Genomic DNA, 142,982 nt, shown 5'->3' on the forward strand with positions numbered 1-142,982 from the left:
AGGCCGAGGCAGGTGGACTTCTGTGAGTTCACGGCCAGCCTGGCCTATGAGAGCTAGTTCCAGGACAGGCCCCAAAGCTGCAGAGAAACCGTGTCTCTGGGGGGAAAAGTGAAAGGGGCTGGAGAGATGGCTCAGAGTACTCTGGCTGCTCTTTCCAAGATCCAGAGTTCAGTTCCCAGCAACCACACGGTTGCTCACAACCATATGTTATGAGATCTGGTGCCCTCTTCTAGAGAGTGCAGGCATACATGTAGATAGAACACTGTACACATAATAAACAAATTTAAAAAAAATAAGGTGGAAGATCAGGCATGTTGGTACACACCTTTGATTCTAGCACTCTAAGAAGCAAGTGAATTTCTTTGAGTTTGAAGCCAGCCTGGTCTACAGAGCTAGTTCCAGGACAACAAGGACTACATAGAGAGACCCTGTCTTTCAAAACCTAAGTAAGGGGCTGGAGAGATGTTTCAGAGGCTATGAGCACTGGCTATTCTTCCAGAGGTCCTGAGTTCAATTCCCAGCAACCACATGGTGGCTCCCAACTATCTATAGCAGAATCTGATGCCCTCTTCTGGCATAATGCTATATATGCAGATAGAGCACTCATATACATAAAATAATTTTTTTTAAAAAGAAAACAACTAAATAAATAAGGTGGAGAGTGATCAAGGAAGATACTGGATGTCAACCTTTGGCCAGAGATCACCCTGCCGACTCCCTTACCCCCAAATACAAAACAAAACAAAAAAATTAGAAAGCTATGCATGATGGCATATACCTATTACCCGGCTGGAACGTTAAATTGTTAAGATTCTTTTGCTTTTCAAGACAGGGTTTCTCTGTGCAGCCCTGACTGTCCCTGAACTCATTCTGTAGATCATGCTGGGATCTCATGGACAGAGATCCTCCTGCTTCTGCCCTCAGAATGCTGGGATTAAAGGCGTATGCCACCACTACCCTCAGAGGATTCTTATTAGCCGGGGCTATGTACAAGGTAAGAGCATGTAGCTTGAGCTACAGAGTAAGATCCTGTTTCAAAAGGTCCCAAATCAAAACAACAAAGACCTAAACAAAAGAAATGCTATTTAATAAACTGCCTTCACTTTCCTAGAACAGCGCCTGGAGCACAGAAGAGCTCACCGACTTCACTTCACTGAACACTGTCTCGGTTTGACTGTCCGCATCTCAACCCTCGGAGGCCTGGCAAGGAGGCATTGTGAGTCATAGCTGGCAGACAAGAGGGGTGAAGTGGTCCAGAAATGAGGCCAGGCCTGGGACAGCAGCGTGGGTATCTACACCACATCCACAGGTGAGGAACAACTCACAAGGGATGTCAGTGAACAGTCTTCTGGGGGAGTTGTGACCTCAAGAATGGATGTGGAGGGCTTCTAGAGGCAGTCTCCATGACCTAGATAAGGGCAGTGATCAGCCTGCCTCTGCCGAAATGCAGAAGTATGTGTTGATTTAATGCAGGTGTGGCAGAGGGAACCCTGCCTGTATTTCTCTTTATTCCCACCACGGGCGGGAAAACTATTTAAAACAACACACCAGCTGGGCGGTGGCGGCACATGTTTTTAATCCCAGCACTCAGGAATCAGAGGCAGCCAGATCTCTGTGAATTTGAAGCCAGCCTAGTCTACAAGAGCTAGTTCCAGGAAAGGCTCCAAAACTACAGAGAAATTCTGTCTCAAAACAAACAAAAAACACACACACAGTAGAATCAGTACTTTGTAGGTGCTGGGAAAATAGATAAAGAGGTAGAATGGGACCTGGTAGAATGGAAATCTGGGTTTTAGAATCCTTGACGTAGTAGCCTGCTAGAACAACTCAACTCCACTCTTCAGAATCCCAGCCACCTTAAAGCTAGGCATAGGTCTAGGTCAAGACACGTGTTCCAGCACTCGGGAGGCAGAGGAGGTGGATCTTTGTGAGTTCGAGGCCAGCCTGAGCTACAAGAGCTAGATCCAGGACAGACAAAAGTTGTGCTGATGGTACCCTCTGTGCAGATCAGACCTGGCAAGGAGCAGGTGCCAATATAAGAATATCAAAAGATGGGAGTTATGCCAGACATCTTCCCAGACTGTGGAATCCATACTAATTCTGGCTTTGCAACCTTCAGCAGCCTCCCTTAAAGAGTGACCTCTCAACAGTCCAACTGGCCTTTACCGCGCCTCAACATGCCCTGGCTCACCTTTCTTGCCTACTTTACTGCTATTCTCAGAACCGGTCCTATCCCCAGGCTCTTCCACACATCTGGAGCATGACAGCCTTGTCACACTGCCTCACAGCTCTCCATCACATTCCCATTCCACTTAGCAAAGGCTTGTCCTACTTGCTCGGCTACTGATCTCCACCTGTGGTCCCTTTCAGCTGCATCCCAGAGAAAGGGGTTCCCAGGCATTTACCTACATTATCTCTTACACACCCACAAATGAAGGGTCCTGGGGGAGTTGGTTTTTGTGAACATTGGTGGCATGACTATGCAGGAATGAGCTCCCCCAATGGTTTGGAACTGTAGAGCCCTGGACACCCTGGGTGATGGGGACAACCTGTCCTGAGCAGGCCGCTCACCGACCATTTGCTTCTCAGCAGTGCCACTGGCTCGCATTCATCATTCCAGGACAGCAGGGTTTCGGACACCCGCATACCCCGCGCAGCCCACCCACGCTTCGCCCTGGAGGCCTTCGAGTGCCTGGCCGCGAGCCACGCGGGCCACCTGTGGGAGCAGTTGCGGCAGTTCTGGGCCGACCACTTCTCGCGCCGCTTCTCGCCGCGGAGGCCGCCGCTGCGCCGCATGTCATCCATATCCACCTTCTACCTGCTGGACCACCGCACGCGCCAGGCCGAGCTGGGGCTGAACTATGGCGCGCCGCGCACCCGACTGAGCGACGAGACCTTTGTGTTCCTCGACGGCCGCTGGACCACGGAGGGGCAGCAAGCACGCGCGCGGTCGCCGCTGCCCTCGCCCGCCAGCCCAGCCTGGAAGCCCCCGGTGCAGCCGATCAAGAGCCAGGTGCTGCTGGAGGAGAACAACTACCTGAAGTTGCAGCAAGAACTGCTCATGGACATGCTGACCGAGACCACCGCGCGCCTGCACCTGCTGGAGAAGAAGGTGGACGCGGACGTAGACCCCGCCGTCGCGGCGCGCGCCTGGCAGAGGAAGATACGCAAGCACGAGGGCGCGAGCGTGCTTGTGATCCAGCCGCGCGCTCTAGGGTCCCGGTGACGCAATAAAGCCATCCATAAAGCCGAGCTGCGCGTGCGCACCCCACCTTGCCCTGCCCCAGTGGTCCGGGTGGCCCGTTGCCCGTGGGCAGGCACCGTGCTCTTTGGGTGGCGCTGTGTGCTTCCCAGTTATTCCGATGCAGGAGGCAGAGAACGTGTGGCACTTGGACTGGGGAGAGATGGACAGACTCGGGGTTTATGCTTTGCTTTTTTTTTTTCTTTTTCTTTTTTTTTTTTTGGTTTTTCGAGACAGAGTTTCTCTGTAGTTTTGGTGCCTGTCCAGGAACTAGATCTTGTAGACCAGGCTGGCCTCGAACTCCAAATATTTATTTATTTATTTATTATGTATACAATATTCTGTCTGTGTGTATCTCTCCAGGCCAGAAGAGGGCACCAGACCTCATTACAGATGGTTGTGAGTCACCATGTGATTGCTGGGAATTGAACTCAGGACCTTTGGAAGGGCAGGCAATGCTCTTAACCACTGAGCCATCTCTCCAGCCCTATGCTTTGCTTTTTTTATTTTTTATTTTTATTTATTTATTTTTCGACCCAGGGTCTTAAAGTAGTTTCTTGAAACCTTGGGTCCTGCTTTCCCGCATTCGCCGGAGTGGTTCAGTTTGTTTTGTTTTCCATTCATGCCTCCTTTAGGGTCTGATTTTCTCCTTCGTGGAATAAAGGCATTTATTTGGACCCAGCATTTTAAAAAAAAAATGCATTGGGAACGGGGCAGTGGTGGCATACACCTTTAATCCCAGTTCTCGGGAGGCAGAGACAGTTTGATCTGAGTTGGAAGCGAGCCTGGTCTAGGCGAGTCCCAGGACAGCCAGAGATACAAACAGAAACCCTATTTCGGAAAACAAAAACGAACCAAACAAAGAAAGGTGCACTGGGGCCTCACAACAGCACACATAAATAACGTGTGTATGTGTGTGGCATATATATGTGTGTGGCATATGTGTGTGTGCATATATATGTGGCAGCAAAGGGGCTGAGACACAGCTGAGAGAACACTTGTCTAATACGCAAGACTTCCTGTGTTCAAACTCCAGAACTACAATAATTCATTTTTAAGGGAAGAATCCCACTATGTGTGCTGGGGTTAAAGAGGTGTGCCACCACACCCAGCAGCAAACAACGGCTTAAACATGTTTCTGATACACTGGAGGCTGTGGAAAAGCTGATAAGATACTTAAGAGAGGCTGAGGCTCAGCAAGAAGGAAGTGTATTTGACTCTTTGGGAAGCTCTTCTCTAGAGACCATAACACACATCCCTTATAGAGAATCCCATAGTGGGTGGTGAGCTCAGAAAGCGGAGGTCATGAGACCAGAACCTTTACCTACAGACAAGCACTCTGAAATTCAGTCTACCTGAAAGGAGACCTCACACACACCCAGATTAGAAACAAACCACACGCAAACACCTGTTTTCACAGAGACCCTTTATTAAACTGCAGGAGAAAAGTGGTGGCACACACCTTTAATCCCAGCACTCCCGAGGCAGAGGCAGGCAGATCCCTGTGAATTTGAGGCCAGCCTGGTCTACAGAGTGAGTTGCAGGACAGCCAAGGTCAAAAAAAAACAAAATAAATAATAAATAAAAGTGTCTGCTTTCTGAGCCAGGCAGAAAAACAGCAGCAATGACATTGCAGGTGTAATTGTTTTGGTTTTAGTTTTTTTTGTTGTTGTTGTTGTTTTTTGTTTTTTGTTTTTCAAGACAGGGTTTCCCAGTAGCTAAGGAGCCAGTCCTGGAACTCACTCTGTAGACCAGGCTAGTCTTGAGCTCACAGAGATCTGCCTGCCCAGATCTGCCTCCTGAGGCCTGGGATTAAAGGTGAAAAGGGGAAGTCTCTGTTAGAATGGGCTAGGATGTGCTGGTAAAGGAAATAGAGAAGAAGAGGAAGGCGGAGGATGAGGGAAAGGGGAAGTGGGTATTTGTCCCAGAGGGACAAAGGACTGCTTCTGAATAGAGAGGAGACAGACATGGCACATAGGAAATGGGGTTGATAAAGGTAAAAAGGAAAACCCTGTGTTAGGATGAGGGGTTTAATTTTAATTGGGTATGTTAATTAGGTGAGCCAAAGGGAGCTTTTGATTGCTGGACTTTAATACATTGGTAGCTGGATGTTGTTAGTCAGCTTCAGGAGTAGGAAGTGGTCAAATAAGGGAATAGACCTTGGGGAATAGACCTTCAAGAATACAATCTAAAGGTTTTTAGCAAGGAAGAGGAGACTGGGGAGAAGAGCAAGGCCTGCCAGGGCCATGTGTCCCTTCACTACCTACCGGCTCAGGTAGCAGATGGCCGCTGAGATTAGAGCAAGGGCCAGGAAAAACGGTCAGGGGTAAAGAATGCTGTACAGCATACACCACGAGTTCCTGGTTTGCAGCCAGTAATCCTAGCTAGCAAGCACTTGGGAGTCTGAGGCAGGCGGATTGTTTGAAGTGCAAGACCAGACAGAGCTATATAATTGCAGGCCAGTCTGGGCTACAGAGTAAGTCCTTGCCTCAAATACACATACAATGGAGCCCCAAACCAAGCAACCAAAAAAGAAACTCAGAATGGATTAAGGATACCTTATCTGAAATACCTGAACCAGAAATATACCAGATTTTACTGTTTTGTATTTTATGAAGTTTTTGTTTTGTGCTTTGTCTACATGTATGTATGTATGTATGTATGTATGTATGTATGTGTACCATATAATTGTCTCCTGCCCTCTGAGGTCAGAAGAGTGCATCAGACCCCTGAACTGGAGTTAGGGGTGTCGTGAGTCATCTAGGGACTGAACCCAGGTTCTCTACAAAGCAACAAGTACTCTCAACCACTGAGTCATTCGTCCAACCCTGTATCCGATTCTTGAATTCATAGACATTTATATACACATATGAGGAATCTTACAGGACCCTTGTCTAAATAAGTTTTATTTTATACACATTTTATACATGTAGCCTGAGGTAATTTATTTAATGTATATGGTATTTTGTCTGCATATATATCTGTCCTTCATGTGCACACAATAACTATGGAGTCTAGAAAAGGGCATCAAATCCCCTGGAACTAAAGTTACATGGGTTGTGAGCCTCCTTATGGAGTGGGGATCAAACCAAGTTCCACTGAGTCATTGTTTCAGCCCTTATTTCAGTTTTTTTCCCTTAAAACGATCTCACTCAGTAGTTCACTCATTCGTTGTAAGAAACACAGCAAAGTCCTGCCTCAGTCTCCCAAGAGCTGAGATTATGGTATGCACCGCCACAACCCCTGACTTATGCAGCCCAGAGGGGGAAATGTTTGTTCCAGTTCATGGCCTCAGAGGTTTTAGTCATAGTCCCTGGGCCCTGTGGTTGCACAGTATATCTATCATGTTGAGGGCACATGGAGGAGAAGCTCTTTTCAGAAGGCAGGAAAGCAGAAAGGGTGAGTCCAACATCCTTTCAGGGACACAAGGCTAGTGACTAACCACCTTCTTCTAGGCTCCACCTCCTAAAAACTCCTCCACCTCGGCCGGGTGGTGGTGGCGCACGCCTTTAATCCCAGCACTTGGGAGGTAGAGGTAGGCGGATCTCTGTGAGTTCGAGACCAGCCTGGTCTACAAGAGCTAGTTCCAGGACAGGCTCCAAAGCCACAGAGAAACCCTATCTCGAAAAACCAAAAAAAAAAAAAAAAAAAAAAAAACTCCTCCACCTCCTGACAGTGTTTCAGGCTTACAGTCTTTGGTGATATTGTGTAACAGTTTCCTCTGAGTTTGAAACATTCCATCCTGTAGGGAAGCTCCTCAAGTAGAAGGTAAACAATTCAAAATAGCTTCAGGAAGTCCCTGAAACTGACCAGATTCGCGAGCCCCTCCCTGCCAGAGTAAGCAATAAAAGTCGAGAGTTGCTCTGGGATGAACAAAGCAGCTGCACAGAAGACTCTCAGAAAGCTAAGTTATGAAGACTCTGAAACCAGACCCACCTGCTGGTAGAGGTTTAGTCAACCTGCCCAGCAGGTCCTAAGTTACTCCAGGGTCTTGAAGAGGCACTATCTGAAAGACATGAGAGGAGAGAGAAATGGACGCCAAGCAGTATTCTTTGTCAAGGCATCCGTTTATTGAAGCAAGTTTCATGTCTTAAATACTCCTTAGAAAGGAGCTAGGGCAAGGGGGAACTGAGGAAAGGGGTAAGGGAAGGAGGGGCTCGGTAGCTAGGCAACTAAGTGGGGCAGTTTGGCAGCTAAGCAGGGCAGTTGCAAGGTCAGTGGCTAGAACACCTGCTGTTAGTGATAAGCAGGAAGCCACGAAGACACTCTGTGGTGTTTTCCAGAGCTTGAGTCTCCACGGTCAGCATGTAATGTTTTGGCTAACTTTAAGTTTTCTTGTCTCAAGATTTTTCCTTCAAGGCCCTGTGAGATGTGAGAAAGGAGAAGCCTGAAATGGCTCCTTACAGTTTAGACCATCTGAGGGACCAGGAAAGGCCGCTCTCTAATCTGTTGAGCTACTTGTGGGCTGTGCAGTGTGCTCCAGGTTCTCAGTTTTGTGAGCCCACTCATGCTGGGGTGGGCTTTGGTAATACAGCTGTCTTTTTGTTTTGTTTTTTGAGTCAGGGTTTCTCTGCCTCTGCATAACAGCCCTGACTGTCCTACAACTCACCCTGTAGACCAGGCTGGCCTCCAACTCACAGAGATCCACCTGCCTCTGCCACCCGAGTGCTAGGATTAAAGGTGTGCGCCACCATTGTCCGGCAATGCAGCTGTTTTTGAGTCATTTCTACTCCTGTAAGTAACCCTCACCCATAGTCCTGTAAGTAACCACAATAAAACTCATTGGTTCTACCAAATTGGACTTTGGTGATATCCACACCTTGGTGTGTCATGGGTCCCCTAAGTGAGATAAGTAGATATGTGTGCTGCATCTCTCCAGGAAGGGTTTTGTTACACAACAGGCGTGTAGGCGTGTGAGGGACATTTCAGATCCAAACCATGAACGTTCAGTGTTTTATACTGGTGATAAAAGTGACACGCTGTCACTCAAAACCTTTCACATTTTGGACTGGTTTTGATTTCAGATTTTTTCAGGGTTAGACTGTGTTAGCAAAACACAAGGAATAGGAGCAAATTGATTTTTAAGCTTAGTTATCTTGGAGGCGGTGGCCCCATACCTTTAATCCCAACATCAGGGAGGCATTGGCAGGCAGCTCTCTGAGTTCAAGGTCAAACTGGTCTACAGAGTGAGTTCCGGAACAGCCAGAGCTATATAGAGAAACCCTGTCTCAAAAAACAAAAATCAATTCGATCCTAATACATGAACTGGCTTTGTGAGAGCGTAGCCTGTTTGGATGCTCACCTTCCTGGACCTTGATAGAAGTGGGAGGACCTTGGTCTTCCTGTAGAGCAGGGAATTTGGACTGCTCTTCAGTATCGAGAGGGAGGGGGAGTGGACTGGGGGGAGGAGAAGTAGAGTGGGGATAGGGGGAGGGGAGCGGGGGGAGGGGGCAATATGTGGGAGGAGGGGGAGGGAAATGGGAAACGGGGAGCAGTTGGAAATTTTAATTAAAAAAGAATAAAAAAAACAAAAATCAATAAATATAATAAAATTTAAAATTAGGTAAGGGGTTGGAGAGATGGCTCAGCAGTTAAGAGCACTTGCTGCTCTTGTGGAGGACCTGGGTTCAATTCTCAGCATCCACATGATGGCTCATAACTAAAACACGGGTTCCCAGGGATCCAGTGCCCTCTTCTGGCCCACACAGGCACTGTGTTCATGTGACATGGTCACTCAGGCAAAAAAATCCATACACATAAAATAATAAAAATAAAGACAGGGGCTGGAGAGATGGCTCAGCAGTTAAGAGTATTGCCTGCTCTTCCAAAGGTCCTGAGTTCAATTCCCAGCAACCACATGGTGGCTCACAACCATCTGTAATGAGGTCTGGTGCCCTCTTCTGGACTTCAGGCATACACGCAGAAAGAATATTGTATACATAATAAATAAATAAATATAAAAATAAAATAAAATAAAGACAGGGTCTCTCCTTGGCTTGAAACTTGTCCAGTAGGTTAGGCTGACTAGCCACGGGAATTTGCCTGTTTCTGCCTCATTAGGGCCTGAATACAAGCACAAGCCATTGTGGCATTTTTCATGGGAGTTCTGCGGACTGACTTTGATCGTTGTGCTACTGTTTTACCAACTGAACCAACTCCATAACCTGAGAAGCACAACTCGTAAGAGGGAAAACAGACAAGTGTCCTACTGGAAAACAGGAAGTACTTGTAAGAACGCCTGCAGGATGGGCAGGGGAGGAACAGATGTGGCCATGGTGGTGGTGGGGCGCTGTACACAATGACCATGCTGAAGAAGGTGCTCTGGTCAGCTAGAGTGTGGCAGGCATGGCTCCGGCAGGCTTTGTCCTTCTCCTCCATTCCCTCTGCCTTGCTAAAAAACCTTTGGGTTACATTCCTGAAGCTAGCCCCAAGGTCTATTCCCTTATTTGGCCACCTCGTCCTCCTGAGGCTGACTACCAATGTCCAGCTATCAAAGTATTGAAGTTCAGTAATCAAAAGCCCCCCTTGGTTCACCAAATTAATATGCCCGATTAAAATAAGACACTTCATCCTAACATAGGGTTTATCCTTGTACTTTATATACCACCATTTGCCTGTGTGCGATGTCTGTCTCCTCTCTATCCAGAGGCAGTCCTTTGTCTCTCAGGGACAAATACCCCTGCTCCCTTTCCCTTGTCCTCTTCCCCTTCTCCCTCATCCTTTATCTTCTGTGTTTATCTCTTATTTCCTGCCCTCTGTCCTTCTAGGGAAAACAAATCTTCTTTGTGCTGAGAATTTGGTCTTGGCGGTCCTGAGTCAATATTTTCCCTTTTACATGTTTTGTAAGAGACCACCAAAACATGTAAGACAACTGGGGAAAAACTGTATGTGTGGGTGCATGTTATGTATTGATGCTAAGTGTTTTTTTTTTTCTTTCGAGACACCTCTTCTGACCTGTGCAGACTCCAGCATACACTCAGGCATGTGCACATAAAGTAAATATTTAAAAAAAGAAGAGAGTTTATTTTGTCTTATTGTTCCAGAGGGTAAGAGTTCATCATGGTGGGGAGGCGTGGGGACATGTGGCAGTCATGGTGGCAAGAAAGAAGCTGAAGTAAACTCTGAGTTCGAGGCCAGCCTGGTCTACAGCATTAGTTCCAGGACATCCAAGATTACATAAATAACCCGTCTCAGGAAAAAATAAAAAACAAAACTGGCTTTATGTTATGTATAATTTTTTACCTCTCTATTGTCTTTTTTTTCTTCTTTGTGTGTGTGTGTTTTTTTGAGACAGGGTTTCTCCGTGTAGTCTTAGCTGTCCTCAAACTCACTCTGTAGACCAGGCTGACCTGAACTCCCAGATATCCACCTGCCTCTGCTCCCTAGTGCTGGGATTAAAGGTGGGAGCCACCACCACCCGTTTTGTTTTGTTTTTTTGTTTTTTGTTTTTTTTTTTAACCTAAAGACTATTAGCTCTCAGTACATTTCGAACACAGCTTGTGATTTAACTTCTGTGATAGACCTTGGCTGAGACATTAGGGAGCTAGTACCAGTCTCTACAACATTGAAAATCTGTTCGTTGGGCTGGGGAGGGGGGTGCAGCTCAGAGCACTTGCCTAAGCTGACAAGGCTCCGGGTGCCAAACTGAATACCACAAAAGCAAATAATTCGAGACAAAGACTTTTTTCTAAGGAAAGTGCTGAGCGAACTGAAGAGGGCGCAGAATCGCAGATCTAGACAACGACGACGAGGCTCGTGGGCGGAGCTGTGCGATGCCTCCCTCCCCCACATCGATTCTCATCTACTAGGTTAAAATGGTTGCCAAGCGAACTACTAACGTTGGAAGAGCTATCCTAGTTAAAGCCAGGAGGCGGCAGGGCGAGCCCCACAGGGACCCACCTGGTTCTCCCACTGCTTTTCCCATGTCCCTGACATCTGAGTAGGCCTGCTGTGGGGGAGTGGGGTACTCTCCACGTCCTGACATTCTTCTGCTCTTTTAGTATCATTTAACCTTGATAGGGATAGAATCCACAAGAAAAGTGCGAGGTAAGCGCTCTTCCACTGAACTGAGCTGAACCCCCAGTTCCATCTCGACTCAGCATTCTGATAATCCTTATAACTCTGAATTTTAATCCATCAATTTGCCCTATACATCCATCCAATCGTTTTTTGAAACGGCATCCCTCCCTGAAACTATGAATGGTTTAGACTCGCTCTTCAGACTAGGCTGACCTCAAACTCGTGATCCTTCTGCCTCTGCCTCCGGAGTGGTAAAATTATTGACTAAAAATTGGATCCATAAATTACTGAGTGTTCAGCATTATGGTAGTTACAAACACTGAGAAGAAAAAGGAAAAAATTCATTCATGTTTTCACTATCAAAGGATAGTCTATAAGAACATTTTAGAATACCTACTCAGATATATATTTTCCTGTGTATGTGTGTAATTATACATATTTTAGAAATCTGAGTAATACACCTTACTTAGCTTTGAGATTTCAAAAGCTTATGCTATCAGGCATGATGGCTTACAGCTTTAATACCAGGACTTCCTCTCAAACACACAATTAAAAATACATTTTCATATAATTAATAGGATCAAATGTATTATACATACATTTTGAGGACCTTCAGCTTTTCATACTTTTTTTTTCCTCTCTGAGACAGGGTTCCTCTGTGTAGCTCTGGCTGTCCTAGAACTCACTTTGTAGACCAAGATGACCTGGAACTCAGAGATCTGCCTGCCTTTGCCTCCCAAGTGTGTGCCAACATGCCCTGCTGTGAAGCTATTCATATTTTTTTTTAAAAAAGGTTTTAATTATTTGTTTGCAGCTGTATGGGCACTGGAACCACAGCTTATGAGCCACCCAACGTAGGTGTTAGGACTTAACCCAGGTTCCCTAGAAGAGCATTTGTTCCTTGCTAACCCCAGCTTTTCACACTTTTAAATTTAAATCTTTCAACATGGTAGCACATACCTCCAATCCCAGTACCAGAGGATGAGTGAGATCCCACAGATTCAAAGCCAATCTGGGCTACCTAGTGAGTTCTAGGCTAGCTTGGGCTACATGTTGAGTTCCAAGCTAACCTAGGCTACAGTGTAGAAACTTTTCTCAAAACAAAACAAAAATCCAAATCTCCCAATATATATTTCTTTTAAAATCTGTTTGAAATTCATTGTAATCTATACTTTGAGATAGATCATATTATTTTGTTCCAAATTGCCAAAACTGTCAGACATTAATTTTAACATTTATTGAAGATACTTTCTATGCTGGCTGAAAAGACACCTTTGTGAACGATGAATTCTAAACTGCACCTTTATTAGTATTCAGTCATCTGTGCTGGCCTGACCTTGGCATACAGGTCCTCAGTGGTAGCCACTGAGAGCACCACCTATACACATTCACTATGTTCCCTTTTAAAAGGGCCCTGCCCACCTTTCATCTCTCTTTCTGTCTCTGTCCATTCGTCTGTCTCTCTTTTCTTCTCTTCCGCTACACCTGTCCCCAGAGGCCTGTCTCTGCCCTTCCCCTTTTCCTATTCACTTACCCCCAATAAAAACCCATCCACCTGAGCTCTGTACTTGGCATCTTTCTCTAGTGTGTCACTTTTTCCTAAATTACAACACCTTGGATCTATCCTAGACTGTTCCATCAAATAGTCAATGTTCCAGTATTGTATTTTTTAGATATTTAATAGAACATCTATTTAGTTCTACATAGCTAATGTATCCCTGGCTGGTTGGAAACTTTGTAGACAGGGCTGGTTTTGAACTCACAGAGCACGCCACAACTTTCTGAGTGCTAGGATAAAAGGTGTGGACTACTATGCCAAGCCTACAACTCAGTTGAGGATGATTTTTGAACTCCTGCTCCTCCTTCCACATCCTGAGTACAAAGAGGAATTACAGGTGCCCCCCCTCCAATATTCCCAGGCTCACACCTTTAACCCCAAGAGTAGGGAGGCAGAGGCAGGCAGATCTCGGTGAATATGAGGCCAGCCTTGCTATTACACATAGAGAAACTCTGTCTTGACAAACCAAAACCAGGGGCTGGAGAGATGCTTCAGAGGTTAAGAGCACTGGCTACTCATCCAGAGGTTCTGAGATCAATTCCCAGCAATGACATGGTGGCTCACAACCATCTATAAAAAGACCTGGTGCCTTCTTCTGGCATGCAGGCATACATGCAGGCAGAACACTGTATACACAATAAATAAAATCTTCACCTTTAGTCCCAGCACTCGGGAGGCAGAGGCAGGCAGATCTCTGTGAGTTTGAGGCCAGGCTGGTCTACAGAGTGAGTTCCAGGACAGGCTCCAAAGCTACAGAGAAACCCTGTCTTGAAAAAACAAATAATTAAATAAATAAAATCTTAAAAGAAAAACAAAATAAAAAACACAAATAAACCAGTTTTTATCAAATCTAAGATGTCATCAGTTTTAGGACTATTTGTATTTTACTAAAAAAAAATCTGCCAACCAAACTCTGACACGCCATTTATTTTAAGCAATATTCATATTTTGAATAAGTTAAACTGAAAAACTTTGCAATTGCTGAAAAAAAAAGATAGTGAATGTAGCTGGGTGGTGGTGGTGCACACCTTTAATCCCAGCAGAGGCAGGCAGATCTCTGTGAGTTCGAGGCCAGCCTGGTCTACAGAGCGAGTTCCAGGGCTGGTTTCATAGCTGCTGGGAAACCCTGTCTCAAAAACCAAAAATAGTGAATGTTTTCATGTCTGGATGGGAATGGACGTTTTCAAGGTTTGATTTTGTTATCCCACATAAACCCTTGTAGGGGACCAGCCTTGACAAAAATACTACTTGCCAGGATCAGAAATATAAGAATACGAAGACGTGTTTAAAAAATAATTAATCAGAAACCATAGACTGGAGGGTGTTCCAGTGAATACTGAAATCGCCTGTGTTTACTTTTTTTTTCTTTTTTTTTTTTTGGTTTTTCGAAACAGGGTTTCTCTGTGGCTTTGGAGACTGTCCTGGAACTAGCTCTGTAGACCAGGCTGGTCTCGAACTCACAGAGATCCACCTGCCTCTGCCTCCCGAGTGCTGGGATTAAAGGCGTGCGCCCTGTGTTTACTTTTATATACACTACCAAAGGGGGAAGAAGGCAACAAAGGACTTCTTTAACATGATAGAAAGGGCAACTGGAACAGTTAGTTGCTTTAACACTTTGAGACATCAAGTCATTAGCATTCTGTTGTTTAGGCAGTGAAGCTACCCTAGACCAGGTATCCTAAAGGCAGCCACTCCCCTGGTAACCTCATATTACAAAAGAAGGTGCAGACATTCGCTTGAGTCTCCTGACCATCTGTCAGGATGGAATGGATCTACTTGTGTGAGCCATCCTGACGTCAAAAGAACCAAGTAACGACGGCTTGAGTCAGGATGAGTAGCTATACTTGTTGTCAACAATTTTGATCACCCTCCAAACTCTCTGACCATCACACAAGGTGCAAATAGGCTCCCATTTTTTGGGGCCTCCACAAACCCTTTTTAAAATGTATGTGTATGAGGCTAGACATGGTGGCAGAAATTTTAGTCCCAGAACTTGAGCTAGACGCAAATTTGAGGCCAGCCTGGTCTACCTAGTGAGGTTCAGGCCAGTCAGGGCTACACAGTGAGACTGTGTCTCTCACACACAAAATTATGTATGTGCTGCTGTGTGGATACCCACAGAGGCCAGAAGACGGAAGCCCTGGAGTTGCCCAGAGTGAGTATTGGGAATTGATCTCAGGATCCTCTGGAAAAGCCGCAAGTGCTCTTAACCACTGAGCAATCTCTCCAGCCTAAGTCTTTTTTTTGGTTTTCAGGGCTGGGTTTCTTTGTAGCTTTGGAGGCTGTCCTTGATAGAACTCACTCTGTAGACCAGGTTGGTCTTGAGCTCACAGAGATCCGCCTTCCTCTGCCTCCCAAGTGCTGGGATTAAAGGCCTGTGCCACCACTGCCAGCTAGAGGTAGACTATTCATGATAAGAAATTCATCTATGGCCGGGCGGTGGTGGCGCACACCTTTAATCCCAGCACTCGGGAGGCAGAGGTAGGCGGATCTCTGTGAGTTCGAGGCCAGCTTGGTCTACAAGAGCTAGTTCCAGGACAGGAACCAAAAAAGCTATGGAGAAACCCTGTCTCGAAAAATCCAAAAAAAAAAAAAAAAAAAAAAGAAATTCATCTATGCTCAAATAATAACAAAGCTATTGCTGCTTCAAGAAATACAAGCCCTTAGCCAGGCGGTGGTGGCGCACGCCTTTAATCCCAGCACTTGGGAGGCAGAGGCAGGCAGATCTCTGTGAGTTCGAGGCCAGCCTGGTCTACAAGAGCTAGTTCCAGGACAGGCTCCAAAGCTACAGAGAAACCCTGTCTCAAAAAACAAAACAAAACAAAACAAAAAAAAGAAATACAAGCCCTGCAGGCAAAGGAAGGCGGATCTCTGTGAGTTTGAGGCCAGCCTGGACCACAGAGTGAGTTTCAGGACAGCCAAAGATACACAAAGAAACCTTGTCTCAAAAAACCAAAAAAGACAGGAAAAAGAAAGAAAGGCAAGTCCCACATGCATTTTGCAGCCTGAAGCAGGGGCCAGGATGCACATCAGCCCTTAGACATCAGAAGCAGGGAGAGAGAGGCAGAAGTGAAGTATGTGCAGCAGCACCATCTGACCCCTCATGTTTCTGCTGCAGGACCACACAAGACCTTCTCTGTTAGGCCAAAAGCATTAAATAGGGTAACCATCAATAAGTACAGAACAGAATTGGGAAGAGGAAGCCACATAGACAATCTGGGATACAGAGACTTTTGCTCAAAGAAAGGAGAAAGCACACACTAAGACCAAGGACGAAGAGACAAGCAGATCTTTGTGTGTTCAAGACCATCCTGGTCTACACAGTAAATTCAAGGCCAGGCAGGGATATATAGTAAGACCTTATCTAAAACAAACAACACTAAAAAGAAATATGAACTCACTAAATTGACCAGACTGGCCTCATTGAGCTCTGACTGTCCTGCTGGGATTAAAGATATGTGCAATTGTGCCTGGTCCAGAAACTGAACTTTTTGTGTGAGAAATCTTTGTGTTGAACAATATACGTAAAGAGGAATTGCTATGTTTTAAAATTTACTCCCCTTCATTAGTGGTTAGATACAGGTACTTACCATTTTCTGAGTATCAAATTAGAAAAGATTAATGAAAAGGATACTGTTAGTGAATTGGGTTTAGGCATGTGGAGTCCTCATACACAACTCTACCTTTCATTATTAGAATTATAAAAATACTCAGCCGCCGGGTGGTGGTGGCACACGCCTTTAATCCCAGCACTCAGGAGGCAGAAACAGGCGGATCTCTGTGAGTTTGAAGCCAGCCTGGTCTACAAGAGCTAGTTCCAGGACAGGCACCAAAGCGACAGAGAAACCTTGTCTCGAAAAAAAGCAAAAACAAAAATACTCAGCCTTCTGATACATAACTGTCTATCTGTAAATCCTAAATTGGGTGTGGTGGCAAAAACCTTAATCCCATCATTTAAGAGGTGGAGGATCAGACATTTAAGGCCATGGTTGACCACAAGAGGTGTTAGGAGCCAGACTGAGATATGTGCAATCACGCTTCTAAAACAAAATCTATCCTAAGGAAAGGATTTTTTTCCAAAAATGATATGTTGTAAACTGCACCCCCCATACAACTAGAAAAAAAATCTAGAGAAACATTTTAGGAATGTGGCTATGTTGTCGAAAGGGAAACTTTCATTTATTTCGAGACTGGGTTTTTCTGTGTAGCCCTGGCTGTCCTGGAACTCACTTTGTAGATCACAGATCCCCCTGCCTCTGCCTCCCAAGTGCTGGGATTAAAGGCCTGTGCCACCACTGCCTGGCTTTCTCTTCCCTCAGGTGAATATCTGGAAGTCCAGAATTGAGATGATTCTCCCATCTTAGCATCTCAGGTAGCTGGGAATATAGGCATACCATTGTGCAAAGTGAAAAAGATGGGTAAAAAAAACATAAAATGGCTGGGCCATGGTGGCGCATGCCTTTAATCCCAGCATGTGGGAGGCGGAGGCAAATGGATCTCCGTGAGTTCGAGGTCAGCCTGGTCTTACACAGTGAGTTCCAGAACAGGCTCCAAAGCTACAAAGAGAAACCCTGTCTTGAAAAACAAACAAAAAACAAAACGAAAAGAACCCATAAAATGATGTGTGTCTCAAGATGTAGTTCAGTTGTAGAGCAGGTTTGCCCAAAGCTGTGGGTTCTGTCTCTAGCATGCATTACTTCCTCCTATCTAACCATCCAATCATAAACCAGTGAGACTGGAGCACTCAAATGTTGTGAATTAACTAGAGTTTTCTGGCAGCCTATTTCAGGGTTTCATGATGTAGCAGAGAATGTACATGCTGGGCAAGCACTCAACTGCTAATATTTCTCCAGCCTTCTTTTTGAGACAGGTTCTCACTAATTTCTCCGGTTGTCTTGAACTCACTCTGTTGCTCAGGGAAGGTGCCATCCTCTTGGGTGTGTGTATCTTGTTTTTCACCAGCCTTCTGGCTGGAAGACTTGGGAGTCTCACCTTTCAATGATCTCAGCTAGCGTTTTCCATCTTCTCTGGATCCTCTGCAGATGAGGTCAGGCAGCATTATTCTCCCTGCCTGTTTCATCTGAGCTTCCTTTACACCTGAAGCTTCACGTTACACAGCTCCACCTGTATACTTCATACTCTCGTGCAGGTTTATGCCCGCGTCTCTGCACATTTTAACTTTGAGTCCTCCAGTTTTTATTTTTTGTTTGTTTGCTTTTCGAGACAGGGTTTCTCTTTGTAGCCTTGCCTGTCCTGGAACTCGCTCTATAGACCAGGCTGACCTCGAACTCAGAGATTCACCTGCCTCTGCCTCCCTAGTGCTGGGTGGAATTAAAGGCGTGCACCACCGCCGCGGGGCTCTCCATTTTTTATCAACCTGTCCAAACCGGATTCGGTCTCCTCGATATCGCATTTTGGTGGAATACGTATTTTGCCGGCAACTTCTTGTGATGGCACTCAGGGGCTTACCAACTGTTGGTACCCACTGTGGCACCGCCCAACACTGTCTCATTGTTAATTTCTACCAGGGCTGCCTGGGGTACGTCAGATAAGTAAAATCCGGAGACAGGGGCATCATCCGTTTTCTGCAGTGCTGCTTGAATTCAGTAACTTTAGTCATTATCGCTGTACGTGCACACGGGGTGACCCGGGGGCCTTCTCGATCTCGGTGTCTTCACTTGGAAAAAAGCACGGTGGTGTGATGTAGCGCTCCGGGGCTGAGTCCCAGGCTCAGCCTTCACTCGCGAGGCGTAGCATCCAGAGCACTTCTCGTGCGTGGGCCCGCGGCCCTGGGAAGGGCGAGGGGTTCGCAGAGTGCGAGTTCGTTGGGCAAAGTAGGGGTGCAGGACTCTGGCTCGGGCACTTGCAGCCCGTGCGGGCCGGGGGTTGAGGCCCTCAAAGCGGCAGGTAAGGGAAACGGTCCCAGGAGCCCGCGGTGACGGCGGCTTTGGGCGCAGGGGCGGGGCGGCACCGAGAAGAGGCTCGGCACCAGCCGGCTCTTCAGCTCCCACCGATTTGGGGGAGAAAGAGTAGGGCTTCCTGTCCCCCGTGCAGTCTTTCAAAACTGACAGGAGCGCGGTTGAGATGCTGCCGATAAAGGATAGGACACCCGCCTCTGCACAACCCGTCAACTCCGGGTTACTATCCAGTCCCTCCGGGGAGCGGATTGCCGCCATTCCCCTCCCCCATTCCGGCGGGTACGTCTAGAGAACGGTTTGGAGGTAGACGCATGCGCATGAGTACAACGATTAAACCGCTGAGACGCCAAGCACAAGAGTTGCAAAAAGGCGCAAGCGCAGAAAAAAAACCACGGCCAGTTTATGAAGAGGGTTGAGCCCGAACGCATGCGCGCGATAAGCTGACGGCGGGAGAGGGCTCGGATTTTGCTAGCACGCATGCGTTCAAACTCGATGTGACGCGAGGGGGCGGGGCAGGCAGCAGGGTGCGCGTGCGCAGGGCTCGTTCGAAGGGCTTTATTTAGGCTGCGCAGGCGCCCGCTAATCATTTCTCCTCAGCCACGCCGAGCCTTTGTGTGCAGGTGAGTGTCCGTCGGTCTTCGCTTGCTTCCAGAGGCCTTCGTAGACGCCTGTTTTTGTGACAATCGCTCGTCCCCGAACCTAGGTTGTAACTTGGGGGGGGGGGCCCTGGCAAGCGCAGGCTGCCACCGGGAGTCGCGGGTCTCCCGCCGGCGTGGCAGCGCCGCCTAGGCCTGCAGGCCGCGCCGTTTCTATTGTGTGAGGTGTCTGAGGAGGCGGAGCGGAAGCGGCGGCCGCCATTTCCTTGCCTCCACCATGGCTCTAAGCCGGGGTCTCCTTAGTTTGGGGCCTCAATACTGGGAGCACCGAGTGGCTTCGGGCGTCGGGTCGCTCGCCGAGGTTAGGTTGCATGCTTGAGGCTGCAGGGTTGAAGCATCTGCACGGGCGGGGCTCCCATCGCGGCGCCCCGATCCTGCAGGGCGCCCTGAAGTGGGAGGGCCATTTAAATGACTGTTTCTCCACTGTGCCCCTAACACACCCACCACCCCACCCCCGCCGCCCCGCAGTCTGTTTCGACGTCAGAATCCACGAAGAGACGATGATGCTGGGCACAGAAGGTGGAGAGGGCTTCGTGGTGAAGGTCCGGGGCTTGCCCTGGTCCTGCTCCGCGGATGAGGTGCAGCGCTTTTTTTCTGGTGAGTTGAGGCGGGAGTTGTCAGTGGGGCCCGCGGCGGGCCCGGGGCGGGGCGCACCTCACGGGCTCCCCCTAGCGAGTCGCGGGCACTCCGCCGTTCCCCCGGCTGCTCGCCCGGCGGCCCGCGGTTACGCAATGGCAATTGCGAAACCCGACCCCCCAGCCCCCCTCCCGCCCCGCCGTGTCTCTTGGGGATGCTGGCGCCCCGGTGGAAAATTTCTAGTTCATCTTTTTTTCTGTTTCTAAGCGCCAGTCCATACATTCTGAAAGTTGTCTTTTTCGAAAGATTTAAATAGTGAGAGATGTAATTTCTTCTACCTCAGAAAGGGGCGTTCTGCTTCAGAAAGTTAATTTTTCAGAATTGAAGATTTCGTAATAGAATCGTGTTCTAAATTTAGTTACTTCATAATCTGGCTCCCTTTACAATTGAGGACGCTTAAACCATGGAAGTTAGCACTGTAGAGTTCTTTTCTTTTTACCATATACATATAGGCTTCCCGAATAACTCTACAGAAGACTGGTTAAATTGTATTTGTAAAAAGTCGAACCGTTTTGTAAAAAGGTGTTTGTAGTGTTGACCTTACTATCTGAATTTAGCTGTGGTAACAGAAAACGGCCTGTAAAACAAGAACCAAGTATATTGGAAGCAATTGCAGGGGGCAGCTCCTGACCGGGTTTGACTTAAAGTGTGCAGCTTGGAGCTTTTAATTGTTAACATTGATCCCCTTCAGGTGAGTATTGGGCTGCAGTTTGGATTTGATGAGAAATTGTCATGTGGCTGTAAATGTCATGTAGAGTAAATACTGTGAAGTCACCAGGTCCAGATGAGAATATTCTGACACATTGTACAAAAAGATGGTCAGTGGAAACTGAGGCAAGGCTTATAGCTTCCTTAGAATTTGCTTTGAATAGGAGATACTTCGATGGATTAGGATGTATCATGAGGTAGTCTGGTGCGAACACTTGGTCAGTTTAGTCTTTTGTGTGTGTTGACCCAAATATGCATTTCATCTATATCACTCATAGGTGTTTTATGTTTTAAATTCTGTATTAACGGTTGCTTTCTTTTCAGACTGCAAAATTCAAAATGGGGCCCAAGGTATTCGTTTCATCTACACCAGAGAAGGCAGACCGAGTGGCGAGGCTTTTGTTGAACTTGAATCAGAAGATGAAGTCAAATTGGCCTTGAAAAAAGACAGAGAAACTATGGGACACAGATATGTTGAAGGTTTGATTTACATTGCCCTAGTAACAGTAAATGCTAATTAATTAAACACATAAGAGGTCTTACCCCTTCTGAATTTTAGGTATTTGACCGCATGGAAAAATAGTCATCTAAGGGAGTTTGTGACAGCTCTTCCTAGTTACCTAAAAACCCAGGAAATCTGAACTTTGTTCTCTATTTTAATTGACTAATTCTAAGCACCTTTTTCAGTATTCAAGTCAAACAACGTTGAAATGGATTGGGTGTTGAAGCATACTGGTCCAAATAGTCCTGACACGGCCAATGATGGCTTTGTACGGCTTAGAGGACTCCCTTTTGGATGTAGCAAGGAAGAAATTGTTCAGTTTTTCTCAGGTATGTAGTCCTGTTTGTTGCTGAGCAGTGAGGTATGGCAGCTTCTGGCGACATGACTTAGTATTGGTAGACTTAAAAGTTGACTAGTCTAGGTACTTAAGTAAAGCAGGCTGTTGAATATGTTGTTGGATTCACATTTTCTTCCTGGAGACCTTCAAATAACTTAAGCCCATCTTAAAGGTGGAAATTAGAAGTACTTCCAAAGTGTTAACTTTGCCTATATTTAGTATTGTAGTTCAGAGTAGACCTCTGAGGATTCTACTCAACCATCTTAACTACTTCCTCATATTGCTGTTTAGCAAAAGTACTTCATGTTAAAGGTAAGCTCTTTTAACATTAGATTAGTGTGAGTTGAGATTGTTATAGTTTATGGTATTTGTCGTAAGATAACTTATTTTGGGTCACGTGACCAGAAATATATTAGTTTAATTCTCTGTATGTAAACTTTTATAAAAGAAATGTGATTTAGCTAGCCTATTAGTCAAAGTCAAATGTAGCAAGTGTAGGTTGAATGCTTGTAGTCTCTGAAAATATAGAAAGCATTTTAAAGTTGTACTGGGCCTAAAGTATTTGAATGTTTTTATGTCAACAAGCTGATAGGATTGCATGTTTAGCAGAATGTTAAATCTTTATTTTTAAATACTATTAAATACTCTTGATGTCATAAACAAATTTTTTCATAGTTTTTATTTAGCATATGTGTTAGAACTGACTTAGATATGTATCAATTCATAATATTGTTAGTTTGAAATCAAGTCTGTTTTGTTTTATCTAAATTGGTGAGAATTGAATGCTATCTGTCAACGTTAAATATGAACATAATTTCATATCTTCTAGGAAAGTGCTTTAAGGCCTTTTTGTAAGCTTGGGAATGTATCCACGGGAAGGATTTTTCATAGACGGAATTTCCAGAAGTGAATCATACTACTGTTAGAGCATATAAGAGTGCATGATTGCTGTGTAGATAGTTACTGTTGAAAGTTTAGTTTGTATGTTTGTCAATTATGATTTTCTTAAGTAATGTTTTCAATTTTTACATAAACTGTTTAAATGTAATTTTAAGCTTGAAGTTCCAATAACTTAAAGAATTGAAGTATTAATAATGAGGTTAAAGGTGTCTTCTTGTTAAAGGTTACTTGAACTGTTATTTTAATGCTTAAAATTTTATGAAATTGTGTATAATTCTCTTAAGTTGCATAGATTAAAATGTTTTTAATTGTTGAATTCTTAATGCACCCTCTGGAGTAACAAGTTTTTTTTAATGTATATATTGTGCCTTGGGTGTGTTAAGAATTGAGTTAAACTTTGTTAATAGTGGAACTTCTTATTGCAATGCATATTTTAAGAGTACTTGTTGAAAGCATACCATTCACCTAAAGTTAAAATTCTGGTTTATTTAAAGCTATAAGAAGAATCATTTCTGGGCTTGTGATGTTAATATTGCCCCCCTACTGGGGTTATTTGTCCTTGGGTTGAAGGGTTGGAAATCGTGCCAAATGGGATAACATTGCCGGTGGACTTCCAGGGGAGGAGTACGGGGGAGGCCTTCGTGCAGTTTGCTTCACAGGAAATAGCTGAAAAGGCTCTAAAGAAACACAAGGAAAGAATAGGGCACAGGTGGGGATGGATGGTTGGTTGGATATGTCACTTTTCTTATGGTAAACAATTAAATCCATATTCTCTCTGCTTAGAAGGAGGAAATAATCCATTTCCTATTCCCAGTTAATTGGTTACCTGATATAACTTTTAAATTCTTTCTAGTTGATTTATTTTATTCAAACTAAATTTTAGGTTTTAAAATTATCCCTAGTTTATTTGGGCCGAATTTACAATTTTGTAGGATTCTTAGTTTATTAACCCCAGTCAATAGAGTTGAGAGACTATGGCTTTAAAAAAATTAATGCAAACCTGTCTTTAGCTGTAATAACACCCACATAGGAAATTAATATTACCATAAGAAAATGTGATACTTTCTGATCTTGTTTTTAAAGTTGAAATGCAACAAACTTTCTTGCTGTATAAATATTCTGCATATGTATTAATAAGCATAGCTTTCAAGAAATTGTCACAAAAGGTTTTATTCTCTTTGCTTGTGACTATTTTTCATTGAAGCATGCGCTTTTTACCTATGCTGATTCCTACTAAAAGCATAGGCTGGGTATTGGCGAAAAGAAGTGTGTAGTGTGGGCTAGACTGTTGGTGGAGGCTGGCTTTTTAGCCCACTTGCTATACATGCTGCCAAAGGATTTAAGAGTTGGAATATTGAAAGTTGAGTGGAATTCTTCCCTCCTAAACCATTTATTTGTAATACTCCTCTCTGCCTCTAAGGTTGGGCTCTGCCTCAGAGGAGTTTTTTTCTTTTTTTTCTATAAAGTTTAAATAGTCTTTTGAGTAAATTTCTGGTCATTGCCTATGCAAATGTAAGAAAGCTGGCTTTAAATATTAGTCAGTTTCATGGCTATGACTAAATTGTTTTTCTTGTATAACTAAGTAACTGTTATATGACATGAACTAATGTTTTCTCTCCCCTCCCCATTCCCCTTCCTTTTGGACAATGCTTTAGGTATATTGAAATATTTAAGAGCAGTCGAGCTGAAGTTAGAACTCATTATGATCCACCACGAAAACTTATGGCCATGCAGCGGCCAGGTCCCTATGACAGACCTGGGGCTGGCAGAGGGTATAACAGCATTGGCAGAGGAGCTGGTTTTGAAAGGATGAGGCGTGGTGCTTATGGTGGAGGTATGTATGTGCTGTTATATGCAAGGTTGAACTAGTTTCTTTTGTCTAGGTGATTTTTGGTGACTAATTGTATTTCTTACCTTTCAGGCTATGGAGGCTATGATGATTATAATGGCTATAATGATGGCTATGGATTTGGTTCGGATAGATTTGGAAGAGGTAGGGTAAGAATTGAATTTCTCAGTTCAAGGGTACTTACACACTTGTCCATCTAGACCTCAATTATTGTTTTTCAGGAATGTCTGACCACAGATACGGGGATGGTGGCTCTACTTTCCAAAGTACAACAGGACACTGTGTTCACATGCGAGGATTACCATACAGAGCTACTGAGAATGACATTTATAATGTAAGTATTGAAATTAATTCTCTTCAGGTAATTCAGTACAGCAGTAAAAATGTGGGGTAATTTTTTTTTAAAGTTAACTTTCTTTTTTTTTTTAAATTAACTGTATTTTAGTTTTTTTCACCACTCAACCCTGTGAGAGTACATATTGAGATTGGACCTGATGGCAGAGTAACTGGTGAAGCAGATGTCGAGTTTGCAACCCATGAAGATGCTGTTGCAGCTATGTCAAAAGATAAAGCAAATATGCGTAAGTGTAATTAAAGAAAGCACTGTAACTTCAGGCGGTTAAGTGACAGACATTTATTTATTTAGAGTAGAGGAATAGAATAGTAAGGGTATATATAGCTTGGGTTTATTAAAAGCTTAGGTTTTTTTATATTATTATGTACAGTGTTCTGCCTGCATGACAGAAGAGGGCACCAGATATCATTGCTGAAAATTGAACTCAGGTCCTTTGGGAGGGAGAACAGTCAGTGCTCTTAACCTCTGAGCCATCTCTCCAGCCCCGGCCTAGGCGCTTTTTTTTTTTTTTTAATTTAACTTTATTATGTGCATTGATATGAAGGTATCATATCCCCTGGAACTGGAGTTACAGACAGTTGTGAGCTGCCACGTGGGTGCTGGGAATTGAACCCAGGTCCTCTGGAGGAACTGACAGTGCTCTTAACCCACTGAGCCATCTCTCCAGCCCTTTAGGTATTTTTTATACTGCTATTTTGGGATAGGTGATTGGACATAACCTTAAGTTTGTCCTTAATTGGTAGTTTAGGTGAGTGTTTAAAAGCTAGTTTCTTTTTACTAAAACATTTGTGATTCACAAGTTACTTTTAAACTGCTTATCTTGTTTTCTTTTACCAACAAACATTTTCAAACTTTTTTTTTCTCATTTCAGAACACAGATATGTTGAACTCTTCTTGAATTCTACAGCAGGAGCAAGCGGTGGTGCTTACGGTAGCCAAATGCTAGGAGGCATGGGTTTGTGTAAATATCACTTTAGTGTCTTTTTTTAAGCTAACCTTGTATGCCTTTTCTCTCATTTCAGAACACAGATATGTAGAACTCTTCTTGAATTCTACAGCAGGAGCAAGCGGTGGTGCTTATGGTAGCCAAATGATGGGAGGCATGGGCTTGTGTAAATATCGTTAGTTTTTTTAAAAACCAAAACATTTGTATTTGTATAAGTAGATTATAAGATAAGTTAATATAATTAGTATCAGAGTTTGTTAGCATAATAATTTTAAGTCAGCAGACAAATTTAGACAAAGATTCTTAATTTGAGCAAGTTTTGTAATTATTAAATTGCTAAAATCTTGTAATAACATAAAGCTGCTTAGGGTAGATTACTCATAGTAGATACAAGTACTTTTGGGGGAGGGGACTATTGAATGTGTTACAGTATCTGTTTATAAAGTGTACGTCTAAAATACTTAGCAAAAATACAGGATTAACAATGTTAATTGGGAAAATAATTAGTTGGGCATAATTAACTAGGCATAATTAACTGATAACCTGTATAAGGACATCTAAATATATATATCAACAAGCTAAGGGGGAAACCTCACTAAAGTTTTATAAGATCATTAAAAAAAATGCCTCTACTTAATGAATTGTGTATTCCTCAACCTTTTGGTTTATAAACGTTTACCTAGCTCAAATGAAGAATATAAAGATTAATCTGGTCACAGAGAGTCAGTCTTGTTATAGATAGTAGGCAGGAGGAGACAGTAATATCAAGACTGGAAAATTGTAGACATAGAATTACAAGCCCGGTACCACCAGGTACCACACTGGATCAGAAGCAAAGCTCTAATGTTCTCTTAACTTAACAGCAAACCAGTCCAGTTACGGTGGCCCAGCCAGCCAGCAGCTGAGTGGTGGTTATGGAGGTGGCTACGGTGGCCAGAGCAGCATGAGTGGATATGGTAAGCTTGATTTTTTTTTTTTTTTTTTTATAATATACCTAGAGTAAGTTTTAGGTTGGTTTCTTTAGTTGGGAATATACAGGCTCCTTTTTTAAGAGTGGGGTATTGTGGGGTATTAAATGTATGGTTTTTATTATAATTCTTAATAGTATAATGTGTAGAAACAGTCATTGGGAGGAGAGGGATGTATTCTAGTCATTGCGATTTTGGAACACTGTCAAGCCAGAAAACATCTGTGTTCATTTACTAAAAGATTAGTTTGCTTTTCTGTTATAGCATTAAGTTTTTGATGAAGGGTAATTTTTAAATATTAGACTGGAGGTTGGGTTCAGGACAGTATTTTACTAGTCGGTTAACTTAGGGATGGTTTTATTTATTTTTTTTTTTTCAATTGGTCTAAAGAATGGTGATTTTGGTATGATAGTCTTACCGTACAAAATCCTTTTGCAGACCAAGTTTTACAGGAAAACTCCAGTGATTTTCAATCAAACATTGCATAGGTAAATATTTTCTCAAAAAATAATTTAAATTCCCAATAGCAAATACTGATAATGTTGTGATAACACTTGGTATAGCAGTCAGTGACTCTGACTTAACTCCATGGAGGCTGCCGTTCTGGGCACAGTGAGTTGCCGTTAGTCCAACTTTTGTCCTCACTTCTTGCCCACCATGAATAGGCAAAGCAAGACTTCCCCTGTACTTACTCCCTATTCATACACACCATTCGATGGACACATAGTACATGTTTATGGTAAATTTTTTAAATGTTTTGTTTTTTAGTTTTAAAAACTTGAAGTAATTTTGCAATTTTTGAAAAACACTAGTTTTCCTTTAAACTTAAAATTTCCATGTTGATCCTGAAGAATCCACTTAAAATGGTAGCGCAAGAGTCTGGCAAGTTGGCACTGCAGAGAAAAGGGTTTAATTGAGGTTTGTTTGGAGTCTGGATTCCCTTTTCCCAACATGCTTCTCGCCAATTGAACAGCAGCCATTTGCACTCGTATACCTTTTAAACTTTTTCTTGTAACGTTATTTTATTTGATTAATTATTAGACATCATTCCTAACTTGCCAAATGGCTCTCTTTGCAGGTAGCCAAGGAGCAGCGAACAGCAGCTACTACAGTAGCGGAAGCCGTGCATCTTTGGGCTTGAATGGAATGGGAGGGATGTCTAGCATGTCCAGTATGAGTGGTGGATGGGGAATGTAATAGATTTTAATCACTGACTCTTGGTCTTTTTTTTTTTTTTTTTTTTTTAAAGGAAAACAAACCCTTCAGTTTAACAGTTGCAATCCATCCTTATGATTTATGCCTACTTTTTAAGTGAACATTGGCATCGCTCAAAGGACTAAGGTCCAATGTTAAACATGGTCACCTAGGATGATACAGTGAAGTTGAGTGAACTGTAACTGTTAAACAATTCCCAGCTTTTCTCTAGTTACTGTAGGGTGTATGTAAGTAGTAAGCGTACTTAGGTTAAAGCAGTTGAATTATGTTAAATGTTGCTCTTATACATACATTACATTGAACACTGTTGATGCATGTTGAAAAGACATGCTTTTTTGTAAAACTCAATATAGGAGCTGCGTCTACAATTAAAAGTGAAACATTTGGCATGTTTGTTCTAATTTCATTTGATAACCTGTAAGGCACGTGAGTTGTGTTTTTTTTTTAAGTTAAGGGAGAAATTTTGAGACGCAATACCATTACTTTAGGATTTTTTGGTCTTGGTGTTTGTATGGAATTCTGAGGCCTTGATTTAAGTCTTTCATTGTATTGTGATTTCCTTTTAGGTGTATTGCGCTAAGTGAACCTTGTCAAATAAATCTTCCTTTTAAAAGCTACACTTGTCTGCTTCAGTGTCACGTGATCTGTCTTGGTGCTTTATTCCTGCATGGGGTGTCCCTGTCTATTATGTAAAGTCTGGCTAGCCGAGGCTGCTTTAGATGTCTTCAGACAAGCTGTTGGACCCTTGTGGAAGGGTTGTTTTGGTCTGACTGCACTGGATCTTGTCTGAACAGCCTATGCTCACTGTATAAGAGGCTGCTCACAGTGTCAGCCAGCACTCATTGTCTAAGAGGCTTTCAGGCATGGCAGAAACAAGCAAAGGGGTAACAGGTTGCTCACAAGGCCACTTTCATGTCCTCTAGGATGTCCATAGGTGTTCTTACAGGTTGGAGTTTTTCTCAGTGTCTCCATATGCACCTCACACTAGTTCTGTGTGCTACCACCTATTGTGTGCTGCTGTATCCCTCTCCACCTGGGACCTTTACCTGGCTACCACTGAGCTGTACCCTTAGCCCTCAGATACTTTTGGAATTCTGCCAAGGTTTGTGTCACATACCCTGTCCACTTGAAAGTAGGATTCATAACATGGGCAGTGGTGGAGCACACCTTTAATCCCAGCTCTTGGGAGGTAAAGGCAAGTGGATCTGAGTTTGAGCCAGCCAGGAGAGCCAGGGTTACATAGAGAAATTTTCGGTGGGATTAAGGCATGTGCCACCACCACCCTGGGAGAAACCCTATCTTGAAAAGTAACCAAACCAAAACCCCAACAACTTGGAGATGGGGTTGAATTTGGTGGTAGAGTTGAAGTTGGGAGGACAAAGGGAATGGAAACCTGAACATGTATATGCCAGCTGGGACCTGATGTGTGCTTTTTCTGAGCAGCAGCATGGAAATGGGAGGTGTTACCCTGCTCTTTTGTGTGCAGATGAAAAATGTGATACTCAGAAGTAAAGTGACTTAAATGCCCCCCAAAAGCTGGAACCTGAGTTGGGCACACTGAAAAGGTACAGACTTAACTAGAACAATCTGGGGCAGTACAGTGGTACGTGAACTTTGTGGGAAAATTGCGTCCTGAGGTTAGCAAAAGGGGCTCAAGGTGGAGGAGAAGCAGACTCCTTTGGCCCTTTTCACTGTGCCTGCAGTTTAGACCTTGGCTTTGGAGCTGCTCAGGTCTGGTTTTAAATCCTGGCTGCACAGTCCTTGCTGTAGGGATTGGGGCAAAAGGGGATTGGGGTGAGGCAGATGAGAAACAACTTTGGGAATCTTGCTTAAAGTAAAGCACCAGAACCAGTACTGACTGAAGTGGGAGGACTTGGATTGGGTTGTGGCAGAGTTTGGACAGTAAACAACCAGATCTGGAAATTGGTAAGAAGTGAAGGTATTAGGTCTAAAAGGATGGAAAAGTACAAGGGAAGGGCTGGAAGACAGGTGGACTGACTGGCTGCCTTGTCTGATGCTTCAATATATTTTCTTTTTTTTTTTTTTTTTTTTTGGCTTTTCGAGACAGGGTTTCTCTGTGGTTTTGGAGTCTGTCCCGGAACGAGTTCTTGAGAACCAGGCTGGTCTCGAACTCAGAGATCCGCCTGCCTCTGCCTCCCGAGTGCTGGGATTAAAGGCGTGTGCCACCACTGCCCGGCTAGATGCTCCAATACTTATTTCAGAGTTTCAGGCCAGCAAAATGGCTCATAAATAAAAATGTTTGCTGCCAAGACTAATCGTCTGAGTTTATCCCTGGAAGACACATGGTGGAGAGAACTCATTCTAGTAAGCTACCATCTGGCACTTGTCTGTCTCTGTCCCACTCCTGCATGGACAGAAATCTAAGGACATTGGCCTGCATGATGGGATAGGTATGTGAACTTGCACTTGGGTGGGACCCTAGGGAAGATGGTACAAATCTGCATAGCCACAGACATCTGTGCTAGCACTTCAAGTCCCAGGTAGCTAGATGGTTTTAATGGATGGCTCAGCTTTGCCATGGTGTTGAAGTACCTGTATAGCCGGTTTTCAGTAAATTATTGAGATAAGCCAACATCTAAAAAATAGGCTTTGTTTTGCTGGACATGGTGGCACATGCTTATAATTCCAGTACTTGGGAGGTGGAGGCAAAAGGATCAGTTCAAGTCCAGTCTTGGTTGCATTTGAATTTGAGACCAGACCAGGCTATTTGAGACCTTTTCTCAAAACAAAAAGCAGCTATGTTAGCTGAGTCTGTTTATTTGCTAGTGTCCCGAGCACTATGAAGGCAGGCTAAGTGAGGTGAACAGTGGTCATTCTTGGTTCGTTTCTACTTGACTGCAATGAGGATGTAACCCCACTGCAAGTCAGGCATCTGTGTAAATACGTACTTGGACTTTGGTGACAAGGCTTTACCCTGGCCTTGGTCCATCTGGGTGGAGCAGCCTAAGTACAAGCAACACACCAGCTGGAGAGCTCAAACGCAGCAGGCCCTCCTCCATGTGCAAGCTGGAAGCCAGCACTTTGTACAAGAGTGAAAAAGGATTTTATTGCAGGGCTAATGATAGTTGTTGACAGGGGCATGATGGTAAATGCTGGATGAAGCAGACAAGGCACACTGACAGACCCAGGAGGTTCAAATCTCTGCAGAAATCAAGGTTTCTGTGGGATGTGGGCAGGAAGAGAAAGGATTCTGTACTAGTGCAACTGCTGCAAAATAGGTCAATCCTTTGAAAAGTGAGAGTGACAGTAGCAGAACCATGAAGTTACCTGTACCAAAGCCAGGGTACAACCGAGGACACACATGTCAGTCTAGAGGAGCTGGCTCTATACAAACCACAGAAAAATGGTCAGCTGCCACTTGGCGCTGTCTTTAGAGGCTGACAGCCTTTGATTCTCTTGGGCCCTTGCAGGTCTCTGGAGACCCAGAGTTTGGCACTGTACCTGAGGCTTTCCTCCCACGCTGAAGATGGAGGTCAACAGGCTAAGGTCCCTACTGGTGGCCTGATGGCTTCAGGAGGCTGTGGAGGAGCAGCGCTGCAGTAGCAGGGTGTGACAGCTGTCACATACACGCACTGGCTTAGGGTAGGAGGGCAGGGCCAGCTCGTTGCTGGAACAGGTGTTGCAGAAAATGTGGCCACAGTTTCGGCAGTGGTGCTAGAAGACAGGAAAAAGGCAGTCAAGACAACTGGGGGGATGCAACTCCTATTGCTTTGAAAAGCTTGGCTTCTGTAATGGCCATATCTTAGACCCAACATGCTTTTATTTTTATTCTTTTATTTTTATTTATTTATTTTTGGTTTTTCGAGACAGGGTTTCTCTGTGGTTTTGGAGCCTGTCCTGGAACTAGCTCTTGTAGACCAGGCTGGTCTCGAACTCACAGAGATTCGCCTGCCTCTGCCTCCCAAGTGCTGGGATTAAAGGCGTGCGCCACCACCGCCCGCCCAACATGCTTTTAGATAGCCTCTCCTGATTGGTGGCAGATGGTTGTTTATAAATGGGCCAAGAATCTAGGACTTATTGGGGTTGAGTTTTTTTGGGTAGGGAGATAGAGCCTCACTATGTGTTCCCTTGGCTGCCACGAAACTTGCTTCTCTCTGCTTCCTGAATGCTGAGATTAAAGATATCACCACAGCTGGCTGTGTTGGGTTCTTTGGGCATGTGGTGGATGCCAAGCTTAGCCTGGAGAGCCTCTGTCCTGGCTCTACAGACAATTAGGCTAGACCGCCCAAAAATGTTCATGTGGGGATGGCCAGACTGTGCTGCCTCAGCCTTCGGCAGGTCTTGACAAATAGAAGGTCATTTCCAGTTCTGAACTTATCCAAGTTTGGCACTTTGGTTTTCTCTTGCACAGATGAAAACTCCTGATGGGAACAGGAGAGGTGGTGAGCCCATAGCTGTGGATAGGCTCGTGGGGTAGACCTTCCCTGTGTGGTGATGCTTTAAGCTCCCAGCATTATATACTTCCAAGGCCATCCATCCTCTGCCCGATTGCTCTTTGATGAGGCAGTTCGGGGTCTTGCTACCATGGACCAAAAAAGAGTCATCCAGGACTTTCTGTTCCCAGAGCCTGGCAACAGGCTATGCGGGTAGACACAGGCCCAGTTCATCCAGTGAGTCTGTTGGTGATGCCTTACAGGTTCCTGTGTGTGGTTTGCCCAAGTTAGCCCTGCTGCACACAGAGGCCTGCCAGCAGTATACCTGCAGTAGCTCTACAGAGAGGCCATGCTGCCCCAAGCATGTCCGTCATTAAAAGGCAATGGGACAAGAACCTCCAGCTGACCAGCAGGCACAGGTGTAGTAAAGATAGACTTTTCCTGGGAACCAGAGAGGAGACTCGGGTGGGAGTGGCCCTTGCGTTACCTTTCTCCGGGAAATGGAGAACTCCTTCTCACACTGCTTACAGTGTGTTGCTTCATCATCCTTCAACCATGTGTGGCCCTGAGGAAGAAAAACACCTGAGAGATTCACCTCATGTCAGTCCCTGCTTGGCTGCAGCTACTGTCTTGTGACTGTCCCTCCTTAGGAGGCCTTGCAGCTTCCCCAGATGTAGGAGGACTAATGGAGCCCTTTTCTCATGCTGACTGTAGGTGGCATTCACATATCTGTACAAAGTGCCTGCTCTCAGCATCCTGGCCTTGATCAAGGCTGATTCACTCAAGATACTCCCCTGCCCTTTTAAGAGGTCTCCTATAGCTGAGGTCACCACAGTCAAACTGGTGCCTGCAACCCCAGGCCCGGCCTGAGATGTGATCCTATGACTAGCTACACTTGCAGAGGGAAAGGTTCAAACAAGTGACATGGACTTCTGCAGAGAGACAATGTGTAGGGGAGGAATGCCTTTAGCTTCAGGGAAGCTCTTCTGCACACCCAGCCCCACATCCTCAATGGCTCTGGCAAACAGCTTAGCTACATTATATAAGAGAAACTGGAGGCTCTAGAAGAGGAAAAACTGATCTGAGATGTATTATCCCTTAGGAATTCTGTACGTGATCAGAGGGGTCAAGGGCCCCTTGACACAGCCTTTACTATGCCAGAGAAGCAGGCTGCTGGGGCTACAAGGCACCCTTACTCTAGAAAGCCCCTCTGGAGCTGTCTGCTGCCACCATCATACAAATACTGCATGGCTAGACAGAGACCTGTAGCTCGCAATTATAGAGCTCTTCATTTAAAGAGCAGAGCAGCCAGGGATCCATTCACCTGCTGGACTGGAGGTGGCTGTGCAGCTTGGTCTCTCACCATGAAGGAGCCCCTGTCTGTCCTGCTCTCCTGTGGTAACTCGGTGAGGCAGGTGGCTCTACCTGGCACCTGTGTGTGTGTGTGCTAGCTTCTCAAGCACACAGCAGGTCAGAGCCAGCCAATGGGCATAGTGCCTACCATGGGCTTGGGCTTAGAGAAACTGACACTGGAAAAGTTAGCCTCCAGCTCATACCTGTCCACCTGCAGCAATGCCATCCCGGACATGCCTGTGGCACTATGCTGTCATCCCTGTGGGGCACAGTGAGCAGTCTTCCTTTTCTTTCAGTCTCACTAAGATCCATGGCTGGCCTTGAGCTCGCTATGTAGACTAGGCTAGCCTTGAATTCAGAGATTTGAGGGCCTTTGCCTCTGGAGTGCTGGGTTTACACTACCACCACCAGCTCTAAGTGATTTTTGCTAATAAAAGTGACTTTAATACCTTCAGCGCCTTATTTACTTCCTTTATATCTTCCATCTTTAGTTTGGACCTATAAAAAAAAAAAGACATTTTTTTAGTAGGAAAGGGACAAAACAGGGGATCTCTGCGTAACAGCACTCTGTGCTGGCCTGGAAGCACCGAGATCCACCTGCCTCTGTCTCCCGAGTGCTGGGATCACAGGCGTGCACCTGGTAAAAATGCTTCCCATTTTTGTGTGACCAGAGGTTGTATTACACTCCCCTGGATCATGTGACTGCTAAGCCTGGGACTATGTGGCCTAAGGGCAGACTTGCAAGTCCACAAGGGTCAAAAAGAACTGAAATGGTGAATGAGCCAGGGCATGGTGACTCCAGAGGGAGAGGCAGGCAGATCTCTGTGATTCCAGGCCAGCTTGGTCTACAGAGCAAGTTCCATAATAGCCAGGATTACACAGAGAAACTCCATCTCAACAAACAAACAAACAAACAGAATGGTGAATGAGTCTGGAAGTCTAGAGTTCTGGTTTCTCTAGGTAGCTGTCCCTGCATTTAATGTACTTGTGGTAAGGCCAGGAAGTCCTGACCTAATTGCCACTCTCAGTAGAGACCTCAATCTTCCATGCTTCTTGGAGGGTATCCAGTCCACTGCACAGTCCAGAAGGGGCAGGCTGAGAGGCTCCACTAACTCCCCATCTTTTTTTTTTTGTTGTTGTTGTTGTTTTTTGAGACAGGGTTTTTCTGTAACTTTGGTGCCTGTCCTGGAAATTAGCTCTTGTAGACCAAGTTGACCTCAAACCCACAGAGATCCACTGCCTCTGCTTCCTGAGTGCTGGGATTAAAAGGGTACGCCACCACCGCCCGGCTAACTCTCCATCATCTAATGAATGAACAGTTCCTTCACATAAAAGATAGGTTTGCACAGCTTTAGGTCGGTAGAACTGTCAGTAAAAATGAAACACTACGTTCTAATCCCAGCACTCGGGAGGCAGAGGCAGGTGGATCTCCTTGAGTTTGAGGCTAGCCTGGTCTACAGAGTGAGTTCTAGGACAGCCAGGACTACACAGAGAAACTCTGTATCAAAAAAACAAAAACAAAAAACCCAAAATGAAATACTACATGCTGGCAATCTGGGGGAACCTTTTTTTCCCTCTTGGTGTGTGGTGTGGTGTGTATATATGTGCTCACTTGTTCACACATGTCATATGGGTACAAATGCATGTGTAGAGTCCAGAGAAAGATGTTAGTATCACTCTTCTAGTTTACTTAGCCAGAGCTCCAGACTTGGTTAGTCTAGCCAGCCAGCTCGCCCTGGGGATCTTCTGTTTACCTGAGTATTGGGATTACAGGTGGCTCACCATACCTGATGTCTTTTTATGGAGTTGCTGGGGATTCAAGTCCCCATGCTTGTATGGCAAGTGAGTTTTTTATCTTCACAGTCTCAGATATAGTTCAGGCTTGCCTCAACTTTGTGATCTTCCTGCCTCCACCCCGTTAGTGTTTCCTATTGGTATGGGCTACCACAACTGGCATAGGCCTTTTAGGGCATCCATTTCCCCCACCCCCACAGGCTCAGAGGTGCTCTGCAGGTTGGTGCAGGTGCGCCGGGACCATAGCATAAGGGCTAGAGCCCTTTCTTTTATTTTTATGTTTTACTTATTTATTTTTTTGAGACGTGTTTTCAGGCTGGCCTGGAGATTGATATGCAGACCAGGCTAGCCTCAAATGCATAGAGAGCTATCAGCTTTCTCCTCCCAAAATGCTGGGAATAACAGTGTCCACCACCGTGCCTGGCAACAGCTCCTGCCCCTATCTATGGTCCTGTATTATAACTCACTATGCAGACCAGGTTGGCCTTGAATTGACAGATCTGCCTGCCTCTGCCTCCAGAGTGCTGGAATTAAAGGGGTGTACCATCGCACCTGGGGCCTTAAGAACTGACTAGTCTAACTGCTTTAGATTGCTAGGCGTCAAGTGGTAGGTTCCTGAGAGACAGGCTGAATTAAGCTAGGGCTTACAAAACAGCATCAGAACTTTCAAGAACCACCACGGCCTTCATTAATCACCAGCAGGTGACCCTTTCCCTGTCTAGCAGACAGGTTAGCCGACTTATTGGACCAGAAGCTGTCCTAGCATGGGCCTGCAGGAATGGGAGATGAGGGGAAAGTGGCTGCTTGGGTAGTCCTGTCTGGGTTGCATGTACACCTAACTCTGCCACAGCCATACAGCTTGGCTCTGACCATCTTCAGTTAGGATTCCAAAACTAGATCAGATGATACCACCGAGACATCCCCAGAGTCAGAAAACCACTGCCATCTTTGAGGACCACTGGGTCTGACTCTGCTTTGTGTCCATCTAGCGTGGGTACAGGAAGAAGGGAGCTTCAGGTATAAACCCAAGTAGAACCCTCCAGCCAGTTCAAGGCTAGAGCCTGAGAGACACAGTTAGACTGTCTCAAAACAATCTCTGCTTGTACAACAAAGTATCTCAACCTTGGGGGTGGAGAGATACTCAGTAGTTAAGAGCACTCACTGTTTTTCTAGGAGACCTGAGTTCAGTTGCCAGCATCCCTGTCAGGTGGCTCACAATTGCCTGTAACTCCAGCTCCAGGGAACACAATGCCTTCGGCCTCTGAGGGCATCAGCATTTATGTGAAAATATACCCCTCCACACACACTTAAAATAATAAAAATAAATTCTTTAAAAAACAAAATAGGAGACCTTCTATCTTTTCAGACAAAACAAAAGGTTCAGTGCACACCCTCATTCTTGAATTTCTCTAGCTTTCTCTCACTTGGCTCCCATCTCTAAAGCCACATGTATCCTGGCTGTTAAAGGTCACAATTCTTCCACGCTCTGGTCATGCGTGGAGCAAGAGGAACTTTTCTTCTGGTAGCCCTGCCAGGTGCCAGACCACTGGTGTCTGGTCACAGGAGAAAAGAATTCTCAGAGGACTAGGAGTCACACAGCTGCCTCCTTTAGTCTGACTTCCGGGAGGTCACCTAGGGACAGCTGGGAGGTTTCCTAGCTGTCTCTTCTAGCACCACCTGGAAGCACACAGATGCAGCCTTGCACGTGGGTGGCTCTTACTGGCTGAGGTGCAGTCCCATTTCCTGGAGGGCTTGTTCCTGCTCCTCACAGACCTTCTGTAACTCTGCCTTCTCATCCTGGAGCTCCCGCAGTTCCTGAAATAGACGAGCCACATGTCACACACAACTACATCTTCCTTTTTAAATGTTTAGTAACCAGTGTGGTCAGGAGATCAGAATGCCTTGCAGAAGAAAGGAATAGTTTTGTTAGATGAATAGCACCCAAGATATATCTATCTCTTATAGATAACTTTGTATCAGCTAGGGGCAGATGATATAGTGAGTTTGAGACCAGCCTGGGCTCCAGGAGACCTTCTCAAACAACAACTACAAGAGGCTCTAAGATGAATACAATGATGCAGGACAGGGATGAGATACCTTCAGGCCAATTAAGAACAGTTACATGGGCTGGGCATGGAGGCAAACACTTTTAATCCCAGCACTCAGGAGGCAGAGGCAGGCAGATCTCTGAGTTTGAGGCCAGCCTGATCTAGACCTAGTTCCAAGACAGCCAGGGCTACACAGAGAAAACTTGGTGCTAAAAACCTCCTGCACTTGTTCCTGGTGGCACATACCTCACACCTTCAATCCCAGGTAGATGAATCTCTGTTAGATCCAAGACAGCCTGGTCTACATAGTGAGATCCTGTCTATATAGTGCCTGTCTTAAAAACCAAAAATCAAGGCTGGTTAAGAGCTCTGGCTGCTCTGGTCCTGAGTTTAATTCCCAGCATTCACATGGTGGCTCACAACCATCTGTAATGAGATCTGGTGTCCTCTTCTGACCTGCAGGCAGACACGCAGGCAGAATACTATACATAATAAATAAATAAATCTTTAAAAAAATTATTTAAAAAAATCTCAGGTGATGGTAGCGCATTCTTAACCCCAGCACTCAGGAGGCAGAGGCAGGTGATCTCTGTGAGTAGGAGACCAGCCTGGTCTACAGAGCAAATTCCAGGACAGCCAGGACTGTTACACAGAGAAACCTTGTCTTGAAAAATCAAAGGAAACCAAAACCAAAACCAGTTACCCATGGACAAGTAAAGCTTTGCCTGTCTACCAAAGGCCGGGTTTTAAAAGCACAGTTATCTGGGCTGGGTACAGTAGTGTGTGTATGTGATCTTAGCTCTTGGGAGGTGAAGACTACATATTGAGTTCAAGATCAGCCTAGACTATAAGGGACCCTATCACAAAACAAAACACTGATCACTCCTTCCACAGCTATCTGGAATGTATATAGACCAACTTTTTGAAGGCTTGCTTCAAAAGTGCCTTTAATTTTTTTCTTACATATATTTGTGTGTCTGCATGTGAGTGCATGAGTATGGGCACATATATGTGAAGGTCAGAGACTAGCCCTCAGGAATCTGTTCTCTACTTTTACCATGCGGGTTTCAGGTTTAGAGGCTACCTCCTTTATCTGCTAAGCCATCCATGGGCTCTAAAGTCTTTTAGCATTTCTTTTTCTCTTTCTTTCTTTTGGCTTTTCAGTGTAGCCCTAGCTGTTCTAGAACTTGATTTGTAGATCAGGACGGCCTTGAACTCCTGGCTCTCAAGTGCTGGGATTAAAGGTGTGTGCCACCACCACCTGCCATAAAGTCTATTTTAAAATATCTTTGGAGAAAAAGAAAAAAAAAAGTCTTTGGGCAGGGAAGATGACTCAGTGGGTTAAGACACTTTTCACCAAGTCTGAAAACCTGACTGACTTCTAAGATCCACACAGTGGAAGAAGAAAACTGATAAGGCTGTCCTCTGACCTCACATGTGCGCACACAATAAATACATTCAGTAAAGTATTTCTAAAAGACTTTTTTTGGGGGGGGGGTTTCAGACAGGGTTTCTCTGTGTAACAGCCCTAGCTGTCCTAGAACTTGGTGTGGAATGTCCCTCTGTATATGTGTTGCTTTTATTGGTTACTGAATAAAGCTGTTCTGGTCAATGGTTTAGCGGAGTAAAGCCAGGCAGGAAATCCGAACAGAGAAAGAGAGAGAGAGTAGGCAGAGTCAAAGAGACGCCATGTAACTGCCAAAGGAGTAATATGCTGGCACCGGTAAGCCACAGCCTCGTGTGGATACACAGATTAATAAAAATGAGTTAATTTAAGACAAAAGAGCTAGTTAGGAACACGTTAGAGCCATTGGCCAAACAGTATTGTAATTAATATAGTTTCTGTGTGATTATCCAGGTCTGGGCAGCTGGGAAACAGTCTCCGTTTATGAGAACCAGCTCTTGTAGACCAGGTTGGCCTCAAACTTACAGAGATCCACCTGCTTCTGCCTCCCGAGTACTGGGATTAAAGAAGTGCGCCACCACTGCCTGGTGATCTAAAAGACCTTTCATAAAATTCTAATTGCTTTGTATTGGCTAGTCCTGGAATTCTTTTCTTCACCAAACCCTGGATTTGTCTAAGTCAAGGTCTCTAAAAGATGAAAGAACTGGGCATGGTGGCACACACCTTGAATCCCAGGACCCAGGAGGCAGAGTCAGGCAGATTTCTGTGAGTTCAAGGTCACTCGGCTCTACACATAAACTTTCTGGCCAGCCAGAACAATACAGTAAGACCCTGTCTCAAAACAAAAAGATGATAGCAACTCCCCAGGCTGCTGAGAGTGACAGTGGGGAGCTGTGCTTCCGCCTGCTTCGCTGAGGGCGTCACCAAGCCTGCTGTGCAGAATGCTGTTGTGGAATATATGTTTACACTGGGAAGATATGTCCTTGCCAAGGTACCTTCTGATTGGTTTAATAAAGAGATGACTGGCCAACAGCTAGTCAGGAAGAGGTTAGGCAGCACTTCCAGGGACAGAGAGGACTCTAGGAAGAAGAAGGTTGAATCTCCAGCTAGACATAGGTAAGAAACAGGAGATATAAGATCGAAGAGAGGTAAAGCCATATGGCAGAACGCAGATTAGTATAAATGGGTTAATTTAAGTTATGAGGGCTAGTTGAGACTAGCCTATGCTAAAGGTCAAGCTTTCATAATTAACAAGAAGTTTCTGTGTTGTTATTTGTGAGTTGGCGATCAAAAAAAAAAAAAAAGCTTGCTACAGTGTGTAGAATTTAAATGTGGATTAAGTATTTTGAGGTGAGCATGTTTAATGACAGAGCCATTTTCTAGGTTCTTTCATGCCCAGTCCTTTCCCCACCCCCACCACCTGAGACTGGCCTGGCTCCTAAGCCCCTTCTTTTCCTTGGAGCTCCCCCCAAGAGCAATCACCACTCTGACAGCTGCCTTGTTACAAGGGTGTGCTGAGAGCAGTGCACATCTGGCTTTGTTGCCCAGGCAGGGTCAGGAGGTCTGGGAGCCTGAGGCTCAGTCCAGCAGATTGCAGCCAGCTGACCTTCCTGAGAGATCTGTTTCTACACGGATGCCACTAGGTCAACACCCTACTTCTCTTGCTCACAGGATCCAGGACATTCCTGAGACTGACACAGGGAACTCGAAACCTGAAGTGACGCCAGAAGGAAAGGGAGCATAGGAATGATTAGAGGGTCTGGCTGCGCCGGCCTCCTGCAATGACTTGAGCTTTGGGAAGAATGGCCAGCCAACCTCTTGGGAGAAGGTCCTGTGTACAGCACCAGGTCTCCACACAGTAGCTGGTTTTAAGACCACTGGTAAAACTCCCCCTCGCCCTGGCCCTGTGAGTGAGTGGTGGCTTGGCTCTCTCTCGGGCCTCTTCTTCTCTGTCTGCTCTTCCCAGCTCCTCTCTGCCTTTGGTTCTCACTGTCAGGCCCATCTGGCTGACTCCATGGCTTACCACTCGCCATCTCCTCTTAGGATAGACGCCCTGTGGGGGTGGGCACAGTGCTCCGGACCCTGCCTCCCACACAGAGGCACTGGAGGGACTGGCCTTCGCAGGGGTTCTGGAGCCCACACGCTGCTGCCTTACCTTCTTCAGTCCTTCCACTTGCTGCAGCTCTGTCTGGAGCAGGCAGGATGTGTCTCTCTCCCGCTGTAATTCCCTCTGGAGAGCTTGCCTTTGTTCTTTTTCTGATTTCAGTTCTTTCTCTAGACCTGAGCTGTTGTTTCCCCAAAAGTGAAGTAGAGTTAGTTTCAGAGGGAGATTTCCATGGAAGACCCACAATCTGTCATACAAGATAGGGGAACTACCTGAATGGCCACATAGACATTAAAATCCTTACATGGAGTGAAACCTGGCCTCTTCGTGTAGGGTCACCTGGGCCCCCAAAAGACCAGGAGCTGCCAGGTACACACTTGGCTGTTACATCAATGAGAGGAAAACACTGAGGATTATACAAGGACCTGGGTGGCAAAAAAGTTCAATATCTGCCTGGCTTTTCACAGCCCACATTCAGCAGATAGGAAGATACCAAAGAGGTGGGAGGTGGGGAGAGAGTGACCAAGGTCAGGGGTGAGCTTGGCTGAATCCTGACTCATCTTCACCAGCTAGGAGGGGCTGGAGATACAGGTGGCCCCTGAAGCCTGCCTGCTGTTCTTGTTTGTGAAGCAAGTTTGGGTGACTGGCTATGTCCTAATCTTCCTGAAGACAAGAAGGTGGGAAGTCACTTCCTCGTCCTCTCAAGCTGATCTCTGCAGGTGCCCGGCTCCTTACCATTGGTCATGCAGCTGGGACAGCTGGAGCTGCAGGGCACTGACCCTCCCGTTGAGCTCCTGCTGCACCTTGTGGCTCCGGTCTTCCACCCCTTGCCTGGCCTTTTCCGCCTGCTGCAACCTGAAGGCAATGCCAAGCAGACACATTCAGTCTTTGTAGGGAAAGGGCCACCTCTCAGTCTCAAAACTTTTGGCTGGAGTTGCTTGCCTCCTTTCCTCCCTCCCTCCTCTTTGGTTGGTTGGTTCATTCATTCATTCATTCATTCATTCATTCATTCGAGACAGGGTCTTGTTCTGCAGCTTAGGCAGTCCTTGAACTTGCTACCTAGTTCAGGCTGGTTTCAAACGTATGATCTTCCTACCATAGCCATAGTGTGTACCACACACAGGTGTGCGCCACCATGCACAGCTTATCACCTGAACAGGAATTTACAGGAATGCTGCTTCATCTTTCTTTTCTTTCTTTTTTTGTGCTGGGATTAAAGGCATGTGCCACCATTGCCCAGCTAATGGCTCCACTTTTTCATTTGCTTATCTGCCATACACATATCCTTTTTGCTGAAGAGCATGCTCAAGTCTTGACCCACCTTTTCTTTTTGAGACCAAGTCTTGCTAGTTTGAAACCAGCTATAGCCCAGGCTAGCCTTCAGTCTGTGACCCTCCCGCCAGTCTTTTCTCACCACAACTAGTTTCCTTTTGTCTGTTTTTCTCCCCTTTTGGGGTGTGTGTGTGGCACACGTTATCACAGTGCACACGTGGAGGTCAGAGGACAACCTGGTGCCAGTCTGTCCTTCCCCATCTTGTCTGAGACAGGCTGTTATTTGCCACTGTGTACACAGGGTTTGCTGGCCTACGAGCTTCCATGGACTGTGCTTTTTTGTTTTCGATCTTGCCATAGGCACTCCATTTTTATAGGCATCTGCTACTGCACATGGCCATGTGGGCTCTACGGATTTGAATTCAGGTCCTCAAGCTCCCATGGCAAGCACCGTTAACTGCAGAGCCATCCCCGACACCTTGTCTGTTTTTAGTTGAATTGTTTGGTTTTTTTATTTTGAGAGTTCTTTATATAGTCTAACACAGGTTCATTGTCAGCTATATGCAAATTTCCTCTAAATTCATAAAAACTCTTTTAATTCTTGCCAGGTGGTGGTGCACACCTTTAATCCCAGCACTCTGGAGGCAGAGGCAGCAAATCTCTGTGAGTTCAAGGCCAGCCTGAATTCTACAAGAGCTAGTCCTAGGACAGGCATCAAAGCTACAGAGAAACCCTGCCTCAAAAAAACCAATCCAAAGCAAAGCAAAACAAAACACAAAACAAAAACAAAAACAAAAAAAACCAATCCCAAACCACCACCACCACCAAAACCAAAACAAAACCAAAAAACTAAACAACAACAAAAACCTTTTAATTCTTTTAGTCATGTTTCATATGATGAAAATTTAAAGTATTATTATATTGCTATTATTACTTGTTTTCCCTTTTGGTTTTTGAAACAAGGTTTCTGTAACCCTGGCTGGCCTGGAACTCACTCTGTAGACCAGGTAGGCTTTGAACTCAGAGATCTGCCTGCCTCTGCCTGTCAAGTGCTAGAATTAAAGGCCATTGACACCTTGCCCAGTAAATTTAGAATTTTGATATAGTCTAATTATCAAGTATGAAGTATTCTTTTACACTGTGTGAATATGTGTCACTGTGTGACTGGGTTAATAAAGAATCTGACTGGCCAATATCGGGACAGGTAGAGGTTAGGGGGGAATTGCAGACAAAAAAAATGAGTTCGAAGAAAAAGGGGAGAAGTCTCAGAGTCAGAAGGAAACATGGAGAGGAGATGAACTTGCTGTACTGAGAACAGGTAGCAAGTCACATAGCAGAGGGTAGATAGGAAATATGGGTTAATTTAAAATGTAAGAGTTAGCTAGTAATAAGACTGAGCTATTAGCCGGGCGATGGTGGCACACGCTTTTAATCCCAGCACTCGGGAGGCAGAGGCAGGCGGATCTCTGGGAGTTCGAGACCAGCCTGGTCTACAGAGCTAGTTCCAGGACAGGCTCCAAAGCCACAGAAAAACCCTGTCTCGAAAAACCAAAAAAAAAAAAAAAAAAAAAAAGACTGAAAGACTGAGCTATTGACCAAGCATTTATAATTAAAAATAAGTCTCTGTGTTATTATTTGGGTGTGGCTGCTGGGATAGAGAAAAACTCTGCTTACAACCAATTTTTTCTCTTATAGGTTGTGGTATTTTTTTTTAAATATTTATTTATTATGTATACAATATTCTGTCTTGTTTGTCTGTCTGCAGGCCAGAAGAGGGCATCAGATCTCATTTCAGATGGTTGTGAGCCACCATGTGGTTGCTGGGAATTGAACTCAGGACCTCTGGAAGAGTAGCCAGTGCTCTTAACCGCTGACCCATCTCTCCAGCCCAGGTTGTGGTATTTTGAATAGAAATGGTCTCCACAGACTCATATATTTGAATGCCTGGTCATTAGGGAGTGGTGCTACTTGACAGAGATTAGGAGGAGTGGCCTTGTTGGAGGATGCACGTCACTGGGGGTGGACTTTGGGCTTTCAAATGCTCAAGCCAAACCCAGTGTCTTGTCTCTCTCTCCCTGCAGCCCACTGATCTAGATGTAGAACTCTTGGCTTCTTCTCCAGTACCATGTCTGCCTGTGTGACACCACACTTCCTGCTATGATGATAATGGACTGAACCTCTGAACCTGTAAGCCAGTTCCAATTAAGTGTTTTTTTTTTTTTTTTAATTTATTTTTGTTTTTAAAAGAGTTGCTGTGGTCATGGTGTCTCTTCATAGCAATAGAAACCCCAACTAAGACATAATTATGCTTTTATGCTATCTCAAAAAGAAATCTCTTTGCTTATCCCAAAGCCACGGAGTTCCCTATGTCCTTCTAAACAGTTTTAGCTTAGATTTTTACGATGCCCGTGGAGTCAGCTGTTCTATCAGACTGGAGGTGTGGCTGAGAGTCACTGCTTTGCAGACGGAGGACCAACTCTTCCAAGGCTAGTTATTGAAAAGACCGCCTTCACTGTGCAGTGGTGCAACGGTTCTGCGCACCTTTAATCCCAGCACTTCAGGGGCAGAAGCGGGTGAAGCTCAAAGTTGAGGCCAGCCTGGTCTACAGAACAGCCAGGGCTACATAGAAAAATCCTGTCTCTCCCTGACCCCACCAAAAAACAAAAAAAACCCAAACATCTTTGCTCTGTGGGATGGCATCACATCTCCCCAAAAGCAGCCATTTATGTATATCTTTTTTGGAATATTGTAATTTTTTTTTTTTTAAAATTAGTGTGTGTGTGCGTGTATTGGAGGCTGCAGAGACCAGAAGATCTCACAGAGCTGGAGTTAGAAGTCACTCTGAGTCACTCAATGTAGGTGCTGAGAACTGAAGTTGAGTCCTCTCTAAGAACAGTAAATGCTCTTAACTGCTGACCCATCTCTCCAGTCCCTGGAACTCTATTCTGATCACTACTAAGTTGATATTTGAATGTGACAGTGGCAATCCACTCTGTCTAGTTCCAAAGCCTGGGAGGACATTCTGATGCAGTGGCCGAAAGCCTGGCTGACTGGCTAGCGCTTAGGCCAGGCTAGTTGGTGCGCCCAGGCTTTTTCTTAGAGGGTGGGCCAAGGAAGGACAGTCACCCCAATTTGTATGTACTTGTCAGTGGGACTCTGTGGTTGTTTCTAGGCCCAAGTAGCCCAGAATCTTCTAGAGATGTCCTGTCTACCAGGGAAGGGATTACCCAGAACCTTCTAGAGATGCCCCATCTAACTAGGGAAGGGATTACCCAGAACCTTCTAGAGATGCCCTGTCTACCAGGGAAGGGATTACCCAGAACCTTCTAGAGATGCCCCGTCTACCAGGGAAGGGATTACCCAGAACCTTCTAGAGATGCCCCGTCTATCAGGGAAGGGATTACCCAGAACCTTCTAGAGATGCCCCGTCTACCAGGGAAGAGATTACCCAGAACCTTCTAGAGATGCCCCGTCTACCAGGGAAGGGATTACCCAGAACCTTCTAGAGATGCCCCGTCTACCAGGGAAGGGATTACCCAGAACCTTCTAGAGATGCCCCGTCTACCAGGGAAGGGATTACCCAGAACCTTCTAGAGATGCCCTGTCTACCAGGGAAGGGATTACCCAGAACCTTCTAGAGATGCCCTGTCTACCAGGGAAGGGATTACCTTTCTTCCATTTGTTTCATGCTTGCCATTGCTTGATTGGTTTTTCCTTCAAAAGAAGCGATGGCTTCATTCTTCTGCTGTAAACTGTTCTCTGCATTCTATGAAACCAAGGAGATGGTCCGTAAGATGCCCTGCCCTCCTGCACATCTCTGCATTACAAACAGGCCTCACTGTTAAAAGACTTTGCAACACTCGCAAGAGTATTTCATTAATTGCTGTTCTTCCCTAGAGCCCTGGACAAACCAGGTCAAGGCTCCAGCTCTGCTAGGGGAAGAAGAGCAAAGAGGCAGGAGCTGGGGTCTGCCTGCTGCAGTCAGTGTGGTCTCTGTTCCCAAGCAGCCTCATGGTCTGGGCACACTTGCCACTTCACATAACCCCTTGGAGGGTTCTCAAGGGAGACACTGTCAGCTTCAGTTTCCTACAGAGAGGGAGGCTCAGAAGAGAAAAGACTGACTGAGGGCTAAAGAGCCAGTCAGAGGCAGGGCTGTTCCACATCCATAGCTGTGAAACTCACTCTGTCCCAGTTTTAAGCAGTCCCAGTAAGCAGGAGGGAGCACTCTGTAGTCACAAGAGACGTACTGTGAGACAAAAGGCTACAGAGAGGCTGCTGCAGAAGGAAGTCAGGAGAACTTCCCTATAGACGGCATTTTCTGGCTGAAGCTTACACTCAGGATAGAACTGATCAAACAGAACAGCATGCTAACTGTTGTTCAGCCTAAAGAGAAAAGAACCGGAAACTAAGAAACGCTCAGACCTGGAAGAACACAGCACCATGATACTGCAGCGAAATGAAGCCATATCCCACTTACAAACAAAAAAAGGTCACCAAAACATGACATGTTGCAGCTCTAAGAGGGATCTGCCTTCTGATGCTAAATGGGCAAGTGTGCTTCCCTGGAGACGAAATACTTTTGCTGGGATTTGAGGGACACAAAATAGTCTTTTTTTTCTTTTTGGCTGATGCTGAAGAATATACAAACATTTTATTCCTGAGCTGTCTGCACTGAGATTCCGCATGTGTGTGTGTGTGTGTGTGTGTGTGCATAGTGTTAGAAAAGTATTCTATCTCTGAGCTGTCTGTATCCTCAGGTCCTCTCCTCTTGCAATGCCCCCACTCCACTCCAGGTACGTGTGTGTGTTTGAGACAGGGTCCTTTTTTTGTTTGTTTGTTTTTCTGAGACAGGATTTCTCTGTGTAACAGCTTTGGCTGTCCTGGAAGTCACTTTGTAGACCAAACTGACCTTGAACTCACTGAGATCCGTCTGCCTCTGCCTCCCAAGTGCTGGGATTAAAGGCATGCACCACCACCGCCCAGCAATGAGACAGGGTCTTACTATGTAGCCTAGGCTGGCCTTGGCTAGTCTGTGATCCCCGTCCCATTCTTAGGAATGCAGGGATTAAGTGATAGTCACAGGTATGAGTCAGTTTTCTTGTGTGTGTGTGTTTCCTTTGTTTTTTTTGTTTGTTTGTTTTGTTTTGTCTGGGGGGGGCAATGCTGGGGATGGAACCTAGGGTGATGGAGGAGGGTCATCTGCCTTATCTGTTGCTTTCATTGGTTAATTAATAAAGAAACTGCTTGGCCTCATAGGTTAGAACATAGGTGGGTGGAGTAAACAGAACAGAATGCTGGGAGAAAGAGGAAGTGAGGCCAGATGCTATGCCGCGGAAGCTCCGACCCAGGATGGATGTAGGCCAGCACCTCGTGGTGCTACACACATTAATAGAAATGGGCTGCCAGGCGGCGGTGGCACACAACGTTAATCCCAGGACTTGGGAGGCAGAGGCAGGCTGATCTCTGTGAGTTTGAGATCAGCCTGGTGTACAAGAGCTAGTTCCAGGACAGGTTCCAAAAAGCAGTGTTTATATGAATACAGTTTGTGTGTCGTTATTTTGGGGCATAAGCGAGCCAGGCAGCAGGGAGCTGGGTGGCAGGAACGCAGCCCCACAACTCCCACTACACCAGGGCCTCTTGCATGCTAGGCAAATGTTCTGTCACTCAGCTCTCTTGTGCTAATTTTTAATTTAACAAAATTCTATGAAGCCGGGCAGTGGTGGTGCACGCCTTTAATCGCAGCACTCGGGAAGCAGAGGCAGGCGGATCTCTGGGAGTTCGAGGCCAGCCTGGTCTACAAGAGCTAGTTCTGGGATGGGCACCAAAGCTACAGAGAAACCCTGTCTCGAAAAACCAAAAAAAAAAAAAAAAAAAAAAATTCTATGAAAGCAGGTGTGGTGGCACACAACGTTAATCCCAGGACTTGGGAGGCAGAGAGGCAGGCAGATCTCTGTGAGTTTTAAGTCAGCCTGGTAAAATCCCAGGACAGTCAGAGCTACACAAAGAGACCCTGTCTCGGAAAACAGGCAAAGACTAAACATTGGGCTATCAAGGCCCTCTAGACCAGTTCATGCAGGCTGGAGGATGGATTCGTGGCAGAGCACTTATCTACATGTATGCAGCCCCATTTAGTGAAAATCAGACCCAGGTCTTCCCTATATAAGTCTGGGATTTCAGATGATCTGTCATTGATAAAACAGAGAGACACAGACATACATCCAGATTTGGTTGTGCGAAGTGGTGAACAAGGGGTAGAAGTGCACTCACTGAACCTGGGTCCCTGATAAACACACGGGAGGGAAAGAAAAGACCAGAGCCTGTGACAGAGGTGACAGCTCTGCCAGAATCAGGAATCTGCTATGAGACACACTTATGACCACGGTTCCTATTACAAATGCCAGCTTGGCAAACTGACACCAGCAAGAGGCTGGCCACCAACGCTGTTTATCTTCTAGAAGGACACACTCCCCGAACTCCTTCAGAATGTGGCCAAGGATGGTGGTGACCCTTGGGTGACACAAGTGTCCTCTCAGAAGGCAGAAATAAAGCCCACTGCTAGGGGCCGCAGTCTTGGCAGTTCCCACTCAGTGTACTCATTTCTTTTCTAGAGTTCGCTTTCCTCCCGCAGCATCACAGGCTGTGGCGGGTCCATGTGAGAGGGACCGCTGGCTTCCAGCTCACAGGCTGTCTGTGGACTGCTGGAGAATTACTGGTCACCAGCCAGGGACTGTGGCCTCTGAGGAGGAGGGCCTGGATGGAACTTCCCAGCAGCAATCTCGGGGCTAACTACAGACAGACAATTATGTGCCCATCAACAAATATTCTCTCTTTTATCTGACTGTAGCCCAGAAAAGATGGAGTTTCCAGGGCCCTGCAGCTAAGATGAGCAACTTGTCCCCAGGGAGAGAGAACACCAGAGGCAGCGTACACAACTTCCATCTTACTTTGAGACAGGAAGTGTCTGGCTGGTTTAGACAGCTCCAGGAACAGTGCCCTGCAAAGCTGCAGCCCTTCTCGGGTCTCTGAGTGGCTGCCAAGAGCAAGCCTGCTGGTCTGCAAGGCTTACCGTGTTACAGATACACTTCCATGCTTCAAAGGCATCCTAGTAGATTATTAGAGCAGGCTCCCTAACACACACCACTATGCCTCTCATGGGCCAAACCTGAAAAAAAAATGTAAAAACTTAAAATAGATGGTTCAAAAAAAGTCCTGGTACCCATGTTGGGAAGTTCACAAATGCTCTAAGGAATTCTGGTGTGTCTGGCCTCCTCAGGTACTTGTACGCACATGCGCATATACTCATGAAGTCATAAATGTACACACGTAAATAAAAAACAAACTTTTAAAAATGAATATATGCAGTGGGCATGGTAGTGCACACCTTTAGTCCCTGCATTCAGAATGCAGAGACAGAGACAGGCAGAACGCTGAGGATAGCTTGATCTATGTAGTGAGTTCTGGGTCAGCCAGGGCTACCTGCTGAGACCCTGTCTCAAGCAAAACATCCAAAACACTGCAATAGCACGAGGGCTGAGGACCAGGCTTGTCTGCGTGTTCCGCAGGAAGGAAGACGGCGCTGAAAGGCAGAGTAGGGCAGAGGTCCAGACCTGAGGCCAGTTCTCACCTGAACTTTGTGGAACATTTGTAAGTTAATTGCTTTGACCTCCTCCAGCTGCTGGCGGAGGGCGACGAGTGTGTCCTGCTTCTCATGAGTGTCCTTCTCCAGTAACTTCATGGCGATTTCCATCTCAGTCTTCATTCCAATCTGTAACTCCAGCTCCTTTTCTAGTTCCTTTAAAGACACGGACGAAGAGAGTCTACTGAGAAAGAGGCAGCGTCATATTTAGCTGAGGGGGGAATTCCTGCAGGACAGGGCAGGCCTGCGAGACGGAGAAAGGCCTGACAGGATTCCTTACGTCCATCCTCTCCCCCACGCTTCCTGCCTGCCTGCCTTCTTTCCTCTGGCCCTCCCACCTTCCCTTTCCCTTCTTCCTGCTCTTCTTCCCTCTTCTCAGTTTTGGAAAGAGTTTAACTGTGTAACTGAGGCTGGCCTTTAACTCATAATCTTCCTGCCTCAGCTCCTGAGTTGCCAGGAGAACAGTACCAAGACACTAGCTCTGCATCAAGTCAACAGAACACTGACTTGGCAACATGAGCCAGAGTTCTAGAAGCCAGGTTGTTCCCAAAAAGAAAACAGAAGCCAGGGTCCTGTAGGAATGCTTGACTTGTGCACCAGGAGACCTGACCGGGTAAGACAGCTTCTGAATGCTCTGGACTTTACCGCGGCACAGGCGCCACTATCCTGAAATGGTTCTTTCTGTCCTGGGTACCTCAGAGCACGGTGCCCCACACACATCCCTGGAAGCCAAGACAAAGCACATAGGAGAACTGGGTTTGGAAAGGAACTGCGGCCACTGCACAGAGTGAAGTAAGTGGCCAGAGCCTATGACCGAGGGGACAGACTGGTCTCATAACAACCTCTAGAAAAGACTCATCCATTGGGCACAAACACAAATGACACAGAACTGCAGTGTAAACACGAGCTAAAAAGGACAGTTTCTGTCTCTCCAGGAGTGTCAGCAGGTGCAAGCAGGTTTATGTAGCATGGAAGGCAGCTGACGGACTCTCGCTAAGGATGCTGGGTCCCGCTCACCAGTCGGACTTTCTTCTCCTCCTTCAGCTGCTTCCAGACATCACTGTACATTTCGTCCAGGCCCTGCCGAGTCTGCTTGTAAGTCTCCAGCTCAACTTTGGTGTCCTGCTTTGTTATCTGAATCACACAAGAACACCAAGAATGACTCACTCTTGGAAAGCCAACTAGCGATAATACATTTCAAAATATGTCACAGTTTGTTTTTTTTTTCCTGAGACAGTTTTTCTCTGTTGCCCTGGCTGTCCTGGAACTCACTCTGTAAAATAGGTTAGCCTTGAACTCACAAGATCCTCCTGCTTCTGCCTCCTAAGTACTGGGATTAAAGGTGTGCACCACCACCCGACTTAATTTTGTACCTTTAAAACATGATGAATCTTGAGCCAGCCATATATCTGATGACTCTTAAAGATATAACAACATGAAAGATGAAAGATGCCAGCAGGCCAATAGATCTGTGTGTGGCTATGTACCTCAGGCAGGACTTGAACCTGTGATCCTCCTGCTTCTGCCTCTTGCATGCTAGGATCACAGGTGTGTGGCTAACAAGTTAGGCTGGGTAATGGTTTAGTTAATTTTATTTACAAGAGGACAAGAAATCCTGGCGGGAAAGGCTCGTACTCCATCTCCCACATGGTGTTTGCTGCCAGCTTTATCTAGCACTGGGGGACTTGTGGTGACTCAGACCTCATCTCTACGGCTGAGCCACCAGTCTTACAGACGGCCAGGTGTACCTGCCACGAAGGAGGAACAAAGTGCCAGGGGAGTATGGGAGAAAGAAGGCCGAGCCCAGCCATGGAACCAGGGACAAAATGACAGCCCACTCAGCACTGAGCCAAAGTTAAAAAGAACAAACCGAAACTCTGGAGTACAAAGGCTGGGGGTTTCAGAAGTCTTAAGTGATCCAGGTGGCCTGTGAGTGACATGGGTAGGGACACCCTTTGTACATTCTGGAGATTGGGACAGAGCTAAGTCACAGCTGGCCTTGCTATCTGCAGGCTCAGCACCAGCGCCCTCACTGACCACGGGGTGGGGATAGTGAAGACCACCTTCTACACATAACAGACTCAGACTTTCTTCCCTAGACAAGCCAGGGTGGCCCGTTTCCCTAGCTCACTGTATTTTTTTTTTCCAATTTTTAAAAAATAATTATTTAACTTTTATTTTATAGGCATCGGTGTAGGGTGTCAGATCCTCGGGAACTGGAGTTACAGACAGGTGTGAGCTGCTATGTGGGTGCCAGGAATTGACCTGGGTCCTCCGGAAGAATGGCCAGTGCTCCTAACGGCTGAGTCATCTCTCCAGTCCCTCCACAAGTCACATTAAAGCATCCTGAAGGACATGCGATGTGTAGGCTATCTGTGACAGCGGTGCCATTTTAGACAAGAGACTTAAGCCTTTCCCCATGATGCCAAGGGGCAGCTACAGCCAGAGACTAGCAACGGTGTGCGTGAGAACAATGCCCAGCTGTCAGGTCCCCCTCTTACCTCCACACTCTTTTCGCTTCTTTCGCGAATTAATTCGTTCTGTTCTCTCAGCTGCTGTTGTTCTTCTTGCAGGGAAGAAATTCGGTCTGTTGCCGCTGAAAGCTGATTAAAAAGATTTCTTACATTTTTTTAACATCAGAATTAATCTCGCAGTCCAAATGAAGAGCTGACATTTACTTAGATTCTACACAATTTACAGTGCATCTTAATGTTTGCTATTTTACTTGCTTGCTTTAAATAGGAAATGCATGGTGCAAACTTCCACAGACATCTATGTAGTAAAACCTCTGCCACATCCGCCTAGCTTTCTGTAGCGTCTCCATTTGCCCCCATACTGCAAAACCAGTGATTTGATGTTTCATGTGCGTGATAATTTATGTACACATACACACACAAAAAAACCCTAGAGTTCAGACAGTCACTACTATAGGAGCGCCAAGTAGAACTCTGTTATTATCCAAAACATTTAGAATAGGATTTTTAAAAAATTTATTATTATTATTTTTTTTCCAACTTTCTCTGTGTAGCTCTGGCTGTCCTGGAACTCAGAGATCTGCCTGCCTCTGCCTCCCGATTAAAGGCGTGTGCCACCACGGCCTGGCGGTTAGAATAGCTTTTAATGAGAAGACACTTATACCAGTGGGGAAAGTTTGTATGGTATGCTCTCGCTTGTAATTAAAAAAATCAGACCCAAAATTTGTAAAATAAAGACTATTTATGCTAATGGCATACAAAAGGATGATGAACATTTTTTTTTTTTTTAAATTCACTGTTCTTTCCAGGGGTGCTTTTGTTTTTTGAGGCAGGGACTCACTGTGTAGCTACTGGCTGTCCTGGAACTCGCAGAGATATGCTGCCGCTGCCTCCCGAGTACTGGGTTAATACTGTATGCAGCCACACCCAGTCCCGTTTGCTGCTATTGCATGTGTCTGTGCACTCATGCTTGCCTGTACATGCACGTGTGAATACTGGAAGTGACAGTGGGGTCTTCTCCATTGTCCCACCTTACTTTTTGAGGCAGGGTCCCTCACTGGACCTGGAGGGTGCTGCTTTGGCTAGGCTCGCTGACCCGGCAAGGCAAGAGACTGATCTGCCTGTCTCTGCTTCCCAGCATGGCGGGTTCTAGACACATGCTGTCTGGCCTGGCTTTGACCCAGGTGCTGGAGATGCTGGCTCAGTTCCTCATGATTGCGGAGTAAGTATTTTACCACTGACCCATTTCCCTGATCCCCATTTTCAGTTTCTTGATAAGCAGAAATATATTTTATTGTCAAGGGAGATTAAAGATTTTGGAGGAAAGAATCAAACATAAATCATTAGAAACAGGCCCCAGAGGAATCCTTCCTCTCCTGAAATATGTCATCGTGGCTTAAGGGAAGGAAAGTTGGATTTGTTCATGAATGTGTCTAGCAAACAGATATCATGGGAGGCAAAGGGGAAGGAACAGTGCAGAAGGCAGACCCCTCCTTCTTCTAGCCCCAGGCTCCAGGCTGCAGAGGAGGAAGGAGACTGGAGGAGGAGCAAGAAGCACTTTTCCTCAGTGGAGGGATCCTGAGGCACTGAACTGTCCTCTAAAACCCTTCAGCTTCTCCTCAGACCCCAGGCTGACCTTTCTAAACAGCAGCTGTGCCTAAGAAAGACCTCGAAGGCCCTGAAGGTGTTCAGCTCCTTTCCAACCCCTGAGGCGAATTCTTTAAAGGACATCTTTTTTGTTTGTGTTTTGTTTTTTTGAGACAGGGTTTCTGAGTGGGGCTTGCTGTCCTGGAACTCGCTCTGTAGACCAGGCTGGCCTCGAACTCACAGATTCACCTGCTTCTGCCTCCCGAGTGCTGGGATTAAAGGTGTGTGCCACCATCCCCTGCTCTGAAGGACATCTTTCCCCACAGTAATGTGCTGAAGACAACACCCAGCCACTGCGTTTCAGGTGTCCACTCAGACTCTAGCTGAAGCAGCCCACCTGGCTGGGGAGCAATGCTTTGCTCTGAAGTCATCCAAATCTCCAGCCCTCCCTAGTGCTGCTTCATGGGTATTTGTACCACAGTAAACTGACTGAGTCTCTACAGCAAAATTACAAAATCTATGCATCACCCAACTTGGAGACATTAAAAAACAAGGCTTAAAGACATACTGCCTCCATAGGTCTCCAAGACCGGCCTCCCAAGCAAGATACGTGTGAGTCCCGGGGCTAACGGCAGTGGCTCCTACCGTGACATTCCCCTGAGAATACTGTCTTTGCACCTCTTTCAACTCACACAATCCTGAGCCCCTCCCTTGAAAGTCCCTAAGGAGCCAGCCTACAGTGAGCCTCATCGGGTCCTTCACTCACAGACCCTCCTAGCCCACTGCACCCTGCCTCCGTGCTGCAGGGTGTCCATTTTTCAGCCCGTTCTCAAAGCTCTCCTCCTTCCTACTACCTGTGGAAAGCCTCAAGGCTGAGCAACCCCCCTCCTGCTAACAGGAGACAAGATGTGTCCACCAGGGAGACTGCCGGGCAGCGGGCAGCAAGCCTTCTTCCTCGGCCTCAGCCCTCCTTCTTCCTGTCCTTTCATTCTCTCTCCCTAGTGAGAAAGCAGAGAAAGACCATGCTGTGGGGAGACTGGATCTGTGCTCACTAGAGGCCAAAACAGGAGGATGGGCTGGGTGCCTCTCGGGCAGTCTGTGCTCTCCGGGGCAGCGGGGAAGCACGTGACACTACAGCAAAGGTGGGCAGAGAAGAACACTACCATTTCCCATCAGCCCAGTGGTGCATTAACCAGAGGTGATAAACTGAGGCCGTCAGGAACTGCCTCAGGACCGGTGTCTCACTAGGAGCCCTACAGGTGGACATAAATGCTCCTGCGCAGTTCCAGCTGAGGCTAGCTCTTCTTCCTCCCAACAAGATGCTCTGGTCAGATGTATCAACATCCCATCTCTTTTTCCCTCTTTTTTCTTCTTGTACTATGTATTGAGCCTAGGGCCTCGTCTATACTAGACAACACTCCACCATGGCATCCTCTTTACTTTTTCTGAGACAGAGTCTTGTTAACTTGTTCAGGCTGGTTTTGAACTCACTCTCTAGCCCAGGCAGGCTTTGAACTTGTAATCTTCCTGGTTCAACCTCCCCAGTAGCTGGAATGACAGGCCTGCTGCCACCAGGCTGACTTATACCACTTCTCTTAACCTTGGGTTACTCTATTTTGTTTAAGCAAAAGTTACAAACCTCTTCTTGAAGCTTTGAGTTTGTCTTTTCCAAGCCATCTATCTTGGTCTGAAGATCCCCAACCGTGCAGCTGGAGAGAATAAACACATGATAAGTCTAAACTTAAAGCAGTGGACTGTTTCCCAACTGGTGAATGAGAAGGGGGAATCCTGGCTTCCTCCATGAAAGGGAGGCGCAGGACTGCTCAGAATTCTGAGGTAGAAACTCAGTTTGTGTTGATACTGAAACAACAACAATCAAAAACCACTGGCATCTGGGCGGTGGTGGCGCACACCTTTAATACTAGCACTTGGGAGGCAGAGGCAGGCAGATCTCTGTGAGTTTGAGGCCAGCTTGGTCTAAAGAAAGAGTTCTGAAGCAGTCAGGTCAACAGAGAGAGACCTTGTCTTTAAAAGTCAACAAAACAAAACAAAAAACCCAAACCCACCATTAATAAATCTCACCCTCCAAATAGTCTACCTATCATCCCATTACTTGGTTAGCTCCGACATAACAAATGGTGAGAATCAAAACTGTATTGGCAGCCATATTAAACCTTTATGTTTTGTTTTCCTATTTGAGACAGTATTTCTCTGTGTATCTCTGGCTGTCCCGGAACTCACTCTGCAGACCAGGCTGGCCTCAAACTCAAGAGATCCGTCTCCCAAGTGCTGGGATTTAAAGGCGTGCAACCGCCATGCCCAGTCAAGATCATCAGGCTTGAGGGTGTCTGATCCCCTGGAACTGGAGTTACGGGTGATTATGAGCCTTCACTCACTGAGCTATCTTGCCAATCCCCTTTAATATATTTTTTTTGTTTGTGTGTACTTTTGTGTGTGCGAACATGTGTAGGCCAGAAGCTGACACTAGGTATCTTCCTAAATTGTTTTTCACTTATTTAAAAAGATTTATTTTAGCTAGGCAGTGCGGCGCACACCTTTAATCCCAGCACTCAGGGAGGCAGAGGCGGGTGGATCTCTGTGAGTCTGAGGTCATCCTGGTCTACAGAGTGAGCTCCAGCCACAGCTACACAGAGAATCCCTGTTTTGTTTTCTTTTTCAGCTTTATTTTTTATTTTGGTTTTTCAAAACAGGGTTTCTCTGTAGCTTTGGAGAACTAGCTCTTGTAGACCAAGCTGGACTCAAACTCACAGAGATCTGCCTGCCTCTCCCTCCCAAGTGCTCAGAATTATTTTTATGTTTATGTGTTTTGCCTGTATGTATTTCTGTATGTGTACCTAGCAGCTAAGGGGACCAGTAGAGGATATCAGGGCTCCTGGTACTAGGGCTACAGATGGCTGTGGTCCACCCATGTGGGTGCTGAGAACTGAACCCAGGGCCTTTGCAAGAGCAGCAACTGTTCATAACTGCTGAGGCATCTCTCCAGTCTTACCCACTAAGCCTTCCGAGACAAGACCTCTCATTGAATGCTTAGCTCACTGAGTGGCTAGAATGGTTGGCCAAAAAGTCCTTAGGATGTGCCTGTCTCCATGTCCCCAAGGCTGAGGTCATACATGTACATGGCAGTGCCCAGCGTTTTATGTGGGCACTGGAGATCTGAACTCAGATCCCTGTGCATGTGCAGCAAGCTCCTCACACACTGAGCTATCTCCCTAGCTGCAGGACAGATTTTTATTTATTTTATGTATATATAAATTTTTCCTACGTGCATATCTGTACTAAATGTGTGCCTGATCCCTGCAGAGGTCATAAGAGGACGTCTGATCCCCTGGAACTGGAGTTACAGGTGATTACGAGCCAGCACACAGATGCTGGGATTGAACCTAGATGCTCTGGAAGAGCAGTCAGTGCTCTTAACTGCTGAGCCATCTGTCTAGTCCTGGAAGAGCAGTCAATGCTCTTAACTGCTGAGTCGTCTGTCTAGTCCTGCAAAGCTATTTTTTAAGTCTTATTTATACTTTTCTACATTTTGAAACATTCTTTTTAAAAAATAGTTTATTAATTTTTTAAAAGATTTATTTATTTAGGTTTTTTGAGACAGGGTTTCTCTGCGTAGCTTTGTCTTGGGACTTTCTCTGTAGACCAGGCTGGCCTCAATCTCACAGAGATCCACACCTGCTACTGCCTCTTGAGTGCTTAAATTAAAGGCTTTTGCCAACACGCCCCACCTATATCTATCTATCTGTCCGTCTGTCTATCTATCTATATTTATTTATTTTGGTTTTTCAAGACAGGGTTTCTCTGTGTAACAGCCTTGGCTGTCCTGGAATTTGCTCTGTAGACCAGGCTGGCTTCAAACTCACAGAGCTCCGCCTACCTCTGCCTACCAAGTGCTGAGATTAAATGTGTGCGCCACCACTGCCCAGTTTAGATTCAGTTTTTATGTGTATGAGTGTCCTGAATATATGTGCTCCACATGTGTGCAGCACCTAAGAGGCCGGGTGTGTGTGTGTGTGTGTGTGTGTGTCAGATCCCCTGGAGAACTGGGCTACTGTGTGGATGCTCTACAAGAGCAATGAGTATTCCTAACCATTTAGCCACCGCTTCAGCTTAAAATATTAAAAGTAATATTTTAAGTTACTTTTATACTGTAAAAAAATGTAAAGAATCTGCAAACAATAGGTTTGATGATAGCAGCAAACCCTATGAGAAAAGCAGGAACTTAGCCAAACCATCTTTGTTGTATGCATTTTAAATGTATCAGCTCACTTCATTTTCCCCATAACTGGAAGAGGTAAATTATTCTGTTAGACGATTAAACCTAAGCATTTATCTTAAGGAACTTAAGTATATGCATGCATGCATGTATGTATGTATGTATGTATGTATGTCCTCTCTTACCCAACTTTTTCTTTTCTTTTCTTTTTGGGGGAAGAGTGATGGGATGGAATATAGGTCATCTCTGACTCACAACCCCAGACTCCCCCTGCCTTTTTTTTTTCTTTCTAATTTTATGGTTTTAAACCAGACATAGTGGCACATGCCTTTAATCCCAGCACTGGAGAGGCAGAGGCTGGTGGATCTCTGTGGGGTCCAGGCCAACCAGGACTGCATATTCAGACCCTATTTAAAACACACACACACACACACACACACATCTGTGCACATGTGTGCAACAGAGGCCAGAGGTGCCAGCTCCCTCTGGAATTGGCAGTTGAGAGCGGCCTGAGGTGGGTACTGGGAACAGAACTCTGAAATCTCTCTCCTCCCTCCCTCCCTCCCTCCCTCCCTCCCTCCCTCCCTCCCTCCCTCCCTCCCTCCCTCCCTCCCTCCCTATTATTAGTTTCCTTTCCCGAGGCTGCCTGCCCTGTGTATCTGCCTCTCTGTGCTGTACAAACAAAGTCAAGGAGGTGCCCAAAGCTGTTCGTCAGGTAGGCGTCCTCTTCCAGGTCGGACACGTGAATGTGGCTTGGGTGGTTACAGCTTTATCTCTGCTTGGATAAAACTCAGTTATGACAGTTAAAAGGTGGATCCCCTGCAGAGCTCAGTGCAATAATTGGAGCTGAGGAGGAGCGGGCCTTACCTTAAGTGCCGATTCAGTTCTTCCACGTAATTTTTCTGATCAAGGACATCGGTAATTCTTTCGTGCCTTGTGAAAAGAGTACACAAAAAGAAGGACTTCTTGAACTCATGTCAAACCATTTGTAACGATTCCCCAACTTTCTTGTAGAAACCAAGAGGCAGTCAGAATTACGTATGGAATAAACAGAAAACAGGGCTGGACTGAGCTAGCAGCAGGGCTTGAGGACGGGCTGCCCTGACGGCAGGGGCCCTGCAGAGACGGCTCCAATCCCCAGACTGCCTGGGCTGCTGCAGGGAGGACAGAAAGCCATGGGCCTTTGTGCATGGTGAACACACCTGCCTGCCGCATGCAACGGTTCTAGAAGTGGCTGATGACACAGTCCACTATACAGAAAGAAAGGGATACACTTAAGGAAACAAAGACTTTTCAGAATACAGTAGAGCAATCTGCAGGCCAGGGATGTTTGAGTAAAAAAGTCGTCTCTATTTGACAGTCAAGCTTTTCTCTCTGATTAACTGATTCCTTTTTTTAAAATTCCAATCATTTAAAAATGTTTGTGTTATTCTGGTGGTGATGGCACATGCCTTTAATCCCAGCACTCGGGAGTCAGAGGTAGGTGGATCTCTGTGAGTTCGAGACCAGCCTGGTCTACAGCGTGAGTTCCAGGACAGTTAGGACTGTTACACAAAGAAACCCTGACTCAAAAATGCAAAAAGTATGTGTTTTCCTGTCTGTCAGTGTATGCACTATATGCAAGTATCTGTGGATGTCAGAAGAGAATGTCAGATCTCCTAGCACTGGAGCTCCAAGTAGCTGTGAGTCACCTGCTGAAGATGTTCTATAAGAGCAACAAGTGTTCTTAGTCACTAAGCCGTCTCTCCAGCCCTTCCTTTCTTTAAATAACATATGTGTGTGTGTGTTCATGTGTGTGTGCACCTTTACCCACTGAGCCACCTCACTGCCCTTCTGTGACCTCTTTAAACAAACATTGACATATGTAGTTACCACTGAGCCACCTCACTGCCCTTCTGTGACCTCTTTAAACATACATTGACATATGTAGTTCCCACTGAGCCATCTCACTGCCCTTCTGTGACCTCTTTAAACATACATTGACATATGTAGTTCCCACTGAGCCATCTCACTGCCCTTCTGTGACCTCTTTAAACATACATTGACATATGTAGTTACCACTGAGCCATCTCAGTGCCCTTCTGTGACCTCTTTAAACATACATTGACATATGTAGTTACCACTGAGCCATCTCAGTGCCCTTCTGTGACCTCTTTAAACATACACTGACATATGTAGTTACCGTTTCATGCCATTCAAACATACTGGGTCTGTTTCTCAGTTGCGATTGTTTTATCTTCTTTTCCCTAGTCTTCATTTTACATAGCTCTCCCAGGTAACCCATAGTAATGGCTTGTTGAGTGTCCTTTTTTGGGTATATAACCATCATATCTAGCTAACATAAATGTAGTACATATATTCACGTACTATATATTGAACTTTTTTGGTTTATAGAAAAGCAATACATATATATATATATATATTTTTTTTCTTTTTGGTTTTTCGAGACAGGGTTTCTCTGTGGTTTTGGAGCCTGTCCTGGAACTAGCTCTTATAGACCAGGCTGGTCTCGAACTCACAGAGATCCGCCTGCCTCTGCCTCCCGAGTGCTGGGACGTATATTTCTTGGCATGATACTTTTCTCATTCCATCATCCTCCAGGCAAATTTCTCAAAGTCTACAAGAAGCTCAAATTTACTCTTTATGTCTACATAACACGTAATGGTGTGATTCACTACAGATGTTCCATAATTCCTGTAATTCTTTACTAACAGGGAATCTCAAGGTGTTCTGGATATTCAGCAAAATAAACAAAATAAAACTGAAGGACCGATGAAATGGTTCAGAGGGTAAAGACTTGCTGTGCAAGCCTGAGGATCTAAAGGTGGGTGCAGAGTACCAGCTCCAGAACTCTGACACACACACACACACACACACACACACACACAGGAAGTGACCACAGCAGCTTCCTATGGCGAGGGGTGGGGCTAGGCTGGAATGGGCAGAGGAGGTGGCATGAGTAGAGATCTCTCGCCTGCATGCTCTATTCTGAGTACAAATCCTGAGACAGCGAGGACGCACGCCACCAGCTTCACTCTATAGTTAAACTAACTCAACAAAGCTAAACTGTAAAGCAAAACGAAGCCCACATCTTGCCAGCTGGTGAAGAGCTACGAACAACACAATACTCACTCTCTGCCGCTGTCCAGATCCTGCACGTCCTTCAGGTAGAGGGAAAAGTCGATCACTCCAACCTACAGAAACCAAGGTCTCAGGCTCAGACACATGGCAGTCTTCGCTTCTGCAAACCTGTGAGTCTGAGCTCGCAAGTTCACTTCGCTGCTGTGTATGCATCCAAAGGAGGATCATGGTATTTATAAAGAGCAGCAAAGATTTGGGGGTCCAAAGTAACTTAATTTTATTTTTTTTATTTTATGTGCATTGGTGTTTTGCCTGCACTTATGAACAAAGTAATTTGAAAGAAAATGGGAGAGGAGAGAGAGAGCACATGCTAGATTTCTAGGCTAAAGTGACACTCTTGTTTATCTGACACTTCTTTAAGATTTATTTACTTATGTGTACAGCACATGTATCCTTGCAAGCCAATGTGGTTGCTGGGAATTGAACTCAGGACCTCTGGAAGAACAGTCAGTGCTCTTAATCGCTGAGCCATCTCTTCAGCCTCTTATCTGACACTTCTAAGTCCTTCTTTCTACACCTGTCTAGGTTGGCATTTTTTTTGGGGGGGGGTCAAGTTGACACAAGCTAGATTTATTTGATAAGAGGGAACAATTGAGAAAATGCTTCTGTGGGCAAGCGTGTGGAATTATCTTTAGTGATGATTGATGTGGGAGGGCCCAACCCAGTGTAAGTGGTGCTACTGGGCATGTGCTCCTGGATGGTATAAGAGAGGCTGATACGAACCACAACAATAACCAGGATGTAGTAGTGGCACAGATACCTCAGCAGTAACCAACTGAACTAGCTGAAAACCACTCAACAAGAAGGAAACCATGCCTGGTACTGGAAACCTAGCCAACTACTCTGGACTAGTGAAGTCATGGATCTCTGAGAGGAACCTACAACCACCACTTTACATTCTAAATATTTATCCTTATACACACAGATAAGTGCCGTCCTCACCCCCATTAAGACAACTTCTCTTTGCAACAGATGGAGACAATTACAGAAAACCACAACCAATCAAAATGCAGAGTTGTGGAGCCCAGTCTCAATGGACACATCTACAATCCAAGTCCCGCCCTAAGGCGCAGGGATCATCGTGAAAGAGAGGAGAGAAAAACTTTAAGAGTCAGAGAAGCGGGGAGTTTGCTGTGAGGTTGTGTCTCCTAGGAGTGTCAGAAGCCATACTTATGAAGTCTCATCAACATGGCTGCCTAAACATGAGCTGAACCAGACAACAACAACAGACATGCTAATGTGCATGGGGTGTGTGTGGAGGCGGAAACCCGTGAGGCTAATGTGCATGGGGGGTGTGTGGAGGGGGAAGCCCGCGAGGCTTCAGCCTACACAAAGAACTACAGGCAACTAAGGAATGCTGAGAGCTGGAGAAAGTCTTCCTCAGAGAAAGCATACCAATTGTTTATCTAATACTAAATGATCAGCCCTGAAAACACACATACAAGTAACGTTATACAGACTGAGCAGGTTGTATTCATGTATTTAGGAATACACACACATGATTTTTTTTTTAAGGGAACAAAACCTTCAAAGAAAGAGCAAAACAAACAAGCAAAGAGCCAACTTCGTGTTTCACTAAACTGTCGTCCAAAGAGGAGGATGACCGTCCCCCAGCTCCATCTAGGAGGAACACAGGCCTGGGAGGAGACAAAGGCCCATAGGAAACTCAGTACAGTTTTCCTCCTAAGCAGAAGCACATGATTCAGGGGTATAGGAAATGAGTATGACACAATGACAATGGAACACAGCAACAGTACTGTATGGGAAAGCTACACACTAACTGTTCTGTTTGAGTTAAAACAGGTGCCAATCAAATAATACATCTGATAGCATTCAATGTTCACTTCTAATAAAAATACAAATCTGAAAACCAGAATAAAACTGTATATATTTATATTTTTCAGAGATATCCATCTGTTTATCTATTTATGTCTCTGTTGAACCTGCTTGTGTATCTATGCACCAATGCATGCAGTGCCTGTGAAGGCCAGAAGAGGGCGCTGGCTCCTCTGTAACTGGAGTTAGACAGCTGTTATCTGCCATGTGGGTGCTGGGAATTAAACCTGGGTTCTCTGGAAGTACAACCAGTGCTTTTAACCACTGAGCCATCTCTCCAGTTCCCTCCCTCCCCCCCCCCTTTCTCTCTCTCTCTCTCTCTCTCTCTCTCTCTCTCTCTCTCTCTTTTCTTTTTTAGACATGGTTTCATGTATCCCAGACTAGCCTCTTTCACTTGGCTATGCAATGAGAATGACCTTATGACCTTTAACTTCTGATCTCCCGGGCTCCACTCCAGAGTGCTAGGATTACAGGCATGCACCACCATGCCTGGTTTATGGAGTTAGGAACCGAACCTAAGACTTGTGCAAGCTATGCACGCATTCTACCAACTGAGCCACACCCCTGAATCTGCCCATGCTACTACTTCACTCTCCTGAGACATCCCCAGCAGCTTTCCCACCTCCCCAGCACCGCAATCTGCCCTAACCTCTACCAAAGGCCTCTTGCCTTCTGCTCCTTTCTTAGGTTCAGTACATGTCTAAAGATTTCATGTAAAAAATTCCTGGTCTGATTCATTCCATCAAAGCCTAAATCCCATATTACCTGAGAATCCAAGTCTTCTCCTTTTAAGCAGAGATTGGCATCCAGAACATTGAGTCCCACCAGCAGACCAACAATCACCATGCCCTCTTCCTCCATCATTAGTGCCTCAGGCTCATAGAACTCACTGCAAGAGACGGACAGGTCAGGGGCTGCTCAGGAGTCCCTTTCCCACGCACCCTCACCCCGGCCAGCAGCCTTGCCACCTGGCTTCCTGCTCTACCCTGGAGCGAGGGACTCTCAGGGAGTTTCCTCCCACCATGTCAAGTGCTTCCTCTTCTGCTATGGTTAGATCCTAAGTGTCTCTCAAAGACCCACATGGTAAAGTTGCTCCCCAGCTTGGTGCTGTTAAAAATGCAAGTGGGGCCAATTGAGAGTTGCAAGGTTGCTGTGGGTGTGCTCTGAAGGAGGTGTGACCTTTGCCTTCTCTTTCTCATTTTGTGACCAGGAAGTCAGCAATTTTTATTCTACCTACCACATGCCTCCTTCACAATCTACTGCCTTGCCACAGGCATAAAGCAAGAGGACCAATTACGGACTTAAACTGTGAGCCAAACAAGCCTTTTCTTTTCCTTTCACGTATGTACACTGTTTGTGTGAGATCACGTATGTGGATGCACGTGCACATATGTGTGTACAGGCCAGAGGTCAACCTCAGGTGCCTCAGAAGCTGTTCCTCAGACGACTACCTTTATTCTATTTTATATATTTTTTCTCTGTGTATGTATGGTATTTTTCTCTGTATGAAACAGCCTCCAAGTCCAGTTTTTCAGTGTAGGCGCTGGGGCCTGAACCTCACGCCTGCACCATAAGCATTCATAAACTGAGCCACCTCCCTGCTCTTTCTCTTTATGATCTGATTCTTTCAGATCTTGATCTCGTTCCTTCTCATCTACTCTTGGCCACTGTCTTCCGGCCATTCTGCTGCGTGCCCCTGTGTCTTCACTGCCTTCTCTCTGCAGATGAAACTTACTATCTGGAACGCTGGTCACCAGGGCTGGCCTGGGAGGGGACAGTGGACAAAGGCACCTGCCAACAGCCTGAAAACCCAAGTTGATCTCTGGAACCCACTGGGCCGAAGGAGAGAACTTAGCTGTGTGTCGTAGTGCACATCTTTAATCCCAGTACTTGGGAGGCAGAGGCAGGAGGATCTTTGAGTTTGAGGCCAGCCTGGTCTACAGAGTGAGTTCCAGAACAGCTAGGGTCATACAGAGAAATCCTGTCTCTATTTAAAAAAAAAAAAAGAAAGAAAGAAAGAAAGAAAGAAAGAAAGAAAGAAAGAAAGGAAGAAAAGAAAAGAAAAAACCTAGCCGGGCGGTGGTGGCGCACGCCTTTAATCCCAGTACTTGGGAGGCAGAGGCAGGCGGATCTCTGTGAGTTCGAGACCAGCCTGGTCTACAAGAGCTAGTTCCAGGACAGGCTCCAAAACCACAGAGAAACCCTGTCTCGAAAAACCAAAAAAAAAAAAAAAAAAAAAAAAAAGAAAAAACCTGACTCTTCCTTAGTTTATTTTCTGTCCTGTACATGTGTGCCATGGTATACATAATCCCCCAAATAAATAAACAAATTTATAAAACAAGTAAAACTGAAAATCGAAATAATCTGTGTTCAACAATAAATCATGATTTGAAAATTCTTTTTTTTTTTAATATTTATTTATTTATTATGTATACAATATTCTGTCTGTGTGTATGCCTGCAGGCCAGAAGAAGGCACCAGACCTCCTTACAGATGGTTGTGAGCCACCATGTGGTTGCTGGGAATTGAACTCAGGACCTTTGGAAGAGCAGGCAATGCTCTTAACCTCTGAGCCATCTCTCCAGCCCCATGATTTGAAAATTCTGAAAAATCTGGGTCTAAGCTATGATACAAAGGGTATTTTTATCTGAACTAAACAAGAGAATTAACTCTAGAGATTTCTGCCATATCAATTTTCGGTCTAGAAAAAAATCCCTTTTATAATTGCTAATTATTTATACAGTCATAAATATAAAGAATGAGTCAGTCATAAATTTCATTGATAGCTACTATTAATTTTTTAAAATAATTTTTAGATTTATTTTATTTTACAGCCAGGTGATGGTGGCACACGCCTTTAATCCCAGCACTTGGGAGGCAGAGGCAGGTGGATCTCTGTGAGTTCAAGGCCAGCCTGATCTACAAGAGCTAGTTCCAGGACAGCCTTCAAAGCAACAGAGAAACCCTGTCTCGAAAAACAAAAAAACCCAAAACAACAACAACAACAAAAAGATTTATTTATTTTACAAGTATGATGCTCTATCTGCATATATACCTGCAGGCAAGAAGAGGGCATTAGATCCCTTTATAGATGGTTCTGAGCCACCATGTGGTTGCTGGGAACTGAACTCAGGACCCCTGGAAGAGTAGCCAGTGTTCTTAACTGCTGATTCATCTCTCTAGCCCTTAAGTTTTTACTAATACTAAGAAATACACACTTTACAAACTTGATATGAAATGTCCCTAGTTCAAAAGATATTTTATTCTTGTTATCATTTAATTTAAGTATCATTTTATTGAAACTTAATTGAATGGGCTGCCAGTTACCAAATTATAAGTATTAACATTCTGGGAGATTATCTTCAGAATTTCAAAGCTGTGAGTCTCATTTACAATGCTTCTGAGATATCAGGGCTCAACAGAGAAACACTTCAAACCAAGCCTCAGAGCACTGAAGACTAGTCATGATTTCAGTCTTAGCTCTGAACATTCCAATTCCTTTATTTCACAATGATCTACAGGCTACGCTGCAACTACAGAGTAAAAGACAAACACAATGTGGAGTACCTTAAGAGATGCTTATTGTCTATGAGGACTTTCAGATAATCTGCCAGCTTCTTTTGCATGAGAGCAAGATAAAGCCAAGCTCTGCCTCTTCCCACGGCTGTCCTGGAAATCAGAGAATCAGACCGGTAAGGCATAATAACAGCAACAAATACAGAAGAAAACAAATTATCTGGGCGATAACACACACACACATACACACACTCAGAGAGAGAGAGAGAGAAGTTACATGGTAGTTTGGGGTTAGAGAGGTTCCGTGTGGGCAGAGAGAATGCTCACTGTACAAGCTAGGTACTTTTTGAATTTTGTACCACAGGCATTTCAAGTGTTCGAGTATCATAAAATTTTTGAGGCACGGGCTCATACATGCAATTTTATGTTTGTGCTAAAATATGATGTAAGGGGGCTGGAGAGATGGCTCAGTGGTTAAGAGCATTGCCTGCTCTTCCAAAGGTCCTGAGTTCAATTCCCAGCATCCACATGGTGGCTCACAACCATCTGTAATGAGGTCTGGAGCCCTCTACTGGCCTGCAGGCATACACACAGACAGAATATTGTATGCATAATAAATAAATATTTAAAAAATATATGATGTAAGATATACATCATGGGCTGGAGACACAACTACAATTTCCCTGATTCCCACATTCCACCTGGCATGGGTGCTTCAGTCCTCTGCAAGAGCAACGAGCACTCTGATTGCTGAGCCATAGCTGTAGCCTCAACAACAAATTTAAACTATGTGAACCATGTGGCACGAGGCAACTGCTGTCTTCGTCCTGAAGAGCAGGAGTGTGAGGCCCAGGAAGTTTCAAGTCTTAAGGTCACGTGAATAGTGTGCAGCACAGGTGGGATTAGATTAGAGCCCAAATTGGGTATGGTTCCTGCCAGAGTGTTCCAGATCAGAGGAGAATCGAGGGGAGGCAAACAGCAGAGAGTAAAGAGCAAGTGTTCAGGCGGTTATCACTACTACTTACTCACTTTAGTTCTGGAAGATTCCTGACACTGGTAGCTATATCTGATGCTTCGGGGCAAAGTTTTTCCACCAGCTCCAAAGGACCAAAGAAAGATTTATTTTGGCCAATGAAACTCTTCTTAACTAAAAGGAAAAACAAGACTGTTAGACACAAGAACAGGGCTTAGTTTTCTTCCGGGGGCCCATAGTCTCTCTTTCAAAAGCCAGGCAGTGTGATACAGTCCCACACTCAATTCTGTGAGCCAGACTTTTGGACTTACAGCGGCCACAGAACAAATCAGCTCTGCTTTCCTTTGGCAGTGAGCTTCCTCTGTCATCGTGGTCTTTCTTCAAGAACTTGCTGCTTAAGAACCGAAATCTGCGAAATCTGGCCACTTCTGTCCTGGTGGCAGCATCAGTGCTCAACTCCTAACTGTAACAGCCACTTCCCTGCCGAACTGCCACCATAACCTAACTGATTTTCCTAGTATCTTCATGTCCCTACCCTTATAATTTGTTCTCAATTTGGCGAAGTATTTTTCTTTTCTTTTTTTTTTTTAAGATGCAAACTAAGTCACATTTCCTCCTCAAACGCCTCCAAACTCACTTAGAAGAAAATACAGCTCCTGTCATGACCTCTTAAGGGCCTGTAGGATCCAGCCCTCCCTGTTTCCCAGGTCTCATCTCCCATTCTTTCATCCCACACTTCCTGGTTACCAGGCATCTGCCTCAAGCCAAGGTTGATCTCACTCAGGACATTTGCACCTTTGCATCTATTTCTTTTTGTCTCTTGTGCAAGGAATGTTGTGGACCCAAATCTCTGCAGGGTTCTCTCGTCCTTAAGTCTCAGCTCACAAGTCAAGCCTGCAGAAAGAACTTTCCTTCGTGCGTCTGAAATACCCTGACTTCATTCCCTATCATTTTACTTGTTTTGTTTCCCTGAACTAGTAACATTTTGTAATTCTGTGTTTCTGTCACCGTCTTGGCCTTTGAAACTATGTTCCCCATGGCCACCGACGGCCACAGGTCTTACTAATGGTGCACCTGTAGTGTGGCTCGTGCAGCCTAGGGACTGGAATGCCATGTGCTGGCAATGTAGAACACGGCAGATTTTAAGCCTTACTATTAGAAAGTGCCAACCAGAGAACTAAGAACGGTTTCTGCGGCTGGCAGTGCCATTTGCACTGGACAGCACTGCTCTAGATCACATGGAACCTGTCTGTTTTGTGCGCACCTCTCCTCTCTACACCTACCACAATGCTGGGGACTAGCGAGAGCAAAGACTTAGCCCAAATTTCTATGCTCCTGAACGCCCCCAGGCTCACCTTTCAGCCCATGTTTGAGGCAATGCTCCATCACTACAAAGAACTGCTGCAGGGGGGCGTGGTCTGCATCCAGACTGCGTCCCAGGCTAAGGGCAGACTGGAGTAAGACCTTAATGCTGAGCTTCATCATGTGCATCAGGTTGGCACGCTCCTCCATCATCTGGCCCTTGGAAGCTGCGGGCACAAGCAAGGACAGATTCGTTAGTGGGCTGAGAGGGGTGTGAAGGTGAGAGGGGTCAGTGGCGCGGCAGAGGACCAGGGGCTTGCTCAGGGTGAGGACGCACTGGCGGGAGGATATCCAGTCAAATCGCAGTCCATCTCTGTTGGCCACAGCGCCTAAGCATCCACCTGGGCTTTGTGTGGAATCAGAGACTGATGCTTCCTCGCGTTGCTAGAGCTATGACTCTAGCAAGACTCGCCGCGATTGGTTTCTTCCCTGACCAATGAGAGGACGCAAAGTCTAAGCTGCTTTGCCCCCAAGCTAGAAGGCAAACAGAGGAAGCAGCCCCGCCCTCGACTACTCCTATTGGATAAAGCCAGCTCAGAGCCAGCCACAGAGGAGGACAGCCATTTTTTACTGTCTGACCTTAGACCGAGTAGGAAAGACACTTGCTTCACCCGGATTCGGGATGTCCTTATATCCTACTATGCGTGCCTTCAGGAAAGCGCCCTCCCTTCCTTTCTAGACCCCGCGCCTTTGTCCACGACGTGTGGCCATTCTATGTTTTGCACCCATTTAAAAAAGTTCGTTAGAAGTACATTCATTTCTACTATATTCGTCTTGTCATTTTGTTTGCAGAGTTTAGAGTCCGTCTACAGTTGGTATGGGACAGCTAGAACAAGTGCTTAAAAAATGTTCGCTTAAGCCCACGAAAACGACATGCTAGAGTTTGAAAAGTTTAGACTCCAGGACTGGAGAGAGATGGCTCTGTGGTTATGAACATGTACTGCTCTTTCAGAGAACCCAGACCTTACCACCGCCTGTAAGTCCAGCTCCAGGGCATCCTGCCCTGTTTCCTGGACTCTGTAGGCACCTGCTCATACCCTTCGCCCATACACACAAAATTAAAAATATAAAAACAAATCTTTTAAAAAGTAGAGGGGCTGGAGAGAAGGCTCAGTGGTTAAGAGCACTGACTGTTCTTCCAGAGGACCCGGGTTCAATTCCCAGCACCCACATGGCAGCTCACAACTGTGTGAAGATCCAGTTTGACACCTTCACACCAATGCACATAAAATAAAGTTAAATAAACCATAAAAAAATATATACATAAAAAAAAAACAAGTAGACTCCAAACTAAAAGCCCCCACAGGAGTACTAGCTGCAGGGTGAAGAGGTCTCCCCGTGGTGTGTTCCACCCTTTAATCTTGTCCCTTGGTGCAGGAAGATGGGTGTGGCAGCGTGTTCCTGAATCCCAGCGTGTGGGAGGTGGAGGTGGGCGGTCAGAGGCTCAAAACTAGTCTTGTCTACATAGCAAGTTTGAGGCCAGATTGGACTAAATGAGACTCTGTCTCAAAAAGCAAAGAAAACCAAACAGCTGTTCACACCATGACCTGAGGAGACAGACACGGGATAACTTCTTCCAGAGTGTTTGCCGCTATGCTACCTCGTCTAGCTTTCAGCACTTGGCTCAGCTCGCCTCTTGCCCCGGCCCTGTGAAGAGCTAAGACTCCACCCAGCCCAATCTAAGTAAGTGTGAATTAAAGACCGCCCCCCCTCCCCCATAGGCGCTGTTATTCCTTCAGACAACTCGCTCTAAGATGCAAGCGGTGCCTTTCTGTATATCCAGTGTGTGTGAAAACAGGGTTGTTGGGAAAGGAGAGCTGTGTGCAAAGATTTAACAGTACATATGAGTACTCATGCACACAAGCATGTGTAAAAACTCCCAACTATGAGCCCATGTGGGATATTGTAAAAGAAATATTCAAAGCACCCACAGCATCCCACAGTAATTTTTCTTATCCTTCCTTTTTTTTTCCAAGACAGGGTTTCTCTGTGGAGCCTGTCCTGGAACTAGCTCTTGTAGACCAGGCTGGTCTCGAACTCACAGAGATCAGCCCACCTCTGCCCCCTGAGTGCTGGGATTAAAGGCGTGTGCCACCACCACCCAACTCCTTCCTTCCTTTAATGTTGTTCTGCTACCAGGCTGGAGAGATGACTCAGAGGTTGAGAGCACTGGTTGCTTTTCCAGAGGTCCTGAGTTCAAATTCCACCAACCACATGGTGGCTCACAACCATCTATAATGAGATCTGGTGCCCTCTTCTGGTGTGCAGGCAGAACACTGTATACATAATAAATAAAATAAATCTTTTTTTTTTTTTTTTTTTTTGGTTTTTCGAGACAGGGTTTCTCTGTGGTTTTGGAGCCTGTCCTGGAACTAGCTCTGTAGACCAGGCTGGCCTCGAACTCACAGAGATCCGCCTGCCTCTGCCTCCCGAGTGCTGGGATAAAATAAATCTTAAAAAAAAAAGTTCGGCTACCATTCAACTTCTACCACTGAGCACCCGGGGCAATATTGCCACAGAGAGGGTATCGGGGAGCCTGGCCTGAAGTGCTGGCCACTGTCTTGTCCCTGTTTCTCCTAGCCTTTGGTAGAGTGTGTGGCTTATGAGCTGATGGTTTAAACATGGCTGACCTGTGGAGATACGTACACCCAAACTAGCAGTTCCTTCAACTGTGACCCTTAAGAAGCCATGCTCATATTTTGCCACATTCTGTGACTGTTATTACTTAATACTTTCATTGAATTGCCTAATTTCAAAACCCGACATTATGACACTTTACAGAAGACGTCACCTAAAGAGAGAGGTAGCCTTGTGCTGTGACTGGAAGCGGAGCATAGGCTTGAGAGAAATATGGTCTGGGTTCAAGTTTCCCTTTTAAAGGGTGGGATAGCAGGACCAGCAGGATGGCTTTGTGGGTAAAGGTGTGAGCTGCCAGGTCTTACCGCCTGAGCTCAGTAACCAACCCACAAGATGGAAGGAGCAAACAATCCTGAAAGCTGTCCTCTGACTTCCACATGCAGCGCTCTCTCTCTCTCTCTCTCTCTCTCTCTCTCAATAAATAAAATGTAATAAAAATGGATGGGTAACTATCACCTGGGTCCCCCAAACAATTCATAAAGCCCACATAAATCTGGGCCAGGACCAAAGTGCCATGTCAATCTTCCTTTCCTAGAGAGAAGCTTCACTGATGGGTGACAGTCTCCTCCTCTGCGGCTTGACTAGTGTGCTGTGAGTCCACCCTGCCCTGAAATGCAGAGGACTCAGAGGGGCTTTGTCCCTGCTCTTCCTGCCCACTCATGGTTACAGTGGAGTTGAGGAGTGTGAGGGAGAAGTTTCAAAGTTTTTGAGAAGGCAGACAGGGATCCCACATGAGTTTGGCTCCAAGTGCCCTGCCATGCTCCCCGGCCCCAGTGTTAGTTCCCACCGTGACTGCAGCCTGTCTTTCCACCGTCAGCTAAGTGACAAGTGCACCCCTTAAAAGCATCCGTCAGGCACACTTCTCTCTCTTACACCTCTCTTGCTTCTCTTGTCTCTTGCCCCTCCTCTTCCACGTTCTGTTTGCCTCTCTCATCCACACTCGGAGACAGCCTTTCGCTCTCTTCCTCCCCCAGTAAACCTCTTGCACTAACTCTGTTGCACCTGGAGTTTTACTTAGTGGCAATACCTTGGCAGGGGCCACCAAAGGCGCCCACTTCTCCTTTCCTTTTTATCCTTTCACCGGCCACTTCATCATAAAACACACTTCATTCAGAGCTGGAGAGCTGGTCCAGTTCATTAAGAGTGTGTGCTGGTCTTAAAGATGATTCCAGGGGCTGGAGAGATGGCTCAGCAGCTAAGAGCACTGACTGTTCTTTCAGAGATCCTGAGTTCAATTCCCAGCAACCACGTGGTGGCTTACAACCACCTATAATGAGATTTGGTGACCTCTTCTGGTCTACAGGCAGAATACTAAATAAATAAATAATCTTAAAAAAAAAAAAAAACCCTAAGATGATCCCAGCATAAGGAGCCTCACTCCACAGCCTGGTCTACAAGAGCTAGTTCCAGGCCAGGAACCTACGGAGAAACCCTGTCTCGAAAATTCAAAAAAAAAGGAGCCTCACTCCAGCTCCAGGGGATCTTGTGCCCTCTTCTGGCCTCTACAAGTACCTACACTTATGGTGTGAACATAAATTTACCCAGGTATGTGTGCATGCACACACACACACACACACACACACACACACACAATTAAGTAATTCCTCCCACACAAATTCAATGAAAAGTATTACTGTATAATTTATTTTGGGGGGGATGGGAATGATAGGAGTCTCACTATGTAGGTTAAGCTATCGTCAAACTTACAGTAATTCTCCTGCCTCAGTCTCGCTAGTGCTAGGATTACAGGAGTGAGGCATGACAGCTCACTGAAAAAAATCATCATCAACTCCAAGCAGGTTCTGTAAACTTTGCCCTTTGGTCCCAGTGGCTGCATTGAATCCACACCCACTAAGCCAGCCCTATCACCGTCCCAGCTACTGTGGAGCTGGAGTTAAGGGGGGATGGTATGAATACAGCTCTAACACTAGTGTGGCATTCAGTAAGCACACTGTTACATGTTGTCTACGCTTTACGTCATTGCAGTAAAGGAAAACAGGGCCTTTCCAGGTACGCACTTGTTACGAGTCTGGGGCCCAGGCATGATTTATCTGTCAGTGGACAGTGTGACCTGTACAACAAGGCTTCAGTCGATGGCGATCAAGGACAAGGTCACAAGGGGACAGAAGAACTCCCAGCGCCTGTGACCCTGCAGTTGTGTTGCAGGATATTTGATCACACTGTGAACACTGAGATTGCATTAAATAAAATCAGCAATAGGTTGAGAGTAAGCAACCAGTTGATTGGAAGTAACCAAAGAATATGAGAGAAAGTTGAGAGGTTGGAGAAAGAGAGGCACAAAAGAAGAAGGGAGGGATATCTGGTTGGAGGAGGTTTGTTTTTAGGCAGAGCAGGTGAGGGTCTCTCTCTCTCTCTTTTGGTTTTTTTCGAGACAAGGTTTCTGACCAGGCTGGTCTCGAACTCACAGAGATCTGCCTGCCCTCGACCTCAAAGAGATCCGCCTGCTTCTGCCTCCCAAGTGCTGGGATTAAAGGCGTGCGCCACCACTGCCTGGCTGCGAGGGTCTCTTTTTGGGACGACTGCAGAGGAGAAAGATCACCCAGCTGTTTTCTCTGCCTCTCTGAGCTAGCAGGCTTTTACCCCAGCATCTGGATCCTGAATTTTTTTTTTTTTTGGCAAAATAAAAGGATGGAGACTAGATAAAACGTTTGTCTCCCCGGCGGGATGAGAAGACTCCCCTGGCCAGCAGCGAGGTGGCTGAGGCCGCTCTGGAGACAGTCAGCAGGATCAGGTGAGGCTGCTGTGCAGCAGAAATAAAAAAAACAACACTTGTAAAACTGCATTCCTCACGCACCATGGACAGCCCTGTAAACAAACCTGCTGTACTGCTAGAGGTACAGAGTACAGCCCACACATTCAAGCATCCTCACAGAAATCTGGTACAGAGAAATCATGGTTACTGGCTTATGCACTCTTTATATTATGCTTTTTATCATTATTGTAGTATGTACGCCTTCCACATTTAACTACAGTTAACTGTGACATGTGATGGACTGGCCTGATTCCATTTTAAGATTAAAAACCATCTTGTTACAAGGTCAAATTAAGTTCATTCTTGTTTTCTGTGAAAATGCGATTGACCACGTCTTGAGCCATTGTCTGGAATTTGACACATTCCACACCCTATACCCTGACCTCCACTCTGATAAGATAGGATATTCTGCCAAATAATCTTGAGGTCTTCTGCCAAATTCCTATATAAACAAAAACCTTTGGAAAACCTCTAGCCTTACAATTTTGGGGCTAATATAAACCCCATCCTCTCCTATGTTTGATGCTATTTTCTTAAACCCGACTTTAGGGAAATAGCCCTGTCTGACAGAAAATAAAGCTTGCATAATTTGAATAACGAATTAGGGTAATGGTCTTTACTCTCGTTCCGTGGGATTAACAAATGTTACCCATAGGGTGGGGGGGCATATTCTAGAAAAAGGCATAATGAACACAAGTGATACAGCTCCTTGTGCACTGTTTCCTGAAGATTTTCCAGTGGGACAAGACAAGGAGGTAGAAGAGTGATAGTTATGATCCTGACCTTTGAGGCCTAAGCTAATGTATCTTAGTTAAAATACACACACACACACACACACACACACACACGCCCATATATACATTGAGGGGGTTTGTGTGTATGCCACGGCACACACACAGTGAACGGAGATCAACTTGTAAGAGTCCGTTCTCTCCTTCTACCACGTGGATCCTGGGGATTTAACTCAGGCCATTGAACTTGGAGGTAAGCACTTTTACCTACTGAGCCATCCTGCCGACCTATGTTTATATTTTAAATTGCAACAGCGATTGTGCACATTTAAGTTTATGTGTGTTTGTAATGATCATCAGGGAGACTGGCACAGCTATAACCTCAGCTTCCCTTTGTCTGTGTGGGGAACATTTAAAACCTCTCCATTAAGTGTTAGAAAATATTTAACAGTTGTTGCAGACATTAGCTATTCCAACTATGCTGCAGAACTCCAGAAACCATTCCTCCTACCCAGTTCTACTCTGAATTCATTAACCAGCCCCTATCTATCCTCACCAAGCTTCCTGAGACTTTGGGCACTGTGGTCTGTTCTCTATTTATCTTTGCTCTTACCCAAAGGCTTAAGTAAGAACTAAAACCAAAACAACTTTAAATAGACAAATGATAAGATATTAATATAAAGAAATAAAATATTTTTGATTAGGTATATAATGTGTGTTCTAAGCTGTTGTTATAAGAATCAAACAACAAGCCAGGCGGTGGTGGTGCACGCCTTTAATCCCAGCACTCGGGAGGCAGAGGCAGGCGGATCTCTGTGAGTTCGAGGCCAGCCTGGTCTACAAGAGCTAGTTCCAGGACAGGCTCCAAAGCTACAGAGAAACCCTGTCTCGAAAAACCAAAAAAAAAAAAAAAAAAAGAATCAAACAACAACAAAACAAAAAACCAGGGCTGATGAGGTGGCTCACAGGGGAAAGGCTCTTGTTGTCAAGGCTGGTGATCTGAGGTCTACCCACACAGTAGGAGAGAACTGACCTCCACAGATAAGCCAGGGTGCGCAAGGTAATAAAAAGTAAAAAACAGGGTTGGATAGGTGAAGAAGGGGTTGCCTTGCAAGCATGAAGACCTGACTTCGGGGCCCAAGCGTTCAACACTGGGCATGGCACATCCGCTAGCATTCCCTGACTTTAGTGGCCCAGCCTTAAACAACGGGCATGGTGGCATCTGCTAGTATTCCCAGTGCTGGCAGAGCCTGGAGGGTCTCCCTGGACAGTGTGGCCAATTGGTGAGCTCCAGGTTTAGTGAGAGACCTTGTCTCAAAAATAAGGTGGATTAAATAGTTGAGGAAGATACCCAACATGGACCTCTGGTCTTCAAGTGCACAAACAGCACGAACACATCTGAACCCATATTCACACAAAAAAGTAAAGGTTATGAAGCAGAAAAGTTACAGTAGTAAATCAAGGTTAATATATATTACCAAGGAAAGAAGTGTGGTTTTTTGTTTGTTTGTTTGCTTTAAAATAAACTCCAGGTAACAAAGTCTACTGTACACATGAAGACTCAGGCATTTAAAGTTAACACTCATTCTATCACAGCAACTTGAAGACTGCATGGTGAAGCATCATTATTTATTATTTATTTTGATATAGGGGCTCACTATGTAGAGCAGGCGGGTCTCTAACTCACAGAGATCCACCTGCCTTTGCCTCCCCAGTGCCAGGATTAAAGTAGAGCAACACAACGCCTGAAACCATGGCTATCTTTTATACTGTATTTTTAGGTAGGTCTAGAAACACACATACCACTGCATTAAAATTAGCACAGCACCGAGTGCAGTAACACACTGTGCGGGCAGTATGCACCTGCATCACCATGCCCAGAAGTCAAAAATAAAATAATCATTTGTTTTTACTGGTATGCTGAAATTCTAGTCTAGCTCTTAAGAGCTAAACTGGGCTTTACAAGGTAGTTGATTAAAAAGAAAAAAAATCCTCATTTCATAGGTTGGGAAATGCGAGTAGGAGGGGTGATGGCTTGTTCACGTCCCACAGGGCGGTTAGTGGCGGTGTATAAAGGGAACTAAAACCTCCTGACTCTGACTCGCCGCTCTAACCAACTTTGGAATACGGTGTCAACCTCAGTCGCAGGTGCACAACTGGCTAGCGGCCGGTCTGTTAACAGGGGACCAACAACAGACTTCGTTTCTCAAGTATGCAAAACATAAACACAGGTGACTTTCCGCCTGAGCCTCTCTCTCATTGAATCCTCTTATTTTAAGTCAATTCGTGGTCACGATGCCGCCGCTCTGGGGTTCACAAAGACAAACACAAGGTGGGAGGGCAGTCCCCGGCCGCAGCCACCCTGTCTCGCGCTTCTTCCGCTGGGTCGGACCATAGACAGAACCCCGCCCCCCGCGGAACAGGTCGGCCGGGCAGCTCGTCCAACTCTCGGGCTCCCCTAGCCCTGTAGCAGCCCCAGCCCGCGGGACCCCGGCCTACCTGCGCGCTCCCCACCGCCGCCGCCAGCGCCGTCTCCGAGCCCCGCGGCCGCGCGCAGCGCGCTCCCGCAGCTGGCCGACAGGTTCCCGGTGGCTCTGCGCGCTAGCGTCAGGATGGGCGCCGACCAACCGTCAGCCGCTCGGGGCCGCGCCGCGCTCCGCAGCTCGCCGTGGCTCGGCAGCTGGCTCCGGTCCACGATCTCGAACTCTTCCCCCGACTCTCGGTCTGCCTCGGGCCCCGGCTGCGGCCCCGGCTCCTGCTCCGGCTCCGACTCGTGCCCCGCCCGGCGGCACTCTCCGCGGGCGGCCATGTTGGCCGGTCACGTGACCCGCTGCTGGCCTTTCTGGCGGCCTCGCGCTGCTCCCCGCGGCCGCTTCCCTCCCTCTCTTTTCCTGCTCGCCTGGGCTTGCTCTCCTGGAATATCGCTCCGGGAAAGTACGACTCCTCAGAAACGCCGGTGATCCCCAGCCGGGAGTACCTGAAAGTTCCTTTTGAACTTTCTGCTTCCTAGGACTTGGAATTCGCCTTAGTTTAGCGGTCTGGCAACCCCCTTGGTCCTTGTGACACCACTTCCTCTTCGGAACTTTCATTTCATGACTACTTTTTTTCCATTTGAGAGACACAGTGTCACTGCTGGAGTTTTATTTGTTGTTGATGTTGTTTCCCAGACAAGCCTTCTTTTTGCCCAGGCTGGCCTCAAAATAGGCCTTGGAGCTGGGCAGTGTGGTGCCTGCTTTTAATTCCAGCACTTGGGAAGCAGAGGCAGGCAGATCTCTGAGTTTGAGGCTAGCCCGGTCTACAGAGCGAGTTCCAGAATAGCCAGGGCTACACAGAGAAACCCTGTCAAGCAATGTGTGCTTGACTATGGGTTGTTTTTTTTTGGGGGGGGGCGGGGAGTCGGGGCAGTTCTGGTAATTGAACCTTAGACTCACACATGCTAATCAAGATCTCTACCACTGAGCTGCGTTCCACCCCCAGCACACACACAACCAACAGGGACATTGAATTTGTGATCTTCCTGCTTCCATCTCTCAAGTCCATCTTGAGAGCATTTAACACCCTGCTAGACATTTACTCTACCAACTGAGTTACATTCCCAGTCAGAATCTCAATTTTTAATCCCAATACTTTAATCCCAGTATTCAGGGCCTAGAACTCAGTGCTGTAGCACTAGCTGGCCTTGAATTTACGGTGATCCTCCCGCCTCTGCCTCCTGAGTACTAGGAATACACATGTGCCTCACTTTGCCAACTGATGTCCAATATTTTTGGCTTTATTATTTTTCTGCAGCATTCTTCAGAACAGGCCCGAAAAGGGCTGCTGTGAGTCAGAAGTGTGTGTGCGCGATTGCACATGCTCTTTGCTTTTAAATCAATGAATATGAATGACAACTTGTCAGGCGAGATCCACAGTGGTAGACTGGAAATGAGATCTGGTTTTTGCTATTAATTAAGTGTTATAGGATTGAACCAACCTCATTATTAAATAAGATTTCACAATAACATAGCACACAGTCTCCCTTATGATTATTGTCTCTGCTTTTCAACTTTGGCCTGGATAAGTCACCAAACATATATGTGTTATTCAGCCTGTTTTCTTAACAGGAAAAGGAAGGGATTTAGCCAGATTGAGATGAAAATGTCAATAGAATTTAACAATTTGCAAAAACAAGGACATGGACCACATTAAACTCCAGAACTGCCAGTATTTAAAATTGCTGGAAAGTTTCAGGTCAGGCGTGGTGGCACACACCTTTAATCCCAGTTTTTGGGAAGCAGAGGCAGGTGAAACTTGGTGAATTCAAGACCAGCCTAATTTATATAGCCAGTTCTGGTCCAGCCAGAGCTACACAGTAAGAGCCTGTCTCAAAAAGTAAAATAAAAATGAAAAGTTGAGGCCGGGCGGTGGTGGCGCACGCCTTTAATCCCAGCACTCGGGAGGCAGAGGCAGGTGGATTTCTGTGAGTTCCAGGCCAGCCTGGTCTAGAAGAGCTAGTTCCAGGACAGGAACCAAAAGCTACGGAGAAACCCTGTCTCGAAAATCAAAAAAAAAAAAAAAAAAAAAAAGAAAGAAAGAAAAGTTGTGGTAGAGATCAAATAATTTCACCTAAATCTCTGGATTCTAGTCTTTTCTCGAATCATTGATAGATTGGACAACTTAGACTATGTTTCCTGGTGGTAACACACTGGTGGTAGTGGCTAGATGGCTGCCCTGAGAGATTATCTGTTGTACTCCCTTTGGCAGCACAGATACTTCCGTTGGAACAACATAGAGAAGTCCAGCCGAGTGTCCGTGCGCTCCAGGGCACAGAGACAAAGGTTCACGTTGTCTAGGTCATTATCTTCGTTTCAGCAAGCAGCAGAATGAGAAGCGTGTGGTTGAGCCCTACACAGGGCCAGGCTCAAGTTCACTGACCACCGGAAGATCCACTCACATCTTAAAGAATGAAACCTCCCCCAGAAGTAATGCAGATGAATCTGAAGACCTGGGAAGTGATTCATCCTCTGTATCTTTACAAGGCTTGGTGGTTTCTGTGGCAGAAGTGTCTCAGACAATCCTGCCTAGTTGGAAATCTGGCTGAGGCTAACCCAGATTCTTTGATTCCAATCTTAATTCTCCTAGCACACTGCACACAGTAAATTTAGCTTTCTTTAGGTACTGTAACATGTTTTTTTGAGTGAATGCAAGTTAAAGAGGCTACAGCAGAGTGCAAAGGGCTATAGAGGTGGGTGGAGAGAAATGTCAATGGAATCTGTGTAGAAGAGGAAGCGGAGACCAACCCTGGGTTGAAGCTGCTGCTGTGATCTAAGGGAGGGTCCTGGCTGAAAGACAGGCTTCAGGATGGAATGTAGGTAGGAATGGAAACAGGTTGGACCAGAAAATTGTGTGTGTGTGTGTTCAGGCCCAGCATACAGTTCAGTGGGCAGCAGTGCTCAAGCTGGCCTGAAGCTCCAGGGTCAGACTGGTGCTTTCTGATGGTTGGTCCTCTGCTCACGCTGGGTGCCGGGTTGGTAGGCCATGCTATCTTAGATTAAGGTGTCTGTCAATTTATGGGGTCCAGGGAATTACACCCTTTTCTTGGTTCGATATGGCCAATAAGTTCTTGGGCCTGGTTTCCCAGGTATGAATATTTTTTTTTCCAAGATAGGGTTTCTCTGTGTAGCTTTGCAGCCTGTCCTAGAACTGGCTCTGTAGACCAGGCTGGCCTCTAACTCACAGAGATCTACCTGCCTCTGCCTCCTGACTGCTGGGAGTAAAGGCGTGGGCCACCACTGGCCCGGTCCAGATATGATTTTAAAATATACATGTTCCTCCATCATTTCAGTTCCCCTGACAAACCTATAGTTTTGTTCCATTCCCAGAATAAGACATTCAATAAGTCTGTGTTACCTGCTTGGTGCCTGGCAGATGGTGAGGTTTGTGGGTCCATCTTTGGCTACACTCATCCTTGAGAGGCAGAACTCGGGGGCAACTCCATTTCATCCCGTCTGTCAGTCCATGTCCCCCTCCCATACTGTTCAGCATGATCAGTCTCCGCTTGTAAAAAAGTTTCAATTTTCTAAAGTTAACATTACTAACATAATTCCTGCACATTCTAGTTTAGCCATTAACTCTGCCTGACCAAACCAGATCTCAAAGCCTCTGCCAGTCTTGATCCTCAGTGCTGATAAAATTCCCCACCTGTAAGAAAAGTTCTCTTTCTCCTACCTTCTCTGATCTGATAAGAGGCCTTCTCAGGTTTATTCCAAAACAAACCTGCCCCATGACCATTGAGCCTCGTTCTTTTCTCTTTACATTTTTCCTCCTCCCTAAACAGAGCCCAAAGCTGTCTGTATAACAGTGTCTCCTAGGGCACAGATGAAAATATCCCTGTCCAGGCGGTGGTGGCGCACGCCTTTAATCCCAGCACTCGGGGGGGGGGCAGAGGCAGGCGGATCTCTGTGAGTTTGAGACCAGCCTCGTCTACAAGAGCTAGTTCCAGGACAGGCTCCAAAACCAGAGAAACCCTGTCTCGAAAAACAAAACAAAACAAACAAACAAAAAAAAAAACAAAAAAAACAAAACAAAAAAAAAGAAAATATCCCTGTCTTGGGGCTGGAGAGATAGCTCAGAGCTTAAGAGCATTGCCTGCTCTTCCAAAGGTCCTGAGTTCAATTCCCAGCAACCACATGGTGGCTCACAACCATCTGTAACGAGGTCTGGTGCCCTCTTCTGGCCTGCAGGCATACATACAGACATAATATTGTATACATAATAAATAAATAAAGATTAAAAAAAAAGAAAATATCACTGTCTTATACACCATGGAGTAAGAGTAGGACCTAGCCTGACCTCAGGATCCTTTGTTAAGACAAAAGAGTCTCTTCTTGTAAGCTCTACCTCCTGCTTTTTTCACCATCGTGACCCATCCAGGGTGTGGTAACTTTGGTTGTATATTCAGCACTGTGAATGGGAGGAAGCTGCTGGCTCCAGAGTTAGCAGTTGAGGGTTTTAGCTTCTCCAGACCTGGAGATCCGATGTTTTCTTGAGGAAGAGACCTGGTCAGTCACCCTCATCCTTTTAGACCATAAAACCCAATATGGACAAGTTCAACAGAACCATCATATACAGGCTGCCCATGCGTGCCTCAGCATTGCCAGGGCATACATTTCATTTGTCATTCTCTATGTGACGGGAAAGTGTAGAATTTATTTAAAGTCCTGGCTGGAGTAGTCGGACCATCTCAACTAACCGCTTTGAAATTGTTCTAGATACAGAATTTTGAGGAAACTGCAATAGAGGCATTCTGAGAGGCTGGATCACCTGGTCTACTTGTTTTCATTGGTGTCTGGTGCTTTTTTTCTGAAAACACACAAAGTTTCTTTATGTTTTGTTTTGTATTTTTACATATCAATTCCAGTTCCCCCTCCCTCTTCTCCCCACTCCACACACTTTCCCTCACCCCACTTCCCATCTGCTCCTCAGAGAGGGTAAGGCCTCCCTTGGGAAGTCAACTAAGTCTGTTCCGTCACCTTGATGAGGCCAAGGCCCTACCCGCCGAAAACACACAACATTTTAAAGGTAGCATATACAGCTGTAGTAACACAAGTATGGAATGTGAGGTGTGTAAGAGTTAGCTAAAGATTTTTTTTTTTGTTCTCTGTTTGAGCAAAAAAGGTATCTGTTAACTTTATAAGTCTTTTTGGACGGTATAACCAAACCTCCATTCATCCATATGAAAGGATGACATATGATAATAAGTCATGAGGACTCTGTAGCCAACAAACTTTATTATGTCTCATCGAGTCTCAGAACTGTTCCCATGCCAAGGGATCAGCATATATGTCACCTGCTTTGCAGTTTTTCTTTTTTTTATTATTCTTTTTTGTTTCTTTCTTTATGATTGTAGCCAAGATTTTCAGAAGGCCTCCCTTGATAAAATCTGGTCTTTATTATTTTTGAAGTAATCTATAACTTTTTGTTTCCTGTGGAAACAAAAGCAAAACCTCTCCCCTAATGGAGCATACTTTTTGACTTCTTTCTGAAGTTAAGACATATAAGACATATATCTTCAAATATATAGGTTGGTTTAATTTAGCAGCTTCCATAATCCGATGTTTCTCAGCAGCGATTTTATTTTGTTCACTAGCATTTAAAAAATTTAAAGTCACCAAAATATTATACAGGACCCAGAAACCCTGTGTATTTCCCCTCTGTATGTGGCTTTTTCCTTTTATATTGCTTTGTTCTCTCTTTAAAGCCCTTACTATTCTTAAACTATTATTTTAATATATATGACTGTCTATGACTGTCTATACCAATTTTCCTTTCTTTAGCACCTAAGCACATTTTTAAACATGCCGTATCTGTTTAGAGGTTATCTCATTCTGGACCTGACTTTTTGTGTGTCTGCAGCCTTCTCTGACCAGCCAAACCTTAAACTGCTAAGCAGAGGCTAGGCAGGCCCTCTGCTGGGTGGATCAGCTTAGCACAGCCTGGTGGCTGGCTCTGCCCTCTTCAGGTTGGTGAGAGTGGAGACCCTTGGCTGGAACTAGTCTTTCTGCCCCAGCTCCTGTAAGCACTCCTACCCAGTCTCTCACAACCAAGCAGCTCACCACCACTGTTCATAAATCCCATTCAAGTGCTGGGTAGCAGGGCCTCTTGAAAGAGCCATGCCTCTCTGCCACAAACATCAAGCCTACTTGAACTTTTTCCTCCCTCAGCTTTCTCAGGCCCTATGTGAATTTATATGCCTCCTTGGGCACCAAATGTAGCAAGTTTTCTTGACAAAGTATCTTTGAACTGCCAGTCCACAAATAATGACCCAGAGACTTTTTATTACGAAAAGCTTGGCCTTAGCTTAGGCTTTTCCCCAACTAGTTCTTATAACTTAATAACCCGTAATTTTTTTAAATCTTAGTATGACACATCTGACTTGCTCTGAGTCTGCAGGTTATTAAACTAATCAGAAGGTGCCTTGTCGGAGACACATCTTTATAGTATAAACAAATATTCCAAAACAGGGCAGGATGGGGGAATAGTTCACCCCTTCTCTGGTCCACTTCTGCTTTACAGACAGGAAAGGAAGCCCTACCTCAAGTGGTTATCCCCACCCACACCAAGTGGTTATCTTCCTACATTCCCCAAGTGGTTCAGCTCCTTTCCCGGCCTCCTGGGAGCTGAGAATACAGGCATGTACCCCCACACCTGGTACTGGGAGGGTTTTGTTTTTGAATTCTGTCTCAGTCAGCTTTGTGCCACAGTGACAAAATAACTTAATACTCAATAAGGGAATATATATATCTTAATAAGCTTTTTGTTTTAATTGTTTGAGATTATAATGTAATTAGACCACTTCCCCCTGCCTTTTCCTCCTTCTAAGTCCTCCCATTACCCCTCCTTGCTCTCATTCAAATTCATGGCCTCTTTTTGGATTTATTGTTGTTACACACATATATGATTATGTATATAAATATATATTTCTAAATATACAAATAAAGAGAAGCTCTCTCACTAGTGGTAGTTTAGGAGTAAGAATGGCCTCAGTTTTTGAGGCAGCAAACAGTGAAAAGAGAAAACAAGTGCCCTAGGCTCCTTTTTGCTGCTACAACAGAATAGACCGACCCATCTCTCCACCCCACCCCACCTCCACCAAAGAAAAGAATGTTAGAGGAGAAAAGGGATCTTTCAGCTCACATCTCCAGAGTGCAGCTACCACTGCAGGGAAAGCACAGAGGCAGGAGCTTGAAGCAGCTGGTTTATCACATCCCTAACATAGAGCACAGAAAAACGAACACACGCATACTTAGTGCTCAGCTAGCATTCTGCACTGAGACAGCCCAGGGCCCAAAACCAAGGGAATGGTGCTGTCCACTCTCAGCCTGGGCTTCCTGTTTCAACTAAAGACAACCTCCACAGACATACCCAGAGACCAACCTGATCTACGCAACCCCTCACTGAAACTTCCTTCCCTGTTGGCTCTAGATTGTGTCCATTGAAAATTAAACAATCACAAGTGAGTAAATTTTTCGGCACACTGAGCCAGGCTATGCAGCTATCCAGACAAAGTCTTATTCAAACATGTGCATATCATTAACTAACACTCTCAAGCAGGCAGCTCCTCAGATGTTTGCTCACACAGTGACTCACACTGGAAAAAAGTCTAGTTTCCTATGACTCAAAATCCAGAAGCAATAAGAGCAATAATGGATGCACTTTGTTACACAGAGAACAAGACCGGTTCTGGAGAGATGGCTCAGTGGGTTCCTACTCACTCTTACTGCAGAGGACCAACGTTCAGTTCCTAACTGGTGTGGAGCAGCTCACAGCCATCTGGAGCTCCAGTTCTAGAGGAATTGATGCCCTCTTCTGTCTTCCTTGGGCACTATGTGCGTGTGGTGCACATACGTGCATGCAGGCACACTCTTCAACTTCAGATGATGTGTATGCCGATCTCTTCCTCTCTATGATATATATATATGATATATATATGGAATATAACATATATGTTCCTTTTTATCTAATAAAATTTCAAAATAATAGGGCTCATTATGGCATTTCCATACATATGTACCACTGTGCTTTCCCTATTCGAACTCCACTATCCTCTCTTTCCCCTCTTCCCCTGTCCTGCTATTCCTCTTCCTTTTCCCAAATAGTACCTTTCCTGCTTTATTTTTTAAATATTTATTTATTTGTTTATTATGTATACAGTATTCTTCCTGCAGGTCTCATTACAGATGGTTGTGAGCCACCATGTGGTTGCTGGGAATTGAACTCAGGACCTTTGGAAGAGCAGGCAATGCTCTTAACCGCTGAGCCATCTCTCCAGCCCACCTTTCCTGCTTTATGTTGTGTGCACGCATGTGTGTGAATACACACATACATCTAGATTCTGCATATAAGAGAAAACATATGATATTTATCGGACTATTGGAGTAATATGATGATTTCCGGTTCTATTCATTTTCCTGCAAAGTGACATAGTTTTCAGACTGGCCTAGGATTCAGTTCTTAGTTCAGGCTGGTGGCGCTCATCTTGCCTCTGTTTTCCAAGTGCTGAGATTAGAGGAGCGTGTCACCATGCCTAGGTTTAAAAGATTTTTATTATGCTGGGCGGTGGTGGCTCACACCTTTAATCCCAGCACTTGGCAGGTGGATCTCTGTGAGTTCGAGGCCAGCCTGGTCTACAAGAGCTAGTTCGAGGATAGGTTCAAAAGCTACAGAGAAACCCTGCCTCAAAAAACCAAAAAATATTATTAATGATTTATTTAGGCGAATAGGTGTTTTGCCTGCATGTTTCTGTGCACCACTTGCACACTTAGTATCCACAGAGACCAGAAGAGGGCGCCAGATTCCCTGTAATTGGAGCTACAGACAGTTGCTAGCGGCCATGTAGGGATGGGAAAGATGGTTCAGTTGATAAAGATGCCTGTCATACAAGAATGAGAACCTGAGTTCAGATCCCCAACACCATCATAAAACCCAGCATTTTCTGTAAGCATCTCTAACCCCAGCATTGGTGAGGTAGGGAAAGAGAAAACAGAGACACAAAGATCCCTGGAGCTCACTGGCCAGCCAGCTGAGTCAACCACCAAAACCACCAAGCTTCAGGGTCAGTGAGAGACCTGTCTCAAAAGATAAGGCAGAGAGTGAGTGAGAAAGACACACACTGCCAATCTCTGGCACACATGTGCATGCACACTTAAACATGCAAATACCTATAGCAATATGTACATATCACACACACACACATGCAGAGAGAAGTTGACAGAGAGAGGAGAGAGGGAGGAAGACAGAATTCACTTTTTTTTTTTTTGATTTTTGAGACAGGGTTTCTCCTTAGCTTTTTTGGTTCCTGTCCTGGAACTAGCTCTTCTAGACCAGGCTGGCCTTGAACTCACAGAGATCCGCCTGCCTCTGCCTCCCGAGTGCTGGGATTAAAGGCGTGTGCCATCACCGCCCAGCTCAGAATTCACTTTTGTATATGTTGCGTTTGAGATATCTAACATTCTGTTGAGGTGTTGACTAGGTGATTGACTAGTTGAGTCTAGGGAAGATCTGTGAATTTAGATATTATTAGCGAACTGACAGTATTTAAGGTACAAACCCAGGGCAAGATAACTATATCAGTCGGATAGACTTGGGCATCTGCCTTGGTAACAAGCAGCTCCTAAATTCTTGTCATTAGACTTTAAAAAAAAACAAGTTTTTTTTTGACAGTCTTATTATGTAGCCCAGGCTGGCCTGGAACTTGTGATCTCCCTGCCCCCGCTTGCCAAGTGCTGGAATTTCAGGCGTGCGCCATCACACCTGGCACCACACTCGGTTTCTTGCTCATATGAAGCCTGGTGCAGGTCTGGGCTTCTTCCCAGCCCATCTGTCTCTCGTAGAGTGACTCAGCCATCCAGCTGCTTTGGTGTTTGGTCCCACATGTGAAGATCTTTTCAAATAGCTGCAGCCCGAGAAAAGGCAGCTGGAGAGTCGTGTGCCAGGGAGTACTGGGAAGTGACCGCTCTCTTCTGTTCACAGCTGAGGGGCCAGATCCAGTGGCCCCGTTCCACTTGCTGGCGCAGGAGGAGAGGGGGTCAGATGAGCCAAGGGAAGAAGGGGAAGTAGGTGGGCAGAGAGGGGAAGAAGGCCACAGAAAAGTAGAGCCAGCAAAGTGGATGGAGGAATGTAGGCGGCGGCAGGCAGCCGGGGGTGTGGATGGGGGGCAGTAGATACCACAGAGCCCAAGAGGAAATGATCAAAATGGGCAGGAAAGCCAGCCGCAATCACATCCCTTTAGGAAGCCGGATGAGGAGTACTGAGAAACGGAGGCCAGCTTGGGCTGTATGCTGAGACCCTAGCTCCCACTCCCACCCCTACCCCACCTCCTCCCCACCTCCCTCCTCCACCCCACACCCAGCACAAGAAGGGCAAAACAGGAGAGAGGTGACTGAGGACTAGCAGGCAGAAACGAGCTGAGATCTTGATTAAAGTAATTTCCCAGAACCACATGCAAAAACCAAGCAAACAAAAGCCTGTTTGGAGTGGGCTTAAGAGAGACGGTGGGGCATGAGGAGGAATGAGCAATGAGTAAAGGCAAAAGGCTGTGAGAGGAAGTGGGGTAAGGACGGTGTTCTGTTTGTTCTTTTCAGTCAGGGCGGGCGACAGCGTCTTAATGTGATGGAGAAGGTCCGGGAGTGTGGAAAGCTGATGGCTGGCGATGGACAGCACCCTTGGATAGGTGAGGGATGGGCTGAGAGATGCGCCGGCTGTAGGTGCAGCCTGAATTCCTCTCCAGGGGAAAGGCAGAGGCAGTGGTAAGGATTCTGAGACTAGACAATTCCCTGGAGGGGCGGGCGGCACACTCATATCCTTTTTATTCAGAAATTTTCTTGTTTGTTTACCTTCTGTTAATTTATGATGTTGTGGCACTGGAGATTAACCCAGGGTGACATGCTTCCTAGGCAAGTCCCTAACCACTGAGCCCTTGCCCTAACACATGGGATTTTTTTTTTTTTAAAGATTTATTATGTATACAGTGTTTTGCCTGCATGTCTGCCTACAGGCCAGAAGAGGGCACTAGATTTCACTAGAGGTGATTGTGAGCCACCATGTGGTTGCTGGGAATTGAACTCAGGACCTCTGGAAGAGCAGCCAGCGCTCCTAACCACTGAGCCATCTCTCCAGCCCCAGGATTTTTTTTTTTAGAGAAATGTAATAATATTTGAATGTTTACATAGTGATATTTATGCTACAAAATTACATTTACCTTTGAGGTTGCAGTCAGCATTAATATGTCAATTACATTAGCATTCCATGTTAATTTTTATAACACTGGTACAAGATCATTAACTCCCTTGCTGGTCAGAAAACTCAAGTCGGAATCCCATATCTACTACTGAGTCACTGGAGTTAGTCACTCCACCTGTGAGAGAGCCATTGCTGGAAAATGGAGGCAAGGCCTACCCATGAAGTTGAGGGAGGAAGCCTGCTGGTCGGGAATGGATGCCCCCTTGAGGACTTCGGCCTGCCCGTTAGTCTCTGGGACCCAGAGTTGGGGTGGTTTAGCGCATGCTTTGTGAAAGGATTAAAGGGCTCAGTGCAGAGGGGTCACATATGCAGAAGACAATGAAAAGTTAACTCTTCTACATACAAGTCCTAAACACATAGCACACATGCATAGGTGTTCCACAGAAAAACACACAACACATGCCAGCACACACCACACACAATACATACACAGGAAGAATTCACATAGACACAATGTACTGCAGCAAAACACATGTTACGTGCACATACCACACACAATGTGACTGACACACATAGAATACTATGTATATATATATCCAGCCAAGACAGGCACATACTATATGTACTTATCCACTCACAAAAACACAAACATTGCATGGCATATACTATATCACATGCATACACAGGAAACCACATATATGCTTCACACTGCATATATGTATATATATATATCATTCAGAACACACATACAAATCATATGCACATGCTACATGCACACACATTTATATCATACCATATGAACACATGTCATGTTCACAAAACACTACATATCATTGCACACTCACAACCCATGCCCACACACTTCACCTGCTCATACACCATGTGCCGCTCGTAAACCGTATGTAGATTTAAGGCAGAAACGTGATCCATAACCAGAAAGTGCGATAGCTGAAAGCGCCACTAGGGGACACTGTGCCACTTATCCAGAAATTGGTATTTGCCTGCCTTTAAGCAGTAATGATCAGACTATAGACAGTAGTTTTAAAAGTATAGCCCCAAATATTTTCATAATAATGTTAAGATTTCATTTGCCTTATACGAGCACATACTTCTCATTCTCCCCTGAGTATGCAATGGAATTTTCCAGAGAGTCTGCAAGATGTGTGCATTCAATAGCCTGAACGCTGAAGCAGATGTGAGAATCCAGCTGTCACCCACTAAGCCAGGAATCCTTTTAGAGAGCTGAAAATGTTACCAAGTTGCTCTTCAGACTAATTTAAAAATTTTGTTTGTTTGTTTTTTTTTTTTTTTTTGAGACACTGTTTCACTCTGTGGCTTTGGCTGGCCCAGAACTCACTCTGGTAGACCAGGCTGAGCTTGAACTCACACCTGCCTCTGCCTCCCGAGTGCTACAGTTAAAGAGTCTCCCACTATTCTCAGCTTCTCACTCATTTTTAATATCATGTAGTTATTGTCATATAGCATAGTTAAAATGCAAAACATTCATCATTTTTATTAAAAAAGTTTAAATAGCAACGGTCTGAGCGCTGGCCGAGAGGTTGGGAGCGCCGCCCGCAGAGGTGGAGGTCGCCGGTTCGAATCCCGGCTGCTGTGTGTCTGTGTGCTTGTGACATGTGCGCATGCGTCATACTCAATTGGGGGGGGGAGTTTGAAAAAGCCGGGAGGTGGTGGCGCACGCCTTTAATCCCAGCACTCGGGAGGCAGAGGCAGGCGGATCTCTGGGAGTTCGAGGCCAGCCTGGTCTACAAGAGCTAGTTCCGGGACAGGCACTAAAGCTACAGAGAAACCCTGTCTCGAAAAACCAAAAAAAAAAAAAAAAAAAAAAAAAAAAAAAGTTTAAATATTCTAGAAGCTGAGGAAATGACTTAGCAGTTAAGAGCGCTTGCTGTTCTTGGGAGGAACTTGTTTTTGTTGTTGTTGTTATTTTTTGTTGTTGTTGTTGTTTTTTTTTTTTTGGTTTTTTCGAGACAGGGTTTCTCTATGGTTTTGGAGCCTGTCCTGGAACTAGCTCTTGTAGACCAGGCTGGTCTCGAACTCACAGAGATCCGCCTGCCTCTGCCTCCCGAGGGCTGGGATTAAAGGTGTGCGCCACCACCGCCAGGCTCGTGGGAGGAACTTGGTTCAGTTTCCAGCACCCACACTAGAAGGTTCACAACCTTTTTTAAGTCCAGCTCTGGGGAAACTCACACTCTTTTATGGCCTCTGTGAGCACCTGCATGTGTGTGATGAACATATATACACTAATACACATACATAAAATAAAAATTTAAATATTAAAAGTATTTTTAAAGTTTAACTACACCTATGTGTTGGGGGAACCAGAACATGCATGCAGTTGCCTAGAGAGGCCAGAAGAGGGCATCAGATCCCCCTAGAACTGGAGTTACAGGCAGTATTCAGTCCCCCAAATTTTAAATACTTATTAAATTGAAATATGATAAATTAAAAATTGTTTCTACCTATTGTGTCTAACATGGTGTTTTGAATGTGTATTCATCATGGAGTAGTTAAATCAAGCTCATTAGGCAATCGCTCTACACGCTTTTTCAGTGATGAGAACAGTCCATCTACTCTCAGCAACTTTAATACCATCTTAACTAACAAATATTACTAAAAAAGATTCATAATTCATATTTTCTTTTTTTTTAATACATACATTGCCCCAAATCCCCTCATTTTCTTTTTTTTTTTTTTTTTGGTTTTTCGAGACAGGGTTTCTCTGTGGTTTTGGAGCCTGTCCTGGAACTAGCTCTTGTAGACCAGGCTGGTCTCGAACTCATAGAGATCCGCCTGCCTCTGCCTCCCAAGTGCTGGGATTAAAGGCGTGCGCCACCACCGCCCGGCCCCCTCATTTTCTTATGAAGAGGAGAACTGGAAGTCTGAGGACACGGTCTGGCTGAGACAGGGGAGTGACTGTGGTGAGGAAGCAGGATGAGTGGCAGCATGGTTTGCTTATCCATTGTCTTGCTGGCGAGCATAGTTGTCTCCATCGCTGGGGATGGAGCACAGGGCCTTGCCATGCCAGGCAGCCACTATTGTCACTGAGTCCGAGCCCCGGCTCCTTCATCTTTTTCTACTGTAAATTAAGCTGGAGTTGACATTCTTGTACACGTGTGTCGTGTGTGTCTCTGTGTGTGTCTGTGTGTGTGTGGACAGTATTTTGTTACTGTGAATATTTAAGGAGTATAATTTTAGAGTCACAGGCAGGAAAAAATGTTATAACAAATAGTCCAAATATTCTCAGCAATGCTTGCATGCTTTTCCTGATTTCTGCTCCTGCCAACAACCAGTAAGAGCTCCAGTTGCATGCCGGGCAGTGGTGGTGCACGCCTTTAATCTCAGCATTTGGGAGGCAGAGGCAGGCAGATCTCTGTGAGTTCAAGGCTAGCCTGGTCTACAAGAGCTAGTTTCAGGACAGGCTCCAAAGCAACACAGAGATCTCTGGTTGCTCCACATCCTTGCTATTGTCAAACCTTTTTTAAAACAATGATTTATTTAATTTTTATTTTGGCTTTTCAAGACAGGGTTTCTTTGTGTAGTCCTGGCTGTTCTGGAACTTGCTCTGTAGACCAAGCTGGCTTCAAACTCTCAGAGATCCACCTGCCTCCTCCCGAGTGCTGGAATTAAAGGCATGCACCACCACCACCACCGGGATTTATTTATTTTTATTATATGTGAATAAGTGTTTTGCCTGTGTTGGGTGTAAGGGCATTGTGTGTGTGCCCAATGCCCTCAGAGGCTAAAGAGGATGCCAGATGCTCTGGAACTGGAGTTACAGACGGTTGTGTACCGCTGTACGGGTGCTGGGACTTGAACATGGGCCCTCTGTGCCAGCAGCCAGTGCTCTTGACCTTTATGAGTTTGTTTTGGAGATGAGGTCTCACTACATAACCTGGGCTGTCCTGGAACTCACTACATTGGCCAGATTGGCCTCGAACTCACAGACGTCTGCCTGACTGTGTCTTCCATGTGCTATGATTAACCTTTGAGCTATTTCTCCAGCCCCAAATGTAGTCTCTTTAAAATAAGTATTTGCAGGGGTGTGTAGCAGAACCTCAGAATTTTAGTCTGTACAACACATCTAGTTTTGTAAGTATTTTATATTTCTTTCTTTATTTTTATTTTTTAAGACAGGATCTCATGCACCCCAGACTCAGTCTCACTGTGTAGCTGAGGGCACTCCTATGTCCCTTCCTCTCCCAGTGTTGAGTTACAGGTGTAGACTCCCGCACCCACCTTATGCAGTGCTAGGTGTAGAACCCAGGGCTTCATGTGTGCTAGACAAGCACTCTACCCACTGAGTCATATTCCCTCTCCCAAAGTTATTTTATTTACTAACGTGTTCATGGCTTTGCCTTATCCCAGACAATGATTTAAGGTAATTTTTTCTCTTATTTTTATTCTACATTGTCTCATGCTGTAACTTATTTCTGAAGCATTTAAAAGGGTGTGAGTGAGTCGCACACTCTCAATGGCTATTTTAGGTCTGAAGGTTCCATTAGACATCCATCACTAGCAATGTCTGACTCCAGGAAGGTGGCCCTGTCTCTCTGGGCCCCTGCGAATCTTCTAGTGCTGACATCGAACGGGAAAATACAGGTAAGGCTCTTAGAGAACAGAGGGTTAGTAAACACTTCTTTCTGGTATGAGCCACACTGACCTGTGCAGAAAGCCCTTTTCTCTCCTTCGGATCAATACACAAAAGTGAAATGCCTGGGTCAGTAGGTACCAGCATTTTGAAAATTGTCAACAGCGATCTCCACACTGGCGCCCTAGTCTCTCTCGCCAACAGCGAACTAGGGCATTGGCGCCACTGGGCTGTGCTTGGGACAGAATGACTCTTGCAAGAGTAGCTATTTTAACAATGTTAACATTTTAACAAGACCCAGAAACTGGGTCTTGTTAAAGACCCACCACAGACGTGCCCGAATGCTCTGGCCCCAAGTACCAGTTAGCTGATGTTACAGTTACGTTGCCTAACAGCCCATCTCCAAGTCACAGTGGCATCCCTTGATAAGCATTTGTTTCTTAGCCAGAGTTTGCAGGTGATTGCTATGGCAACTGGGCAACTCCTGTCTACATGTTTGTCTGTCATCCCTGTCCTTAGATCAGTAAGGGTATGTGCACTTATGGGTGATGTTAGGGGCCCAAAGGGGCATATCTACCCCACAAACCCCTTTCAAGCTTTTGCTTGCATCTGCTGACATCCTATTGGCCAAGGACTGAAAAATGGCTTCTGCCTATAGTAAGAATATGGCCAGAGTGTGGGCACAGATAAGACCTGGGGCCAAAAAGCTGATCTACTCTACCCTGTGTCCTGCAGTCATCACTTACCAGGAAGTTTTTTTTTTTCCATTGGACTTAAAAGAACAAAGGAGATATTTCTGTTTGCTTATTATGGCAATAAACAGATGGTTGGTATCTGCGTTGGTTACTTTTCATCACTGCGATCCAAACAGCTGACAATTTATTTAAAGGAGGAAAAATCTCCTTTGACTCACAGTTAAGAGGAGGTTCAGTCCCTCAAGTAGGGGAGGCTCAGGGGAGTGACACAGTCCCTGGTGGTGGGAGCTGTGTAGCGCCACGAGCTGGCTTACCAGGAAAGATCTTAACCTGCGTCTGTCTAGAGTGGGAAAATCATGGTGACTGCCTGACTCGGCTTCTTTCTCCCAGCAATCTGTTCTATCTACTCCGTCCACCTAAGGGTTGGCCTATCAAATGGGCAAGGCAGTTTCTTTATTGATTAACCAATGAAAGCAACAGATTAGAAAGAAATCACTCCCACATCAGAGCTGGGGGTCACAGCTTGTTCTAGCTTGTTCATGTAGCACCAAGAAGGCAGAGAATGTGGGCCAGAACCAGGTTCAGGTGTAACTTTCAGAGGTCCTGCCTCCTAAAGTCTCCACAGCCTTTAGAACAAGTTGGGAACTGAGTTTTTTGAAACATGAGCCTGTGGGGGACATTTCAGATTCAAAACATAACAATCCCCAGCCTGTGAGAACTTGACTTAATGAGGTTTTTTTTTTTTTTTTTTTTTTTTTTTTTTTTTTTTTTTTTTTTTTAAGACTCCTGTTCAGGAGCAACCATTCTTTAGTTTTCAGTTTGAATCTTTTCCCATTACAATGCTGTCAGGTACTTTCTGTTAAACTGTATTGCTGTGTATACTGTGTTTGATAGGCTAGGATAATTTAATGCTTTTTAGAATGGTGAGATGGAGCCGGGTGGTGGTGGCACATACCTTTAATCCCAGCACTCGGGAGGCAGAAGTAGGTGAATCTCTGTGAGTTCAAGGGCAATCTGGTCTACAAGAAGGCTTTGGAGAAACTCTAACTCAAAACAAAATAAAACAAAACAAAAAGAATGGAGAGGTGGCTCAGTGTCTAAGAGCACTTGCTGCTCTTGGGGCAGACCTTGGTACTTCTCCTAGCACCCACATGTCAGCACACTCTCTCATCCGTAACTCCAGTTCTAGGGGATCTAATGCTGTCTTCTCACCTCCATGGGTGCAAGTACACACATGGAACGCACACATACACGCAGGCAAGCACTCATATTCTTAAAATAAAAATGAACAAATCTCTAGAAAATAATTATCTTCCCATAAGAATGTCAGAGAAATTGTCCCATGGTCTTCCAGCACTCAACTTTGCTGGTATATCTAATGCCAAGATATTCATGCTAGCCTGGCAGTGGTGGCGCACGCCTTTAATCCCAGCACTCAGAAGGTAGAGGCAGGTGGATCTCTGTGAGTTCAAGGCCAGCCTGGTCTACAAGAGCTAGTACCAGGACAGTCTCCAAAGCTACAGAGAAACCCTGTCTCAAAAACAAACAAACAAACAAACAAACAAACAAAACAAAACAAAAAAGATATTCATGCTATTATGACTAACCTATTCTCTCTCTCTCAAACTTATGATTTCTCTCTTATTTTTGTATTATAAGTACTTCCTGCAATGTGCCTAGATTTTGAAAGTTCTCTTACTTTTTCTTTGATCCACTTGACAGTAAGTAGATCTGGTCAGCTTGACAAGCGATGTCCTTTTCTGACTCTGGAATGCCCACCCCCATCAGTTCTTCTAGTTCTTCGCTCCCCTTCGAACTTTTGCCATCCTGGCACTGGGCTTTCTGGGTCTGTCCTCAGCATCTGTGACTTTTAACCCAGACTGTTTACTTCTCTGTCCTTCCACATTTAGCTCTAGAACAACTGGGCTCATCTCCCATGATACCAATATCCCTTAGTTGTGTCTGTGTATGTGTGTGTACATGTGAGTGCAGATGCCCATAAAGGCCAGCAGAGGGCGTGGAACCCTCTGGAGCTGGAGTTATGGGTATCTGTGAACAGCCCGATGTGGGTACTGAGAACAATATTCTGTTTCTTTCTGAAAGAGCAACAAGTGCTCTTAACTGCTGACTCACCTTTCCAGTTCCCATCTGTTGAATTAAAAAAAAAAATCTTGGGCTGGAGAGATGGCTCAGAGGTTAAGAGCATTGCCTGTTCTTCCAGAGGTTCTGAGTTCAATTCCCAGCAACCACATGGTGGCTCACAACCATCTGTAATGGGGTCTGGTGCCCTCTTCTGGCCTGCAGGCATACACACAGACAGAATATTGTATACATAATAAATAAATAATTAAAAAAATAATCTTCAGTTTCTACTATTCATAACCTATTTTGAGATAGTCTCACCATGTAACCCTCAAGCACATCCGCCAGCCTCAACCTCCTGAGTTCTTACAGCTATGCACCACCACACCTGGCTCTAGTTACAATTTTTTAATGAATGAACTATTTTCTATTATGTTGCAGTAGATAATTATACCTATTATGTTTTCTTTATTTTTTCCATTAATTTCCTTTGGTTGTACTTCTTTGATGATATATTAATTTTTTTTAAATCACGGTGCCTTTTTTGTTTTTAAGTGCTTGTAGATTCTTGACTGTCTGCCCATCTTTTTGTCTGAGAATTCCCAGTAACCTGATTCTGTTCTTTGATGGTTATGGGGGTGGACCAGGTTCTCTTCCTTAAGTGTGGAGTAGGAGGTTCAGGTCCTTTCTGAGGACAGAGCATCAGCTGTCCCTGAGGGCAGGGTCCTGTCTCTCACACTCCCAGCTTCAGATTGGCAGCAAATGCTGTGGTCAGTGATGGTGGCCTTTCCCACCCTCCCACACCAGCACGGAAACTTTCCTTTCTCCCTCTCTCTTCTTCTTTTCCTCTGAGAAGACTTCTTTGTCATATGTGGGACTCAGGCTAGGAGGGAGGTCAAATGGGGGTGCTTGGTCCTCCATCTGGCTCCAATCTGCATTTTAGCAAAACAACTAAGTTTGGAAGTTTGAGACTAACAACATTAGGGCTGAGAGATTTCTTAATGTGAATATATTTCAGTAGAGTTAATGAAAACTTGGAGTTCTTACAAAGTTGGGTATATTACATGTGTGACAAATTATATATAAACCAGATTTCATTTCCTGTTTTTTTTTTTCTTTTAATCAGCAAAGGAAAAAATGGCAAGAAAACCAAATCTCATATAATACAGCTACACATTTTTTTGGGGGGATAATGCATGTTTAAACATTTCAACATTTACTGTTAAAGTAAGTAAAACTTCATCAAAAAAGTGCCCCCCAAAGTATGAAGTCCAGACAGAGATGAGACCCTCTTTCAGATATGGTAGGGGCTGTGCCTCATAGGCTCGCCAGGCCCAGGCTGCTGCTGTTAGCAACCATCATTTCTCTCACTTGTCTCTCTCTCTCTCATCACTATGGTGATTCTTGTTAAATAAAGTGAACAGCTCCTGTCATGCGCCGTGATGCCGAATTTGGCATCTTTAGCTGTGTCTGTCAGTCTCCACAAAATACCACCTAGCCAGTCAATGTTTGACAAATATCTACTATTCCCTTAATTTTAGTGACCCAAAGAGAAGTGGGAAAAGATGCTATCCCCTCAAGAAGTTTTCTAGGGGGAAGAAGAGGCCATAGTTTCCACGGAGTATATCTTCCAAGTGGTACCCAACTTCATATGTCTTTATGAAGGTGACTGAATTAAAAAATATTTTACTAGGGCTGGAGAGATGGCTCAGTGGTTAAGAGCATTGCCTGCTCTTCCAAAGGTCCTGAGTTCAATTCCCGGCAACCACATGGTGGCTCACAACCATCTGTAATGAGGTCTGGTGTCCTCTTCTGGCCTGCAGACATACACACAGACAGAATATTGTATGCATAATAAATAAATAAATATTTTAAAAAATTTTACTAAAAAAAATTTTACTCTTATGTAAGTAAAATCCTTTTGAAAACTTTAACTTTCCAATAGAAACTGACCATTACATGATTCAAGAATCGAAATGATATAGAAGGAAGACACTCCCAGCAACTGCCCTTCAATCTTTGCTTTCTTGAGGTGCTGAGGACGGAGCCAAGGGTTTTGTATATGCCAGGCAAGAGTTGTATCACTGAGCTACAACCCTGGTCCTCTAGGTAACAATTTTTATTAGGTTCTTGTTTATATTTCTAGTGTTTCTTATTTTTTAAAACTAATTAACTAAAAAAATATCTTTTTTTTTCTTTTCTTTTTTGAGTCAAGGTCCTATGTAGTCCAGGCTGGCCTTGAACTTGCTATGTAACTGAGGATGATCTTGAACTTGTGATCCTCCTGCCTCCACCTCCTGAGTGCTGGGATCCCCGACATGTGTCACCAGGTTTGGTTTTCTGCAGTGCTGAGGATCAAACCCAGAATTTTGTGTGTGTGTCTTACCTCTACCAACAGAGCGGCAGCCCTAGTCTTTCTTTATACACTTGCATATGAATATTTTTCCTTCTCTTGCCATAAAAAGATGGTGTGTGCCATATACTCACCAATTGTGGCAGCTTGAATGTAATTGGCCCCTGTAGTCTCATGGAGAGTGGTACTATTAGAAGGTGTTACCTTGTTGAAGTAGGCATAGCCTTGTTGGAGGAAGTGTGCCACTGTGACGGTCTTCTATGCTCAAGATCCCACCCGTGTCTCAGTTCACTTCCTGTTGCCTGCATATCAACATGTAGCAGCTACCTCTCCAGCGCATGTCTGCCCATACACGACCGTCTCCTGCCACAATGAACTGAACCTCTAAAACTGTAAGTGAGCCACCACAGTTCAGTGTTTTCATTTGTAAGAGTCGCCATGGCCAGACACAAGTGTATGCTGGAGTTTCCTAACTGACCGGCAGCCCTGGGTACCCCACTATTGTGGATGAGTCACAGTACATTAAATAGCCCCTGTTGTAGCAACTGCTGGGGAGTCCAGATATCTGCTGTTCCAACGAATGCCCCAGGGGATAGACGTGTGCACCATCACTTGCCTGTGTGAGAGGTCTCTGCGGAATTGACTTTCAGAAGTGGGGGTGTTGTATCAAAGGGCATTTGCACCCTCTAGTTCTGCAGATCTCGCTGGCTGTCCCTTTCTTAGGGTTACACCATCCTACCTACCTTCTCCCATCAATGACCAAGAGTCTCTTTCTTTGGGGAGAATATTTCTAATCCGTTCTTGTTTCCCAGCTACCAAGTCTTCTGCACCCACACCTTTCCCCTGCTGCATGGAATTTGCTGCGGGTGTTATCAAAACTTCCATTTTCACAAGTCAAATTGCTCCTGCACTATCCTGTTAGACTTGATTCATGGTGTTTGAGATGGGGCTCTTTATTATTAGTAGTATTAGTATAGACTGGCCTCAGGCTCACTGTGTGGCAGAGGCTGGCCTTGACCTGCTGTCTTTGTCTTCTGAGTGCTTGGCGCACTGGCACGTGCCACCATGCTTGGCTAGGATAAGGAATCTTGAAGGGAGCATAGATTGTTTAAAGAATGATGGACAGGCAAGGCAGTGGGGAAGCAGGTTTAAGCTGTGGGGTGATGAGGAGGGAGGTTCAGGATCAGGGACACGTTGTGGAGAACTCGGTCTGTCACGCACTAAGATGGTGTTTTGTCTATGTGGGTACATGCACATCTGCTTTGAGAAAAAGATCTCACTGTGTAGCCTCTGTCCATCCCAGAACCATGTAGACCAGGTTAGGCTTGTACTCATGTCCACCCCCTCACCCCACCCCCATCCCATACTCCCGCTCTGCTTTTCAGTGGTCAGTCATGGAGGGGGAGATGGTTAAAATGCCAGGAGGACTTTAATTCCTGGAACCAGGCATGGAAGAGGGGACAGATACTCTGACTTTTAATTCTTCCTGCTGCATGCTGCAGAGAGATTGCTATTTAGTACATTTAACAATCATGTGTTCTACGAATGGGTGGGGTGTGCAGTGGGGGTGTAAATTTGCAATTCAGCTTCCGGGCTGCAAAGGTTGAGAGGTCACTTTCTCACTTGGTCCCTTTGGAGCAGTCCTTATCGTTGTTATTCAAATGCCTAGTAACTGAGACAGCTCCAGGAGCTGCTGGTGCCTCTGAACTTCCCCTGCAAGAGACCTGACTTCCCACTTTCAAAGGGAGGCAGTCATTAGTGTTCAAGACACCGCGAAGGAAGGGTGTCGGCCCGGAGCAGAGAAGACTCAGCTGGTTTGTTTTGTTTTGTTTTGTCTTTCCTACCCATCCTGTGGCCTTGCCAAACCCGGTTGTCTGGCTCCTGGAGGGTGTGAGCTGCTGGAGACGCTGTGTGCGGTTTCCATGGCAGTGGACCGCGGGGATGCTCAGCCAGGTGGCTGGCGCTGGCTCACCTGCTTGGCTGCTGGCAGCCTCGGTATCGAGGAGGCAGCCGGCTCCCCTTTCCGCTTCTCTTTAGTTCCTGGAGCTCTGGTTACTGTCTTTATGAGTCTGAGCTCTGTGTGAGAGAACTTTAAAAAGTTCCGTGTGATTTTATCTGGGGAGCGGACCGAATGGCAGCGATTCAGAAGGCGAGGGTGGAAAAGTACCAGAGGTGAGGCTGGTGCACGAGGCTAAGCTTTCTGCAAAAAGGAAGCATTCCACAGCTCTCCATCACTGAAGGCTCAACACCCCCCCCCCGCCGCCCCGCCCCGCCGGGATTCTCTTCGCAGTGCCCTTGACCCCATCAGGCGCAATTCAAGGGCTGGCTGTCAATGTTTGCTCTCTTTATTTAACAAACTCACGAAATGTTGGTGACTTGCTGAAGCCCAACAGTGTCGGTTTAATCATTGCCCCATAATTTTCTAGTGAGGATTCGTTATCCAAGAATTAGTTGGAATTCAGGGTGGGGAGGGAGGGAGCACAGAGGATCTCAAACAGATAAAGATGTCAAAGCCAGGTCCAAGTTCACAGTGTGCTTTTTCAGCGAGTTCTTGCTGGTTTCCAGGCAGCAGGCTATGTCTGCTCTTTGAACCCAGTGGTACCAGAAACATGCGTGGGGCTGGGCCCTCACGGTGGCAGACCACAGGCTCTACTTACAGAGCTAATGCTTGGAAGAATCCCATGACCAGGACGGAAGAAAGACTTTGGGTCAGGGACGAGGATTGTGCTTAGAAAATGAAGAATCGTGTGGTGTCCACCCGACACAATCATGAAGGCGCGGATAGTTGGGACCGCCACAATGTGGGGGAGAACAGAACCTCACCCACGGCCTAAGCTCTTGAAGAAGTTGTCCCAAAGTCTTCTTGGACGCACAGAAGAATCAACAGAGCAGAACATGTTTTAATATCAAAGTGCCATTGGCGCTCAGTTTAAGACCACAGCCACACACTGTTAGATGATCTTACGTGATGCAGCAACAGGGCTCTAGCCACCGGGCCTCTCCCAGCTATCAGGCCACACCTCTCTGCTTAACTTACACTCCTGAGCCCTCCAGTCCTTCTCCATCTCTTAAAGGGAAGCCCCTTCGATCTCGCACCTCCCGCTCTCTCTGCACCTCCCGCTCTCTCTGGTGTGTTGCTGTCTTCCTTTTTTTTTTTTTTTTTTTTTTTTTTTTTTTGGAGGAGCAGAAGGAGAGAGAGCACGAGCAAGGAACTCAGGACCGCGAGGGGTGCACCCACACACTGAGGCAATGGGGATGTTCTATCGGGAACTCACCAAGGCCAACTGGCCGGGGTCTGAAAAAGCATGGGATAAAACCGGTCTCGCCGAACATAACGGACAATGAGGACTACTGAGAACTGAATAACAATGGCAATGGGTTCTTGTTCCTATTGTACGTAATGGCTTTGTGGGAGCCTAGGTAGTTTGGATGCTCACCTTAATAGACCTGGATGGAGGTGGGTGGTCCTTGGACCTCCCACAGGGCAGGGAAACCCTGCTTGCTCTTTGGGCTGAGGAGGAAGACTTGATTGGGGGAGGGGGGTAATGGGAGGTGGTGGCGGGGAAGAGGCAGAAATCTTTAATAATCAATAAATTAATTAATTAATAAAAAAAAAAAGAAAGAAAAAAACGTGGTCTACAAGAGCTAGTTCCAGGACAGGCTCCGAAACCACAGAGAAACCCTGTCTCGAAAAACCAAAAAAAGAAAAAAAAAAGAAAAAAACGACTTATTTTTATTTTGTGTACATTGGTGTTTTGCCTGCATGCACATCTGTGTGATGGAGTCCAATACCCTGAAACTAGAGTTGCAGACAGTTGTGAGCTGCCACGTGGGTGCTGGGAATTGAACCCAAGTCCTATGGAAGAGCAGCCAGTGCTCTTAACCACAGAGGTGTTTCTTAAAGCCCTCCTACCTCAAGGCTCCATCACAACTCCTGGTAGCAAGACTCTCTTTCTCCCCTAATAAACCTTTCCGAAGGGTAATTCCCGCCCCCCACACTCCTCCCTCTCTCTGTCAAGATTTATTTCTTTTTTATGTATGCCTGCAGGCCAGAAGAAGGCACCAGATCTTATTATAGATGGTTGTGAGCCACCATGTGGTTGCTGGGAATTGAACTCAGGACCTCTGGAAGAGCAGCCAGTGCTCTTAATTGCTGAGCCATCTCTCCAGCCCCTGAAGAATAATTTCATAACCTTTCCCAAGCCTGCCACTTTGACCTGCGCAAAAGCTGATGTCATCTCCTCAAGGAGCAAAATATCCTTTGTTCTAGTCATCTGCCTTTAAACCATGAACAGATACAGCGAAAGATGATACCCTTCCTCCAAACGAAATAAACACATTTCGTCAGTTCTACTGCAGAGCCAGTTAAGGAGAAGACAGTAGGCAATTCAGGTCAGGAGATCACTCAGTTGTACAAGGTGTTCTTTTTTTCCTGAGCCAGGGTGCCGTAGTTTGGATGAGGATGATCCTCACAGACTCATCTGTTTGGATACTTGATCCCCAGTTGGTGGAACTTTTTGGAAAGGATGAGGAAGTGTGACCTTAGAGGAGGTGTGTCACTGAGGGTGATATGGGGGTTTTGAGGTTTCAAAAGACCGCACCATTCCCAGTATGTTCTCCCTGCCTTTAGCTCATAGAGGAGATGTAAGCGCTCAGCTACTGCCCCATCACCAGGCCCACCTGCCTGCCTGCTTCTTTATTCCCTGCCATGACAGTAATAGACTCACCCTCTGGAACTGTCCCAATCAATTCTTTTTTTTTTTTAATCTAATTTTAATTTCTTTTCAAGATTTATTTTTTATGTGTATTGGTGTTTCGTCTGAATGTACATCTGTGTGAGGGCACCATACCCCCTGTAGAGTTACAGACAGTTGTGTGGTGCCATGTGGGTGATAGAAATTGAACCCAGGTCCTCTAGAAGAGCAACCAGTGTTCTTTAACCACTGAGCCATCTCTCCAGCTCCTCAATTCTTTCTTTCATAAGTTACCTTGGTTATGATGTCTCTTCAGAGCAATAGAAAAGCAGTCAAGACGCAGTCTCACTGTATAACCCTGGCTAGCCTGGAACTTGCTTATAGACCAGGCTAGGGCCTTAAATTTGCAGAAAACCACCCGACTCGGCTTCTGGAGTGCTGGAATTAAAGGCATGTGCCATCACACCTGGCTATTAAAGTATTTTTTTGATGAGTTACCTCCAAGGTAGGATTTGAGTGACCAAGCATTTGTCCCATGACACCAATAAGCTAGCTGAGGGTTCTTTTGTTCTACCTAGGTAGAAGTGAGTAGGCAAGAAGCTCTATAAAAGCTGGTTTGGGAACTGAATATGGCTCATTTGGTACAGGTCTTCCCTACCATGCACAGGCCTAAGTTTGAACCCAGTGTCGTATAATCCACGGTGGTGTTGTACACCTATAATCCTAGAGCCTGGGAAGCAAAAGCAGGAGGATCAGAAGTTCAAGGTCACCTTCAGCTACCTAGCAAGTTTGAGGCTGGGCTGGGATATAGGAGTCCCTCTCACTTACAAACAAATGAAGGGACAAATAAATAAAGCTAGTTTCTAGCAGCTTTCTTGTTCCCTGGTGTTTGGTTGAAGTGTAGTGGCAGTAGGAAGGGAGGCGAAGCAGTTGACAAGAGGTCCTTCTAGTGCTACAGTCTTCCTGCAGGGCTTGGTATCTGGACGTTGGTAGCCACCAGTGTTCCAGCCCTCAGCCTGGGGCTTGAGGACACTTGGCCCTGAAACCTTGACAGCTTCCTAGACCTCTTCCCATGCCTATGACTGCAAGTTCTCATCTCCGGCTCCTATGGCCTTTTCTTAGCCTCCCCGTTCTCTCTGGTCCTCAGTGTGTCTCTTCTTAGTGACCTGGCCACTTGGAATTGCTCAGCTGCTTCCTCTGTGACTGCTGCTGGGACCAGCTCCGTGACCTACCTCTGTCAAGACTGCATGAATAGTTGGAGCTTCAGCTGCTGTTTAGAGCTGAGGTACCCATCAGGGCATGGAGGAAGTGGTGAACCCAGTAGCCCGATTGCTCAGGTGTCTGGGCTGTTCCTGCTGGTGGGTGGGTGAGTGTAGTCAGAGGCTGCTTGTTTGTTTCCTGGCCACCAGCCCCGAAATAATCACACTGAAACTTTATTAATTGTAACACTGCTTGGCCTATGACTCTAACATATTTCTAGCTAACTCTAACATCTTAAATTATCCCATTTCTATTAATCTGTGTGCCACCACATGATTGTGGCCTACTGGTAAGGTTCCATCTGCATGTGGCATCTGTCTCCTGGATGCTGGATCTGCCTCTCAGGCTTTCAATATGGCAGAGGCTGTTCACTGCTGGCTCTGGGACTGATGGGTGGGAGCCTTGCTCACCACCTCAACTCTGGGTTTCACTGTGCAGCATATAAACCCTTTCTATCTGAGTAAAAGCTAAATTTGCCATGGAGCACAGGGCGTATGGCCTGGAAATATCTCTGTGTATGGTGGTGGGAATCCGCCATGCTCTTCTGCCTGTGCATGCCTGGCAGACCTGATCTAGCTGCTTTTCCAGGCCAGGGTGCTGAGTGGTAGGCATGCTCTCAGCTACTTTCCTCCCGACCCCGAGTGGGCACACAAGACATGAAGTGTGTGGCGTGCCACATAGGTTAGCCCCAGTTATTTGGTTGGGTGCCAATCTGTAGCCAGAGGCTGCTTGTTCATTTCCTGACCACCAGACCTGAAATAAGCACACAGAAACTATATTAATTAAAATACTGCTTGGCCTATTAGCTTATGCATAGTTCTAGCTAGTTCCTATATCTTAAATTAACCCATTTCTATTGATCTGTTTATGGCCACATGGTTGTGGCCTACTGGTAAGGTTCCATCCGGCACCAGGCATCTGTCTCCTGAGGCAGCTTCATGGCCTCTCCCTGACTCCACCTACTCTCTCTATATCTTTTCCAGTCTGGCTATAATCTGTTAAGCCATTGGCCAAAAGCAGCTTCTTTATCAGCCAATGGCAATAAAAACATTTTTACAGCATACAGAGGGAATCCTACATCAGGTGAGATCCCAGGATGGGTGGGATCAGTGGGTTGTCTGTGACTGCCCCTGCAGCACCCCATAGCCAGTCCTGCTGGTGGGTGGTTCTGAGGCCTCTAAGCTTCTGGAGTAGTAGATGGTTGGTGATCCATTGGCTTATGCTCCATGCTGGGGGGCAGGGGTGGTGGTGGTGATGGTAATGGTGGAGGTGGTGGAGGTGGTGATGGTAGAAGTGATGGTGGTGGTGGAGGTGGTGGTGGTAGAGGTAGAGGCGGTGGAGGTGGTAGTATGGTGATGGTAGAGGTGATGGTGGAGGTGATGCGGGTGGTGGTGATGGTGGAGGTGGTGGGGGTGGTGATGGTGGAGGTGGAGGTGGTGGAGGTGGTGATGGTAGAGGTAGAGGTGGTGGTGGTGGTGGTGGTGGTGGAGTGGTGGTGGAGGTGGTGGTGGTGAAGGTGGAGGTGATAGTGGTGGTGGTGATGGTGGAGGTGGTGGAGGTGGAGGTGGTGATGGTGGAGGTGATAGTGGAGGTGGTGGTGGTGGTGGTGGTGGTGGTGGTGGTGGAGGTGGTGATGGTGGAGGTGGTGGTGGTGGAGGTGGAGGTGATGGTGGAGGTGGTGGAGGTGGTGGTGGTGGTGGTGGAGGTGGTGATGGTAGAGGTAGAGGTGGTGATGGTGGAGGTGATAGTGGAGGTGGTGATGGTGGAGGTGATGGTGGAGGTGGTGATAGTGGAGGTGATGGTGGAGGTGGTGATGGTGGAGGTGATAGTGGAGGTGCTGTGGTGGTAATGGTGGAGGTGGTAATGATGGAGGTGCTGTGGTGTGGTGTGGAGCAGAGTGGAGACTGCTTGCAAATAGAGCTGCTGGGGAGAAGCACCTGGAACTGAGACCTGATACCAGACTCCAAGACTCCAAACAGAAGCTCCAGACAATTTGTGCAGGGAGCAGGGTGCCAGGAAGGCAAGCTGGGTTGTCAGGAGCCCAGCACCAAGGGTTGGAAGCCACCAGGACCTAGTTTGTTTAAACAATTTTTTTAAAAAAATAGTTTTTAAATCATCAAGGTCCTTCATACTCAGTCTCCACAATTGAGGGTATGGCAGAAAAGACCACATAAAAGAACAAAACGAGCATCATCATTTAGTGGGTTTAATATTGCTCCACGGTTGAAGCAGTGAGGTACAGCTACCTGAGTACTGAAGAGGAGCTGTGGGCTGTGTTCCTGCCGCCCCAGCTCCTGGTCGCCTGGCTAGCTTATACCCCAAAATAACAACACACAAACTGTATTCTTTTAAATACTGCTTGGCCCATTAGCTCTAGCCCTTACTGGCTAATTCTCATATCCCGATTGACCCATCTCTAATAATCTGTGTAGCACCCGTCTTACCGGGAAAGATTCAGCATGTCTGACCTGGCAGCTTGCTTCATCGTGTCTGCCCTGGGGAGCAGTGGCATGGCGTCTTAGCTCACTTCCTCTTCCTCCCAGCATTCTGTTCTGTTTACTCCACCCACCTATGTTCTAACCTATGAGGGCCAAGCAGTTTCTTTATTTTTTAACCAATGACCTTCCTCCATCAAGGAGCAAGAGCAGTTTGCCTGTGCATCCTGAGAAGGGATGTGTGGACCAATCACAGATTTAAACAGAAGTGCTCCCCCTGGCCAAAGTGGACATGGTTTGCCCAGACCTGTGACTGAAGGAGTCTGGTACAAGCTGCTGCAGAGGGCTTTGACCGAGTTGTGCTTTTAGGGTTCATGGCAGTCACCACAGCCTTGGTGTAGTCGCCTCAAGGTATCTGTGAATTGTTCCAGATGGTTTGGGCTGATCCTTTTCTCAAGGCAGCTCAGCAGCAAGGGAGCGTCCTGCAGCTGCTAATTAGGGAGTTGGATTGCTCCATCCTAAACATCTTTGCCTGCTTATAGGAAAACCAATATCAGAACGAGCAGAATTGGTGGTTGAAGAACTCACCAATGCCAACAACGATGGCAACATTTTTTAAATAAAGCAGTGTTAGTGGCTGACATCTGCCCAGTGCCATGGAGAGATGGGTCTGCCTCAGTTGTTCTGCTGTCTCGCCCAGAGGCTGAATTTGATAGATTGTAGGGAAGCAAACGACCCGGGGAGGGATAATTGATGCCCCGAGCTTGGGACCAGAGGTCGCAACAGGTTAGGACTTTGCGGGGCAAACTCTACTGCTCACAGGAGAGACTTTAATCAGGGAAGATGGTTTTTATCAGAGCTGATTTGGCTGGTCGAGGGATGGGGTTGGGCAAGGCTCTCTTGAAGACAAGGAATTCAGAGGGCTAATGGGAGGGGAAGCTAGGGAGAGAATGAGTAAAGGCGTTAGACCCTGAAGATTCTCCTTTGTTGGGTTCCATGGTTGGGGAAGAGGGAGGAAGGGAGAGAGAGAGAGAGGAAGGGAGAATGGGAGAGAGAGAGTGAAAGAGAGGGAGGGAGAGGGAGAGAGAGAATATAAGGATTGATTTTAAGGAACTGTCATACACTGCTGCTTGGGCATGTCTCAGCCCTAAGGCAGGCCATCTGGAAGGGCAGGCTGAATTGTCAGGCAAGAGCCAACACTGCAGTCTATAGACAAAAATCTCCCCTTTATTAGGGAAGCCTATTTATTTATTTATCTACTTATTTGCTTATTTATTTTTTGAGACAGGCTCTCACTATATAGCATTGGCTGGGGCTGGAACTTGCTACGTAGACCAGGCTGACTTGGAACTCACAGCAATCCAACAGCCTCTGCCTCCTGATCACTGGGATTAAAGGTGTGCACCACCATGCTCAATGCAACACAAATGGTTTTATCTGTAGCTGTGCAGACTGGTTCTTCCTGGGGGAAAGGACACTAGATCCTTGTTGTAGGCAGAGCATGGCTCTTCCAAAGATGTCTGTATCCTAATCCCTGTAACCTTCCCATGTATAGACAGAGGGGGCTTGTGTGGGATGTGATGATGCTTGTGATCTGGGAGATTCTCCCAAATTATCAAGGGATGGCCCAGTGAAGCCACAGAAGGTCTTACTCGAGGGAGACACGACAGTGGGGTCAAGGGGCTGGTGTGGTTGGTGCAGGTTCAGGAGTCCAGGAGTAAAGGCAGCAGCTAGGTCTAAAGAAAATAGATTCTCGCCAGGCGGTGGTGGTGCACGACTTTAATCCCAGCACTTGGGAGGCAGAGGCAGGCGGATCTCTGTGAGTTCAAGGCCAGCCTGGTCTACAAGAGCTAGTTCCAGGACAGGCTCCAAAGCTACAGAAAAACCAAAATATAAATAAATAAACAAACAAACAAACAAACAAATAAATAAATTCTTTCCCAAGGCTTCCAGAAGGAAGGTAGCCCTTCCAAGCAATTTTAGACATTTGACCTACAGAACTGTTGCTGGGTTAATTAAAACACAAAGCAAAACAAAACAGCTGTTTGTGTGTGTGGGAGCATGGGTGTCATGGTTCCCGTGTGGAGGTCAGAGGGACAACTTGCTGGAATCAGTTCTTTTCCTCCACTCTGTGACTTGGGAATCGAACTCAGGTCATCGGGCTTGGTGGCAAGTGCCTTTGCCCACTGAGCCATCTCACCTACTCTGCTGTTTAAGTGACTAACTTTGCTTTTTTTTTTTAACGATTTATTTATTTATTTATTTATTTATTTATTTATTTATTTATTTATTTATTATGTATACAGTATTGTCAGTATTCTGCTTGCATGTGTGCCTGCAGGCCAGAAGAGGGCACCAGATCTCCTTACGGATGGTTGTGAGCCACCATGTGGTTGCTGGGAATTGAACTCAGGACCTCTGGAAGAGCAGTCAGTGCTCTTAACCACTGAGCCATCTCTCTAGCCCCCAAGTGACTAACTTTGTAGTTCCTTTTTATTTTAGAAGGTATATCTTGGTGTGTGTGTGTGTGTGCGTGCGCGCGCGCCTCTGAAAGTGGTACCTACAGAGGCACGTATTGGTGCATACCTTCCTTAATCACTCCGTAGCTTAGTATTTGAGACAGTCTTTCTCTGAACCTGGAGCTTGGCAATTTAGACCGTGTTTAACCAGGAAGTTCCAGAGAGTCTCCAGGCTCTAGCACTGAGATTACAGACACACGTCACTGTCAGCGACTTTGGCGGGCAGTGGGGCCTGAACCTGGCTCCTCAAACTTGCAGAGCACGTACTTCACCAGCTGAGCCATTTCTCTGGTCCTGTGGAGTTTATTTTCAAAACAGGGTTCTGCACATAACTCTGACTGACCTGTAATTACTGTGTAGACCAACCCAGCCTCAAATGCACAGAGATATGCCTGCCTGTCTCCAGTGAGGGGATTAAAGATGTGTGGCACCATGCCTGGCTTCCTTGTGGTGACTTTTTTATAGTAGCATAGGAAAAATTATCGTTTTAAAGAGTTAATTTTAGGTACATACATGTGTATGTATAATTTTATGGTCTGTATGTGTCTCTAGTCATTGATGTTGCCTCTAAATTGTTTGCAGTATTTACTAGATTTGATCATTCATTCATGATCCAAATAAAATCACTTCAATGTGCTCATTTTATCTTCTTAGGAAATCATGGTTTTATTCACCTTAAAAAATAGTTATCTTCGGCCGGGCGGTGGTGGCGCACGTCTTTAATCCCAGCACTTGGGAGGCAGAGGCAGGTGAATCTCTGTGAGTTCGAGACCAGCCTGGTCTGGTCTACAAGAGCTAGTTCCAGGAAAGGCTCCAAAGCCACAGAGAAACCCTGTCTGGAAAAACCAAAAAAAAAAAAAAAAAAAAAAAAAAATAGTTATCTTCAACAAAGATGCCAAGACTATCTGATGCAGGGGGTCGTCTTTTGAACAAATGATGTGAGAAAATTGGTTGTCCACTGGCAAAAGAGTGATGCTGGACTCCTTCCTGACATCATATATAAATATGGAGGCAGAATGGGGGTTGGGCTGGAAAGGTTGCTCAGTGGTTAGAGTGAGCACTGCTTTTGCAGAGGACCTGAGTTTGGTTCCCAGCACCCACATGGCAGCTCACAACTGTCAGTAACACCCTCTCCCGGCCTTCCCAGTAAGACATGATTGTTCCAGGCAGTTGCTGAGACCTCCAGCCTGCCTGCCTTCTCATGTTTCCCTCTCAAGCTCCAATTAAACTCTCCTGGAAGTTCCTTCTGAGTCTCCTTTAAAAAAATCCTTTTATTTCTAAGTCCAAGAACTGACCAAGGAAGCTTTATGTTCTCTGCTAACATTAGGCTGTCTGTTATTTAAAACAAACAAACAAACAAACAAACAAACAAACAGAAAACAAGTGGTACAGAAGTGTAGACTCTCAGAACCGCTGAGCATTGCTTGTGGAATGTAAAAAAAACAAAACAAAACAAAAACAAACAAATCAACAAAATATCCAGCAGGGAAATGTAAATTACTTCACAAAACAAGTGGGTATTTTTAAAAAAATTAACATACGAACTGCCATTTGTTCCGGATGTTTTACTTTGGGGCACACACTTGGACAGTCCACAGGAGCATTATTCATTGCTGGAGACTGGTGTCCATCAGTGAGTGAATGCATGAATTGCATATGGTATGTCTGCAGGAATTTAAGGCCTGCCAGGCCAAAAGGAGCCAACCTGTCAAAGGTCCTGTCTGTGCCTAGCCAACAATGTGCAACCAAGCGGTGTTTCCTGAGTGTCTAGCAACAGGTGCTGTCAGAGGTCCTGATCGTGGCCTAGCCAATGAGAGACGAGCATGAAATGTCGACAGTCAATGGATCAGCACGCCTGGGCGCCGGGAGGGAATATGAGTTTCTCATGGCTGTTAAATAAATGAGTCTTCTGTAAACCTACCCGACTCCCAGCGTCTGTGTCCATGACATCGCACCTGTGCACCCCCTCCCCTGAGGAAGATGCTAGGTCCCAGCAACAGTATGCCCATGTAACAGAAGGCTACTCAGCCCTGAAAAAACAAGGGAATTTTGATACCGGGTACCATATGGATGACTCTGTTTTCCTTTTGAGACAAGTTTTCTCTATTATGTAGCTCTGGTTATCCTGGAACTCAGTATGTAGACCAGGCTGGCCTTGAGCTCACAGAGCTCCTCTGTCTCCCTAGTGCTGGAAGTAGAGACATGTGTTACCACACCCACCAAATACATGGATGGATCCTGAAGACAGGAGGTGAAACAAGCCAGCCACAACAAGTTAAATGTTCTGTGCAGTACACGGAACAGTCAGTTTATAGAGACAGAAGTGGAATGGTGGCTCCAAGAGGCAAGGGGAAGCAGGGAGTTATTTAAGGAACACAGAAAGAGATTCATTTTGGCGAAAAGGCTTTGGAGACGTTGCTAGTGCTGGTTGCATAACATCACGAATGTACTTAGTGGCTCTGAACGGAACATTTGAAATTGTTGATATGGTAGACGCTACTCCAGGCGTATACCCACCATATTGAAACAGTGAAAAATTATGCTATAGCAGATCGAAAGGGCTAGATACAAAAACCAAGTATGTGAGACCCAATATTTGCATAACTGGGGTCTACAAAGGAAGCCAACCAAAGGAGTGAATAATTATTTAAAAATATAATGTAAGAAAACTTTCACCAAACAAAGATTTGAATCTACATATTGAGAAAGCAGACCGCATCCCAGAGAAAATTGCCACAGAACGTCAACACTGACAGATACCCTCTAAAACGATGGGACGTGTAAGATAAAGAATCTTGGCTACAGTCAGACGAAAATATTCCTGGAGGGAAATAAAATCAGGTTGGCATCACACTTCTCCACATTAGCATTCAGGAGACAGTAGGATAACATGCCCAAGAAATTCAATAAAGGGAAGTGTGAGGCAAGGTCTATGCAGCTAATCTCTGCTACAAGAACGGAGGCTGAAGATGAGGTTTAAAAATTCAAGAACACCAACGGTACAGTGTCCATGAGCGATGGCCGAGGACGGCCATCAGCTGGAGGGGAGCTGGCCAGGGAACTTCAGGGGATGAGGGTAAGCAGTGTAAGTAGCTGTGGCTCTCACGCTGGCAGACAGGAGTAACAAAGGTTACATCCCAATGAGACCAAGCCAGTCAACGCACAGAACGGGGGTGGGGGAGGTTAGAAAACAGAGTAAGTTTCTGAACACCTCACCTGTGATAAAGAATATTGTTTCAATCAACAACATCAAGTGCAAGATTTTGAGCATGTTGAAGGTGACCAAAGTAAATAGGGACCCAGGTCTACACAAGTCAAAATGAGAACATGGTGGCTGAAGTCACGGTGTAAGGGAGAGGAATGGGGAGGGAGAGGATGGAAGTTAGAAAAAGAGAGAGAGAGAGACAGAGAAGGATACGGTTTAACTTATAATTTTAGTAATCTCTAAAGTAAAACATTTCTTTCTCAACCTTCAGAGCAATAATGAAAGAGCAGCAAGCTAAGTGCTCACCAACAGGCGAATACATAAATAAAACGTGGTGTATACCCACAATGGAGCGTATTCAGAGAGAATGCTGAAATCCTGTTGTCGGCAGAACCAGAGGGATGCTATGCTGACTGTGATGTACCAGCCACAGGAGGACAGGTACCGCATACTTTGTCATATGTGGAAGATGAAAAGAGTTCACCTGAATATGTAATACTGACTACAAGAGGTGGTGGAGTGTGTGTGTGTGTGCACAAGTGCGAACGTGCATGGGGAGCCAGAGGTGGTTCTTCAGAAGCCATGCACCTTGTTCTCTGATGGTCTCACTGGGTTCTGGGGCTCGACAGTCTGGCTGGGTTGTCCGGTCAGTGACCTAAAGGGATGCGCAGCCTCCACCTCCTCAACACTGGGATTGCAAGTGTGTGCCACCATGTCTGCCTTTCCATACATTACTGATTTTTACGGGTACTTATATTGGATAACTTTCTCTACTCACCTAGCAAGTGGAAACATTTTACTGATCATTTTAGGAACATTGACTCCCCCTCAAAGGATTCTTTTCTTTTTTTAATTGTTTATTTGGAAATATCACGTTATTCACGCCATATCGCTCACGTACAACTCTTCCCATGTTTGCCCCCTTTCATGCGTGACCTCCCTCACGACAAAAATAAACACAAGTCCATTTTGTGTGGTCCATATAGTCACAGGGGCATGGTCAATTCCTACCACCTGGGGCCTGCTTGGGTGACTGCTTAAACGATTATTATTATTATTATTATTGTTATTATTATTTTAAGATTTATTTGTATTGGTGTTTTGCCTGCCCATATGTCTGAGCAAGGGTTCCAGATCCTCTGGAACTGGAGTTACAGACAGTTGTGAGCTGCCATGTGGGTGCTAAGAATTGAACCCTGGTCCTCTGGAAGAACAGCCAGTGCTCTTAACCACTGAGCCACCTCTCCAGCACCTTCATAGGATTCTTATCTAGAAAATACAAAGTACTCACCAGGCTCAACAGTAGGAAATTCAGTTAGTAGATGGCAAAAGAGGGGACATTTCACACCTTCAGAGAATGCTCAAACACAGGAGGCAATGATTGGCTATTCGCTAATCCGGATCTGCAGTGTTTCCCAGAGGCCTGAGTGTTCGGAGTCTTGGTTCCTTGCCCATAGCGCTATGTTGTGAAGTAGTAGAACCTTTGAGAGATGGCAACTAATGGGAGGTTTTTAGGGAAAGTCTTTTATGGCAGGATACTGGGTCATCAGACATTTCCTTTCTTCCTCCTTTTCCCCAGGCCACCACCAGGTGACAGACTTCCTCCGACACACACTTCTTTAATGACACGGTGCTGCCATGGGCCCACAGCGCTAGGACTGAGAGACCATGGACTGAGCCTTCTGAAACTGCGAGCCAACACAAACATTTCCTTCTTTTTTTTTTTTTTTTTTTTTTTTGAGACAGGGTTTCTCTGTAGCTTTGGAGCCTGTCCTGGAACTCCCTTTGTAGACCAGGCTGGCCTCGAACTCACAGAGATCCACCTGCCTCTGCCTCCCAAGTGCTGGGATTAAAGACGTGCGCCACCACCGCCCGGCACATTTCCTTCTTTTATTTCCTTCCTTTTCACGTGGTTTGTCGTAGTAACGGGAAGTAGATGATCATACTAGATAATGGGGAAAAGCAATCGAAGATGTGTGACCTATCAAAACAGGCAGAATAAAAAAACAGTGACAACACCAAGTGCTGCTGGGAGGGCAAAACACTCGGTCATTTTCACATTTTCGGTAGAAATGTGAAATGGTATTGCCACTCCGGAAAATAGTTTGGCACCATAAAAGTAAATACAATTATGGGCTTATTAAACGATTTAGCAATCTCACACTTGTATATTTATCCCAGAGACATGGAGGTGAGTGTCTACACAGAAACCTACATGGCACTGTTCACATCAGCTTTATTGGTCATCGAGAAATATGAGGGGGAGGGAGCTGTGCTCTAGAGAGAACGTGGCTAAGTCACTGTGGCTGCCCATACAGTGAAAGGGATATTCAGCACCTAACAGTGGGTGTCCAGGGAACTCTGCTGAGCAAACAGACCGGCCTCAAAAGGTCGTATGCTATGGTTATTTTATTTATGCGAACGTCTCCAGAATGTCAACAGTACAGACATTGTATTAGTTTCCCAGGGCTGTCGCAATGAATCATCGCAAACCTGATGGCCTAGACAACAGAGATTTATTCTTTCATAGTTCTAGCTGCCTAAAGCCAAGTGTTGGCGGGTCAGCTCCCTTCCTGAGGCCCCGGATGGACAGTCCTACGCTGCTCTCCAGAGTGTGCGCGGATGTCTGTAATCTCAGTGATGGTGAGACAGAGATAGGAGGGTCTTTGGAATTCACGGGACAGCTAACCCAGTGTACTGGGTACAATTCTAGGCCAGTGTGGGCAGACGGTGCTCAGGGGCTGACACCTGCGGTTGTCCTCTCACCTTTACGTGTGGGCTGTGAATTCGCACACGTACGTGTGTATCTCCACACGCTAGCACACACATGAACAAGAAGGATCAATGATAGCTTTCCCAAGGGAGTGAGTTCTCAAGGACACAAGAGTGTGTGCAGTGGAGGCTGCCTACCATGCTGTGTGTCTCCTGCACACACTTTCTCTCCTGTCACAAACCAAGTAGTACAAGGCCCTCATTGGATGGTGTGGGACAGAATCCAGGTCCATCTGTGAGACCCACCAACCCCCAAACGATGAGCTAATATGTTCTTTAAATTCCTAAAAAAAAAGTTAATTTTGTTAAAAATATTTATTTATTTAATTTTTTCTGAGACAGGGTTTTCCTGAAAAATATTATTAATTAATTAATTAATTTTTTATTCTAAGTGCATGAATGATTTGGTTTCCCAGGAACTTCTTTGAACCTCATGTTGTTTCCGAATGATAGGCTGACAAAAAGCCCTACGGAGCGTGTGCATACACGTACAGACTTAAGCTGAATTAAAAGACGAATGATGGGCGTGGCAAGAGAGATCTGTAATTATGAGAGAGGACCTGTGAATGCAGCGGTGGGTAGCAGGTGGTCTCACAGGATGCTGGTCACCAGTCCTCTCCGTGGCTGCGTTCCAGGCTGCACTCCAGAACCGCTGCCTCCCAACCAGTGGTGACATCTCTTTCCAGTTCTCGGAATCTGGGTGGCCCCATGACTTGCTACGACCAGACCAGCAGAATGCATAAGAGATGTCTTACAACCTCAAGATCCAGGCGTTAGGAGGGACGGCAGTGCCAGCTTCTTTCCCTCCAGGCCACCACGAGGAAAGCCTAGCTGGCCACTGGAACAAACTACGCGGAGAAACGCCAAAGTAACTAGAGCCTCTATGGGTTGCCCCACTCTGCTTGGCTGCTGATGGCCCTGGAGGTAACCCCAGCTGGTGGCAACTGGATCAGAACCACCAGGCTGAACACACTGAACCCACAGAATTTCCAGGCACCGTTCATTGTTGCTTTAACCTGCTGTTTGGAGGTAGTTTGTCTGACAGCTATAGCTGCTGTCTTTTCGTTGGTTGATTGGTTGTTCTTCGTAGGTAGTCACGTGTGGGTAGGTGCATGTTTATTGAGATTCCTTTTTTTTTTTTTCCCCGAGACAGGGTTTCTCTGTGGTTTTGGAGCCTGTCCTGGAACTAGCTCTTGTAGACCAGGCTGGTCTCGAACTCACAGAGATCCACCTGCCTCTGCCTCCCAAGTGCTGGGATTAAAGGCATGCGCCACCACCGCCGGGCTTTTTTGGTTTTTTGAGACGGTTTCTCTGTAGCTTTTGGAACCTTCTTGGAACTAGCTCTTGTAGACCAGGCTGGCCTTGAACTCACAGAGATCCGCCTGTCTCTGCCTCCTAAGTGCTGGGATTAAAGGTGTGCACCACCACCGCCCGGCTATTGCTATTCCTTTTACCGTTTGTTAAAAAATAAAACTTGGGGACAAATATTAGTGAATAAGCCTGAGAGCTGCCCCAAAGCGACTGAAATGCAATCCTTCTGCTCTCTACTTCCCAGATGGAAAAGGCTGAACAATCCCTCAGCTTCCCTCCCTCCCCCAGCTCCTCACCCATCCGTGCTCCCTTCTCTCTCCCTCTGAATCCAAAGGGTCCATCCTGGTCAGCTGATTGTGTACTCCGCTCTCCGAACCAAGGTTGGACTCTATTGGAGGTCTCGGAGCAATCAACACAGACAGATCTCAGACACATATGGAGGTCAGAGGACAACGTGGGTCCCAGGGGCGGAGCTCAGTCTTGGTGGCAAGCGTCTTTACATGCTGAACCATCTCGTAGGCCTCCACAATGGAGACTTTAAGCCAAGCTTGAAGAGAAGCATTTGCCTGTTTACAGAGGAAGCCGTGTCCTTAACAGTTAAGGGAGACACACACACAATCAGCCTGCATAGGAGGAATCCTTTAGATGTCTGTTCTCACAAGTCAGTCTGACAAAAGCCCCAAGTCCACGCACGGTCAGGCGTGACTGTGGTGGTAGGGAATGCAAAATCGGTCAGTCATGACAGAAGGCGGGTTGGCATCGTTTAGAGAGATACCAAGCGGGGTTGTGTGTCCTTTGACCCAGCAGTCCCCACCCCCAGGAATCCCTCCTACACACACAGATACTCCTAAGTGTTAGAGGACCCATGATTGATTACACAGGGCAGCGTTGTTTGTAATTGCAAAAGCTTGGAGCCCTGCCAAGGGTCTGTCTCCAGGGAGCTGATTAAATAAACATGAGCTGAGACGGACCAGGAGAAAGAATGAGAATGTACTGGAGGAGAGATTAAGTCGGGAGGAAGGTAGTGAGCACTGTATAAATTACGGTACCTTTCCGGGAGGAAAGGGTAGGGAATCAGAATGTTATGTTGCCAGCTGCCCCTTGTATTTCCATACAACTAATGAAAATTGCTACCTGTGGGAGGTATGAAGAAGGGGTGGGGTAGGAGCTAGAACTTCCTGAGTATTTTTGCAACCTACAGCTCCCTGTTGCTTTCAGCTTTGAACATACAACAGCGGTGGGAGATAGGGGAAGACACCTGATATTGGGCCTCCACATGCATGCGCACACATGTGCAAACATCTTCATACATAGACATGTGCTCATGCCATATACATGTAAAACAAAACAACAACAACAAAAGAAAAAGCATCAAAGTGATGGCTCCTGAGGACCAATCCCCAAGGTTGACCTCTGGCCGCCACATGCACACACATGCACTTGTGTGACCACACAAATGTACACGCACCTGCAAATACAAAGAAATAAGGCATTTCTTGGAATAATAGAAAAGGGTGCGGTCTAGGCATAACGCACACTAGTGAGCAGTTCCGACGTGGCCGGTAGTGGAATGCTGGGTGTGGTCCTCAGGCAACAGGGGTGAGCTCAGGGTCCAGTTAGATTCAGCTTTGTCCCTGAGGCCCCAGATACTCAAAGAAGGCAAATCAATTCACTGTGTAAGTATTTATAAAACGGAAATCACATCGGAATTGTTATCTAATGATCGAGTTCTATGAGAAGAGCACCCCCAAATTTACAGAGAAATAGAATTAGTGAGATACTTTAGCAAGATTCTTGATGTCTGATCAATACATAAAAATCAATTATCTTTCTTTGCTCAAAAGGAAAAAAAAACAGTGAAGAAAATCAATTTCCTGAAGCAACAGCAACATAATAACAGGTGCCTACCAATTAAATTAGCAACTGTTTCCCTGGAGGTTCCTGCAGGTCCCAGCTCCAGCGACCTCAGCCCCACCTCAAATGTAACAACAGAGGAGGGAAAAGGGGGGGAGTCTGAGCTGGTGCCACAGACCCATCTCACAGTTTCTGCTGTGGGGTTCTCTGCATCAACTGCCAGCTGGTTAGTTTGAGTTAAACAGAAATGTAATTAGCAGAGGGGGACCTGTCCTGACATCCCAGTGGCTGCCTAATCACTCCAGTGGTTTGGAGTCCTCAGTAGACCATGTTCTCAATGTGTAGAGACTGATACCAAATGTAATTTATAAATAAACTGATACCAAATTTAATTTATAAATTAGACATGGGTCAGTAACACCAATAAAATAGAACAGTTAAAACAATACAGTGAAGCTAGGTCGGTGGTGGTGCACAGCTTTAAATCCAGCACTCAGGAGGCAGAGGCAGGAGGATCTCTGTGAGTTCAAGGTCAGCCTAGCCTACAGAGTGAGTTCCAAGACAGCCAGGATACACACAGAGAAACCCTGTCTCAAAAAACAAACGAAAAGAAATAACAACAACAAAACAATACAGTGAAGAAGTTATACTTGTTCTCTTAATACTTTTTGGACAGGCTATTACTTTGTATCCCTTGCTGTCCTGGAACTCATTCTGTAGACCAGACTGGCCTGGTGTGTGCCACCATTGCCCAACTGAATTAACTATTTTGTTACATTATTCTCTCTGTCTTTCTGTGTGGGTGTCTCTATCTCTCTGTGTGTGTTTGTGTGTGTGTGCTTGTGCCACAGCCTGTGTGTGGAGGTCAGAGGACGACTTTCAGGCATTGGTTTCCTTCCATCACATGGGCTCTGGGGATTGAACTCTGTCCTCGGTTTGGCGGCAAGCACATTTACCTTCTGAGCTACCTCACTGACTGGAATGTGTTCTCTGGAGAGGTCAGTGCTGGGCTGCCTTCTCGCTGCCCTGAGGAACTGTTGTAGATGTGCTGAGAGCCCCCTGATCCCCTGCAGGAGTCTCCACTCATACAAGGCCCTAGCAGGTGTGGACCTCAGCTGCTCTTACTGGGTGGGAGAGGTGAGAAGAGATCTCAGTGACTGGCTGGGGACGTCCTCCTCAAACTTCTGCACATTGTTTTAGGGTAAATTTTGGTGTGCGAGTAGATACTGCTGTGGTCTGAATACCAGGTCTCTCCAAAAGTCATGCACTGAAACCTGACCTCTGTGTGAGGCTGCTGGGGCATGGAGCCTTTGGGGGAAGAGATCAGGTGATGAGGGCAGTGGCCTCTGGAATAGCTCCCAGGGGGCTGTCATCACTTTCATGTAGAACACAGTGAGAAGAGAAGCTGGTCTGTCACCAGTGACTCTGTCAACACCTTCATCTTGACTTGCCAGCCTCCAGACCTTTGAGAAATACCGTTCCACAGCGCATCAGGCAGGCCTTCTATCCCATTCTGTTACGGCATCCACAATAGACCAGGGAAGGCATCAGTCCCTACAAACAGACAAACCTCAGGCGGTGGATGACAGGGGACCCAGAACAGCACAGAGCAGGAAGTGGATTAGATGGACCAGCACAGCTGTTCAGTCAGGACCCGGGTTTATCTGAGCATCTTAGACCTCCTGATCTATGGTTATCCTTATCTGCCCTCCCTCTTCTTGCTTTCTTATATTCCTGACCAGAGTGGGTTCCAGAAGTGCCTTCTGAGCTGGGCGGTGGTGGTGCACGCCTTTAATCCCAGCACTTGGGAGGCAGAGGCAGGCAGATCTCTGTGAGTTCGAGGCCAGCTTGGCCTACAAGACCTAGTTCCAGAACAGGCTCCAACAAAGTCACAGAGAAACCCTGTCTGGGGAGTGGGGGGAAGAAGTGCCTTCTGGTCAGCCCCATGGTTTCCCCCTGCACACCTTTGCAGGAACAGTTCCCTTAGACCAGCATGCCCCACATGAAGAGCCAGCACTTGGAAATGTGGTTCTGTCTCAACCAACCCTCCCATCCAGGTTTAACTCCTAGCAACGGTTAATCTTGATTGTCAGTTTGGCTCTGAAATCATTTTAGCAACATGCCTATGGGCAGATGTGTGAGATCTCAAGGGATCTTCAGCTGGGGGAAGACTCTCCCCTGTGCATAGGTCCTGTGTGTACCTTCAGCCCTGAGGTAAAGAAGTCTCAGAAAAGGGGTGCTCTGCCTGCCCATCTTTGCCTTCTCAGGGGCGGAGTCTGGACTGAGGCAACTCCCAGGGGAAGGGGCTTGGGGTGGAACTTCCACGGGGAACATGTCAGACTCTTTGGATATATGGATGCCAGGGGCTGGGAGTGGCTTCCATCCAAACAGGTACCATGAAAAGAAATGGAGAGGTGTGTTTGCCCCTTGTGTGTGCCTCAAGACCCACTATCTAGAAAAGGGATGCTTCAGGCAGGGCCTCAGGCGCAAGTCACAAGTTTTCATGCTTTCTCCAGGCTCTTGGATCCTGTTTGGGGCCTCCAGGTGGGGGTGGTGGCCCAGTGCCACTCTAGCCTGGGGCTGGACTGAAATGGGGCCGAAGGTGGCTTGCTCAGGCTCCTAATCCCGTGGAGCTGGGTATAGTTTTGAACAGTATTCCTTGAAGACAGCAACTGGCCAATAACAGCGCCATAAAATGCTCTTTGTTTTTACCCCATGGTCCAGTCAGTTGGAGGACAGGGAGCGAGGTGGTCCCTGGTCCCTCTGGGTGTTGGTGGATTAAGGACAAACTGAGCATTCTTGCCCTTCAAATCAAGCCCCAAACATGGAATTTAGCATTTCCACTCTGCCTGGGATTTGTGGCTTACAACTGCTTCTGAGGCCATCCCAGTGAGCGTGGCTTAAATGTCACGATGTAGTTTTCAGGTGCATGAGACACTAAAGATCACAGCTGTCTGTGAGAGTGAATTTTAATTAGTCAAGGGATCCCATAAAACCTCTCAGGCTCCAAGGGAGCGTGCCCCGCCCTCCCATCCTCGCAGACTTTGTTCAGCCAAGGGTGTGTGTTACCGCCTCAGATGGCTGGCGATAGTGTCCCAAGGACCCCTGGGGCTGCGGCTCAGTGGAAACTGGTTTTGCTTTTCAAAGCTTATCTGTGAGGTCGCTCAAGCCAAATACCTCTGGAGAAGGAAAGAGGGCGACATAAAGACACTTTATGAGCAATCAACAATGGAAGAGGCTCCTGCATTCTTCCTCCACAGGTAGTTTATGGGACCAAGAAAGAAATGATTGTCCCATAGGGAGGGCCATTTGGAAGGGTGTCTGCTTACCTATCTCCATCTCACTTTCTCACGCCTACTCCACTCCCACTATTTTTAAAAATTGCCCTTGAGGCTGCTCTTCTGGGGGACGCCAAGGGCACCCATCTTCCTTGACCCTGTTTTATATGTTCCAGAGACTAATGTACGATAACCATGTCTTTACTTTCGAATGAGCTAATTCTTTAAGTAACCAGCAAGCCAAAGTAAAAGAAGAAACAGCACTAGCTATCATGGTATTTAAGTACCATAGAATGGGGTGCTCAAAACATCGAGCCAAAATCAACTGGGGAAGTCAGCCAGAATTTTTGATGAACAGAGGCATGGCCAGAGCCAAGTGTCCCCTCTGGTAAGGCTTCCAAGCAGAAAAACAAATAGCAACAATAGTGATGACATCATCAAACCAGGCTTTCAAAACATCTGCTAGAAACTCACTGGGAAGTGGAGGCAGTTGACTGGGGTTCCCAGTTGAGCCAATTGAGCCTTCTCTTCATGGCTGGGCTCAGTAGCTTTCTCTCCACGGAGAGCTCTCAAGGCCAAGCTCCCGTGGCTGGGCTTCCAGCTTCTCTCCCAATGCAGACACTTTTTATCATGGACGTGGCAGTAGTAACCTCTGCTGGAGATGACTGGCCTCGCTGTTCTCAAGGACACAATGTTTTTACTCTGTTTTGGTGTTCTTGTCGTCTCTGATCACAGAGTCAGGGGAACTGGAGAACACTTTGAAACAAACATGCTTGGGTTTGAAAGTCAGAGGGGAGTAGGGGGAAGGGAGGGGGCAAACCCACGTCTGGAGACAGCTTCTCAGTGAGCTCAAATAGCATGTGATGATTCTCCTGCAAAACACACATTACAGATGCCAGTTAGGATTCAGCAAGTCCAAGACAGTTCAGCTGGCCCCAACCCAGCTTGGAGAGGAGAGGCGAATTCTTGGCCTTTGACAAGCTCATAACTTCCTGGTGTGAAAACAAGCAGGCCCTGGGCCCAGAGTGGTGGGATGACCCAGTCATAGGGTGACTGCGGCAGGGGATGAGCCCAGAGCTCGGTGGGGAAGGTGAGCATGGTGTTTTGAGAGGATGGCAAACTAGACGTCAGCCGGATCTTAGCAGATGGGTAATATTTGTCTGGGTCTAGGGGCTGGAGATGGGGCTTGGTGGCAGTGAACTGGTTTATCATGCTCAAAGACCTGGGTTCATTCCCCAGTATCAAAGAACCAAACCGAACCAATCAAGCAAACAACCAGTCATGCAAACAAAACTGCCTGGCCAAAAGAGGAGACTCAGCCGCTGGTGGACCTTTCAGAAGTGAGAAGGTTTGTAAAGGAATATTCTAGAATAGGAGGGCCAGCGAGATGGCCCAGTGAACAAAGGCGCCTGCTGATAAACCTGAGGAGCTGAGTTCAAGCCCTCGCTACCCACATTGTAGAAAGGGAGCAGAGACTCCTGCAAGTGGCCCTCTGACTTCCACACGTGTGCCATGGCAAGCACGCACCTATGCAGATGCAATAAACTAATAAAAATACAATTAGAAGGAGAAGAGAAGAAGAAATAGGAAATCTTGATGGACCTGCAGCATGCCAATAGATGTACCTCAAGAAAGCTAGAAAATATTCCCTCTGCACACACATGTGCAGGTGCATGTGTGTGTACATGCCTACTCATTCACACAGCATAAACACCAGCAGAAAGAAACAGGATGAGTCAAAATGAAAGAAATTTGTATTATAGGGAAATTATAGGAACATCAGAAAAGCAAAACTCTTTACTTGTTCCATAAGGGACCAGTATCTAGATTATATACAACTCTCTCGTGACTCAAAGAGAGAAGACACAGCCCAGTGGATGAGAACTCAAATCCTTCAGAGGCCTGTGAATGGTTTATAGCTTGATGAGATGCTCGTGTCTTTATCAACACACACACACACACACACACACACACACACACACACACACACACACACCCCTCAATGAGACACCACTGCATACACATATCAGAAAGTCAGATTGCAAGTTTAGTGATAGCATCGAGAAAGGAACATTCTAGAAGCTCTTTAAAAGTTCAAACATGGACAAGAAATAGCAAGAGCTGGTCAGCTGTGGAGAGGGGCACTCTGTCCCCTGTGGTGAGAATGTAAGCTGACACACTTACTGGGGACTTGCTAAAGAAGTCCCTCAAAACCCTGAGAAGATGGGTTGAGGAGGTGGCTCAGAGTACAGGGGCCGCACCTATTACACTTGGCCGCAAGTTCAGTCTCTGGATCTCGAGTGGAAGGAGAGAACCAGCCCCACAGTTGTCCTCTGACTTCCACAGGCTCACCGTGGCATGAACGCACCCCTCCATCATGCCCACGTGCATACGGACACATAAATACACCCTTAGAAATATTAACACATGATATAGTAATCATATTCCTGTGAAAAATAAGGCAAAGAAATGAAATTATATAAAAAAAACCTATCTGTCCACATTTATTTCAACATTGTTAACAATAGCCAAACTCTAAAATTAACTAAATGTTCAGCAGTGGATGAATGAATACAGAAAATGCAGTTTTTATTCACAATGCCCACTCAGACATAAAAGAGACCAATCCTGCCCTTTGCAACAAAATAGGACGTAAGTGGCATTATGTAAAAGGTGGGCAGGCTCAGGAAGACAAAGACTGTATGATCTCACTCAGGGAACTTCTAAAACCTTGGGCTTAGAGAGCATAGCAGTGGTTCCTGGACACTGGGGAAGGGACATGGGGGAGGATGGCCTGGGGCAAGAGTGTGAGCTGGTGGGTGAATAGGTGCTAGTGCTTGTTATGTGGAATGGTAACTAGTTAGAAACAGTGTGAGTCTAGAGATAACTCAGTGTTCAAGAGCACTGGCCACCCTTGTAGAAGACATAGGTTTAGTTCCCAGAAGTGGTATATGGTCTTCACAGCTATCTGTAAGTCCAGTTTCAGGGGATCTGATGCCCTCTTCTGGTCTGTGAGGGTACTGCATCCACATGCACATACACATAGTGACACGTAAAAATAAAAACAAAAAACAAAAAAAACCCCAATGATGCGCCATGCTTTCTAAAGCAACTAGAGAAGTGATTTTGGATGTTCTCATCACAAACTCTAAGTGCAAGCTGGGAACAGTGTTCCAGCTCCTGGAGAAGGTGGGACAGCGGTCTTGCTTGAGCTTATGAGTAAAAAAAAGGAAAGATCTCTTCACTACATGATGTATGCATGCATCAGGCCGTCATGCCATGTCTTATCAATTCCTACAATAAAAACAACCAAATCTGATAAACAAGAGTAGCCCAGTGGGCAGCAGAGCGGATGTGGGCAAGAACTGAGCTTGGAAATCCGTAACCCTTGGTTTGACAGTGATGGAGTTCAGCGTGAGTGTGGAGGGTGAGACCACAATGTGGGGGAATCACAAGTGTGACACGTGGATTCCTCAGAAGGCTACAGTGAGCCTTGGAGACCAGGAGGAAGGCAAGCGGAGCCCTGCCCTTTAGGAAAAATTCTCTGCACACTGGTGTGTGCAGCAGCAAGCTGGATTCAAGGCCTCCTGTGATTTGTGGGCTCAGTGTCCCCCAGAGCGCCCTGAGTAGTGCTTGGGCCCAGAGAGATGGTTTTGGGGAACATAGTGTATTTTCTCATGACCCGTGGGTCCCGGAGAATTGAACTTGGGCTTGGCAGCCGGCATTTTAACTCACTGAACTATCTCTGAGCCCTATGTGGAGTTAGTTGCAGGTGGTTACTTAGACTTTACATCATTTGAAGGGCACAGCTCCTTCTACAGTGCTGATATGCCATGACTTTTCAATGTAAACTCTTCTATGGTGAGCTGAGTCCTTGTTTCAATGAGGTCTCTTTAGTAGCAAGTGATAGAGGTGACTTGAGCTAACTGCAGGCATCTGGGGACCTATAGGTCCTTACGGAGGGCTGTCCTCTGCAGTGACACACATGTTCTGATTCTTTGCTAATTTCCCGGATGTAAAATGAATCCTGCACTCGGATTTAATTTTAATAACAAGGGTGACAAGGCAAACGGGCTTGTCTGGTGCATAGTCCCCGTGTGTACCCTTCAGCCGAGACAGAGGCTCCGCCGTCGCACACCTTCCCTTTTCCTAGGAACATCCAGAACCGTCTCCCACTGTGTGGCGGAGGCCAACGTGTTCCACTCAGCACCGCAGGGCAGGCTGCATGTCTGCAGGCGGCTGGAGAGGGGCCGGCGAGGTGATAAGTGAAACCCATCACAGCTTCTGGAACGCACTCAGAGGACACACTGGGTGGCTGGGGGAGCAGCAGGGACGTGGCGGGACCAGCCAGGCTGTGAGGAAAATGATCACATTTCAGAAACTGGAGTCCTCAGCACGGAAGGTCTTCAGAGGTCAGCTCCCAAACAACCCAGCAACCACGTGAAATGCCTGGAAAGAGAGGAGAAGGAGAAGGAAAAGGGGAGTTTGTATTTTTGCCTAAAACCAGCCTCCTTTGTCTCTTCTCTGGGTGATGTCTATGCAGTAGACCAAATTGAGACTGTGGTTTCCCTTGTTTGGACAGAGTCGTGAGAGAAGGGTGAAAAGGAGCCTTTGGTGTGGAAAGTGTAAGTCAGGGGTTGGGGCGGAATGCTCAGGACAGGGAAGCACTTGCCTTGCAGAAATGAGGACCCAGGTTCTCTCCTCAGAACCCGTGAGCTATCAGGAATTGACAAGCACAAAGACAGGTGTGGCAGGGATGTTTGTAATCCCAGAGCAGGGTGAGGGGGGCAAGTCGATTTCTGGGACTCACTGGCCATCTGGTTAAGCCTAATTAGTGAGCCCCAAGTTCCAGTGAGAGACTGTGTCTTGAAAAACAAGGTGGGGCCTAGAGAGATGGCTTATCAGGTACAGCCACTTGCTAGGCAGACCTAGCAACGAGCGAGCGTCTGATTCCTGGAATCTGAGTTAAAGGTAGAAGGGGAGAACGGATTCCACAAAGTTATCCTCTGGTCTCCACACAGAAACCATGGTAACCATGCCCCCCCCCATACATCATTCACACACAGACACAGACACACACACAGATGCACACACCACCAAAATAATATCAACAATAAAAGTAACAAAAAAGAAAGACCCAAACTAAGGTGGGTGGCTCCTGAGGAGCGACACTCAAGGCTGTCCACTCCGTGCACACACAGACATGGGCACACAAGAGTGTAAGCTAGTGTTACACATGGGCTCAGACAGTGACTTGCATCTCTTATACACTGGTTTATGCTAATTAAAAGGCTACACACTTTGGGAATTCCTAAATTTGCTCCAGTTTATAAGAAATCTTTGCACATGGAGAATATTATAGTTTGATCAAATTTTTCATGTGGTTCATAATAATTTTTCTTATGAGCTTTTGGGAGACTTCGTAAGGGCATCATGGGTAAGCATGCACAAGGGTGCAGGGGCCCCCTTGCAAGAACCAGGAAGGAGGTTTGGTGGGAAAAAGGAATTCTCTGCCTAATATGCGATTTCCTCTGCTTTTGGTGTCTCTAATAAATCAGATTTCATTTGCTTTATGTTTTCCAACAATTTCTTGAAAGCTATGGACTATTGAAAGTATTTCCATTATCCCTGTGCTGCTGGGGCACTTGGGAAAGGATGCTCCATCCACAAGGGCCTTCTCTCCCTCTGCCCCCCTCCCTCTTTCCTCACTTTGGGTAGCAGAGTATGACTTTGAACTCCTGATCCTCCTGCCTCCATCTCCTGAATGCTGGGATCACAGGTGGGCAGCACTATGCCCTGCTTCTGCCTTTCCTTCCTTCATTCCTTCTTTTCTTTCTTTAATTTTAAAGGATGTGTTTTTATTATTTTCTATGCATGAGTGTTTTCCTGCGTGTATGTCTGTGCACCACGGGAGAGCCTGGTGCCTGCTGGAGGTCAGAAGAAGGCTGCAGTTCCTTGAAACTGGAATTAGAGGTGGTTTCAAGCCATCCTGTGTTTTCTGGGAATCAAATCCACGTCCTTCACAATGGGGGTCCTCCTCTATCATGAACTAAACCCTCTCTGCTTGTTCCTGACTCCCTCTTTTTCTCAGCCCCTCCCTTTGGCAGTGGCCACATGCAGGGGGAGCCTTGGCCAAGCTTGGTCACTTTCCCTTTGCAGAGCTTTTCCTCACACTAAGTTGACCCTGAAATCCCTTTCCCTAGCCAAACCCACAAAAACAAGGAGGGAAGAGCCAGGCGGTGGTGGTGCACGCCTTTAATCCCAGCACTCGGGAGGCAGAGGCAGGCGGATCTCTGTGAGTTCGAGGCCAGCCTGGTCTACAAGAGGTAGTTCCAGGACAGGAACCAAAAAAAAAAAAAACCCTGTCTTGAAAATTAAAAAAAAAAAAAAAAGGAGGGGAAAAAAAAAAAAGGAGGGAAAACATAGCAAGACATTGTTATAACCCCACTCCCATCCAACCCCTGATACTCACCTGAAGGTATACACACACACACACACACACACACACATATATCACATGTTCACTCAATAACACACACACACAATCATACATAAACACAATCACATATACATTCAACTTACAATCACACATACTCACAACTATGTATACAATTGTATACAAATCACAATCACACACATACACACACTCAAAGCTCAAATCTAAACAAATCCTGTCTGAGTTTGGTTAGGGTTGGGTTAGGCCTGTAGTAAACATGGGGACAACTGACCTTTGAATTGGTTGGTAGATTCTCTGTAATAAACCTTGTGCCTTAAAACCATGGTTCTGGAGGGTAGGAGGCCAAAACTAGGCTCTAGCAGGCTGCGCATCTAGCAGGAGACATGGTGGGGGTGGGGTACGGAGAACCTAGCCTTTGCTCTCCTCTCTGCTTTGGTTTTCCTGGCAGCCCTTGAGGTTCCCTCTCCACTGTTGACATGTGGGGTGTGTCTCTGTGTCTCTCACCCTCTTAAGAAGACTTCAGCCCCGTGAGAGGGAAGATCTACTCTGCTCCATTATGACTTTAGTTAGTTAATTGGCAATGATGACACGATTTCCAAGCAAAGTTCTCTCGAGAAGTCCTGTAGAGGACGTGGGTGGTCTCTTCACCCCTTAGTATCCTTGGTAGGCTTACCCCAGATTTCCAATGACCAACAACACAAGGTTGATTCAATTTAAAAAAAAAAAAAACAAAAACCCTTTCTCTTTATAAGATGATCGCCTTGGACATGTGTTAGAGTGCTGTGTAAGTCACTTCTGATTGGGAACGCAAGGTCGGAATGGGGGGAGGCAGGGAGATCCTGCACCCCGGGGTGAGTGGAGGAAAAGGGAGGAACGGATGGCAGACAGCAGCTGGGATGACTGAAGGGCTGCAGAATTTAAGCTGGAGAAGGGAAGGGGCGGTGCCTGGGGTGGGGTTCCAGGTAGAGGGTGTTGGGCTATGAGTAAGTTTCTTGAACAGATGTGAGGTGGTGGCACAGGAAGGCAATGCCTACAGGTTTCAGTGGTGACCCACACAGCGCATGGTGAGCCGCCATGATCTGTCACGGACCGGGAGTCTAGGGTGGACACAGGATTGTAAAGCCCAAGGGAGAGGCCTGGGAGGGCAACAGTGAGCTAAAAGCCTTGCGGAGGGGCTGGGGAGGTAGCTCAGTGGGTACAGTGCTGTCTGTTCACGCTCAGGTCTCTGGGTTCGCTCTCCAGGTGTGGCGGCACACGATTGTAGTTCCAGCAGGGGGAGGTGGCTGCAGGAGGACAGGAGGGATTCAAGCGGCTGTGTAGTAAGGTTCCAGACCAGCCTGGGTGACATGAGACCTTGTCATTACAAAGCAAACCAAACACCCAACCGAAGAAGAGTGGCGGAGGAGGCCTCTAGCAGGGTGGAGCTGACAAGGTAAAGTGTGAAGCTGAAGGAAGCTGGCGGGGCTGTGAGAGAGGGGAGGATAAAGCTCAGGGGTGATTAGGTTGGTTTGTCAAACGCTTACCACTCGCAGGGGTGGATGAAGCTGGACGGGGTAGTGTTGGCTTCCAGCTTGTCCCAGCAGCTGGGGCCTTCCTGCCATCTCTGCCTATTTGTACCCCAACAATTCCTGGTGCCAGCTACTTATTGGCCAGGATCAGTTTCTCTGATCCAGAGGCCTTAGTTTCTCACTTAGGATGCCCAGGTAGGCAAATCCAGGGCATCTGGGGTTAAAGGTCCCCCCAGGGCAATGCTGGGTCCTTCTCCTTCCCTCTTCTTAGCTAGAATCCAGCAGAATCCAGCGAAATCCAGGCTCCGGTAGGTTTGCCTCGTCCACATTTCTCCAAAGGAGTTATTTGCCTTCATTTGCATAAGAAATACCACACTCCCATCCTAATGAGGCCCATCTGGCGGTGCAGGCCTCTTCTCACTTGGCTCTGCTCTGTGGAGAGCTGCGCCGGCCAGGGCTTGTGATAATCAGACCATTCCCTTCCAGGACCGAAGAAGGACTGCTGAGGGCCAGCTCTGGATTTACCACCTGGACCTGTGCTGCCCACAGCAGGGCCCGAGATCGTTCCCTAAGCTGCTGGCTATGGAGTCTGCATACCCATCTGTGTGAGCATCTGGGCCAGTCCTGCGTCTTCCCAGACTGTCCTTGGCTGGACCAGGGCTGAGCCACTATCAAAGCAGGCCTTTCCTAGGAACTGTGAGATCCTACTGTGGCCAAGTCTCACGGTCACTGAGTTGAACTTGGCCCAGGTTGGAAAGACTTGAGTCATGTAATACGGGAATGCAGATGGTGTCCTCTACAAAGTCAGCTGTGAGTAGCGCTTGCTGGGCGACATCAGAGGTGACAACTCAGAGAACGAGTCACGCTGGCCATCTCCACACTGGTCTATTGCGCACTCATTGCTGTGAGCTGTGCCATTATGCTACCTGCTTGTGCGGGCCAACCAGGCCAGAGCTGACCTCTGGAGACAAGAGGAGAGCTCCAACCTGGTGCAGCGGGCCTTAGGACCCAGGTGCAGGGGCCTCTAGGGGAGTCTGGCTGGAAGACTTAGGTGGGGCCCAGTAAGCATCAGGCCTTTGGTCTATAGGTTTCCAGTCCAGTGTGGAGCCAAATGCACCTTTTAAAGCTATACTCAGGGCTCCACCTTGAATCCTCTCCTTGCCTTAAAGTTTCTGGATGTTCAATGTTGACTTCAGCTTCTTTGCTTGTAAAGGTAGAAAAACCTAGGGCCCTTGGTGAGTTGTACCATGCTTTGAGCATCACAGATCTCTCCACAGCTCATACGCTGGAAGCTTGGTTCTCCGTGTGACTGTAGCAGGTAGTGGGACCTGTAAGAGGCAGAACCTTGCGTGATGTAAGCGGGTCACGGGGGACACGGCCCAGAGAAGGGGTATCAAGGCTCTTCTCGTGCGACTGCAGTAGCTCCCAGGAGAGAGGGTGTTTTAAAAGATCAAGGTGATCCCACCCTCCTCTACTCTCTGCCTTACTGCATGACCAATGTTCCACACACATGATGCCCGTGATGCCATTCGCCACCAAATATGTGATACCGTCACGGGGTCCTTGCCACAGCCTGCAGCTTGCTTTTCCTTATCTGGGTTCTGATAATTTAAAAAAATGATTAAAAAAAAAAACCCCACTGTGGAGCTGGGGTGGGGAATGGGTCAGTCAGTAGGGTCAAAGGTGAGGAAGGACCTGAGCTTGATACCTAAAACCCACACATGAAGCCAGAGGATGGTGAACGTTGTAACCTCAACTCTGGGAGGATGGAGACACGTGGAACCCTGGGACTTGCCACCAGCCATTTTAGCCTAAGCAATGAGGTCCAGGTCAATGGGAAATTCTTTCTCTAAGGAACTGGATGATGTTCGTGAGGATGACACCCAAGTTTATCTTCCAGCTTTCCATGTACCAGCAGGAACACACGAACTGGCACATGTATACATGCCTCTATCCCCAACACACATAACAACCTTCAGTTATAATCCTGCTTAGCTTCTCTGTCCTGCTTCAATCCTTTTCCTCGAAAGTCACAAAGAAAGGCCCCGGCCTAGGCTTCTTCCTTCCGACTAGCCCAGTGTGCCCCATGTGGCGTTGCTGTCACCTTCCTCCTTGTCTTTGAAACTATGAGAAATAGATTCATCTTTCAAAATGTAGTCTCCCTGTACGTGTCAAGACAGCTATGTCAGTTCCCTCCATATCCACACACTTCCCACCTCAAGAGGCAGCCAGATGTTATGATTTCCATGGTAACAGTGTCTTGCCTATTCTTGCCCATTATGTAAACAGCCAATGAGCTCCTTTTTATTTCTGATGGACCCGTCTGAGGGCTCTAGCTTCATTTCTAGTTGCTGTGATAAAATACTATGACAAGGGGTCGATGGGATGTCATTTTCACTTACCATTGACCTTGATAAAGTAGGGACAGTTATTGATTTTACTAAACCCTGTCATTAGAGTAAGCATCTTAGTGTTTTGAGTTGCAAGCTAAACTAGCCACTTTTCTCGTGGGATGTAGTCTTCTGTTGAAAGATTGGTGGGCAGCTGCACTATCATGGTTGAGGCTCAGGTATCTGGAAGACATTTTATTGTAAACATACAACATAAACTTAGGCCTTCCAGGAAAACAACTGACAATATTTGTTCCCAAGGATAAAATTTGAGATTTCAAGGAAAAGCCATAATTTTGGAAAACTTGTAATCACCCAGTGTGAGCTTGAGAGTTTCTCAGTATTTAAAGACTTTTATGATAAGCTTAATGGCAATATTTAAACAAAGTTTTGCATTTATTTGCTTAGTATGTATATATGGGAAATGGATATGGCTATGCTATGACGCTTACGTGGAGGTCAGACTTGCAGAATTCGGTTCTCTCATTCTGCCACGTGGCTCTAGGGGATTAGATGTAAGTCATCAGGTTTGGTGGCAGGCATCTTTAACTAATGGGCTGTCCCTCTGGCCACAGTTAAGAGTGATATTGATGAATGTGGGTTTAAAAACATTGTCTAAAGAGACATGTTGCTATTCAGAGGATCTATATGACTTAGTGAAATGAATATTTTTCAAGTCACCACGACACCATTTCTTTCTGCACGGAAGGCCAGGTCTCTGTGGACCTCTCATTGGTATATTTTTTGGGGGGTGTATGTAAGACCTTCCACTTCCTTAGGTTTAGATATGACTTCAGTGTATGCCCCAGGGATTTGTGTTTTAGACACTTAGGTCTCAGTGTGGTCATGTGACAAGTGCAGAGACCCCCTAAGAGCTTAAGTGACAGGTCATCAAGCATTGGGGGCATCACCTCTGGAAGGGTTGGAACCTCAGGCATGTCTCACAAAAGGGATGTTATAAGAAGAGAAATCCTGGTCTACCCCCTCACTCAGGCCTCTTGTCTCACCATGAGATCTCTCTCACACTCTGATGAGGCTTCTGCCAGAGCCAAGCTTATACTGGCACTGCACAGTTGAGCCTCCAGAACTGTGAACTAAGTAAGTCCTCTTTCTTCACAAAACAACCAGCCTCAGGTATTTTGCTATAATAACAAAAATGGACTAATACATTCTTTTTTCACAGAAGCTCAGAGCTATGCTGACAGTGAGCAGCAGGAAGGGATGAGCTGTTCCCTGTGGGACGAAGGACAGCCTGCTAGCTACATGTGACACAAAGCATGGATCCTTAAGATCAGAAATCTCGAACCATAACACAAACCCACTGGGTATGTAATGTCCACCTGGAACCTCTCTACTTCACCTCTGTGAGACTTCCATGTTCGCAAGGTTGGCTGTGTTTAGGATCCTTTTATTTCTTTGCCAAACGTTTGAGAGGAACAATTTACAAGAAGAAAGGTTTCTTTTGGCTCACACTTTCAGAGGTTTGCCCCACACTTTTTCGGTCCACTGTTTCTAGGCCCACAGCAAGGCAGCACATCATGGCAGGGATCTTGTGGTGTAAGAGCAGCTAACCTCTTAGCAGACAGATGACAAAGGGGCTGCTTTGCTAGTGGACTTCCTCCTTTCCACTTTGTTTTTTATCTGGGATTCCACATGTGGGATTGTTCTACCCATATTCAAGGAGTGCTTTTACTCTGTGGTTAATCCTCTCAGGAAACATCTTCACAGATATACCTGGAATTATGCTCTAGAATTTCCCAGGTTCCTCTTAACCCAGACAGAATGACAACCAGGATTGACTATCACACTCCCAATGTGAGCAGCCGCTAACAATCTTTTGTCTCTGATATGGGGATCACATATCTTTTGTTTGCATCTGTTCACTGGAACAAGTTAACTATCTTGTAAGCATGTCATTCTAGTTTGGCTTCTGTTGTGAGAAACATTCTAACAAAAAGCAACCCAAGGGAGGGACGGGTTTACTTGGCTCACATGCTTAGGTTATAGTCCATTGCTATGGGGAAGTCAAGGGAGGAGCTGGAAGCATTAGGAGCACAGCCAATGTGAAGGCGTGGATTCCTGCTTGCTAGCTGGTTCTCCCCAGCCAGTTCTCACCACTCTTAGACCGTTCAGGACCCAGTCTGTGAAACGGTGGGTCTTCCTACAACAGTCAAGACAAGACCCCATAGATGCATCTACAGGTCAACACTATCTAGACAATTCCTCATTAAGATTGTCTTCTAGGTGACTCTGGGTCGTGTCAACTTGACAGTCAAAACTCAGCAGCACGCTTGGTCAACCCAAAAGCCCAGGCTACACGCATGTGCAATCAGGGCCCCACGAGGATGGATGCATTGCTGCAGATCTGAGTATGAACTTCCCTTGGCAGCAGCAGAACCCACCATGTGGTCAAGAGAACAAAGCAGGGGTCTGCCCCTGCATACCTCAGAAGACCAGTTCCAGAGACCTAGGACCTCCTTAAGTCTGTGCCCTGGGGGCCTTCCTTGTTTCGCTGGGTCTCTGGCAACTAATTTTAGGAATTTGCTATCCATAACTGTCTGAAAATTATGCATATTAAAGTACGCCTGCCTGTTCTGGGTCTCCTGCAGGGGTTCAGCTTGGCCCTCTTGCGCTCAACCTCATGCACCCTAAGAGACTGCAGGCAGAAGCTGGGAGAACTCAGATGTCTTCTCCTAATCCAGGCATTAAAGAGATTCACAAATCTGTCAGGCAGCACTGCTCTCCTTGCTCCGTGCTTTTTGGAAAATAGAGTTAGTTTTTTTTTTTTTTTAATTAAAAATGTGTTAGTTATATAAGCTCGCAGTGGGCTTACTACTGTTATCTTTTTACATTATATAATGGACGGATGTTTTTGAACATGTCTCAGCTGAAAATGATAATATAGTGAATATGGAAAAATGTAACCCACACAGACAAAAACTCTTTGGGGTTCCCAAATTTTAAAAGTGCAGACAGGGCTCTGAGAGCAAGATGTCTGAGAACTTCGGGTCTAAGTAGGGAAGAATTCTGAACCGAGTTGACAAATTAGGAGACAATTAGTAGATAATTAGCATTATTTCTAACTTCAATCTTGAAAATGTTTCATTTTGATAGCCTTATTCCAATGGGACAATTCTGGGACCCACGTGACGTCCTTACTGGACAACAGTGGAGAGAAGAAGCCCGTCACCACCCTGCCTCTGCCATGCCGTGCTCCTATTCCTCTGTGATGAACCCCTCAAGTCAACGGGGGGCGGGGGGAGTGTAGAACCTACAGGATAGACGCATGGAAGAGGCCTGCTCTGGGTGCTGAAAATGAGCTTGGGGCTGGTTGGTTCTGGATATCCTCATCATGACTCACACAGTGTGGGCGCTGGCTCAGGGTGGGTACCTCCTGGTGACCTTGCTGACGTCTCACTTCATGAAGAGGGACACTCCACGAGATGCCAAGATGAAGGCACAGGGAGACTGCTTCCCTGGAAGAGTGCTGTGGTTGAGATTTGGAACTTCTCCCAAAGGATTGTGCTATAAGAGTTCAATCCACAGGATGGCACTATGGGAGATAACGGAACATTTGGGGGTGTGCCCTCAAAGGGTACCATGGGACCCCTGCCCTTTCTTCTTCTATTTTCTGGCCACAATGTACTACTTTATCATAGTCTTCGAAGCGTTGGGACCAATTGATCATGGACTTGGACCTCCAAAACTGTGCGCTTAGATGACCTTGTCCTCTTTGGATGTCATCACAAGCATTTCGTTAGAATAATGCCAAGTTGACTGACAAGGGTGAGGGTCCTGTTCCGTAGCCACTACCTTGCGACTGACAGGGGTCAGAAAGGCTCCCGACTGGAGCAGTACTTCTCACTACCAGCCAGGCTTTGGTGACTGTGCTGTCTCCCTTCAGATCTCTATGGTCTCAAAGGTAGGACAAGAAGAGTTGATAGAAGTGTCCCAAAGCCTCTCTGGAAGCTCACATGCATTCAGAGAGTTTGAGATTAATGAATGGTTGTTGGGACCTTTAAAACTTGTATACTTTGTGGATTTAGCTTGCTGGAAAAAGTAGAGATTTTCTTTTGCTTTTTTTGAATCACGAGTGGAAATAGTTACGAAGATTCAGAAATGATGATGGCCTGGGTTGGCAGGATGACTCAGGAGGGCACAGCTCTTGCTGTGCAAGCCCGATGACCTGAGTTAAGTTCTTGAAGCCCAGGTGAAGAGGAGGGATGCGGTGTCGCACACCCGCACCTGTAGTCCTAGAACTTCTATAACAAGAGGGGAGCCAGAGATGGAGAGTCAGGGGAGGTGTGCTGGCCTGCTGGTCTGGAGCACCCAGTGTGGCAGAAACAGTAAGAGAGACCCTGCTTCAGCAAGGTGGAAGGAGAAGACTGACCCCCAACAGTTGTTCCCTGATAATTTGTACACACACACACACACAAAACAACAACAACAACACAAATCAAAATGTTGATGTCTATTCTATACAAGAGCCAAGAGACTGAGACTCATAGCAAACAGAAAAATAAAAATGTTTTTGCTCTAATACCTTTCATATCCCTAAAAGATTTTATATAATATAGTGTATATATTATATATTTAATGCTACATTTCAAAGTGCATTTTAAAGGGCATAAACAGCAGTTTTCAGAAAATAGTTTTAAAGTGTAATTCTATGTGTGACCATTACGAAATCATTCTCCCTGATTCTGCCAGATTTTCATAAGGATGTCACATGGTGTGTGTAGGATCCGAGGGTGATGACCCTGTCATTGCTGTCTGGCAGCCTGGTACAGTCAAGAAGTGTTCTGTGAAGCCTGTTATGTGGAATTCACCTTAGGTAAAAACAAGTGAAATTCAGAATTCTATCTTCTAAAAGACTGCGTTCTCCTTAGAGAAATTCATCTATCAATCTATCCCTCCATCTAACCATCCACATATCCACCACCTGCTTGTACATCTTGAGTATCCATCTGTCCATCCATCCATCCATCCATCCATCCATCCATCCATCCATCTGTCTATTCATCCACCACTCACTTGTACATCTTGAGTATCCATCTGTCCATCAATTCACCAATCCATTGATACACCCACCCACCCATCTATCCAGCCACCAATACATCCATTGGATCCATACATCCATCAATTCATATATCTATCAATACATCGATCTTTCCATATTCAAAACATATATTCCCAACCCATCCACCCATCCATCCATTGCCTACCCCTGCTATCTGTTCATAAATTCTTGCATTATTCCATCAATGTATTCCTCCACTCACGGTGAGTAGGCAGCAAGACCAGTACTTCTGTTTCTCTGCAGGCTGGATATTTCCAAGATGGTATAGAAAGAAGATGGGCCAGGAATTAGGGGATGGAATACACAGATTGGCCGAGTTGGAGGCCCAGGAGCCCATGCCTTGGGCCAGGGAATCGGGTTCAGCACCATCCTAACCCCAAATCTCTGAAGAATGTGCCCAGAATGATGAGGACTAAGGAAAGGGAACTAGGTACATGTTCACCCATGGCCACCGTGGGCAGGGGACCTCGGTGTGGTCTACCATCAGGACCACCATCTGGCTCTCTCTGCTGTCTCCAGACGTCCCTACTTCCTCTCCTCTGTCATCAAGCTGGGGCAGCCATTCCCTGTTGATATGGGCTTCTCCACCAGCTGTCACAACCATCTAGAGGACCTTAGAGAGGCGGTCTCTCCCTTTGAACCCCACCTCACAGTGCTAGGTGGGGCCGGGGCTTGTTCCTTCTTTCCCTGCAGGCGGGGGTCTGGTCAGAGGCCGGTGGCATCTGTTCCCTTGCAGCATGGCTCTGGTCTCAGGAGGGAGGACACCAAATCAATGGGTGGCGGGGCGCTGGCTGCAGTTCCTCAGACTGGAGGCTTGTGTCGCTGTCTCTTGCTGCTTAGTATTTACCAAGTAAAAGTCATTGCCCTGGAGACGCCCGATTTATTGACAGTGAGAGATGAAGGCCGTCTGGTGCGGATCTGCACAGAAAAGACTCCCGTTTCCAGGCAGAGAGACGGGGGAGAGAAATCTGCGTGGTGTATAGTGGCCTTGGCCTGGAGAAACAGAGGGACCCAGCACTTAGACTTCTAGTGGCTGGCCAGGAGGTGGGGTGGGGTGGGGGATGGGGTCTACTGACTTTAACTCTTCTTTGGCTGGCTGGTCCTGGTTCCAGGGAGCTGCCTTCTTCCCTTTTCCTGTCCACCCTAGGCTGGCCCTCCTTATTCGCGTCCTCTTTCTCTTGTCCATCTCAGCCAGAGCTCCTGGGAGGGTGGGCATGGTGGTGTCCCATAACCTGAGGTCTCTGCCATCAGTCTTGCTTTAAATGCAAGGGTGGGGTTGCTCTGGGTTCTGCCTAGCTCCGGGTTCCCCCATACTCAGAAGCACAGCCTCAAATTTTCCCAAGTCTTCTTCCAGTGTCTGGGAGGTGAGGCTCCCTAATACCGAATGGGAATGCTGTGTGTGTGTGTGTGGGGGGGGGGGCTGGCGACTTCTGCTTCTTTCCATTGCACCCCATCTGACCCCTGCACTTTGTGTATGTGGTTCACTTTGGGCTCCAAGGAACTCTGAGACTGCATCTAAAGGTTATCTGAGGTCCCTGGGGCTGGGCTTGCGTTCCAGGAAGGTGGCCTGGGAGCAGATAACTCGAGCTGGCTGGTATAGTCTTCCTTTTGAAAGGTGAGGTCGGGCTGCCAGACAGGTGCTGATGTGAGGTGGTCCATATAGTGTTTGAGAACCGAGACGCCACGAAAAATTCTGCCTGGCAGACAGCTTTATCAGAAGTGACCTGTGGCTGCTTATCTGATACCAACACTCTCTTTCTAGTACTGTGCCCCCCACACCCTATTGGCCGATCACTTTGCAGCTTTTCTACCCGCCCCAGTGACTTCCTGTCATTGTCCCTCTTTGATCAGCTGTCAATCAAAAATGTGCATGGCTGAAGCTGAGCCCTCTCTTGTGCCAGCGAGACAGTGAAGAGGGGTCCTAGGCAGGCTCTGTGCCTCATCGAGTTCAGCCCTGACACCTTCTCCCTAGTGGCTCCTTCCCCCCCCCCCCCCCCCCGTTCTGTTCTCTGTTCCCTCCTCAGCACCAGTGTGTGTCTGGCCTGGGGACTGGATAAATGACCCACAGTTGGGAGTTCTCTCCTTGGCTGGGTGGGGCCCCCTGGAGGCTCCTAGTGTGGAGATGTTAGGAGATGGCGGGCGGGACCTTCAGCCCCTGCCCTATCGTAAGCACCCCTGAGGATGCTGATGAGGGAGCAGCGAAGTAGAGGTGTGGGAGACTTAGTAGCTTCATATTGGTGACAGATGCTTCCTTCCAGACTGCAGATAAAGGTCACTCCTAAATCCCAGAGTAAAAACATCCACTTATCTGGAAACTGCCAAAAAGAAGAATGACTGCCCTTTGCTGAGCCGAGCCCTACAGGGCGCAACAGGGAGCCGGGAAGGTAAGAGGATTCAGGTGGTCCCCACCCAATGGCTTTCATCTCGAAGTTATACAACATCTGAGCCTGGGCTGAGGTTTTAGAATCAGAAAAGGCTAGAGTCTGGTCTGAGGCTCTCTGGTGACTTGGGCCAGTATGGGGCAGGCCGAGGGGACATTGGTGAAGCTGGAGCTGGCATAGAAGGTTGGTGCTACTGGATGTCATCTGCAGGAACAAGTAGCCAAGGTCACACCCATGCCCGGATGTTCTCCTTGAGGAGGGGTACCTCTGCCTGAGGACGGTGCTGGTTCATGGCTGTAGCTGTGAAGGAGCAGTCCCTGGGGGAGGGGTGACACTCTCCATTTGCCCAGGGCCTCGGCCAACCTGCCTTCACAGTGGGCATCTGACCTGAAGACTTAGGATATAATCCTGTGCGAACCTCCTCAGGTTCCTATGAGGAACTCAGGTAGCTGTGAGTTCCAAGGCAAGTTGGGCTGTCCAGGGGCAGTACAGTCCAGGTCTGGTTTGAGGGTGTCCCTGAAAGATCCAAGTACCAGGGGCTGAGGTGATACCTCAGCTGGTAAAGTACCTGCTTCAGAAGCATGAGTTTGGATCCCCAGAACCCATGTAAAAGTGACCACAGTGGTACATGTCCATAACCGCACCACTTAGTGGAGGTTGCACTCACTGACCAGCCAGCCTAAGCCAAATCAATGAGCCCCAGGTCTAGTGAGAGATCCTGCCTCCAGAAGTGATATGGAGGGAGATTGAGGAAGACCCCTGAGGCTGCTATGGCTTTTATACATGCATGTACATACATGTCATTACTGCTATGAGTCATTTGCAGACAGCCCACCCTCCTCCCAGGCCCAGTTCTCATCATGAAGCACAACTTTGCTTTCTGTCTGCGGATTCTTGCTCACTGTTCTCAGGTTCCTTTACCTGGTACATCTCTGCGTTATACTTCCCAACCCTAAGTTAAATTGTGCTGCAAACATTACCCTTCCCAGGGTCTCCCAACCATCAGAAGAGTTTTAAAAAACTAAAGTCAAGAAAGCACCTTCCTGCCTGCTGCCCTAACCGTGATTATGGTCAGCCTGTAGAGGACCAGGACCCAGGGACATCTTGATGATACTTGAAGCTCAGAGAGGTGGGGCACAGGCCCATATACTGACTTACCTTTGGAACGCTGGTGTCTGGAAGACAGAATTGGGGGCTCTATTTGATGACTGTAGGGGGAGCCATTGCAGGACTCAGTTGCTGAGTTGGTGTGTTAATCTGGGTGGATTGAACAATGTGTGTTTACCTCCTCAGATTCCTGAGGCCAAAGTGTCCACAGTTGCTTCCTTCTTAACCTTCTTCTCCTTGGCTGTCTTGTGTTTTCGCTTGGTTACCTCTCTGTGGTAACCAGTTATCATCATCGTTATCATAATGTCTCCTCCTCCTCCTCTTTTCTTTCATTTTGTTTTGAGATATGTTTTAATGTAGGCCAGGCTAACTTTGAACTCTATGTATCCAAGGGTGACCTTGAACTCCTGATCTTCTTGCCTTCACATTCCAAGTGCTGAGATGATGGGTGTGGGCCATTCCACCTGATTCTAACCTCCTCCTTATAATTTTTTTTGTTTTGTTTTTTGAGACAGGGTTTCTCTGTGTAACAGCCTTGGCTGTCCTGGAACTCACTTTGTAGACCAGGCTGGCCTCCAACTCACAGAGATCACCTGCCTCTGCCTCCCAAGTGCTGCCCGGCCTATTTACTTTCATTTTGTGTGTGTACTTATTTGTGTACATGTATGAATGCACATCACATATGTGCTGTGCTCCCAGGTACCATGTGAGGACATTTGACTCCCTGGAACTAGAGTTACAGATGGTTGTAAGCTTCCAGATGGGTGCTGGGAACCAAGCCTGGATCCTCCAGAAGGCCAGTATGTCTTCTTAACCATTGCACCATGTCTTCATCCTTTGGCGTCCTCTTTCAATAGAGACACCAGCCCTGTTGAATCAGGGCTCATCCCACTATGATATTTAAACTTTAGTATCCTTAATTATCCCTTAGCGGTGTTCCTTCAAAACACACCCACTCTTGGTGTGAAGTAAACACTAGGTATGAATGTGAATTTGGAGGGCACAATGTAGCCTATTAGTCCACAGAGAACAACCAGAGAGGGAGACCAGATCCCTGTTTTAATGTGGAGAAAGCAGAGACCTGGAGGCCGGGAGAAGGAAATTCCAGCCAGGAGGCTCATGGTCAGGATCCCAGCCAGAAGCCCAAGCGAGTTCCTGGAACACTCCTTTCCCCACGCTCGTCTCTGGGGCCCTGAATCCCAGCAGCAGCACTGGGCAGCCCTCCTGTTAGAGGAACTCCAACCCATGATTCTTGGACATCAGCCGGTACACAGGGAAGACTTGGGAGCTCATGGGTCCAGCGACAGCACCTGGAAGGTCTGTGCTGTTATAGGCCAGACCTAAACCATGGAGCCTTCCTGAGCAGTAAGGACAGGGCTTACAGAGGCTACAGAGGAGGGGCTGGGAAAGTGAGGAGGGGATGCCACATGTAGCCAGTAACTATACTCTTGGGTCCAAGTCACCATATATACACTGAGGGCAGGGAAGTTCTTGGGTGGCTGGGATGGCAAATATGGCCCGGTTCTTCTCACCTTGGAGCTGAAGGTGCTGCCCAAGCTGGCAGGAGTGTAGGCCACCACCAAGCTTACCACGATGAGACTGTGTTATGTTCGGCTTCTCCTTCATGTCTCATTTCAAAAGGAATGGGACTGAGTGGGCATTTGTGGAGAAGATAATAAGCTATATTCTCTTCCCTCCATGAGAAAGACACCTTTCTGCATGTGGTAGGTAGCAGGCATACAGGCTTGTGTCATGTGGCTAAACTTGTCCTGTTGAGCAAGCATGGGAAGCCTCTCTCCATCACAATGACCCACGTGCTTTCCAAAAAGGTGGAATGGTGCCCACACCCACCCTAGAGCCTGGGTCTGCTATGTGCCAGCACAGAACACTTTCTATGTAGTTGTGGTCAACTCCGGTCCAAAAATATTCAATGGAAGATTCTAGAAATGATTTAGACACATTCTCATTTCTTGGTTTAAATGGTGTGATGAAATCTCACGTCATCCTGCTTCATCTAGTGCAGGGCAGGAATTACCCCTTGTTCAGTGTTTCCACCCTGGGTATAGTACCTGCTCCTTAGTTACTTGGTGGCTGGCTCTTATTAGAGCCTCTGCCACAGTACTACAGTGCCAGTGTTCAAAGGACAAAGCACGGGAGTGACGCTGGCAAGTCAGATTGGTCTAAGTGAAGCTGAC

General features: G+C 46.2%; 3 protein-coding genes across 10 annotated transcripts; 2 read left to right on the forward strand and 1 right to left on the reverse strand.

The window, feature by feature from the left end:
- The first annotated feature begins 985 nt into the window (after window positions 1-985).
- On the forward strand, window positions 986-3,226 carry Cby3 (chibby family member 3). Its single transcript, XM_057773445.1, has 2 exons — window positions 986-994; window positions 2,621-3,226. The coding sequence occupies exons 1-2, from the start codon at window positions 986-988 to the stop codon at window positions 3,224-3,226; spliced, it is 615 nt and encodes a 204-aa protein (XP_057629428.1).
- Window positions 3,227-19,234: 16,008 nt separating this feature from the next.
- Hnrnph1 (heterogeneous nuclear ribonucleoprotein H1) lies at window positions 19,235-28,425 on the forward strand. Of its 7 annotated transcripts, none has more exons than XM_057774781.1 (14): window positions 19,235-19,356; window positions 19,861-19,989; window positions 21,061-21,216; window positions 21,424-21,567; window positions 23,046-23,184; window positions 24,131-24,309; window positions 24,397-24,468; window positions 24,525-24,658; window positions 24,770-24,905; window positions 25,551-25,610; window positions 25,702-25,791; window positions 26,489-26,581; window positions 27,032-27,081; window positions 27,672-28,425. In XM_057774781.1, the coding sequence occupies exons 2-13, from the start codon at window positions 19,893-19,895 to the stop codon at window positions 27,079-27,081; spliced, it is 1,350 nt and encodes a 449-aa protein (XP_057630764.1). In that variant the 5' UTR covers window positions 19,235-19,356; window positions 19,861-19,892; the 3' UTR covers window positions 27,672-28,425. The 7 variants fall into 7 exon arrangements, with proteins under 7 accessions (XP_057630764.1, XP_057630767.1, XP_057630768.1 ...); XM_057774784.1 differs by having other exon boundaries at window positions 24,546-24,658; XM_057774783.1 differs by lacking the exon at window positions 19,235-19,356 and adding an exon at window positions 19,417-19,439.
- On the reverse strand, window positions 26,598-78,098 carry Rufy1 (RUN and FYVE domain containing 1). 2 transcript variants are annotated; one of them, XR_009057405.1, is made up of 19 exons: window positions 77,578-78,098; window positions 68,931-69,104; window positions 67,632-67,749; window positions 66,654-66,755; window positions 63,852-63,975; window positions 61,242-61,303; window positions 58,977-59,042; window positions 55,515-55,584; window positions 52,316-52,417; window positions 50,832-50,948; window positions 49,803-49,970; window positions 45,847-45,944; window positions 41,642-41,761; window positions 40,958-41,087; window positions 37,070-37,164; window positions 34,005-34,053; window positions 32,690-32,767; window positions 31,271-31,483; window positions 26,598-27,486 (listed from the first exon to the last, which is right to left on the reverse strand). XR_009057405.1 is itself a non-coding variant. In XM_057774780.1 (18 exons), exons 1-18 carry the CDS (start codon window positions 77,885-77,887, stop codon window positions 31,340-31,342), a joined length of 2,127 nt encoding a protein of 708 aa, XP_057630763.1. In that variant the 5' UTR covers window positions 77,888-78,098; the 3' UTR covers window positions 28,567-31,339. The 2 variants fall into 2 exon arrangements, 1 of the variants encoding a protein (XP_057630763.1); XM_057774780.1 differs by lacking the exon at window positions 26,598-27,486 and having other exon boundaries at window positions 28,567-31,483.
- Window positions 78,099-142,982: the final 64,884 nt, after the last annotated feature.

Source organism: Chionomys nivalis, chromosome 7 (genome assembly GCF_950005125.1).
Source record: "Chionomys nivalis chromosome 7, mChiNiv1.1, whole genome shotgun sequence".
Taxonomy (NCBI): domain Eukaryota; kingdom Metazoa; phylum Chordata; class Mammalia; order Rodentia; family Cricetidae; genus Chionomys; species Chionomys nivalis.

What these genes read in the sequence shown, in the direction of transcription:
- Hnrnph1 (XM_057774788.1), top strand. Translation starts at nt 19,893, where the DNA reads ATGATGCTGGGCACAGAAGGTGGAGAGGGCTTCGTGGTGAAGGTCCGG. An exon ending in GGGACACAGATATGTTGAAG is followed by an intron (nt 21,217 to 21,423) that starts GTTTGATTTACA and finishes CACCTTTTTCAG; the next exon opens with TATTCAAGTCAAACAACGTT. An exon ending in GAGCAGCATGAGTGGATATG is followed by an intron (nt 26,582 to 27,671) that starts GTAAGCTTGATT and finishes CTCTCTTTGCAG; the next exon opens with GTAGCCAAGGAGCAGCGAAC.
- Rufy1 (XM_057774780.1), bottom strand. Translation starts at nt 77,887, where the DNA reads ATGGCCGCCCGCGGAGAGTGCCGCCGGGCGGGGCACGAGTCGGAGCCG. An exon ending in ACTCAAAGCTTCAAGAAGAG is followed by an intron (nt 52,418 to 55,514) that starts GTTTGTAACTTT and finishes CTTTTTAATCAG; the next exon opens with CTTTCAGCGGCAACAGACCG. An exon ending in AAATGTTCCACAAAGTTCAG is followed by an intron (nt 45,945 to 49,802) that starts GTGAGAACTGGC and finishes TTGGTTTCATAG; the next exon opens with AATGCAGAGAACAGTTTACA.